This window comes from Abramis brama (assembly GCF_963993115.1).
Source record: "Abramis brama genome assembly, chromosome: 17".
Taxonomy (NCBI): domain Eukaryota; kingdom Metazoa; phylum Chordata; class Actinopteri; order Cypriniformes; family Leuciscidae; genus Abramis; species Abramis brama.
This window is the reverse complement of record NC_139979.1, coordinates 11,558,761-11,689,390: the sequence shown is the minus strand read 5'-3', so window position 1 is coordinate 11,689,390 and position 130,630 is coordinate 11,558,761. Positions and strand designations below refer to the sequence as shown.

The 130,630-nt window shown below is 37.5% G+C and overlaps 3 protein-coding genes across 4 annotated transcripts; all 3 read right to left on the bottom strand.

The window, feature by feature from the left end:
• Positions 1–15,368: 15,368 nt before the first annotated feature.
• On the bottom strand, positions 15,369–18,309 carry LOC311067870 (uncharacterized protein; the record flags this gene model as incomplete). The annotated part of the gene is made up of 5 exons (XM_084090018.1): positions 15,369–15,498; positions 15,616–15,795; positions 16,947–17,060; positions 17,401–17,551; positions 18,252–18,309. 5 exons carry the CDS (start codon positions 18,307–18,309, stop codon positions 15,438–15,440), a joined length of 564 nt encoding a protein of 187 aa, XP_083946144.1. The 3' UTR covers positions 15,369–15,437.
• A 5,325-nt stretch (positions 18,310–23,634) lies between these two features.
• Positions 23,635–90,288, bottom strand: hivep3b (HIVEP zinc finger 3b). 2 transcript variants are annotated; one of them, XM_084088513.1, is made up of 7 exons: positions 90,022–90,288; positions 32,771–37,398; positions 32,437–32,588; positions 29,221–29,396; positions 28,994–29,095; positions 27,146–27,753; positions 23,635–25,353 (listed from the first exon to the last, which is right to left on the bottom strand). In XM_084088513.1, the coding sequence occupies exons 2-7, from the start codon at positions 36,959–36,961 to the stop codon at positions 24,610–24,612; spliced, it is 5,973 nt and encodes a 1,990-aa protein (XP_083944639.1). In that variant the 5' UTR covers positions 36,962–37,398; positions 90,022–90,288; the 3' UTR covers positions 23,635–24,609. The 2 variants fall into 2 exon arrangements, with proteins under 2 accessions (XP_083944639.1, XP_083944640.1); XM_084088514.1 differs by lacking the exon at positions 90,022–90,288 and adding an exon at positions 46,661–46,810.
• Positions 90,289–99,447: 9,159 nt separating this feature from the next.
• Positions 99,448–113,507, bottom strand: serinc2l (serine incorporator 2, like). Its single transcript, XM_084088129.1, has 10 exons — positions 113,354–113,507; positions 110,011–110,172; positions 109,739–109,926; positions 109,541–109,620; positions 108,659–108,796; positions 108,378–108,547; positions 105,648–105,738; positions 105,051–105,201; positions 103,622–103,831; positions 99,448–101,501 (listed from the first exon to the last, which is right to left on the bottom strand). Exons 1-10 carry the CDS (start codon positions 113,390–113,392, stop codon positions 101,363–101,365), a joined length of 1,368 nt encoding a protein of 455 aa, XP_083944255.1. The 5' UTR covers positions 113,393–113,507; the 3' UTR covers positions 99,448–101,362.
• Positions 113,508–130,630: the final 17,123 nt, after the last annotated feature.

The window sequence follows — 130,630 nt, the reverse complement described above, 5'->3', positions numbered from 1 at the left end:
GCCTGTTCTATTCTCTGTGTAGATGGAGCTTAACCAGCAACAGTTTAAAGATTTATTTTTTTGGTGTTTTTGCCTTTTATCATAATAGGACAGTAAAAGGCCAAGATTCGAACTCGGGTTACCCAAAGTTCAAAAGTGTTAGATGTCAGTGAGCTGCCCACCAGACTACCAGCAACAACTAGCAAGCATCAGTTTTGTAAATATTAGAACCTCAATTTGTTAGAAACATGGGGGGAACAGAATCCGACGGCAAACAATTCAGCTGTTGGAATCCGTTCCCCCACCCATATGATGAGAGATGTTGATGTAGTGCCTTAAAATAGGGTGATTTATTCCCTGTGTGGATGAAGTTTCACCAGCATCAGTTTGATAAATATTAGAACCTCACTGAGTAAGAAACATGGGGGGAACAGAATCTGATGGCAAATAATCCACCTGTCAGAATCCGTTCCACCATCCCATGATGAGAGATGTTGATGTAGTGGCTTAATAGATGCTGATTCCATTGTGTGTGTAGATGGAGCTTAACCAGCAACAATTTAAAGACTTATTTTTTTGGCGTTTTAGCTTTTATCATCTTAGGACAGTATGTAGACAGTAAACAAATTGGGAGACAGGATCAGGAAAAGTCCAAGAGCCAAGATTCAAACTCAAGTCCCTCAAAGCTCAACAGTGCTAGATGTCAGCAAGCTGCCCACGAGGCTATCAGCAACTTCTAGCAACTTCTAGCAAGCATCAGTTTTGTACATATTAGAACCTCATTTTGTTACAAACATGGGGGGGAACAGAATACGAAGGCTAACAATCCAGCTGTTGGAATCCGTTCCTCTACCCCCATAATGAGAGAAGTTGATGTAATGGCTTAAAATATTCTGATTCTATTCTGTGTTTAGATGGCACTTAACCAGCAACAGTTTAAATATTTATTGTTTGCCTTTTATCAAAATAGGACAGTATGTAGACAGTAAACAAATATGGAGACAGGATCAGGAAAATTCCAAGAGCCAAGATTCAAACTCAGGTCCCCCAAAGCTCAACAGTACTAGATGTCATTGAGCTGCCCACAAGGCTATCAGCAATGACTAGCAATCATCAATTTTGTAAATATTAGAACCTCCATCTGTCAGGAATATGGGGGGAATGGAATCCGAAGGCAAACAATCCAGCTGTCTGAATCCGTTCCCCCACCCATATGATGAGAGATGTTGATGTATTGGTTTAAAAGAGGGTGATTTATTCCCTGTGTGGATGGAGTTTCACCAGCATCAGTCTGATACATTTTTGAACCTCATTGTGTAAGAAATATGGGGGGAACAGAATCCGACGGCAAACAATCCAGCTGTCTGAATCCATTCCCCCACCCATTTGATGAGAGATGTTGATGTAGTGGCTTAAAATATACTGATTCCATTCTGTGTGTAGATGGAGCTTAACCAGCAAGATTTATTTTTTGCCTTTCATCATAGGACAGTATGTAGACAGTAAGCGAAGTGGAAGACAGGATCAGGAAAAGTCCAAGAGCCAACAGTGCTAGAAACGTCAACAGTGCTAGATGTCAGTGAACTGCTCACAAGGCGATCAGGCTTAACCAACACCCAACGGGAAACAATCCAGCCGTCGGAATGAAAACCTGGATTATACACAGGGAAACACTGGGGCTACACAGGACAATTAACCAGACATATGTGAAACACATGAGGACAAATCCAAAACCATGGCAACAGATAAACTAAGTCAGAAAACTGAACTGGAAACAATGCAAATCAAACAAGAACACAACTCAAAACTAAAACCCAGAACAGAGGTGACACATTAATTGAGGAAGATCATTATGATTTTAGCATTTGAATAGATTTGAATTTGTCAAATGCCATCAACTGCTTATCTAGATCCACATCAGTAATGAAGTGAGGAAAATGTTACATAAAATTGACATTTTGCATAACTTCATTTGGTAATCTAAACACTTATATATTCAATCTGTTTTGCGTCATGCATGATAATTTTGTAATTCACAGTCACCCAACATAACAAATCAAAGTTCATCTTCTAACAGCTGACAACGCCTTGTATGACTGAGGCAATAACAATAGTTTTAAACGATAATGATTAGCAAAACAAGGTGTTCTGCATATTGAAAAATGTGAAATGTGAACTATGACAGATACTCCATTAATGTAGAGCTTCTTTTAAAAGCTTGACATATTCTAAGACAAATTTACTGTTTTCCACCTGTGGAGGCTGAAGTGATATTTCAGAAAGTCAAAGACATCCAACTAACACATAGAATACAAACTTAACACAAAAATCCAAGGAGAAAATTGTAGAAGTGAGCACGACATCCATCAATGAACCACCAAAGCTGGAAGGGCCGGGGTTGGTGCACATCCTCAGCCATTCCTGGCGAGAGGTTGAAAAACTCAACCCATCAAACATTGTCCAGTAATAATCAACCATGAAAATGACCACATGCACAGCCTTTAGAAGCTGCATTGCTGTTTGCTAATTGCTTATATGGGTATTGTAAAGTCATCCAGGCTACTGGTTCTGCTCTGGTGTACGCACTTTGCTCAGATCTATGAAAACAGGAGTCAGTGGAGACAAAAATATTTTTGATAATGTATAGCTTTTATAATCATGTACATACAGTATGTTACACAAAATGCTATCACGCTATCATGCTTCTCCACAGAACTGTTTTACAAAGGGTGCTGAACATACCGTGTTGCGAAAAAGTCAACAGGTAGTTCAACAAATGCAAAAAATAAATATTACAGTTTTTTTCAATTGCTTACACACTAAAATTAAAACTTTCCCACACTAAGCAAAACCTTACACTCAAGGAGCAAAACACCGGCCTAGATTTGCACAACTGTACGCACATTGTCAGCTTCACACTTTTTGCAAAACATTACGCACAGTAATTTGCAAAACACTAAACACACTTGTATGCATTTGACACAAAAATTTATCATGATGTAATTTCCTTGCAATTTCAAAGCAAAGGCTTTCAAATGAACACACCCATTACCAATTGGTTAAACACAGCCAACAGGTGTGCACACACACTGGAGCTTAACTGTAGACACACCAATCAGGTTTAAGCACTATAAAAAAGTTCACCTGTCTTCAACAAAAATGGACGGTGTCAGAGGAAGAGGGAGAGTGCGGATGAGAGGGGGAATCCGGAGAGAACAAGGTGGAGGAAGAGGTGGAGGAAGAGGGAGAGGAAGAGGGAGATGGAGAGGGAGATGGAGAAGGAGAGGAAGACCTGGAGGATGGGTAGGACATGCACAAAGAAGAAGACAACCAAATCTGTGTAACGAAATTCATGCTACAATTGTGGATAATGTAATAAACCACGGACTAACACTGAGGGAGGCTGGACTAAGAGTACAGTCTAACCTAAGCAGGTACGCGGTGACATCAATAGTTCGGACATTTCGTCAAGAGCACAGGTGAGAAACTTATCTTCTGTCAATAGAAAATCCATAGCTTACTGCATGTACTATATCAACAGTTTTGGTATCTATTCCTGGATCATTTTACAGTAAGCTACATGTATTTTGTTTGGCCAACATAGGATTGAATGTCGAGAACACCAAGGAGGGAGGGGCCCCATATTCACACAGGAGCAAGAGAGAGAGATCATAAACCTCGTTTTGGCCAATAATGCAATAATGTCTGGCCCACCAGACTTACAGAAATTCAAGCCCATATTGTCAGTGATCACCCAATTTTCAATACAGTTTTTCTGAATTGCTAAAACACATTTCTTGAAACCATCACTCACTTTCTCAAAACCTTAATCACAAAACCAAATTTTCAAACCACATTCACAGAACCTCTGACTCTTTTGGTAAAATCAAACAATTGCCTCAAAACCATTTTATCTGTGCTCAAAATCAAACAATGCTCTCAGATCATACACACAGCGAGTCAAAATTATAGACACTACAGATAATTCATTAGACACTACATCAAAAAATGGAGAACACAGAATTCAAACCATGCAGTTACAGAAAAAAAGTATATTGTAACAAAGTAAACAAATGTTGCAATTACGTAAAAATGTATAGTAATGACAACTTAGTAAGGTGAATAAATTGTATACTGTATGCACTGCAAGTGTAGTATTGTACTGAATATTGTATAGTATTGAATGTCCCTCAAGCAGATCCAGCCTCGACAACATTCTCCACACCTGCTCTTCCTCGTCCTCTTTCTCGTTCACCACCTCTTACTCATCCTCTTCCTTCTTTCCCTCTTATATTGTTTCCATCCATTGTAGGTATCAACATTCAGTGCAACATTTTGAGTAAATTTTGGGACTCTGAAATGACTTGTATTATGTACAGTTGGTTTGGTCACATCATTAGAAATAAGTGTGAACAAATTTGAGTCGTTGTGTATAAACGATGAAAACTGTGTTGTAGTTGTGTTTAACTTTTGTTTTGAGTTTTGAAACACAAGTGCATCACAGTGCAACATGTGTAGTGAGTGAAAATGTATTTAGAGTTTTGTAAAAAGAGTGGATGAGATTTGCAAACAGTGTTTTATCTACCTGAACTTGTTTAATGTTTTACAGAAAGAGAGTGATTTATTTGACAAATTGGTTTAGACTATTGAGAATTTGGTTCAGAGAATGAGGTTATGAATGTTTTGTTGAAATGTTCAGTATTGACTGATTTGAGTACATGAAAAGAAATACATATTTTCATTAGTCTGCTCAAGTGGTGTCATGTGGTGGTGTTGGTGAATTTATTTTTACACTTTCTCTGTGTAAATGCTAAAAGTGTTTTAGGTTGAGCACAGGAGTGTTTAACTGATTCAAACAGAATCAGACCATAAGATGGCTGTGTTTATGTTATGACAACAAAATAAGGTTTTTATGAGACATTGTATAGTTTTGACAAAAGTGTTCCATTTTGCAAATTATCTTAGGTGTTGTGCTACTTTGCTGTAATGTTGTGCTAATTGTGTGAAGGGGTTTGAAAAACCAGGCCCTGTTTTCAAAATTGTGCTTAAGCAATTGAAAAAAACAGTAATAGAAGTTTTCTTCTCTTCCAAGAAGGTTGACCACCTACATGATGCAGAATAATTACATCAATACTTTCATCCAGAATGGCGATATCCCATGTTTTTCAGGCTGTCTGGAACACCGATGATCAGCAAGTTGATTCCAAGAGGCCAAACAGAAGAAAGGAGATCTAACAATGGTTAGATCAAGCGAATGCCTATGGATCTATCCCACAGAATCTCATCCAGCTCAGACTTGACCATTACCACATCCAGGTATTCAAGAAATGATTACTAGCTATCTAGGATCGATCAAACTGAGGTTTTACATCCACACAGTGGACAACCAATTGGCAGGATCTCCAGAAGGGAATCCCAACAGGACCCTTTTTATCATGGGCATGAACCTTCTAATAACAGCAGTGGAAGACATAACCAGCTGTCCCGTCCTGGAGTTAGGCATCATTCAGCCGGTGCTGCGGGGTTAACAACAACAACTGTAATGCATGTCCAAGTGAGATGGGTATTGACAACATAGCCACTTGGGCAAGGTTGTCAGGCCAGGAAGTCCAGAAGCCTGGTGATCAGGAAGGGCAGTGTCACGACTAAGTTCGGCCTCCAAGTTCAAGGCGAGGTCATTCCATAAATTGAGGACAGTCCTATAAATTGCTTGGGAAAGTGGTTCAATGCCTCACTGAAACATGGTGCCAATGTTGCAGACGCTGTGAAGCAAACCGAAGAATAGTTGAAGAATATCAACAGGTCCATTAAAAACCTGGTTGTACCAGCACAGCCTTCTGCCCAGGCTTATTTAGCTCCTCATAGTCTATGAGTTCCCCATAACATTTGTAAAAGGCATCGAGAGGAAAACCAACAAGCACCTGTGGAGATGGTTGGGGATTTCGATTTCCCCAAGCTTTGCTTCAGTGGGCCTCTTCATCCGTTCAGGACAGCTGCAGCTCCCTCTCTCATCTGTCTTGGACGGTTATACGTCCGGGTAAAGCAAGCAGGCATTAAAACAAGATCAGGCAGTAAATGGGCAGTCAAAGCAGCTATTGAACAGGCAGAAAGCTCTGGGAAAAAACATTTCCAACAGTTTGGGAACGCAAGCACAACGATCAAGCGAGGCATGGTCCAGTCAGAAATCCGAGCTCAAGAGGAACAGAGGCGTTTGTCCAGAGCAGTGGAACAAGCATCCCAAGGAGCATGGACAAAATGGGATCTGCCTAAGCATAAGATGGGCACATGGGCAGAGTTGTGGAGACTGGAGCCCTACCGCATCTCCTTCCTGCTGCGCTCCATGTATGACACCCTTCCTTCACCGTCTCATCTGCACACATGGCGATTGAGGGGCGACCCGTACTGCAAGCTCCGTGGTCAAAAGGCGATACTGGCACACATATTGTCAGGGTGCAAAACATCTTTAACCCAGGGTCACTATATGTAGCGCCACGACAAGGTGCTCCTGTCCCCAGGTGGCACAGATGAGAGGAAAACTTTCACCTTCATCAAGGAGGGAGCCAGGCCCTTCACAACCTGGCATCAGCAAAATCCAAACTGCTGCAAGCCACGAGCTCTTGGGAAATGAGAGTCGACGTCGGAAGGAGCCTGCAGTTCCCGGAAGTGGTCCACACAGCTCTTTGCCCAGACATCGTCCTGTGGTCAGCCAAATACTGTAAAATCCCCCTAAACGAGCTGACCGTGCCATGGGAGGAGGGCTGTGAGGAGGCTCATGAGAGGAAGGCCTTGAAATATCAGCCTTTAATCCAGGAGTGCAAAGACAACGGATGGCAGGCATGGTTGTTCCCTTTGGAAATAGGTCGCAGAGGGTGATTTGGCTACCACTGCCGACCCACCAACCGGAGAGTGTTGTGGTTAAGGGTCGAAACACTCAAGGAAAGTTGAGTACCTCCTGGTGACATCTGCTTCTGGCTGAAAGCTACAGTTACCTAAAGGGGTAACCGAGGAAAGCACCCAACATCTGCTTTTGCAGATGTATTCCACAATGATTGATCAATTAAGTGATGACTTCGTTGAAATCATCTGGTCCTTGGCAGGTCTTAAAATTAGGTAAATACAACCTCAGATGAATCACAACACGACACATTACACCGTGTTATTATTTATAACAAAAAAACTAGGCCAAAATAGAAAAGCCATTGGTGACAAACTAAGTACACCCTTACTGCTTCCATAGGAATTAAGAGGGTAAGTAGCAGTTAGGCACTGCTAATCTAATGTCTTTGATTAATCGATCATCAGCAAGCGTGACCAATTCTACAAAAGCAGAAGATCTGGCTGTTTGCTGGTCTGGAGCATTCAGGTGTGTGTTAACAAAATGCCAAGGAGTAATGATCTTAGAGAAGGAATTGTTGCTGCTATCAATCTTATACGGTCATTTCCAAACAACTTGAAGTCCGTTTTTCTACAGTAAGGAAAATTATTCACAAGTGGAAACATTCAAGAGTTGGTTGAGTAGGAAACTTTGCATTCGCTCGCAAAACTTTTGTGTTCATTCGCTGAACAAAACAATTTGCGAGAGAACACAAAAGCATTTTTTTCCTCCTATATCATATTTCTTTTCTTCACCATATCCCTTTAGGGGCTTTGTAGGTTCCACAGCTGATGTGTGCAGTTTTTATTTATTTTATTTCCTCTAAAAGATTTTTCTTTTGTTCAGTAAAGTGTTTTTGATTGCAGTCTTTTTCCTGCTGTCATTGTTTTCCTTGGATTTGCTTCTTAGTTCCACACAATTTTATGATTTTCTTGGTTTATTCCATGTTTTATAGGCAACCTTGGTCATGCTAATACAGATTAGCACAGTTGGTTTTAAATTAATCCTGTTTATTTTAGTTCAGGACTCCATAGTCCAGGTGTTAGTAATCTGTAATGTTTCAGAAAGCCATTTTTTAAGATACGATTAATTATTGTAGATTAAGGCCTACTCCTGGTTTAATTTAAACCCTGTCAAGGATACCGCCTCAGATTGTAGTGTATCAGATTGCTGATGTGAACAGTGTCATGGACCGCATGTGGATACTTGCTGAAGAGCCTCCTCCATTCTGTTCTATTAATAGCTCAGTAATAATGCAGTGACAGTGTAGCAAGCATAATGTACTGGAATGTCTGTGTTTAGTGGACAAATTCTACCACACAGCATATACTTTTTTCCCACAGATGTCCATTCCTAAAATCTGTGAATAATGTGCTCTCTAGGTCAGTTTCAGGCTTAAAAACATTATTTGACCCAAAAATTCCTCACAATGAAATGCCTCAAATCAATCCCAGATGTTGTATCCCCCTTGCACCTGCTGCTCCTCGTACTCAATACCCCAGGGTTCATGCTCCTAAAACGACAAAACATGTACACTGGTGGCATTTTCATACATGGGGAGGGGAATTCTTTGTGTTCTCACAGTTTTTATTTAGAGTTCTGCCATATACTCTGTTTCTTATGCATCCCTCACTGCAACGAATGACTGAAGGAGGTGAAGTTATATTGTTTGTGCTGTTAAGAGAAAATTAGCTATGAACAGAGTTACGAAGCACAAGGTATATAATATAAACAATGCGCCTTGAACACCCTATCTAAATACAGTCAAATTATTGATAACCTATTATTATACACTAGGGAGCGCTGGTTTATAATGTGAGTAATTTATTGAAGACATTACCAATCTGAACTGCCTCATATATCATGAGACATCCAAACCATGTTTCAGTTTCAGTTTTCAACAATTTCCCTTGGGGCAGAATCCTTGTGTCTTAAGTGATCAAATATATTAACATTAGCACCGGTACAATAATTCAAATGATTGCTTATAGTTCATTGAAAAAAAACGAAATGTACAAAAATGTATGCTTAAAGTCTTTATTAAGGAAAACATAACACAAAAATTAAACCATGAAATAAAAAGCATGAATGAAAGCATACAGTGACCAGTGGTCTGTTGTGGAGCTGGACAGCCCCTGGTCACTAAATGCTTCAATTGTGTGGTAGGGAGCATAACATTTCTCTTTTTGTATTCAACAGAAGAAAGAAAATCATACGGGTTCAAAACAACACAAGGGTGAGTAAAGGATGACAGAATCGTAATTGCATTCCTTTTTGATAGCTACTGATAAATTAGCCTGCTGGTATGTTTGCATAGAGGTGCAGTAGTGATTTATTGATAGTCGGTTAATTTCATTTACTTCAAACCCCAAGCATTGCAGGGCTAATAAAAAAGAGAGATATTTCATCAGACACCAGACAGTACAAATTGATGGAAAGGTACTTACCCGAAAGAGAACTCTGTAATTAGGAATAACTGTTTGTTTGGGTTATAAAGGAAATAGCAACTTCCTGTTGTGGAGACTCACAGGTGAGCGAGAAAAGTGAAAGGGGGTGATTGAGGCCAGTGCCACAGTATACAGTATAAACACTGGCTTTGACAAATGTCCCAAATGCTTTGGAATGATAACTTGGCTCCTGCTTCCCAAGAGGAACTATCAAATGGGGATCTGACTAATGATATATCTTAGGCAAAACTGTACCATAGGGACAAGCGACGGGTGTGAGCAGAGTCTAAAATTAACCTTTTTCCTCATCTGCTAAAATTACTGGCAAAATGAGAAAACTTACTGCAATGAAAATGTTGCATCACTTTAATATATGAGTTCAGTATGGCTGTAAAAAATTAAATAAAAAAATAGCTAACCTCTGACAATAAAGTTTCCCTTAACAGTTCTTTGTGACTGAAATGGTCATATCAGTTCTTCTATTATCTGAATCCTTGTGACAATTTACTTTATGGCAATCTATGCTTTTTATTTCAGTATTTTGAAAGGTCTTCAACAAGAATGATGTAAAGATGTAGAGTATTTTTGGTTAGAAATATATGAGAGGATATTCACAGTTTCCACAAATATTAAGCGGCACAATTGTTTACAACATTAAAAAAAATAAGAATAATATTTCACAATTTGTTTTACTGTATTTGTGATTAAATAAATTGAGCCTTGATGAGCATAAGAAGCTGCTTTCAAAAACATAAAAAATCGTACCGAGTACCGACCCCAAAATTTTGAACGGTATAGTGTACATTTATGTATTATTAGGGGTTCAAGCGCGTAGCGCTGAAACCCTTATGTTATTGTTAATTTTCCCATGATGCAGCATTCTCCATCTAAAACTGATCGGGCAGACCGAACCGTAAGTCGTAGAGACTTGAAACTTTGAGGGCTGGTAGTACTCACACACCCCCAATGGCCTGATGGGGGAGCTACACTGGCCAAAAGAACGAAATGGCTTATAACTCCTAAACCGTTAGGCATAGGCTCAAGTGTCTTATATCGCTCGCCCTTCAGGCGCCATTTTTGAGTAACTTGAGTTTGTTTTTTTTGGTTTTTAAAAACTACTTTTGCGAACTACTCCTAGGTTTTTGGCCTGATTGGAACCAAACCACTGCAGAAATATTCTCTGGAGAGTGACTATCAATAATCATAAAAAAAAAAAAATCTAAATTTCAATTCACGGTTGCTAAGGGGAACCAAAATGTTCGATTTGACCGGGGCCACTTTTACTAAAATGGCTATAACTTGTGAACGGAAAGAGATATTTTCGCTAAACTCGGGGCACATGTTTATGAGCTCAATCTAAGGTCACATGAAAAAAATTGCAATGATTGGCCAATGGGTGGCACTATAAGAGGGAAAAAAATCATGAAAATGGCTATAACCGCACCCAACCGTTAGTCCGATGAAAATTGGCATGCTGTGTCTTTGTCCAGAGTGCCATGATAGTCTATGAGAACATTGGCGTATCTCAAAAAACTAATTTTGCGTCATCGGCACAATGCCCTGAAGGAGCCTGAGAAGTTTCAAGCCAGCGTTTTTCATGGAAGTGACCTCCTTAGACTCCTGAATCCTTGCCGAGTCCAATGATACCGAACATGCCAGATTTCGCCTTATGGTTTGTGTAACGGTGTCATTTAGCGCTTAAAAAACTTGCGATTATCTTCAAAACCGTTAGTCCGATTGAGACAAAACCACCACAGGAAATTTGAAAACATAGGTCAATAGCTAAACAATAATGCCCAAATGTCAAAATTATGATAGGAACTGACAAAAAAAAAATTAGTGTCGTCTATGGATAATTTTTATGCTCTCATAAATATGAAAGTGCACTAAACTTCAAAACGAAACGAGATATTTACAACAAATTTGACACACATATGTATGGGCAAACTTTGAGGACACATAATAAAAGTGGTGGAGATCAGGTAAGACATGGTGCTATAAAAAAACATATTTTTCCTTAGTAAATTGCCTGCATTGGCTGTAAATGGTCTTTTCCATCTATGATCTAAGTGTATTTGTTTATTTGGATCCCCATTAGCCACTACCTAGGCAGTGGCTACTCTTCCTGGGGTCCCAACAAGTAAAAAATACAAAACTACATTTAATCAACAACAATAAAAAGTCATGTCAATAAAACATACTAACCCAACATTCATTCCAAATATCAAACTCAACAATTTACTATATATTGTGCCATTAAATGTTCCTTTAAATATTTTTTTTAAAATATTTTTTCTTGTTAAAAAATGTGTAATATCAATGGTAAATCATTCCATATTTTCATTCCTCTATACATTACAGTCCGTTGTTTTGCAGTCAGTATGCATAAACTTTTCAATAACACAGAGTAAAAAGATGGGACGAAATTCAATTAAAGTGACAATTTTGACTTGTGGTCATTATTTGTTAATTTCTTCTCAAACTTCAGGAACATCTATGCCATGTAGTTCATACATTTCCCAAGAATCAAACTGGTTCATTCAGCTGCTGCATATTGAACAATCTGGCAAGATCGGCATTCTGGGTATGTAACAGGGCATTGATCCCAGTAACAGTCATTAGATAAAAATCACATAGGGCTAATAGCCTATAAGCAATTACTGATATCACGCTACTACGTAAACACATCACCCAATTATCTGGTTATATCATGATGTTATCTCAATACAGTCTCTTAATAAGAGAGTTTTTGGATACAGAAAACTTTGACATCTGATGGTTAACCCCAGATTAACCAGGTCAGAAGCAGGAGCTTCTATGAGATGCAGGGAATTAAAACAGCCAATTAAGAACACAACATTTACATTTTCTTCCTATTGTTCGTGCCTGCAGCTGTGACCAAGGAGAGAAAACGTGCCAGTTTTTATGCTTTCCATGATCAACCGCCGTCTACTTCATTTTGCTTCCTCTTATTTACCTCTGAGGTGCCTTTCCTGACATTCTCCTCACTCTTAATACAGTGGCAATTGGGATGGAATGTGTAAAGGCATCCTGTTTTTCGAGTGGGAGAGACATTGAAGCTGAGCTCAAGGGAGAGATGGACGCTACAGCGGCTGCCATTGTTTCAAATGTCTCTATTGTTGGAGGCATAAACCTTGTGAACTTGTAATTTATTATTTGTGTGTTCAAAAGAAATGGCATCTCTTGTTAAAATAAAATGAAATAGACAATTTTGTAATAATTTACTCATAGCTGCATATTAAGCATCACACAAGTATCATAATAGTGGTTCATATTTTGTGCTGTACTGTCTTTTAACCGCACCTTTATTCTGTGATAACTTTTCCATTCAGTGCACGGTTTACTGTTGCAACCATATCATGAGTAACTCAAGAACTAGATCAGTCCGATTCATGAACGAATCATTCAGACATTTAGCTTTCATTCAGCTTTTGTGAAACGAATCAACTGATTCATTGAAAAGATTTGACACAAATCAATTGTTTGCTCATGAACGTGCCAAGGAGAGATGGGTGGAAGTCAAGTCAAGATTTACAGTGAATAACTTTCAAAAACCTTTGTGTCACATAAATCTATCATGTGACTTCAGAAAAAGTATAGTGTACGAGTCATAAGAAATAAGAAAAAATTATAATTACTATTTAAACTTAGTGTCCAGTAGAAAGAAAAAAAACATGAGGGTGAGTAAATAATGACATCAGCTTTTTTATTTTTGGGTGAAATGTTCCTCTAAGGCAGCTTTGCTCTTAAAACATATCTGGTTCTTTTACTTGTGTTGCTAATATTTGACGATTAAAAGCAGTTTTATAAGGCTTCTCATACCAGCACAATGATGTAATGTTGAAATATACGTTTTTCTTGGTATTGTGCTCAGTTAAAATGCAGGTTATCTCACCATCAGTCATTGCGGCCCATTTATGGCTGCATTTCTCACACATACTAAACGCATTTAAATGAGCAGACATGGTGAGAGACCTTGAGGCAATAAATGTTGTACATTTGAATGTCTGGATTGGTATGAAATGCCTACAGCAGACCTGCAGACATAACAATGAGGTGTGCAAATTTATTTATTTTTTATTTTTCAGCTTAGATGAACCATAGTCTTAGACTAAAAATAAGAATACCATTTGAGAATAAATACTCAGGATAAGGATAAGGTCTTAGATTTTGGAAACTAGCCTTGTGTGCACTGTTGGCCTATATACTCTATCATGACAGGAAGATGGAAACCAGGACTGTTCTCGCATTGCTATTGTCTACACTGTTTCTTTCCCATGCGCCTGTAAGCTTCCTGCCTAATTCACCTGTTCCATAAGAGTCTATCTTTCACATCACAACAACATGTCAATGTGTTCAAACTAATTAATTTTCAACTATGTACACACCCTTTGAGTTTTCATGCCAAGATCTTTTGTAAACCAAGGAATAGGCAGTGATCCAGGGCAATTATACGAACCTACGTATGCAAGAGATAATGCCAAGGATGTTTTAACACGAAGTGTAATTGTGGGCTATTTCTTTATTTTCACAAATTATCAGATAATGTCCAACTCCGGCTTAAGAAACAGAGAAAACAAGACTGCAGGGTTACACAGTTCAGTAGGACACAGAATTAGGGACAGAACAAAATATAATAATAACAGGTATTTTAAAATTAGCATTTTTTGCTAACAACAAATCTGATAGGTCATATCAGAAAACAATTCAGAGTATATTTGAAATAGAATAAATACATCACTTATGGAATACATTTCATATAACAAAACCATATTGCTGATATAGATAGAGGAATCTATCTCTATTCTTAGCAAACTGAGTAACTTACAATGATAAATTATATAAATTATTAAATTTAATAGCACAAAATTAATCATAAAGTTCATACATCTTGTGTACACTACATTGTTAGCTCTCTAAAATATTCCAGTGCTATTCAATAAATAGGAAAGTACTCCAGGAAAGTTTTTTTTTTTTTTTTTTTTGGCAAGTTTAAATCTATTGTCTCTCTTGTGTTCATAACAACAGATTGAACAACATTACTTGAACAACATAACTGTTAAAGGTGGATGGATGTGAAAACAAGTGCACAGTCCATACAACCTTTATATGCGGTATTCCCAGAAAAATCTCATTATTATGTCGACTTTAAAAAAGCTTCATGCAGGAAACACAAGTAACTGTTGACCAGTATATGTTGTAATTTGCATGTTGGTTCCAAGCATGGAATGTCAGCTTGCTCTTTTTAAAATGCTCTTTTTTCCCCCCTTTTTTAAATTTTTTTTTTACCAAGACTTCTGTGAGCAATCAGCTTAACCAAAAAGACTATGCTGGTCAACCATCTTCACCAGCTAAGATTTGCATGGCTGTGCAACCAGCATTAACAACAAGCATTATCCAACCTGGCCAAGAAAAAGGAAAATTACTTATCACACCGTTATCATCGTTGATAACATTCCAACTTAAATGCTCCTGAATGGGTTGGGTGTTTAAAAACCCATTTGCTGTATCCCAAGATGCCACCCATTTTGGCATGACACTTAATTTGAATCTATTGGTTGTCTCAGGTAAATATGTAATTAACTCATAGATAGGTCATCTTTTGTCTATCCTAAAATATTATATATATTTAATATATTATATATATTTATATATATGGCCAGCTTAGATAAATAGAAGTACTGCAGTTTCACACATTCTGTGCCCTTCCAACAAAATTTGAATTAGCACTTCGCCTGTCTCTTTTATCTCTGACTGTTCAAACTTGGTGTTTTGGACTGGCAATGATCCTGTCAGATAGCTTTAGCATAGCCACTTAGCTAACATCCTGTTTGCATTACAGGACTGCCAGTAACACCGACCTAACCCTCTTTTGTGCAGTCCCAGTGTTCAGGTCTGACTTGCCCTCAACTCACAAAGATCTCCTTCACATCTCACAAGCCTTCATCTCTCCTATTCTGTCTTAAACATGCTTCAAAGGCTCTGTTTCCACAGTACTGTCCATGAGGAACGGCGCTTCCAGATCGCAGCGTATATATGTTCTGCTGCCCCAGGTCGCACAAGGGTCATCTTTTGTTCATGTGCTCGCACTCCTATCTCTCCTCCAGGAAAGGACTTCATCTGTAGCCAAGTTTGGATGTCTTTTCCATGGCTCTCGCTCTAGCCCTAACCAGGTTCCTGAAAAGTCAGATGAATTTGCTGTAAGTAATGGTGCTAATGACGACACAATCACAGCTCTTTCAAAGAGTAAGGTGTGTAAACATGAATTACATGATTTGTGCACTGTGGCCTTACCTAAGGAAGGTTATGACGTCTGACCGAGCCCCAAGGGAGGAAGACTTCCCTAAAACCAGAACTCCTGGACTAGCATTTTCAGAGTCATTTGGGCCGGTCAGGTGTTCTGATTTGGGTGTTTCCTGTTTTTCATGCACAGGTTCAGATGGGTGCACCAGCATGATGGCAGGGTTTTCAGAGCTTAGAGAAATGTACACAAAATTTGTCAAAATACATTCTTTGCTATAAAGGCTTCAAAATAAATACTGGATTGTTTTAGATAACTGCTATAATGGCTAATAAATCCATTTAAAAAGTGTTGAGGAAGCTACTTCAAACCGTAGCTACAAGCTAATCACAATTTACAAGCTCTTTACTATCTTTCTGGGCCTTGAAAGTGGTAATTGTGTAGGCTGTCAATGGAGGGACAGAAAGCTGTCAGATTTCATTAAAGTATCTTCATTTGTGTTCCGAAGATTAACAAAAGTCTTACGGGTTTGGAACGTCATGAGGGTGAGTAACTAATGACAGAATTTGTATTTTTGGTTGAACTAACCTTTTAAGAGGTAAATTCATATAACCAGGACTTTCCAATGCTATATATGAACATTTACTCAGTTCGCTCGGCAACAAAGTTATGTGTGCGATACAATATGACAATAACAGTAAAATTTTGTCTCGCTCCACCATTACTTGTTGGGGAAAAGTAGCTTTTTTTATGTACAAAAAAATGCTATTTTGAAAACTGCTGAAATTGCTATTTTTCTATTTTTAGTAGACCAGTTCACACTGAATACGATAACTGTAACAAGAACTATAACTATAAAGTTTTAATGATCATTCTAATTTGAGAATTATTTCCCAACACTGTCCTACGCTGGTTGGTTGTTCTTACAGTAGGTTTTTTTGTGGCAAGATCAATCTATCTTCTATCTGGTTGTCATATCAACAGATCACCACAACACAACACCACAACTGCATAGTTTATGAATACATGACAGTGGTTAAAAGCTGATAATGCATGAGACTGCTTTATTGACTATGCAGCCTGTCACGATGACAAACTTTTTTCTTGCGAGTTCAAATAGCGGTCTTAACATGAAAACCTTTACTAAAACTCTGATTCATTAGATGAAACTCTCTATCTTAGTAACTCCAATTCAAAAACACTTCACTTGTCATATCATCTGGATTCTCCAACTATGTTTGTCTGGTATCACCTCACACCCTAATGACAACTCCACACCCTAAAAAAGCACACCCTTACAGTAAAAATAGCCTTCCAAAGAAGAATACTAATGCATGTGGACATTAACTGACTGCACGTTGTGCGGACATGAGATGGGGTTTACCTGTAGTGGCAGAAGCTGTTGCATGTCCGATCTGCAGGGTTGGCGCAGAAGCAGCGGCCTGTAGACCTGCGGCGGCGAGCCAACGGACTGCCCAATCCATACACTGTGGTCTTACTGTGGAGGAGACACCCAGAGAGCATCCAGTCATTGATTAACTCATTAGAAAGGAATAAACCACAATGGGACTTTGTACTGTTTTAAGCATGAAAACTGCAACCAGTGTCAAAAGTATTCTAGATAAAAAGCAATAAAATGCTCAATAACTCAAAAGTGAATCTTTCTGAACTATATAAAAGCATTCTCAAGTCACAAAGGTGCACTGGCCATACACAGATATGTATTCATATGTCCATGATGTTTCTTTTCACACATTGGAGCCTCTAATGTGTCTTTGCACTGGTTGAACTTCCTTTGTGGTTTACGTAGGTTAACCCGTGCATAGGTGAGCACTCACCTTGGCGTGTTCACCCAGATGATGTCCAGATGGCAGAAATAATGGCATTCAGAGTCCAGCTGGTTGTTGCAGGAGCAGCGTTTGCTCCTGACCCGATGGGTTTCAGACGGGTCGCTCGGGTCAGTCTGGGGCACTAGAGGCAACCCCCAGCCTATAGAAAAGGAATATATTGTGGTCCATTAAACTTGCCATAATCAGTCTGGGCCAAAAAGCTCCAGCAGAGACTATATTTGGTTGAGTCTCAGAGAAATGATGAGCCTCGCCACATGTTATTGTTACACTTTTATGATTTTGATTTATACCTCAATGCACTGGTCTCCGTTATCTTATGCAATAACGAACACGGTCTCAGACATTTGATATTAATAAGTATAGGGCAATTTGAAAGTTCAAAGCTATTCACACACATCTGTGCTGAGTTGTCAATTTTGGCTTTAATTGTCAATGCTGAGATGACTGATGAGTACAAAATGAACGTGAGCCCCTGACTGTGTTCGCATATTGTTAGACATATGTTTAAAATAATAATCAGAACTGAATTCACTATGTTTATTTAAATGTTTATTCCAAACAGTCTACAAATAAATGTACAAACCTAAAGATTTTTTTCTGAGAATGAAAATGAAGGTACTTAGAAAATACTTAAAATTTCAAACCTACAGGTTTATAATCAAGTAAATCAATTTAGAATTAAACAAATACTTATTTAAATGCATATTTAAAAAATCACTAATTTATACATGCCATATCTATTCTACTCTATCTACTCTTTTGAATAAATAAATATATTAAATATATACATATGTAATAAATCCCCCAAAATATATAATACAAACACAAAAATGTTTTACCTTCTTGAAGAGTTGTGCACAAGCTAAAAATGAAGATCAGAGTAATTCTTGATTCCATGTTGCACATATGTTTCAATACGAAGAATACAATGCAAAGCAATTCCAATAGATCTCACTCTGCTGCAGGTGCTTGTCTAATGTTGAACTGTCCTGTATGATCCTACTTATAGTGTATGATATGCACCACCCCCTGGGTGGTAGTTACACAACTCCAGCTTGTCTTTGCACTCTGCATTCTGCACACAAGAATCTCTGCTGCCTCCTCTGACGGTGGGATCACTGGATTGTTTGGGATGAACAGAACCGAGGTCCAAGACAATAATGATTGAGAGTAAAAAAAAAGTTCATCTTTCTTGCCTCGAATTAAACAATGTGGATCTAATACGACTAATTGGACTTAGGGGTGAAGGAAAAGAGGAGTCACAGAGTATATCAGCAGATTTGCTGCTTTGCATGAATTCTGTTGCATGCACTTCGCAGGGAAAGACAGTGTCCCATGGAAAGAAGGAACGTTCTGGTGGGTAGCTCCTGTCTGTGAGGTCCAGGTGTGGGTAGACAGTGGAAAGTAGCTTCCTGTGCCCTCTGGTCACTATTTGTTTCTGATTACACAAATTAGTCACAGATATGAAAACATAATTCAAAATTCATTTGATTATTCTGTGTTGCCGCATAGAGGGCCAGCATTGACCAATACATTTCCTTCAGATATTAAATAGCTGCTGTGGCACATTTGATTAAAAAAAAAAAAGAGATACATTTATGAATCAGCCTATATTCAATTGCGGTATAAATCATTCACTTAAGCCACTTGTGATATTTATAAAATTCCAACTCAAATTATTATTACAGTTAACTAAAACTAACATTTTTGTCACTTAAAAAATAAAAGAAATAAAATCTAACTGAAATCAAATATAGCAAAACTTAAACGTATTCACTTATTTATCATTTTTATTTGTTTAAACTTGAGGTACTAAAATAAAACTGAAATAGAAATGTATAAAAACTGTATAGACATTTAAAAAAAACTAATAAAAATGACAAAAACAGACACACACAACAAAATTACTAAAACTGCAACGAAAGTAAACAACAACAAAAAAACCTTGAAAAGTATCTCAATGATGCTAAATTAACATTGACAATAATATATAATATTAAAGTTCAGTAAGTTCAGGGGGTCCCCCCCCCCCCCCCCTTTAAATCACTATTTAAGCTGCATCCCATTGTATGAATAACCATAAATGTTGAACTTAAAAACAATTTAGTGCCACTGCACTGTCAAAGAAATCTGCCTTACGGGAACTGAAGATGAGCAATATTCATCAGTAGATGAGCTGTTGGGTTTCCGTGATGGTTTGCCATGACCCGTGCAAAGATAAGACATGGGGCACAGAGCCTCGCAGGTATCGGACCGAGTTTGCAAATGCAGCCCCCTAGCGTGGGATGTGCTCACATTGTCCATTGACAGCACTTTTTCCAGCACATATGGAGAGTCACCAGTCATTGTGGCTGATGCAAATGCATCATAACATCATCTCACCACATACTTTGATTAGCATGTTTTATCACTTGTATCATAAAACAGAGATGCGAGTTTGCGAGACCTCTCTCATCGCTGCATAGAAAAGTCCCTTGTGCTGATAATAATATCAATATGGAAATCTTATTGAATTAATCAGTGCTGGACGTACAGATTGCATATTATCCCACACTCAGATGGAAAGATTTTATGAACTGCGAATAACTGCTCTCACATGTTATTTATGAGCAAGAAATAAGCTTTAGCAGACATATGCTGAAAGTTTTCTTCTCAGCGCTGCCAAATCATATCTTCTGCAGATGGATGAAAGAATGTGCGACACTGTGGAGGAAGTCACTGCAGAGTGATAGAACACATTCCTCTGCATTCCACAGACAGAGGAAATGTGCTCATCCCTCCAAAATCCTATCATGTTCTTTCCGGTCTCTTCCTTCAGCTTATGTTCATCAGAGCTGCTCAGAGGAGTGGGGTGGAGTGAACTGTGATTAAAGACACTTGGTACATTTTTAGCTTCTTTACCATCCTTGAAGAACTAAGCAAGAGTGCTTAACACAGAATATGAACATTTTAGTGCACAGCTCTTTGGAATACTTGGCCAGTCACGGTATTGCAGTCAAATATTATTTATTAACTCAAATTATAAAAAAAAAAAAGATTTCTTAGATAGGTGTGCTATAGTTTAATGTCTCTCAGAGTCTCTTTTTCTTCTCATGTAATCAATTTAATCTCAAATCAGTATTTCATGTAATGAGCTTGATAATATACAGTTAGGCATTAAGTAAGGGAAAATGACTACACCATCCGTAACTTATTTACATATTTGATGAATATGACATTCAAAAGGTTGTGGTCGGTAAGATTTTTTAAAATGTTTTTGAAAGAAGTCTCTTAATTATTAAAGCAAGGCTGCATTTATTTTATCAAAAATACAATAAAAACAGAAATATTATAAAATATTATTGCTATTAATTTCTATTATAATATATTATAAAATGTAATTTATTCTTGTGATGGCAAAGCAGAATTTTCAGCATCATTACTCTAGTCTTCAGTGTCACACGATCCTTCAGAAATCATTGTAATATGACGATTTGGTGCTCATGCAACATTTATGATTATTATCAATGTTTAAAACAGGTGTGCTGAATATTTTTGTGGCTTCTTTGATTAATTGAAAAGAACAGCATTAATTGGAAATAAAAAGTCTTTACTGTCACGTTTAAATCGGTTTAATGCATCCTTGCTGAATAAAATAGAAATAAAATAATCTTACTGACCCCAAACTTTTGAATGGTAGTGGATATACAAATATACAGAATCTACTGCGTGTGTAATATTTAACCTGTAAACAGTGTCAGTGACAGTAACACTTGCACAGTTGAAAGGTTTTGGCACTGCTATTATCAAAGTAAACAGGTTAAAACATACTTACAACATTTCAGGATATTTAATGATTAATGATTAAATATATTTATGAAACCAGCGAAAATGTTGTGACTAATAAAAAGTGATATCTAATGTACAATCATATTTTATGTCAAAGCTATTGATACTGCTTCACATTTATTGATTCAAAATTCCATTTGCACTTGAACTTCCTGTTCAGTGCATTCATGCTATCAAATAATCAGTTTTATTGAAAAAGTAGAAGCAGATTAACCTGAAAACAGCAGGTACTCCCTCATAAACACACACAAGCACACCAGACTGGCAGTGCGGAGGGAGGTGTAGTATTAGCACTTAAATGCTGTTAGAGTGTCTTTGTCCCCTCCTCTCATAAACACTTTTGTTTGTCTTTAATTACAGTCTTTTTCAACCCTTCGACCTGTCCATGCACATTTAGCTCTGTTCTACACTTTCCATCCTCAAACTCCCTCCGTAAACAATACTGACTATTTTACCTTCAAGTCGTTTCTTGGTTTTATACATACAGTACATACATACATACATACACACACGTGTGTGTGTGTGTATGTGTGTACATACAGTGTATATACGTATATATATATATATATATACATACATATGTGTGTGTGTGTGTGTGTATGTATGTATGAAGTATAACAGACAAAAAAATATGTGTGTGTATGTGTGTACATACAGTGTGTATATATATATATACATACATATATATATATATATATATACATATATATACATACATACATACATATATATATATATATATATATATATATTATACATATAAATATATATATATATATATATATATATAAAGTAACTTTCTGTTAACAAATTGACTAGTTTTTACTTATTTTATGAAAAACTAAAATGATTAAAAACTTGTGTAAGAACCACACCTGCATAGCTTTATGCCTATATCATCCAGTGTTGCATAAAGATAATCCTGAGTGTCAGACAGGCTGTCGCTAATACAGAGACTAAAAAAAAGTAAAGTGTTCGGTCATGCATCACTTAGTGGGATAGGTTAATGTTTAGTCCAGATTATATTCAAGAGAAAGTGATAGCGATAAGGTCAATAAAGATACTGGGATGGCACTTACTGCACTGGTGTTGAACCAGATTCAAATTTTAATCATTTGACCCATTGAACTTGTAGATTTCCATCGATTTATGGTTGTACTAATTACATTTTTGTTATGACGTGAGCATGACAATTACACAAAGGCATCCTGGCGGGATTATTTCACTGAACTCAAGATCATTGTTTCCAATGCATTTCTCAATTGAGAAAACCAGATTGAACATCAGGATGGGAGACAGAAAAAATCCCAGAACATTGCTGGCTCATTGTCTGATCCTCAGTAAAATTATCCATAGAACCATTTATCTTTTGCAAAAATGTGTTTTACTAAATAAACAAATAAACAATCTATTATTAAAATATTGTTGACTATATATATTAATTAATAATATGAATGAAATACATATAATTTTATGGTAACACTTTAAAATAAGGTTTCATTTGTTAACCTTACTTAGCCTATCTACATTAGTTAACAAACTACAGTAACAATGAAGCATTTATTAATCTTATTCATTGTTGATTTCAACATTTACTAACACATTATTAAAATCTAAAGTTGTATGTTAATATTATTTAATGGACCTGAGCTAACATTGAATAGTTGTATTTTTATTAACTAACATTAACAAAGATTAATAAATACTGTAAACATTGTATGGCTTATTGTAAGTTAATGCATTAACTAACGTTAACTAATGACACCTTATTGTAAAGCCTTACCCTTATTTTATATTATATAATAATATTATATATATATAATATATTATAAAATTATATAATGAGGGGTAGTATGAGCAATTGATTAAAGGTAATTATCTAATATAAGATTGGGCTACATCTAATTACTTGTAAATGACTAAATATTTCTCATTATTTCGTTTATGCCAACAACAGATTGTACCTGAATCATTTTAGATAAAGCATTTGATGAAATGAGAGAATAGCTTCAAGGTCTGTCACAGGCACAAAGCAAGTATTAAAGTCTTAAAAATAATGAACTAAAAAACCTTATGACACTTCTGAATTAGCTTTGGACCAACCGCTTTTAGGAAGTGAACAGATGACCTGCCACGTATCAGGCTCAAATATGTTGTGCTTGGGAATATAAATTCTTGAGGAATCCCAGAAAATTGACTCAACACAGCTATTGCATTTCTCCCGGAAACTATAAAACATGTTTTGAACAGGCCATGAATGCCTCCCACACAGCTCACATAAGTCCGCCTGCTCAGGTCCCTGTGGGATAACTAGAAAACGTGAATTAAAGTCACATGAAAGGACAGACTGCACCATCTGCTGGTCGCAAAACACTGGACACCATCATAAGCAGGTTTAGTAATTCCTGGTGTACCTTTATTGGTTCAGAAATGCAAAATCTCTGTGACAAATTTGGAGGGCATTTGGTCCATCCTGAACCTCGGCTATTGACCGACTTCACTGAAAGCCTGTCCAGTTTATTAATTTCAAGTCTTGAGGTCATAACTAAAAAAAGTAACTATTAACAAAAAAAGTGTAAAGAATAATAAAAATGACAATAGAAATCCCTTTGAAAACTAAAGTAAACAAAACATAGGCATTTTCATATTTTCACATGGCAATAAATATGGACCATAGACTTTCTATCTGTACAGAGACAATTTATCTAATCATTTAATCACTTGTATTATAAAAAATATGACTTCAGTGCAATTTCCCTGCAAGGCTCTTCACCGAAACCTTCGTCTCTTGTCTCGTTTACCCTCATATACAAAGAAAATCTTCCCGCTTCTTCAAATACCAGATCATTTGAAACAAAAACAAAAATCTATATTCATAAAAAGAATTCACAGCCTTTCATCTTTGACACTTCAAGCAGTAAATCTGGACAGAAAAAGGCACACATCACTAGAATTTGCGCAATACTGGACAAGAGACGAAATATTGGAATTACTCTCGATTTAAGTTTTCATCTTGGTCACTTAGAAATGTATTCATATCTATACTTAATGTTTTACAAGTACAAGTTTTTTTTTTTTTTTTTTTTACATATACATATTCAAAGAGATATATTAAGATTGCAATGTCAATTAAGATACAGGAAGGACAGACGTAATCGATTTACAGAAATATTTTTTCCAAGAAAAAAAAAAAGTGCATCATATTACAATCTTGAATATTGCAGAACAAACATTTACCAAGTTACCAATAGTATTGAAAATGTTGTATATAAAAAATAAGCGCATTACAAAACAAAACAATAGTAGTATTAGCAGTAGAAAGCATTTCACCATTGTGCACAGATGCTTTTAAGTGCTATCTGGATCGCCTTACTGGCTCTGAGGAGCACTGGCAGATCCTGAACATCCTTCTGAAAAAGAGCCACGTCCCCTGAGTGGCGCCGCTATAGGCTTTTCTGTCTCGCGCAGCTGTCTGGTTTCACGTGAGGAACTCGCTCCTTCCCCCTGCGAGATCCTCTCGGCTCCTTCATCGCTGTGTGCCGCAGATTTTCTGAATGTTTCGGGACCGAAGGTGTTAGTCTTTGTGGCGGAGCTCAAGTCACCATATTGCTTTCTGACCTTTGTAGTCAGTTGCTCCCCTATACCTTGCTGTAAAGGGGGGAGTTTGGGTAACGTCGAGCTTGTACTGGGACAAGACAGGTCAGACCGATTGGCTCCCTCATCTTGGCTTTTTGTCCTGCTGTCCGCCAGAGTTCTTTGCAGACTGGTTTCTGGAAGCGAGATCCATGGATAATCCCTCCTGGCGAGAGAAAAAGGGGAGTCTTCTTTGGGAGAGGTGGGCGAAGGGGTGGAGGATGACTGTCGTTCCAGTTTAGGGCGTGATCGGGGTCTAAGCTGCACCATTTGGATGCCCCCAATGGGAATCATGTGATAGGGCATGCGGGCTTGATCTTGGGAGTGTAAAGGAAGGTGGCTAAACATGCGGTCCACTGTCCGTGGTGTCAAAGGAGTGGGAGGGAAAGGCTCGCTTGGAGAGAAGCGTCGAGATGGGGAGAGCAGGATAGGATCTGGGGGCATATGCTCCTGTAGAGTTGGTTGAGTAGCAGGCTTGTCCTGTAGGGGGAGACATGGCATTGCAATCAAACTTCCATTCTCAATGACAGTTCATTTTTACACTGCTTTTGTCATACTTTTTGTCTTTTTATGAATATTTTGTCATGTCATATTAAATGGGAACTTGGCAACTATTTCAACTTCAAATCCGTTTAGAAATGATTTGGATGGTTAAATAACCTGTTCTGGTGGTGACTTTCCCCGCACCCCCCAGCGTTCCCCGGCGGAAAACCACCCTTGACCTAACGTCCCGGTAAGTTGGAAATAGGAAGTCTCGTGAGAAGCGAGAACGAGCGAGAAACACAAACTGCTTTACGGCAATTCAACATAAACACACGCCATATGATACTGTGTATGATGTATTACCCACCTCGGTAGACATAGCTCCACACGATAAAGTTGGCCGGCTCCCATAATAACAAATGCACATGAGCAGCGGTAGAAAGGGGGACGAGGGTGCCGCAAATGAGATTTTTTTTACTACAGTGTTGTGAAATATACGGCCCACAGCTGTAGGGGGAGCTCGTTGAGAAAACACGCGACAACAAAAGGGAAAATCAGCGAAGAAATGGCTAGAGTTGCCATGTTCCCCTTTAAGTTTTACTCTAAAATGGCATCTAGTGACGAGAATATGTAAAATTAAGCAAAAGATTCCAATATTTCATATAAACATTTTAAAATCAACCTTGTTGAAAACGGGAACATCTGAAATAACATTATGAGCACACTATTGTGAAAGAGTAATACAATGAGGGGAATTCTCTGTGCGTTCATGTAGTGCATTGTTATGGAAAGAACGCATTTACAGCATAACTGGACCGGATTCATTTATTTGTATTCTTCTTTAAAAACTTTTGTTAGTGCATTGTTTTGCTTTTTTATAAGATTTTCCTCAACAGTATATATTTAATTTAACAGCTTTAATAGTTTAACTATCATCATAATTTTATTTTTGTTGTTGACAAAATCAAAAAAAAACTTCTGTCAACGAACAGAACAACTCACTGACACTGCCATTGCCATTCTTAAGCTAAAGACAAAAAACAACACCAACATATGCCTATGTTATGACCTCAAACACTTTTACCATAGTGCATGATTTCTAAACTAATACATTTTGATGTTTGCATAACATAACTAGCTACATATGCATGTCTTTTCTGACTTGTGAAACTTGCTCTGTAGCTCAGCTGGTACTTGGGATATGGAACACTCTGGTACGAGTCCCATAAAACACAAGTCACAATAACAGAGCTCAAAGACTAGATGACCTAAAATGGCATGGATGGTTTAGCAAATGCGTTTATATCTTACGTTTGCCTTTGCTAGGTAGGGTTTAGTTACGTATAGTAGGTGGTACGCTACTTTCAAGCACTGACCTTTCATTTCCGAACTTCCGTGATACGTACAACTGAACCAACGTAATAAAATGTTGCCACATTCACATTAATCTGTTTCTGAAAAAATTGCGCTTTTATCTCAAGTTTGCCTTTGTTTGGTAGGGTTTAGTAACATAGGTAGTATAGCACATTATTTTCACACAGGACAGAGCATTGACCTTTCACTTCCTAACTGCTGCAATAATTACAACCAACTTAATAAAATGTGGCCACATTCACGCTCATCTGTTTCTGAAAAAACTGTGCTTTTATGACATTCCACTTTGTGCCGAAGAATGCGCAAGTAGCAATATAATACTATTTTGCAGAAATATCGCCACAGATATTTTTTTTCCATTGAGCCTGGATTGAAAAAAATCATGGCCTTGTTTAAAACTGTCACTTTGACCCACCTTTAGACCCTCAGTAGCTGGTGAACCAGGCTCCCAAAGGAGCCCTGCGGGTGAGCTGTGCGGTCGATGCTGGGGCTTTAGAGGCGTAAGAGAGCAGAGAGCTCTGGCACTCCTGTACCGCGCAGGGGATACTGGCCGCAGAGGTGAGAGGGGCCTGAGAGGGGAGAGGGCTCTGATGGGCGACGGGCCCCTCTCTGGGGAGGGAGAGAGATGACGGCTAGGTGAGGACAGTTTAAGCCTGGGAGACAGGCTTCTAAGAGGAGAGCCCTCACTGCTAGGGGAGAAGTTCCTCGGGGAAACCTCCCAGCCCTTGCGCGAAAACAACGCCCTCTTGCTGCCTGGAGACGCGGCTCGCATGCCAGGCCAAGGCCTGTGGGGTGAAGAGTATTCCTCTTTCGCTTTAGGGTCAGAGGGCTCAGTCTGTGAGCCTTGGCCACTTTCAGAGAGGTCACCTATGGATTGACGAGTATCAGTGGAACAGGCTGAAGATGGTTCATCATGGGAAGAGAACTCCTCTTCCTCATCATCTTCTGCTTCAGAATCTTCAACATCAGAGAATTGGTGCCCCTCCTGGTCTTCTGAATCACACACTTGCTCCTCACTGCCCCCTGTTGGACAGAAATGGATGTGTTCATTTAGCAAAGGAGTCAACACAAAAAAATAACTAGATACAAACTCAAAAATGAACAGGGGAGACTGGGGCTAGTTGTCAAATTTTAATCCAGTGAATATTTTTAAGGGTAGATTCATTTTTGTATAGACATGTACATCACCGTTCAAAGGATTGCCAAAAGACAAAAATACAGTAAAAATAAGTAATATAGTGAAATATTTTAATGTGTAATTTATTCCTATGATTTCGTCTTTAGTGTCACATGATCATTCAGAAATTTTGGTGCTCAAGAAACATTTCTTTTTAAAGTTGAAAACAGTTGTGCTGCTTAATATTTTTGTTAAAAAAAAAACATTTGTTTGAAATGGAAATCTTTCACATAACATTGTAAATGTCTTTAAAGTTACTTTTGATCAATTTAATACAACCTTGCTGAAAAAAAGGTATTTATTTATTTTTTTTTAAAAATCTTACGACCCCAAACACCCATGTGACAACTAGCCCCGGTCACCTCTCATAAACTGTACATAATTATATATTATACCCAAGTAAAGCTATATATGACACTGAAATGCAGCCGAGGGGGGTGGGCATTTGTTTTGAGTTGTCTTTAATTCATCAGCTACATTTGAAATCTAGTGAATGGAGTGTGGCTGACTGAAATGTCCTTGGAACTCTTAGATTCACTAAGAATGAGAAATGTCAAGAAAGAGAAATGTCGAGAGAGAGAGAGAGAGAGAGGGGGGGGGGGGAAGGCAATTTTCACTTCTGCTTTTATATAAACACGATAAACTGGAGGTCAGTCTTGCTTCTCTTTATGGCAAACTATTTTCATTGGCAAGTCTGAAAGTATACTGAAAGGTTGACATCACTTTTGCACCAATGAAGCAAAGATAATAATAAAAAAAGATAGCTTCAAAATACATAGCTTTGGTAGAACACATTCTAATCTAGAAGAAGTCTGTCACCAAAAGGGAAAGCAATCTCAGGGTTTGAAACGTATTCTGCGCTATTAACACAAGCCGTTTACATTTTTAATGTGTGAAGCATTATATGCATGTAGTTCATATGCATGTGCTGTAACACAATAAACCATGCCTGAATGTTTATAATAATTTCTCACTCATGTAATGTAAGGAATCCTTATTGAGAAACGTGGAAGATGGTTTGAATGATAAAACTGCAGTTCACACACCCACTGTCCATCAAACCACAACTCTTTTTGGCAACCCTACCTGCTTCCTCAGTCTCCAGCTCATCCACAGATGATTCGGACACACCTATCTCCAGGCATTTCTTACCGTGGGCCTTGGACTTCATGTGTTTGGTAAGGTTCCCTTCGAGGAAAAGGTATTCTCAATGACACAGAATACAAAAATGATGTACAAAAATGAATACAAGAATTTTGTGATTAAAAAGATAGGTACGGGAAAGTAGGAGTTTGAAAGAGATACGTGCCTACCTTTGGTTTTAAAGGCAAAGTTGCAGTGCTTACAGACGTAGGGACGGACATCTGTATGAGTGCGAATGTGCTTTTTTAGCATGCTGGGCTTCTTGCAGCGAATCCCGCATTCCCCACACACGTATTTCCCTCTTCCCCTACCCCGAACATACACATAGTCCTCATTTGACTTATACCTGCTCAGGTGAAAGAGAGAGGCAGACAGACAGACAGAGAGGTAAATAAAAATAATAGATAAAAGATTTAAAAGGTTAACATTCAAGACGACGAACAATATAAAGATAGTCTCTTCACTTTGGCAGGATCCTCATGAATTTCCAAAACAATGAATCCCTCTTTATTAGAGGTGTGGACTGACAGTATATATTTTAAGCACTTGTTAGTCCACCGATGGTCTAAAATAATTCACTCTTTGGCTCAAACTAGGTGTTTTTTGCTGGCAAGACAAATCCAATTGAGGTCAGAGAGCTAAAACTGGGCATATTTAAAAATCCATAAACTCCATGTTAAGCATTTACTGTAGGTCTCTTACATAGTTTACACAATAAACAATGTACTGCACATGAGATTTGCACATCAGTTGTATTTATTTTAAACAAAGGACATTATTATTTATTCTAAAAACAATCAGGAATTAATAAAACAGGTATCAAAAGTAAATTAGGCTAGAACCAGAAACAGAGAGATGAGAGAGTAAAAGAAATGTTACATTGAGACTAAGTATGCCATCTAACATACAAACATTTATTTGGGCTATTAATCTTAATAATAATAATAATAATAATAATAATATATAATTTTATTTTGTTGCAGTGTTTGTCTTGTTGCTAGGCTGCTTTTTATGTTGTACTGGACTATTCTTCTAGAGGAAACATTAACAATCTAAGATAATAAGATGATGTGAAATTAGGATTTAAGTTTATATATTTATTTATTTGGTATAAGCAGCCATTTGACAACTGTAAAGCCTGTAAAGTCTGTTCAAATAAACCCCTTTTAGGTGATATAAGACAAATGGTAAAAAAATAAATGAATTCTTTTTATTTATTTGTAACATTTAAATGTAAAATGTATAATAAATATATAAAAACAAAGTAATACAAAATAAAAATATAATTTTAAATATTATAAAAATGTATATTTATTTTTATTGTGTGTCAAATATTATAAATAAAAATAAGTATACACATTTTAACACTGCAGTCAGAGAGAACATACTAAGGAAAAATTGCATTACTGACTGATAGAGTCTGAATCCTCATCTGCTTTATAAGCCTGATAGCAGCAGGATGGGATGTGTTTGGGTAGACAGCATATGCATTTTGAAAAATGTCTGTAGGCTTTCATGAAAAATGTAAAAATGGATGGGGTGGAGAGAAAACCACTTGCTAAACATCGGTTTCTAGGTAAATAAAAAAAATCTAAAAAAATCTAACACTCCATTTTACAGGCTTCATTCAGGATTCAGCAAATGCAATCAGAGTGACACCATTAAAGTCTTTTAATATACGAACACACCTATCAACTATTTTTAGAAAGGTATCTTTGAAAGGGGGCTGGTGACTACAGAAAAACTGGTGCCTTTGATTGTCCTTCAGTAGCATTGTGTTCTACTAATGAGGAAGAAAGCAAACAACAACTGTTATGAGAGGTGCAAAGACAAAAGGGTGCTGAAGGATGTGAAAAGTTTTGGAGACAAAATGGAGTGTGTGTGAGACAGAGTGCAGAGTCTGATGTGATTAGGGAGAGCGTGGGTGTGCAAGGCGGAAGAACCGTATGAGCAAAATAAAGGCAGTGAGAGAGACAAAGGAAGCAAGGATAAAAATGCAGGCTGTGGTGAGTTGTTGCCGCAGTTTAAGCACTCAACCACACTGAGAGCCCCGCATAAGCAGATGAATGCAAGAGACCCAGCTAATGAATCCAAAGCTTTTGATGTTTACAGGTCAGCTCTCCTGTTTATCATCTATTCATCCATCAGTCAGCTGTCCTTTCATTTTTATACTAAAAATGATATTGAAATCATGTAATACAATCTAGGACTGCACGATTGTGACAAAAATCATTGTTGATTATTTCTATCGATAATGTACACATGACTATTAATGTTTATTAACAGAATTTACATTAACATTTATATTTAATGTGGTATTTTGATGATCTCATCCAATTATACATCAAATGAAGTTATCACTGCAAGTTTTCACTTTGATGTTGCAATTCAGCACAAGTACATCAACTCACAAAACTCACCGGTATCATAAAAAAGCTGTCTATACATTGCAAAATCTCTTATTTACACTATCTGACATCTTCGGAATCTGAAATAATTACAAATGACCAACAATGCTTTACACTTAAAACATTTTTTTTTTTTAGAGTTAAGTAGTGTTTCTAATGTAAACAATCATTTTGATTAGTTATTCTAGTCATACAAGGTAAAAATGTTGTTTTACTCTTTAACTGTGCTATGCAGATATAGTTGGTACAACACTAATGAGCACCCGACTTCAAAAATCAATCTGCAGAGCTACTAAGTTATCAGCACTCTTTCTCTCTATACACTCCATCCAAATTCATACCTTTGAGCAAGGTGTGAATTCAGCAGACAACTGAACAAGGCAGAATAAATGAAGTCTCTAATGGTTCGTAGTCTCACCTGTACTACCATGTCTTTGTCTCTCACACAGCAAATAACAAACAGAAAAGCTCAAGCTGAGAGGCAACTGTGCTATAATTGGCACTAACAAAAATGCAATTTCATGGCGGGGAAGATCATGAACAAACTGCACTATTAGTACTCTTTAACATGAGATATTTATATATTATTACATATATTTAACATATCTTCACTGTAGGGTGGAAACCTTGTATCTCCATATTTCGTTTATTTTTATTTTCATTGATCACCCAAATATTTAACCAATGAAAAGTATTAAAAAGAGGTATTTAAACTGTCGATAAAACATCATAACTCCACCCCGCCTCTATCGTGAATTAAGTGCCGCACTAGGTAAAATATTTTCAAATAGTGCACTTCCAATAACAAGCTATTTCTTCCAGTAAGCATGAGTGTAGCATGACAAAATGATTCATTGTTATTTATGTAATATGTTTTTGCTGGTAGTTCATAATGTATCTTAACTACATGTAACTCTTAACTACTGTATCTTAACTGGACAGCTACAGTTCCAAAATAACTCATAAGAATTTACTCACCCGCCTTCAAAAATGCAAATACGATTTCGAGCTGCCTCACTTTGTGTCGAGGCAGCGGGCACGTCATCAGCACTCGTCTTATCCTTTTCCCCTCTTTCATTTGGTGGTTCCTCTTTTACTTTGACGGGTGTGATGGGTGGAGAGGCACATACCTACACTCCAGACAGACAGGCTAATTTACCAACACTGTAGTACATCAACACACCACTTACAAAACACATGCTAGATATCAAAATGCATGCACTTTCAAACTTTCAATATAATTTTTCGTATATAATTGTATCACTGAGATTTTTTTATATATTTTGAAATGAAAAATTACAGTGATGTTTACCTCTGACACATTGGTCGTTTTGCTGTCAGTATGAACCAGCTTGTCAGCCGTTGGTGTAGGAGCTGTAGCCATAGTGTATGTTTCAGCACTATGTTTCTGTTTGGAGCGCAGCAGAGAAAGTAATATTTTGGTGGACAAGCCAGGTATATTGGGGTTATGCATGCTTACACTCCATGAGGAATAGACAGAAGTTGAATTTCTATGTGCAGATGGGGTGGGCTTTGTGTAATTCAGATAGCACCAGCTGACAGATGTAGTTGTATGCAAACTGGGGTAAGAGGGTTCCACAGATCTCTCAGGACTTGTTACCCTTGGAGTGTACCGGTGTCCTGCCTCTTTCCTTCCCTCCTCCTTTATGTTTTCAGTTTTCTGTTGGGATAAGTCCTGCTTGCTAAACTTTTCAGTTTCTATTACTTCTCTTGGATCGTTGTCCCTCCCTGCTGTCTCCATGGTTAGCCTCTGCTTGTTTTTTCCCTGACACACCTCCTGAGATTTCTTGTCACATTTGTTATCATCATCTTCATTGTCATCCTCTTCTTTCTCCTCCTCCTCCTCTTTCACCCGTTTTTGGTGCCGCTGTGCCTCTAAACTGAGTTCTAGACTACCTGCAGGTGACAGCATTCGCTTACTTCCTCCAGCAACGAGCTGCCCAGAGCAGTCATCAGATGAAGTTCCAGCTCCATGCTCAGGAGGCAGCGGCAAGGGAATATAGTTTTTGGGAATAGGTGAGGGAAGCCTAAGGTAAGATCTTTGAAGCTTGTCTTCCTCTAGCTTACCCATGACAACCATAGCTGTGCAGCAGACTGGATGTTGCGTTGTGGCTAAAATTTGTGAGATGGTTGTATACATGGCACTAGCATAGGTGGGAATTTGAGTCTGTAAGCGCACAGGCACAACAAGAGACACCACTGGCACAAGCTGTTGAAGGCAAGGAGCAATCACAGGATGGGGACTGTGGCGAATAGCTAGCTGCTGTTGTGAATGACCGGGACTATGCAAGGAGGAAGGTGATGACCTAGACTCCCTGAAAAGAGGCCCTGAGGGGACCTGAATAGTCAGACCACCTGGCATGGGAAAGCAAACATCCTGAGCAACATCACTTGATTGTAGTGGGAAAAAAGTGGTGAGTGGCTGAAGGGGTAGTCCAAGGTGTTCTACATACTCTATGGGTCTTGGATGTAGCAGAGGTGCCTCACTGTGAAGGAAAGCTTGCTGAAACATCTGGGTGGAAACAACCGCAGAAATTGCTGTAGTGACTGGGAGGAATCTTGTGAGCTGACTTGGAGAACAAAAATCAGGGTTTGCTTGTTGTAGGGGGAAAACGGCTGGTGGGAGGGCAAGAGGAGATTGAAAAAGCTGCAAGGTCTTCCCAATATGCTCCGAGCTAAGCCTAGAGGCCCTGCCTCCCATTCTATGCTCTGTGATTGTGAATGGAGGATGAACTGGGTAGGACTGGCAAACAGCTGAGACACCAGGTTTAGTAGATGGCTCCTCCTGGTCAGGCTCACCAAGGGTTCCGTGCTTCACCAAGAGACATTTCCTTCTCTCCTTCCAAGTAGCAGAAGTACGCTCTAGAGAGAGGGAGCCATAGTCAAATGACTTACTTCTTGTTTCTTCTACATGTGCATGGTGTGAAGGACTTGCAGATGCTTGTTCAGATGTTGAACGGCGCATCTCTCTGTGAGAATGATGGTGCTGATGGAGACTTGATGGAACGGTCAGCATGTGAGACCCTTGGGAGCTCCAGGTACCACTTAGCATCTCAGAATCTGGCCTTCCTGATTCTTCAAAGGATGCAGATCGACTGGCGGCATGGGCAACATTGCTCTCTTGGCTTGGGCTATGTGGCAAGGATACTGACTCAAAGCTAGATTCTCCTGATGATTGGGTTGCCTCGGCCAAACGGAGGCGCTTCTTCTTTGGCGGTAGCTTCTCTGCAGGGAGCTGAGACAGACTTTGGCTACGCTGAGGCCACTGGAATTCCTCCACCTTCTCTGGTTCTTTTAAGATGTACGTGTTCACTGGATGAGAGACTGTCTCTGTATCTGGCTCCTCTGTAACCAGAATTTCTGGCACTTGAATGTTGGGTTGACGGATTAACCGTGATGTGAAGGTTGGTTTTGGCTCCTGTGATGGCTCATGTTCTGGCTCTGCTTCCTGATTTGCCATTGAGATGTTTTCCTGTTTTTCAAAGGATCTGGTATGCTGGATAACAGAAATTTCTTTCCATTGACTCCTCCCTTCTAGTTCACTCTGTGAAAGACCACAAGGTGCGCCCTGATTATCAATACTGCCTAGCATCAATGGAGGCTGGGAACTGAATGACACAGCTGTTGGACCTGGACTGGGAGGGTCTTCCTCAAGACTTTCCTCTTTTTTTTTCCTCTTGCGCACAGCCATGGCCATGGCTTTGAACTTGTAGCTCATAATCTGTGGCTGATTCTCAATAAAAGAACTGCCTTCCTCACGCAGGCCGTGCGGAGATTTACTCATACATGCTAATCTGTGTTCTGCGTAACAGTCATGCTTCTTCAAGCGAGCATCAGACATTTCACTTTCATAAAGGTGGAATTCCTTTTCTTGCTGTTTTCCTGATTCAGTTTCTTTCAAACTAGAAGAAGGATCTGCATTGTCTATAATGAGGTCCACCCCAACTGCCACCTCAATAGCAGGCTGGCGTCGTAACATACGATGATGTGGCCCAGTCCTCATTTCAGCTGCTATGGCCTGCTGATCATCAAAAGAATGACTGAGATGAAAGTTGTGTGAAGGTGTATCTGAAGTATTACCCGAAGATGGCACTGATTGACTCCTATAGAGAAGAGCACTGGAGCTCTGACCAGCCAAAGTTTCTGTTTGAGCCAAGTATGAGCCAGGTAATTCACCAGCAAAACTACCAGGAATAAGTTGAACAGCAGAGCCACAAGAGCCTGGGGCATCCGCTTTAACACAGGGTTCTTTGGGTGAAGAGAACTTGACTGACTCAATGCTACTTCTTCTAGAGAGCGAGGAACGTCTTGGCTTGACACTATCAATTTCACTTGTATCCACCACAGCTTCATTTATAGTGATTAGATTGGTTATATGCTCAATGACTTGTGTCTTAGGAACAGGGAAAGGGATTGATTTTTCCTGTTGACCTGAAGATGACGATAATTGCAGTTGTTGATGTGGAATTCTTTGTTGTTGTCCTAGTCGTCCATACTTTCCTAAAATTATCTCAGCATATGTTTTAGCACTGGCATTTGGCGGGCTCACTTGGGAGAGCTCAGCACTCCCAGAACTGGAAAAATAGCCAGATTCTGTGCTCCCCTTACTACCAGGACCCAGGGAGGATCGGGTTTCATCTGAAGATGTTCTGGGAGCTCGCTTCCTCTCGCTTAGCCTCATTGCTAGCCTTTGCTTGACTGCCTGTGAATCCTCAGTTTGGGGACTCTCTTCTATGAATGACAATTCCACTTTGCAACTTTTTTTCAGAGTTGGCCTACCATGTGAGGTAGATGGTTGGTGTTGCCCTGTCTCATCCTCAGAACCTGTACTCTCTCCTTCTGTACCCTCTTCTTGATCATCTCCCAATGCTCCACCTTCTGGCTCAATAAAACTGGTCTCTTCACGACTCGAGGCCATGCCTGCTTTTATTCGATGTGCATGAGATTTGCGGTGTTTATACAGGTTGCTTTTGGTCTTAAAGGAGAAGCCACATGGAACACATGGATAGGGTCTCTCTCCTGTGTGGGATCGGATGTGTTTTTGGAGGACGCTAGGCTTTGCACAAGGACGGCCACAGTATGTGCACACATATTTCCCTGGTTTTTGGGGTTTGCGTTCTCGTCTACATGGGGTGGCTTCCTGTACTTCAACACTAGGCAGAGATTGAGTTTGATGAACATTATGAATCTGGGGAGATGGTTCTTCCAGGGCAGTACAGCTGCTTCGTGAAGGACCAGGTACTTCTGAAAGCTGCCAAGATAACCCACTCGCCTGTGACTGATGCTGCTGCTTCTGCCTTTGGAGCATTTCAAAGCGTTTTGGCTGCCTGTGTTGAAGGCGGCCATGTGATCCATGGACAGATTGCGAGGTAGCTTGTTGCTGTAAATGAGGCAGCTGTGCTGCTAACAGAGACTCTGACAATGGCTGCTGTTGCCCACCAGACCGCTCCACATCGGTCGACTGCTTTTCCTCTGCCTCCATAGGATGTGGGGAGGAGGCCTCAAGGATGCTATGGGAATGCTACTTTGAGCAACAATCTGATAAACATCATTGCATCAATACTCTTCCGATAGGAAAAAGTCTTTACACTCGCTTTAGGGGGCTAATTGTATTATGCCATAATTAATGTAAGATACCGGATAGTATCTTAACTGACAAAGCCATAATTAAGCAGTGTCAGTATGCAGCCGCCATAAATGTGAGTGCTGGTTGTGTACTAAATGTCTCCTCTCCTGTTCACAAACAGGCTTGGTGAAATTCATCATTATGTGTCTTTTGGGCTGATGCCTGGCAATGGGGCTTGACAAAGAATGTCTCAAGATGCTTTTGAGGCACTTTCTCTGCTGACACGTGAATAATTATTCAAGACCTATTTGTCTCCCGTCTTCAGCTTGTCACATGTTAGAACTTCACTAGCCCTGCAGAGGCACAGAAACATAAAAGAAGTGGTTAGTTGTTATAATAAACAGTATTGAGTAAGCTACTGTATACAAAAATGCTAAGCTAAGCTAAGCTAACAACTACTGCTACTAATTTTTAAACGATTTCTGAAAAGAGAGATTAATTTGCAAATCATATATCCATATTTCTGATTCTAAACTTCTAAGGAAAGAATACTGGAGACATACTTTTTTTTACAATATTCAAATGGACAATAAAACAAGCTACTTAATTGATGATAAAAGCTTTGAAAGTAAAAATCTACATGATTTTATAATAATAATAATAATAATAATAATAATAATAATAACACCACCACACTCCCACCCTTACCACCTTGCTGTCACAAAATCTTTCAGAATTCTACTGAAATGTTAAAAACACAAAATCCAAACAACACCAATGAAAAACACTAAATTCTGAGCTCTGAGATTGATAGTCTGAACAAAGCAAAGCTCTAACTGTAAAGTGATCCAAGCTGATGTAGAGCCAGTGGTTTCAAAATGATCTTATAAGCATAAACAAGGAAATTGCTAAATTTCATTGACCTATAGTATTTCTTTTAAACTTCCAAGCTGTTCCTTGCACACACAATATGAGACTAGACATCTAACCGTAGCTTTGTAAAAAGCGGTTGTGGCAAGTTGTTGTCATCCTTTCGGCAAAAACAAAAACAGGAATGAATAATAAAAAAACATAGATTAGAAGCTGATTTTGTCTATGTACATAAATCATACAAGAGACTATAAGACATCAGAAGTGCTAGGGAGGGACCATCTCTTAAGTGTACTTCATAAATTAACATTGTGCTTAAAACTGGTCTAATTCCTTACTTGAGGGACAAAACACTTGCACCTTAATCTATTAACATGATGTCTTGAAATGCACTCATAAATAGCATTGATGTTTATCTGCCAGAGGGAGTTCAATGAGCAAATTAGACCATATATTTTAGGCTACATTTTCAGATGGAAAACAAATCCATAAAAAGTAGTTTGTATAGTTTATTTTTTAACATTTTGCGATTTCTTAGCAAAAGAAAGAAATTGTCAGAAAATATGGTCATTATTTTTTATATATATAATTCAGCGTTTGAGTTTCTGATTAAACTGGCAAATATATTTTTCTAAATTAGTATTTGAGTCGTGTTGAGTTCTTTTCCAGATAAAATATCTTCAAGTTTATCCCATCATTTTTAACATTTTGTGAGATTTATGCTTTAATGAGTTTGCCAGTGAGGTAAAAAAAAAAAAACTTAATTCAGTATATATTTATATTAGTAGCTTACACAATTTTACTTCCAGTAAATTTATCATATTTAAATATTAGGATTTTTAATTATTTTTTCTGGAAAACATTTTCCTTACATATTTTCCATATATTCAAAAAAAAAAAAAAAAAACCTTGTGGAAAAGGCAGTGTTCACTGTGGAAAAGGCAGTGAGCAGAAACAAAAAGAAAGAAAAAAAAAGAAAAAACTTGACAGATTCTTGACTGAGTTTGCTTTCTTAAACAGCTGCTGCTGCTGGCTGAGTGATGCGCAACAATTTAATGAGCTTTCTCTGAGTAGAGGTAGGCTTTGGTTACACAGTGTTTTATCAACAGCAAGCAATTATTGAAGATACAACAACACTAAGACCTTCATCATTATCATGACATAGGTACATATTTGACTGCAAAAGGACTGAACCACACATTTATAATGAACGCATCCGATTTGCACAGGTTTATTATTGTGATTGGGGCGTGCAGTGCATTATAGAATTACACTGCTTGATTGCTGGAATTTTCATCTGGATTGATACATACAGATGTAAACTAGAAGGGCACAGAGACAGACAAATGTAGACAGGAGAGGAGACAGTGTTGTTATCACTCCATAATGGATGTCCAAACGTCAAAGATCAGTGCGAGAACCAGCCTAATGACCTCTGACACGGTACTGATGTGGCTCTTAAACAGGGCGATTAAGAGGGTTTCGGATGGGAAGAGCACTATGTGAATTATTCATTGCTGTCTATGCACAATGCACTGGACTAGGAGATGCCCAGGCATTACAGCATTTTCAAGTAGTCTATAGGAAATACTGAAAGGAAGTTCACACAGGCTCACACACACACACACACACACACACACACACACACACACACCTCGAATCACTCAGATCAGATTAGTCATATTTTCATAATTCATATAACTGAAAAAAATTATTAATTTTGTTTACTAATGATTAATTGAAATACAATTCAAGTTTATTTCTATAGTGCTTTTCACAATACATAGTTTCAAAGCAGCTTTACATAAAACGGTTGTTTCAATGTTACATTCAGGAAGTTATCGACCAGAGATGAGTGTCAAAGTAATGTCCATATGCCAGTAATAAACAGCTATAATATGTTATGTGGTTAGATAACATCATGTAATGAATGATCAATCCCACTTGCAAACTAAAATTGCAAATATATACGGTGCACAATGGAAATGATCTGCATTAGAAAAGTGACCTAAAGCCAACAGGAACTGGCAATTTCCGACTTTATTCCATATCAGGAAATAAGTATTGTATTAATTGAATATTTGCTTGATTATGTCTAATCTCACTTGAATTGTAATGATGATAACTGGCACAACAGACAGATAATGAATCTGTGACATAATAAAAAAAAAAAAGTGGAAGTGAAGGGCTTGGACTGTGCTTAGCAGAAAAAGAAAAAAAATACAAATGATGCTGGAACTTGAATATTGGAAATCCCCCAAAACATTTGCACTACTTTTTGTAACAGGCTCATGTAACATCAAGAATAGAGAGAGAGAGAGAGAGAGAGAGAGAGAGAGAGAGAGAGAGAGAGAGAGAGAGAGAGAGAGAGAGAGAGAGAGAGAGAGAGAGAGAGAGAGAGAGAGAGAGAGAGAGAGAGAGAGAGAGAGAGAGAGAGAGAGAGAGAACAAAAACCAGACAGAGGTCAAGTGAAGAATGAACTGAAGGCACAAGGAGAATGTGACAAAAGATGATGCAAGATCCTTATTCTCTCGCTCTCTCTCTCAAACATATGGAGGAAGAGGGAGTATCGAACAGCTGGGACGTCCTCAAACTGACATCCAGACCCTGCTGTACTGACACTTCGCAACTTCCTGTTATGTAATTTACATTCATGAAAAAGTTAGTATAAAAATAAAGTAAAAGAAGATAAAATAAAATGACAATTAACTTTCACTTAAACAATGAGATGTATTATTTTCACTAGTCTAAGGGGCCATTTACACAACACCGTTTTCAACAAAAAACTGTTGAACTTTTGCAACTTTTGGGCCTGAATTTATTTTTTTATTTTTTTTTGAAAATGGGTTTCAAAGTGCAGGCTTACAATACAATTACAATACACTATATTGTCTCCATGTAAAGTACAAAAAAGTACAAGGGAGACGTCATGAAACCAGTCAAAGAACCAGTGAGCAGTTCTTAAAAGAACAATTTTCTTTTTCTAAGTGTGAAGAACATTTTTTAAAAAATCGAAAGAACCTTTTATGGATTGAAAAGGTTCTGTGAATGTTAAAGGTTCTTCACTGAATCATAGATGCCAATAAAGAACCTTTATATTTAAAAGAGTAGCAACCAGCTAACAAATCCCTATAGCACACAACACACTACAATAATGATAGTTTTGGCCCGGCAGTCACCCGTCACATTTTCTTAAAGGGTTAGATCACCCAAAAATGAAAATTCAGTCATTCACCGTCATATGTTGTATTAATATCAAACGCAACTAACACTTTGACGCTTCAAAAAGTTCATAAAGGGACTGTAAAACTAATTCATATGTACTGAGAGGATTAGTCCAATTTTTTTCTGAAGAGACTTGCTTTAATTTACAGATTTGATTTAGGCTTTTATTCACGTATAAACCAATATAAACGCACACAGCAGATACGGTAAATGGAAGCTCAAGCAAGTTCGCTTGACATGCGAGAACCAATGAGGTTCATTCTCGTGTTTGGCAGCAAGTTTTGAGCTTACGCAAGAACCAATGAGGTCTGTATTCGCGCTACAAGCAAACTTATGGTTGCGCTTCTGTTTATGTTCACTGATCAATGTTTATATGTAAATAAAAGCCTAAATTCAATCTGGTTACCATACAAAGGGATCAAATCTCTTCTAAACCGCTCGATTCATATGGATTAGTTTTATGATCTCTTTATGAACTTTTTAAAGCGGCAAAGTGGTAGTTGCGTGGACTGTCAATGGAGGGACAGACATTTCTCAGATTTCATTAAAATATCTCAATTTATGTTTCAAAAAAGTCTTGCGGGTTCGGAATGACATGAGGGAGAGTAGATGATGACATTTTTATTTTTGGGTGAACTAACCCTTTGTAGTTAGTATTAATCTTGAACAAATGTTTAAACACAGAAAATTGCTCTGAAATTCAAGGGAAATGTTTCATTTAGGTTTGGTTTCACTTTCAAGATTTGCTGACATGGTAATCTGATCTGAATCATGTATCATGGATGAACTAGTAAACCAGCCCTCGTATGCAAGTCTCACACATTGCGCAGAGAATGTAAAATGAGTGTGCTTGAGTATATGAAATAACAAAAACGTCAAGCCATCTCTTAGAATAGCCCACAGAAGCTTACAGACAGGAGTGGAAAAACACATTTTAAAGCTCTCCCATCTTTTTGCCTTTTTTTCTCTGCCTCCTGCTGTCCTAGTGACAACTCGCCAGATTTGATAACAGAAATGTCACCTTGTTCGTCGTATGTTAATTGCACCACCAAAAATGATATAAATATCTCCCGACTGGACGTGGTCGGCTCGGTTTTAGTGGTTTCCAGGTGAGCTGACCCTGCTGCTGTGAAAAAAATAGGTTCTTTAATGGAGTTGAGAGTAGATTCAAGGACTCTAGAGGCCACATGGCAGCTTGTCAAGACTGTAGTAAATAAGGAGACCAAGGAGCTAATTTTGTCTAATGCTTGTATAATTACAATATAAAATTGATGGCAGTGTTCTGGCTTTTAAGTGTTAATAATAATCCAATCATTCTGTATAAGAAATATTATTCATTGTCTTCATCATGTCAGGTCCATTAAAATGGTGTTTTTTTATTATTAGTTGAGCAGAATGACGGATAAAGAGTTTGTGCTTCTCTTTCCAGCTTTACTCTTGGCAACCTGGCTCCGGTTCCCATGGAGACAGTCCTACAGCTAGCCGCGGCAGATGGAGGGTGAGCTGGAGGTCTAAATTTGTCCCCCAGCATCCTATCTGAGTGTAGTGGCACGCCGGCAAGAGGAAGTAGATAAACAGGCTGACCTCCGCACGCCAGTGGCAGCATCTCATGACCCCACGTGTCCCCTTGCTGAGACCTCAACATGTTCATCAAAGACAAACCGGAGGAAGCGGTGCCGCTGGCCCGTACAGCCAGAAGGCCCCTCCTGAATGTCACGCCGCAGGAGTCATAGGCACACCTCACCACCCCGCCTGTACTGGCACAAACATCAACATTCAGCAAAGATCATGGGGGGAAAGACATCACGACCCCTCTGAACCGTGCTGGTTATCGTCCCTGTCCAACACACAGGAAACATACCTTCCTTGCGAAGGGATAATCACTAGTGACTTGCTCAATTATGTGCCAGAAACAGCTATGTTTACAGAGCAATGGGCAGCTGATATGAATATCATTTGCTTATGCAAAACAGTCAGCTAACGCAATCTATTTATGTATAGTCGACTGTAAAAGCATAGAATTACACCTTGTGACTGTTTTTAGAACAAGGACCTCACATGGATGTCCACATGCCCACACCCTGTCGCAGGCCTGCTGTCTGTTGGCTCGGGGAAGTTTGTGCTTGTGTGGAAACTGTGATTGAATTACCACAAAAAAAAGTGTTTGCTCTAAATCTGAACAAAGACATGAGCTTTCCAATTTTGTGTCCAAAATCAAAGCTGAATTTGGATAAAGGAGTAGAACAAATGAATTATGATAATGATTTAAGATAATTAAAAAGAGAAAAGGAACAAATGCATTAATAGCCATGTAATACAAAAAAAAAAAAAAAAAAAAAATATATATATATATATATATATATATATATATATATATATATATATATATATATATATATATATATATATATATTTATATTATTATATAAATTATTTTTTATGTTTTTGTTTAAATATTTTTATTCAGCAAGGACACATTAAATTGCTCAAAAGTGACAGTAAAGCCATCAAAGTATCTTGACAATTTTTTTTAATCAGTTTCCACAAAAACATTAAGCAGCAAAACTGTTTTCAACATTGATAATAATAAGAAATGTTTCTTAAGCATCAAATCATAATATAATGATTTCTGGAGGATCATGTGACACTAAAGAAAAATTCAGCTTTGCTATCACAGGAATAAATTACATTTTAAAATGTATTAAAATAGAAAACAGTTATTTTAAAGTGTAATAAAATTTTCACAATATTTGTTTTATTTTGCTCAAATAAATGCAGCCTCCGCGAGCATGTGAGACTTTTAAAAAACCTTACCGACTCCAAACTTTTGAATAATAGAGTACATAGCCTATATGGTGGTATTTTAAATTAGCCTATCTGTTCAGGTTTTAGAGTTTCACAGTCCTCCATCCCTTATATACATTTCAAAGCAGCTACTTTTAAATGTTAGGGAAGGATACAAGCCCAAGTCATGTCACATTTATTTATATAGCGCTTTATACAATTCAGACTGTTTTAAAGCAGCTCCACAGTAATCAACAAGAAAATAGTATTAATGTTGCAACAGAGCCTTAAAATTTGGGGCTACACTTATAAAGCACTAACCCCCCCCGAATAACTCTATGAACTATTTGGTTTACCTCACAGATGTTCAGATGCTTACAGACAGACTTGTGAACGGGAGTTCAAGAGGCTCTTTGTGTTTACTTTGATTAAGGAGCAACCAGGGCAAATCAGGTCAGCAGGTCTTCAGTTTCACCAGCCCAAGGTGCTTGTTTCTGAGCAGGTATGCGTATCAGCAAAAAAGCACAAGCCATGCTGGATATGTTTTTGTTGTTGTTGTTGTTGTTTTTGTTCAGCCTCACCTTATTTAGAACAGAAATGAACAATTTTAAATGAATAGTTTACCAAATAATTTAAATTCTGTGAATATGTACTAACATTTTAAGCTACAAATACGTATTTCCTGATGCTTTCAAGCTTAAAAAAATTATGTAAAGGCACTATAAAAGTTCTATTCAATTAAATTCAAGTTTTTTTGTATAGCACTTCTCATAACACATATTGTTTTAAAAGCAGTTTCACAGATAATACATGTTTTAATGTTACTTGTGCACTTCCAGATCTTCTGAAGTCCAGGTAGCTTTGTATGAAGAACAAACCAAAAATGTTGTTATTATTAACAAAGTCTTAACATCTGTCCTAGCATTTATTCGGTGCATTCATAAAAGATCAAAAGAGATGCTGAGATGTCTGATTCATGAATCATTCAGTCTAAATGGCTCATTCACAAATTGGATTGATATGGCTCACCGACTGGTATGGATTGATATGGCTATGACTTCAGAAGACTTGAAACAGTACAGAAGTCATATGGACCACTTTTATCATACCTTTATGGTGATTTTAATCCTTTTCAAAGCTTAAAAGCTTCATTGCACATTCCTTGCAATTGTATAAAAAAATTGTCTACAAAAGGTCTAATTTTTCATTCTATATGTAAAAAAGAGAGTCATGCCAGTTTAGAACAACTGAGTAAATATAGAATTTTCATTTTTAGAAGAACTACTTCTTTAAAAAGATGTAGACTGGTAAAAAATATGATAAAAATCGTAATAAAAATAATCGAAATAAAAAAAAAGATACTAAATGACACATGCCTACTTCAAGCGTACTGCTAAACACGGCCACTCAGGGCTTCCATAGTAACCCGAGACAAAGAATGAGAAAGATGAGCTGTGCGAGTTTCATTCATTTACATTCACAGAGGAACTAGTGGAACGGCTCAGTCTTCCAAGCCACCCACAACATCGTGTTCACGGGCCCGTCAATCACCTCACCCTTCAGGCTTTCATAGCACAGGGCTGATAGGAAAATTCCGCCCACATCAGGAAGTGAATCAAGCCGAGTCTCTAACGGGGAGCGACGGTGAATCAGATGGCCCCCAGAACTCTAACAAGCGCACGGGCCGCCCCACACAGCCGCCGCTGAGCGCTCTGATATGATTAGTCATACTCTGGCTGCGTTTCTGAGCTTCTTTATTCCCTCGTTACCGCCACCTCTCAGGTCTCTCCTGACTTTAACCTTCCAAAATCAAAGCAGCGTTAATGAGGAAGCCTCTCTGGGCTTTTCAGAAGTGCACTTTACCTGTAATACACATCTTCTTCCTGATGGAGAGATTCCCTAACTAAGACATGGAATATGAAGGCCTTGGACACCACAAAGAGCTCTAGCTGGCCAGATTTGACACACTAGCACGGAGTTCAAGAAGCAATGTTTCTCGCCCCTAAAGATCATACAACTCACACAGCCTCAGGCGGCTTCAACTCAGCAGGTTCTTACAACTGAAATGATTAGTTAACTGAAAATAGTTAAGAATAACAGCTCAAAAACACTTTAAAAGCTAGTTTATGAGCCGTAGAACCGATTACATGTGAGACAAATGAAATCTTTGTTTACAGAATGACTGAGTCATTTGTGACACATTTCCCTCCTGTATGTACAGTTCATGTGAAAACACCGCAAAAAAGTCTTTATCGCAAAATGTTCTTAGTCAGTATTTAAAAATTTTCTGTAAAATAATCATTAAGATGATCAATTACGCAAGTAAAATATATAATATTATATATTAGTGCTGTCAAATGTATTAATCATGATTAATCGCATATAGCATGTGTTATAACAGTTTGTTTAAAAAATATATGTATATACACAAATTACTTTAATTTACTCACATTAATGCCATTTCAAACCTGATTAAATCTGTTTCAAGATATATAATCTTGTCTTAAATTGACTAGAGAAACAAAACAACATAAGATACTATCTTGTTTTAAAGATATTTTGATATATTTACTGGAAAACGAAAAGAAAAAAAACATTTACAAAATGCTTTTTGCAGTGCACACACACACACACACATACACTCAGTCCTGTGTAACGTAACTCAGATGCCACATATACACAAAATGTGATGACATCAAATTTAAACGCAGTTAACAAAAACAGTCAAATACTCACTGTGAAAGCTGATCCCCTTATGTCTTTTAATTCCAGTTAGTGTCCGTTCTCCACACATAACGGAGCATACAGTCGAATAGAAGGGAGGCAGTGCCGTCCATTACCTGAGGAGTTCTGCCACCTCATACTGCTGAAGCATGAATGAAAGCCACCAAACTACACGGCGGATATGAATGTTTGTGTGTGAGTGGGTGTACTTTTGTGAAGTGAGTGAGGGGGAGGAGGGTGAAGAGGGGAGAAAGACAGAGAGAGATGGGAGGGGGAGAGTAAGAGTGAGAAACACAAGGAGTACGAAAGCGAGTGGGTGTGAGAGAGACATGGAGACACATGGCGGGAACGAGGTGGCAGAAAAGGTTGTGTGAATGAATAGAAAAACAGGCTTCTCTTCTGTGTACAAGGACAGCCAGGAGCGTTCTCGTTGTGATAGCCAATGATGCAATCTGGCTTTGTCAGTTGGTCAAGTACTTCATTACAGGGCCATGAACTCCAGAGACACTGATGGGGACACGTCTCCTCTTCAGTATTCAGAATAGTGGACTAATTGATTGAACGAATCTTAAAGGTTTACTTTTAGTACCAGCAAATCTTAAATATTTGGTTATATTCATGGCTTATTCGTATTTTAAATTCACAAATAAAACATGGATTATTGAGACGTACAGCAAAAGATGATTTCTTACATAATTTATCTGTCATTCCCTTTTAAAATAGCCACATATAACTTAAACTGGAATCAGAAATGATAAAGAAATGTTAACAACTATACCATTTAAGTTTGTTTTAAACACCTTTAAAACAGTTTTAAAAATTTTTTTTTTTTTAAATGATTTATAAATAAATTTATATATACATTACCGTTCAAAAGTTTGGTGTCAGTTAGATTTTTTAACTATTTTCTCTCTTATGCTCACCAAAAAAAAACAAAAAAACATTAATATTAGGAAACATTATTACAATTTAAAATAACTTTTTAGTATTATTTGAAAATGGAACATATTCGAGTGATTGAAAAGTTGAATTCAGTATCACATCAGAGGTAATTCTAATATACTGGTTTGATTCTCAATAAATATTTCTTATTATTGGTAAAAAATGTTGTGCTGCTTAATTTTTTTTAATTATTAAATATTATAAAAAAAATATTAAATTTAATATTTATTTATTTATTTAATGTTTTATTTGTATAGGGACAGATACAATAAACATAGATAAAACTGTGACAACAGCCATCCAATGTGTGTATCATAGTGCTTAGCTAAAGCTAATTTGCAACTCTTGTCCCTAGAAGGGCTTTTATAAATTAGTTACAACAGCAAACAAATCCCAAAAGAAAAGTTGAGGGAAAAAAAGAAGAAAAAAAGAATGTTTAGTGCACAACTGTCAGGTCACCTCAGTTCGGCCTTCTTAACATCTACTGTTCAACTGAAAAGCTCAGCATATTTGGATGATGACATCATGACGACAGCATGATCCCACAGTTGAGCACTCCACCCAGTCAACGGTGGAAGCACATACGAGTATGTGAACGTGTACAAGTAAGCATCTACCACTAAGAATTAGAACAGATTTTGAGTTAGAAAATATGCTCTAAAACTTTGGAAGTAGTTCATAGATATTGAGAGCTACTATGATTTTGGGAAAAGCAGAGTCTGATATACAGTACTGTACGAACGAATCAAAGAAAGCTACATACCATAACTGACAGAAAAATACAGTCCAGCTCTCAAATATTAAAACAATTAACTTTTAGTTGTCCACACATATCCACAGGTGCACATGCTGGATATTTCACAACAGCTCTGAGTGTGAATGGAGGTCACAGTTATAGGAAATTCCTCCAGGAATGTGAGCTGCGGCACACAAATGTTCCTGTTGCACAAACAGAGAGCTGTGATGATGCATTGTGGGCCGATAAATAAACACACTCCAAAATGGGGCTTTCCCAGTGAACGGATGACATGAGCACTAAGAATCATGGGAGAATTGAACTGTTTTCCTCTTGATGCCAACAGCACTGAACACACTCTTTATTAAATGTGGTTTTATCAACAGGTTCTTTCCTGATTCTTGATTTAAAATGCATGCCACCACGTTCTATTCTGGTTTACCAAACTACCAAATAGTAAAAAAAAAAAAAGAAAAAAAAAAGTAAGTAGCCTGCAGAGGTGAATCAAAATCTAATTAGAAAGTATGGAAATGAACAGCTTTAGAATTTTGATCTCCCCTTTTGTTTTCTACAGAAAGGGTCATAAATTTCAAACTATAGGGACTAATAATGACAAAGATATTTAAAATGAAGCAGCAAAATATGTAGCTAATATGAAACTTTTTCATAAAATAAGCTCTTAAAGAACTAAACAAAAAGATTCCAATCAACTTTCATTGAAATATTTGACATGCACCATATATTTTATATAAAAATGGCATCGTATAAGGTCAAATTTGGATCCTGGAATTGATTTTGATGGACGTAATTGCTCCTAAAGACAAAAGATAACATCTTCCTACACAATTTTACTGTTTGTTTTATCTTCCTCGTTTCTTTCTCTCTCTCTCTCTCTGTTTTATCAATCATCCTAAATGATTGTGTGACCTTCAGCGTCATGTGGAGTAGGGCAGTGTTTGTGGCCCTGGGGCCGTGCGTGTATTGTGTCCGACTGAATGTGATCTTTGTGGCGATGGTCAGCCTATTTAGAAGGGGAGGGGGGGCTGTGGCCAGGCATTGCCCATACTGTAGCCCTCTGGGAGGGGAACTCACATTTCCGTCATCTCTTTGTCTTCTGTTTTTCCAAAAAGAGATGGGACAACAGAGGCTCTGTAAATCTGATCAACAGGGCAAGTGCTATACAACAATGGCATGACGGATTGTCTTGTTAGAGCGAAATCTCCATTACTACAGCATACAAAGAGAACTAGGCCAGTGTCCTTGGACCTTGTCAGCAAATACAAGATACAATAAAATAAAATAAAAACTGCACTGAAATTAGAAAATGATCCAGACTGTCAATACCAGATCAAACCAAAAATAACTGGATATCATGAAAGCCAGAGATTACATACGAAAGTTACGAAACGAAAGTAGGTTTAGAGTCATCAGTGTTCTTTCTATAAACTGAAACTGTTTCAGCCTGAGGATCCTCATAGTTGAGGCATCTGTATAAACATGAAAGAGTGCATGCGTTAGGACCACTACCTTACCCGGTGTGTTTGCTTCTCACAACCTTGAACGCCAAGAATTCAATGGAGTAGCATGACGACACAACAAAGATTCTGCTTTGTCAGCCCTCATGCTAGGGCCTTGATGGTGCCAAGGCGTTTTTATGTAATTGTTCAGAGGCGTCTCAGAGGGGGCACTTTTGGCCATTTCTCAAATATTCACGCTCCCCTAACCCAAAGTGCGAGCAATAGTAATTACGTAGCAAGCACTACTACTAAAAAATAGCTTTGTGTGGCTGCTCAAAATCAGGAATTGCATTTCCTCAAGGTGGAATGACAGAAGCTTGCCATTAGTCTATACCTCCAGGGTGACATCTCCACATGACTCCTGTTTGTTATTCTCATTCAGACTCTTATTCAACTAATGAGTCTTCTCCGGAAATTCAGCTCCAGGCACTAAAGCAACAGTTTAAACAGGTGGGGTCCTGAAAATCTAAGCACGTCAGTTAATTTACAGAAAGAGGACGTGACTCTCAGTTTTAACAATGTGTCCCCTATTCAAAAGCTCAAGTTGCTCTTTAAAAAGACATCAATCTCTTATCAATGCCATTAGATGCATACACATTTAGAGGGATTTAAAAAAAGATTATTGGGCTGAAAATGCTGGCGCTATGGCAAACTTTCCCAGCTTTCTCAGCAAAACACTCACTTCTATTAGTGTGCTCCTGCAGTGGGAGTGATGAGGGGTTGTTTTTAGAGCGAAAGCGATATAGGAGGCCTTTGTCTCCTTGGCTGTCACCAACCAGTCTCTCTCCAGAGGGGAGATGGTTGAAGGTGGGGGACTGGAAATCAAAAATAGCCCGATCCCCAACGATAAAACACCCACACTTGAAAAAGTGAATAACTCGCAGCCAGTGACACTCCCTCACACCCCTGATGGCAAACAGAGATGGTAGTTTGGTTTACAACAAGCATCCACAGTGCCCCTGGTTGTGGCAGTTATGTGCCCCCTAGGTAATTCAACACTATTTTCCACACAGGGTTATGTGTTACAAGTTATACTAGCTAAATCAGGCAATGTGATGCAATGTGTACATATCAAGCTTTACGAGGCACATTTATGTCATTCTGGCCCTATCCTAGACTGTAATTTAAATCAAATTAGCGGTCTTGGACTTTGCAGACAGATGAAATGTATTTTTGCACTGCCACCCACAAAATGAGGACCTATAAAAATGGAAAAGGGAAAAATGGTTTTGCTTGTGAAAATATTTGCACAGGGATTTCAAATGGCAGACCAACTAGACAACACTGTTTTGGAGTTCAGGAAAAGAACAAATCCACAATTCAGCTATTCCTTCATTTATTGGGTGTGATAGACCCATTTACATTTGGCAGATGCTTTTTCCCACAATGATGCTGGTGCAAAACTTGGATTTCTTGAAGTTCAGATCTTCAATTACCCCTACCTAGAAGTGATCTTGCAACTTGTGTAGCTATACTATAGTTAGGGGTGCACATGTAACATAACTGATGCGCATACTAGGTACAAATAAACGATGCGCAGCAGAAAACATGGAGGGAGTACCAACATTTTTGCCATTTTTGGGGACATGGACACGTTTACTTACTGGAGTAGGATTTTTCTCCATCTCTGGTAAGATAGCAATCATGATAATAAGTGTTTTCATTAATTATTAGGGGAACGGATCGCAGTTGATCCGTACGGACCAGGCCCCACTGTTCAGCACGCATGTGATTTGCTGATTAAGTGCTAAGTTTAACCATCATAGAGTGAAAGTTTTTCAGTTGGACAAGTTTTGTCTTGCTAATTTACACATTCAAACAATTTTAAACACGGAAGAAGAGGCAAAAATTGGGACTCGCATGCTGTTATCTGTGAGCACGCAGAGAGAAAGGGAGAGAGGCGCAGTTCAGAGAGCGCTCGAACACCGAATTGTTTCCTATTTCGCTTTTACTTGCGCTTGAATGGACACATACACACAAAATTATGACAAAATACCCATCTCGGCAAGTATTCTCTCGGTTATGTCATAAGTGAATAGTTGAGAAAGAAACCGGATGTGTGTCAGTATATTCGGTCCGTGCATTCTGTCTTAAAGTGACAGCAGCCTAATATCCCTGTGGTTGTCTGTGTCAATGTTAATAAAATGAAATAAAAACATCATCATCATCATCATCATCATCTACCATGGTCAGGAGAAAATAAGATGGTGAGGAGAGCAGTCAGCGGGAAAGTGATGACGACAGCTTGAATGATAAGTGTGCCATGTAAAGTGTGAGTACCAAGCAGCATCTCCAGGTGCTCCCTTGAGAACCAGACCAAAAAGATTGTGTGCACCCCTGACTATAGTAGCTGTTTTTGAGTCTTGAGTCTAACAGTTTTTGAGTTTGTCCCTTTAAATGCAAATGAGCTGCTGCTCCCGGGACAGAGGGCGGAGCTTCAACAGCTTGTATCCTTTTACCTCACACAAACATGCACTGAAAATTTCAAAAACTTTTAGTCAGACAATGATGGAGAGACTCAAGAAGAAGTGACGACATGTAGAATGCAACAGGACGTTTCTGAATGGTTAGTTGATGAATTTATGCAGCTTATGTGTAGTTATCTTCTGTTCCTTTCAATTCCGAGGGCGTTTTAACTCCTACGGTGGCCGTATTATTCCAAGATTAACATGGCTTCCAGTTCGATTTCGCAAAAATTGCGCCTTTAAAACTATTCATCACCTGTGATCCGTCGCAGCACAGATTTATGTCACAAGGTAAACAATACTTTTTCACCATTGACGCGAGGAAAAGTAACGCAAGTTATACTAGAGGTCGTTCTGGCGTTATGCACAACCATGCTATGGTTAGACAAGCAACTATAAAACTTTGAATTTACACAAATAGGCTGAATTACCTGTTGAGAAGAAAGCAGGCAACTTCGGCGTCCGTTTTAAAATCTTTGCTCCTCATGAGCTCTTTCCATCTGGGAAAAGTTACTCCAATATTGACTTTGGTCTTGCTGATTTGCCTGTCGCGTTGACGTTTTAATTCTCTCTTTCGCTTCCTTGGCGACTCTGCTACATGTCCTCGAAAATAGGCATGATCCTCCATCTTCAGCAATCTTTCAAATCTGCCGGCAGTCGCGAGTAATCCCCCCCTCGCATTCGTCACGGTGTCACTAAGTGTAAAACGCGAAAGGCGAAGCTTGAATGCAGGTATGTCCCTCTTTGGCGAATGTATTTTCAAAATGGAGGCGCAACATGGCTGCCGCCATTCGAGCGATTCGCTCGTATGCATTATAAATGGCAGATTTTACGCTTACGAGAATACTTGATTAGTTGGTGGAAGTAATTACACATGAATGAGCTAGGGTTGTGCCGATAGACGATAGTATCGTGTATCGACGATAGACAGAGATATCGCCGATGGCAGATGCCTTTGACGATATCAATACGATAATTGGCTCGTTTTTCCATTAATGTATTAAATCGTTATTATTATTATGAAGCTAGTATAGTTATTAAATTAATTAGGAACTACAATTATATTTGCCTTGCCTAAATTCATAACGACATCACCACATAACCACACTTGCGCCATATCACGCGCGTATGAGGACTCCTCAAAGAAAATGTTTTTAAAACAGACAAAACAAAAACTACATCCCACAACGAAATTTCATTGCAAGGTGATCCATTCACAAATTTTCAAGAGTGCTTTAACAGACGCATAATTTTTATACAGAGCCTAGATGAAGACGCGGCATCGTTGTTCGTCAGTATTTTGTTTCCATAGCACATTAACAAAATATTTAATGACACGAATAACACTAAAAACAATACAATTACAAAATATGAATTATAATAATAATAATATCAATAAAATGAGGCCGCCTAGGCCTAATAAAAGTCTTTAGTTCACGAAGCATCTGTGAAACTCTGCCATCTGTGAAAATCACAAGCAACTTCAAACTTGTTTAACAAGAAATATTCTTCTAATTTTTTCTTTGTCAATAATGTAAGTCCACAAGAGAAATATTCAGCCAGTAAATTAAGATAGTTGCTGTAGCCTACCGTTATCCACCGTCGACTCTGAGAGAACGCGCCGTTAATGCAGCGAAAGCTCAGTCCGTTTCTGCTTTCGTTTTCAGGGATTGAGCGCGTTTACATGCACGTTATTAACTCGATTATGCTGAATAAACTGACAATGCATGTGGTCATGTAAACGCATTAACCCGTTTTCCTTTATCAGAGTCAAGTCATAGGTTTAAGTCGGCGTATAACCGATCGACTTTTAGATTTTTGCCTCTGATTTCTCCTGGCATTTAAAACACCTGCGTTATTGAAGTGCGGTGCGCATGTGAAGTGCATCCAGACAGAGAGAGCACTGGTAGGAGGACATATATCGCAGACTCCGACTCTTTCTTGAATCAAGAAATTAAAACGTGTTCACATCTCGTCAAACAGTCAAAATGCTGCAGATCTGTAACGGCATGAGAGGATAATGTGTGTCCGTAAATTTCCCGCTGACATGTTGAAATACTCCGAGTCAGATACAAGAATGATTAGGATCTTTTTTTTACCTCACTATACCAGGAAATAACCTGATTTAGCCTATTAATAAACACTCCACCTTTGCTAGCAAAATAGAAAAAAGATTCTCATTTAAAACGAAGTAATAAAACAAGCAAATTGATGAGTAAATAAGCAAGTTAATAATCAAATAAGTAAGCCCCGCCCCCTCACGATAATATCGTGTATCGCCGATCTCACAGGCTGACGATAGGACGATATGAAAATGGAGCATATCGCGCAACCCTAGAATGAGCACATATACTTTTGATAGAACAAAGTGTTTTTTGCTAAGAATCAACTTAAAAAGTTACACAGTGTAGCTTTAAAAGAAAATATCGCCCTTTGCTTTGAACTTTGAGCGTTGTAACTTTGCAGATGTTGTTTATGCTCAAACAGCAACATTACAGTTAGAAAAGTGAAATCATAATCAACCACCCCTTTAAAGCACTTACAAACAATAAATAAATACATTTGTGTGTTTATTATTTAAATACGCAAGCATATATTTATAAGTATTTATAAGCACATTTATAAAGTAACTCAGTTATCTCAGCACACAGACAGGTGCCCTAGATACCTCACACTCTCATGACCTAAAGTGAATGAGATCCTGATGGACTACTGCATGCAAGTCCTTTTTGTTTTATGATCGATCAATAAAGCTGCTCTTTGGCTCGGATACGTGATCTGATTATGTCTGTAGAGTAATCCTAATTCTGTGTATAGTCTGCATTGCATTAGAGTGCCAATATCCCTCACAATTCTCTTCACCCAGCTTCAATGAGCTACGCTATACAGAAAAGCAAAGCAGCCAAAAATCCCTCAAAATCATGGGCTTGATTCCAAATTTAAAATACACATGAATCTAGACTGTTCAAACTCAGGTGGCATAGTGCAATACTGCAGCTTGAAGCTCTCATCAGAAGCATGAGTAGGAGTGAAGCTCTCCGGTGTTATGTGTTGTGTAATACAGCACTTGTGCATCCTCCCCTATCATTTACATTACGTTTATGCCTTTGGCAGACACTTCAGTGCATTCAAGATACATTTTATCTGTATGCGTGTCCCCTGGGAATGGAACACATGACCCTGGCATTGCTGTGCTCTACCAGTTTAGCTACAGGAACTACTATCAGCATCTGTAAGTTACAGTTTTGGTTGTATTGTCATGGTTAGGGACATGAAAAAACAGAAAAAAAGAAGAGAGATATAAATGTGAGAAATGTAAAAGGACTAGAGAACACAATGTTCAGAAAACAACCGTAAAAAGAATGGGACATCTGTGAAAGTAGAGGGACAAATTGAGACACATTCTGACAGAAACTTCCAGCTGTCATGGCAACAATCAGAATCTCAAGTTACTTAGCGTAAGAAAAATTAAAGAGAGCAAGGAAGGAGAGAGAGAGAGACAGAAATGAGCATGACATGTCATGGGTAGAGAACATGAGCGCTAAAAATAGAAGGAGGATGTCACACTTTTAGAAGCCGCCCACTCATTTCAAAGCCGACAAGTTTCACTCGTCATTGCGTGGGTAACAAGTCTCAAAGCACAGGGAAACCACAACACACACTCTTCTACACAGCAACAACCTGAACTTGCGGAGACATGACCAGGAAGTGGTCAGTGAGCCAGGAAATGACATTGATGAAAGAGAGGGCATTAAGAATAAAAATGGTTTCACTTGGCCTAGATTAAAAATAAGGGGATCTGAAACTGGCCTGCATAAACTGACTGCTGATCTTTTTGATTGTGAACTCCACTGGTCCTTTTGTATTTTACACATTAACTCCTTTCAAATAAGTAAAAAAAAAAAAAAAAAAAACATCTCTCTTTTCATGTGCCAGTGCCATATTTAAAGACATCAACCTGACCATGATCAGAGAGAAAATTTGACACTGTAAGCACAACAATAGCAAGTCTGATTTCCTGGCACAAGAACAGAGCTTCTCCAACCATGTGTAAAGAAAAACAAACAGCCGAGCTCACTTTTTTGACTAACAGAACAGATTATAAAACCATAATTTGCATGCACTGCCTCCTGTGCATCAAGAGCACTAGACTGACACCGTGTCCTACCTAGATGCGATAAGATTCCAGCGACAAATAATTTGCCGTTCCGATCGGCTCTTTAATATGACCTTGCAACATGCACTCGTCTCAATGAAATGAATGTCTGCATCTGCCAATTAATTTTTATTATTATTATTATTTTTAAATTGAACAAAGATAACAGGGGACATGTATCACACAAAAAAAAAAAATGTAAAAAATAGGATACGGAACTCGAGGTAGAGCAAGGCAAGAAAGTACATTTTCAAACAAGATTCAGTTAGAGATATTCTACTAAAAAAATAATTCATAAAACATTTAAAGCAATAGAAATTAAACATACAATACATCTTTAAAAAATAATAAAAATAAATTACATGAAACAACGAAAAAATATTTGTTGTCATCTTCAGGAAATCAGGAGGTACCATAGGCTAATAAAACCTTTTTTTTTTTTTTTTAACAACAGAGCAGTTTTAGCAGCTTTCTTGTTAGCTGGTTAATAAAGAGAGTCATAGAATAACTTTAAATCAACACAGAAAAGCCTAAAATTGCGCTTAGAACCAGTGACTTTACATTTATGGAGATGAAACTGGCCACATAGAGTCCCAAATCAAAAACAGTACATTCTTTATTTCAAAAATAAAAAGTTTGTTGTATAAGCAAATAACATAAGCCAGGCTACTTCTTTCAGGAACTCCTTTGCATAATCACATAATGAGGTCAACTTTCAATATAGCATTTCCTTTAACATATTTTGTTTCCCCAAAAAACGCCATAATTAACATGGAAAAATAACATGTGTCGCGGCGTTGCATGTAGTTAGGACACGTGTCAGGCCACATCACAAAAATATTCAGTGTAAAGCTGCAATTAACAAGAATGCAGGCCAAAGGAACCTGAATGTGATTGATCTAAAACCCATTGCTGGAACAATATCCTTGTTGGTCCTGGAACAACATATCAAAATGTCAAAAATATATGCAAAAATTATATATTTAGGGGGACCTCAAGGGCACTAATATGCACTCTACAAGGGTAGAGAAGGTACAGTGGGATAGCTTTAGGGTACAGCCCCAGAGACAAGCTAAAGGTACAGATTTTTTTGTCTTTGACAGAGCATCATCATATCAACTTTTAAGGATAGGGTTAGGCTTAGGTTTTGGGTTGGTGTTTGACTTACAGCTGAGGTTAGTGGTTGAACAACATTCTTATCTGGTTGACCATGTTTATATCTATAACTAGCCTACATCTATAAGGGTTGAGTGAACAACATGCTTAAGAGCATTGGGTCAATATGTTATAATGCCTACACACTACTGCTCAAAAGTATGGGGTGAGTAAGTATTTTTTATTTCTTAAAAGTATTTTAAGAAAATGAATACTTTTATTCAGCAAGGATGCAGTAAATTAATAAAAAGTGACAGTAAAGACATTTATAATGTGACTTTCCTTAAAAAAATGTTTAAAAAAATGCATCACAATTTCCACAAAATTAAACAGCACAACTATTTTCAACATTGATGATAATAAGAAATGTTTCAGCATATTAGAATAGGTGTGTTAGGTGAATAGGTGTGTAAGTAACCAATCAGTGTTTGCAGTCGGGGAGGAGTTGAAAACGGACACGTGACGTTGGACACTTTCTGCTTCCCGTAGTGACGTTCGTGCTGTGTTTGCAAAACTTTATCACAGATCAAGTGAATTAAATGCAATATTCATACACTATGTACTGCTTAATACAAGAATAAAGTTCAACATAAGCCCACACTATTTAAATACTGTACCAATGAAGTGGGGTCTATGTTTTTTGATAAACATGACACTATATCACATCTCGACTACATGAAACGAGCTTTTATTGTTAAAAATACAGATTTGTGAGCTTTAGTGGAACTGAAGGTGTCAGAATAAACAAAACACACGTGCAAACTTGCGGTGAATCCAGCCAATCGTGGAACATATGTGTCGTCACCAGAGCTCTGGAGAAGTTGTGCCGGACGAGTCAGCCGTCTGCTCTCAAATCGCTCTCACGGTACTTTGATAGCAAACATCACAGTGCATGTGGGGAGCCCCCTAGAGGAACGAGGTCCACCCACCAGAGTTTCACAAAATCCTGCACACCTAATGATTTCTGAAGGATCATGTGAAGACTGGAATAATGGCTGACCAGACTGCATAGCAGACAAATTTTTCCTCTGCCAGTCATACAGCGAGGGGGTCGCCTATGGCATGCTGCAGTCATCTAATAGTTGTCATTTTAGAAGTGCAAGTCACTCTCAGCTTTAATACACTAATGCATGTATTTCGATTTGCCTGCACAGCTGTTTGACCAGCATATTCACCATAAGGCTCTCGTTCCTAGGGCCATCTCCGTGTTAATGTTTATCAAACACACAGAAAAAGAGCTTGAAAGACAGCAGATATCATCTCAAAAAGGTCATCAGACATATACAGTTGTGCACCATCTGCTGTCCATCTCTCAAGCATGGCAATGATATTAGGGACAGTGCAGCCAGTCGCACATTAAATTACAGCTGTCAGCCATCAGTGCAGTGCAGCTCCAGTGCAAAATCACTGCAGTTTATTCCTAAATGACTCTTTGTGCAGATAAACTCCACATTCACGCCCAACAAATGACTGCCTGAAAAAAAAGCAAAGGAAGAGCCACAGACATAAACAAGTTAAATGGAGGAAAAACTCTCATCTGCCCATTGGTAACGCTTAATTAGCTTTCAATAAGGGCACGGTGGTTGGGAGTCAGTGACTTGTTTGTAGTTTCTATTATACAAACGGTCTGACGAACAAAACGAGGCTTAATTGACAGATAGCTGTCAATCAGAGTCACATTAGGTCAGGGTGGTTTACTTTACGTTCTGTGGTTTATGTTCCTGGATGTGAGCCGTCCCTAGGACTCTCCCCTGACACCAGGCATCTATTTCTATCCTCTCTTGTTCAGGTCTCCTGGCTCACTATTACAGCCTGCACAGAAACAGGGGTTTGACTGTGCTCGATCTCTACTGCAGACCTCCGAGGGGAGCGTACGGCTGGCGTACAAACATACACACACATGCAGACAAATATCATTTAAAAAGGTATTTCTCAAGTAGGGGTCTGAAGAACACCCCAGGGGTTGCTGGCAAGCAAACTCATTCACCACCAGAATCTAATACTCCATTTTATAGAAAAAAAACATGATGAACAGACCATTTAAAACTCCTCCTGTAGTACAATGTTTCATAGTTCGGAGTAACTATAGGTCATTATTCTAAAGGGGTAACAGTGATTTGCAGTTACAAAGCACCCGGATGTCATTCATTTTCAATCAGACTAAAAGATTTGGGTTATAAAGTTAATAAAGTAGCCTATGGTGGTAGGAACCACTCATCCGTACAGCTTATAAAAGCTGGACGCGCGATGTATACAATTGACCCGTCGCAGGAAGTTTGATTGACAGGCAATCTGACCAATCATAATCCGCCATCCACCGAATCTGCCATTTTTGTCCGACAAAGCAGTCAGGAGAGTTAGTAGATTCACGTTGGAGGATTTGAGCTTGAAAAACGGAGTGTACTGATGTCTTTCCGCAGTTATAACAACATTCCTTCTTATGTTCATTCATGTTTATTTGATACTAGAAATTAACTAGAAGGAAGAGATGATCAGTTCATGAGGAGATTTAACTGAGACTCTACAGCGATCTGTCAGACACATTAAAGAGCCACAAAACGGTATTTATTGTTTAAATTTCTTTTAAAAAATGAACAAATTTGTAAGTTGAGACTTTGTTTCATATCAAAAGTAACCTGGTACCTAGAGTTAATACATGATTGTTCAAAAATCATTCTAATATGCTGATTTGCTGCTCAAGATTTCTACCTATTAATGTTGAAAACAGAGTGCTGTTTAATATTTTTGTGGAAACTGAATAATTTTTTAGGAGTGTTTGATGAATAGAAAGTTCAAAAGAACTGTGAAATAGAAATTTTTGCAACAATGTATAAGTTTTTACTGTTACTTTGTAATTTACTGCATCCTTGCTAAATAAAAGTATTAAATTAAAACATACTAGCACCAAACTTTTGAACTGTAGTGTACATGCCATAATCTAACTAAATTACTCTGTACACTATAATGATGTGATGCCTGAATTCACTTGTAGCATTTTTAATTTATTCAGACAAAATAGCAGAACATAATTTGAGTATGTATTGTGCATCCCTAGTAACTTGTTCAACTTTATTTAAAAGGTGCAGAGACTTCCACAGTCTGAAGTTGCTGGAAACAGCGGTCGAGTAGGAACAGCTACTAGCAACCAACAATAGCGGCTTAGCACCTCCAGCGAGGTGTGAACGCACGTTTACAGAAATCTGTTGAGACCAAAGCACAGTTAATGGTTGAATGCCTGGCAACAAACACAAATAAGTTAGCCTAAAAAAAAAAAAGAATGAGGTGGCTAATGGCCACATTAGACATGAGAAGGAATTGAAGCTGGAGTGATGTGATATGGCAGTATTAACCCTCTGTAGCATGAGTGAAAGATTCTACTCAATTACAAACCCAACTGGCCCAGTTTTACACCATCAACAAGGCAGAAGTGTGTCAGAGAAATGAGCCGGGCTCGCTGGTGGTCTGGAATCAGGTCAGAATGGACTCCTGGGATGTGGTCACACACACCTAACAAGCAACGTTATCTACCCTATGAGAGGGTGGATTTGTAGTCAGATTGGAAGGATGAGTGGTTGGGGATCCCTTTCACGGGCTGAAGCAGAAACCCTGATACATACTGTTCAAGCAATGCATTTCAAATAACTGCTGACAGGGCAACTTTAGCCTACATCTTCATACTATGCCACATGTGTCATTGAGAAGCTGAGGCCGGGTTAGCTCGAGTAATTGAGGCAGGGGTCACATGACTCTTGTCAGGGGGATTGGCACCACACTCCGGCAGCTGTCATCAACTCATAAAAATCTGTTGAGGGGAAATCTGACCTCGCTTCCACCGTGGCTCGTCGCTCCCAGAAGCTCTCAAACAAAAGCCCTAGGATCTCATCTTCCCTCTCACTTTGACTAGGAGCTCATGGGGAGGGGGCACATATAAGTGTGTCTGGTTGATGGCCTAGAGCTTCTGTTGTGTATCGATTTTGTTCTTTCTTTCTTTCTCTCTTTTTTTTGTGTGTGTGTGTGAGTCGATGTGTCAACCAATACCAACACAAGCGGGAAAAGGAGACTACTTCTTGAACACTGGGAACACACGGTACTCAATCTCCTGAAGATCTACCTTCATGCAGTTTAGTTTAACAAGCTGGTCCAGTTGCTGTTGGTTAATCAAGTTCTACAGAGTTCACTTGAAATGTAAAGTTGGAACCAAATGCTGCATGTAGGTAGATCAAAATATCTATAGTTGAGTATCTTCACTTTCACTAACATTATTTTACTTATTTATTTATTTATTTATGCATTAGGGATGCACAATATATCTGTACCATATCAGTCCCTCCAGTTTTCTGCAATTCCACGATCGCTGAATACAACACAAAATGACACATTTTTTGCAACCCTGCATACTTCGCCATTTCACAGCAAAATAATTGAATTATCCCTAATTTAATTAAAGTTGTAATACATTATTTTCACGAGGATACAAATGTCCTGCATTAAGATTGTGCATATTGTGCTTTCCCAATTCAAATAAATAGAAACCTTGAATTACACCAAAATAATGCAATGGAAAGGATTAAAGAAATAACTTTTATAACTTTTTTATTTGAAAGTGACTTCTGTGGTAGCTGTGCTTCATATATTGACACTACTGACAACAGGCAATAGACTGTTAAGTGCTTAAAAACCTTTAGTTTGGCTAGACTGATGTAAAACAAAATGAAATTATACAAAACTTAAAAATCAGCATTTATACTTCAACACACCTGTCTACAGTGAAAGCGGTGATGTGACTCAAACACAACTTGATGTCCGTCTGAACTTATCACATTACATGCACAGCAGATCCAGTTCATCTAAAATTAAATTGTTTTATTACAAATACCAAATGTTAGCACCAACTGCTATGAATTCTATATATTAGCCAATACTAAAAATATATATTTTTAACATTGCAGCAAAAACTGCACATGATGGATATAAAGTATCATACTGAGTTACGTCATCGCTCACCTTTCAAGTCAAGCACAAAAGTAAATTAATTTCAGGCAAAGGTAGCCTGCCTCTCTCACCTTTAGGCCAATCAAGATGTCATTTAAGAGGACTGGATGAAACTCAAGTGAACAAGAAATAGCAAACAAGGGTAGCAGCAGCAGTGCCATGTCCTAACACTAACAATAAACCTTCAAGTGATAAATGGCATCTCTATCACGTTAATCTGAGTGTTTGTTAACCCGACTAGCCACAACTGTCAACAGAGTTGCACATCAAGATGCTTTGACAGATGCTCGTTTTCTAATTTTAACCCCTCGTGCTGATAATCCCACACATGATGATGCGTCACACCTAGTTATGAGGAAGATATCTAACAATTCCAGAAGTAGCATCTCCAAATTTAACTGTAAGAGGATACAATCTGTATTCAGCAAGGCATCCTTATTTTTCATACCACAGAGGCAAGGACAAAGAATAACAGCTGTAGGAGGATGTCAGTGTTACGGCACCCCAGAGAGATCGTTCCAGCCGGCCCAAAATGAGTTTAGTTGCAAAAATGTAATGCATTGGGTGCAACCTTTTTTAGATCCTATAGCAACATTCACATACTGTACTGATGATAAAACACCTGAGGTTTATTGTGCAGTCTTTAAGGGTCCTTGGGTTGCTGTCTTTGGCCTCATGCTGTCAAACAGATTTAATACCCGTCAAGCACTGAGCCCCAATAAAGACGCTTTACAATTTAAAACACTGCATTTTGTGTCTCTGATCTACCCGCTGCTTGAAGAGCAGTGATGTGTGTGTGTGTGTGTCTGGAGGAAGTGTAGATGAGGAAGGGCTCTGAGCCACTGAGTCAGTCTTCATTATACTCTAAATGTGCTGTACAACTACATCCTGCTGTTATGGGGCCAAGAGTGACATAGTCACAGTATTCTGTCTGAAAGCTGACATAATGCTTCATTAATCTTTCCTGATGATCCACAGGCACGTCTGAATGATTCTGATGGGGTCTAAATGGTACATGTGCACAAATAGCAGTCATTTTAAAAGGGATAGTTCACACAAAATTGAAAATGGTGCCATGTTGTTCCAAACGGGTATGCATTTCTGTAGTACTGGAGTGATGGGCAATGACTGGTGGGTAAATTTCCTTCACTTCCTGAGGGCACTTACAGTCGAATGGAATGCACTATTGGTGTTTTTGTGTGTGTGTGCGCGTTTATATTTTGTTTTGTATGGACCCCACTGATTTTCAAAATATCTTCATTCAACAAAAGGATGAAAGTTATACAGGTTTGGAGTGAATAAAGCTGAGCAAATGATGACAAATTAAATTTTTGGGTGAACTATCCATTTGATGATGTGTGAACATGTGTGATGAAGTGTGAACCAAAAATAACAATGTGGATTGATGCTTTTATCATTTATATTCCTGGAAAACACCAGAAGCAACTTCAAAAATGCTTCAAACTTGCTAATGATTGTAATCTTTTTGTATAACCCCTAAAAGCTCAGTCATTTTTAACAACACACAATATTCTGAGTAAAGTGAGAGAACCAATATAGGGAATGCAAACCACAATATCTAATATCTATCTCTAGATCACTCCCAATGACCTCAGCAGCTCCAAGCTAGAAATGAGGAGACAAAGAAAAAAAAAACATTCTCTCTCTCTGTCCCTCTCTCTCTCTCAAACTATTCTACTTGTGAACTGCCACAGAATGGGAGCTGGCCAAGGCCTTCAACTCCAGCACTGCACTCAGAAATCGATATACAGTGTGTATTGAGTTTGGAGAGCACACAGAGGAAGCAGAGATCAAAACTGTTTTATCGAGCACACCAATCTTGGATTCGAGCCAGAATCTTTTTATTCAAGGAACTAATCAACTTCTCTGATTTAAAACCAAACTGCTGTATAATGAGACTAGGGAAAAAGAAAGAAGAAAAAAAATCTGTTCTTCTGTGAGGACGAATGAAAGATAAATGTGAGTGCTTGAATACAATAATATCTGACCTGTGTTAAAGGTCTTTTGATTGAAATGCCAAACTTTTTTTTTTCAGTAACAAATAATGTGTTCACAATAATTAATTTATAATAATGTGATTCAGATTAAATGTCCACTTTGTGTGCAGATTTTGGCCCTAACATTGCCGCCGATCTGAACAGTCCCACAGGCAAGTAAACTGCTAGTTCGCTAAAATTATTATGCAATTTTTTTTACTGAGACTAGTAAGACCTAGTACATTTTAGGTAATGGAACAATTTAGCATACTGGCATACAATGAGTTTAAAACACTTACATTCAGTGCATTGTATTGCATACTACACTCTTTACAAATGTCATTTATGATTCCAAGAAGAACCTTTAACATTCATGGAACCTTTCCATTGCACAAAAGGTTCTTTATAGTGGAATGGGTTATTTAGAACTGCTCACTGAAAGGTTCTTTGGGGAACCCAAAATGGTTCTTCTGTAGCATTGCTGTGAAAATGTGAAGGTTTTTGTAGGAAGAATAACTCAATCAGTCAAGTGTAAGTTACCATGTTAAAACATTGAAGCTTTGGAAGTGACCACTTACAGCCAAGTGGCAGCTCAAGAAAGACCTTATCTCTAATGAAAAGGTCAATGTGTCCTGATACTTCACAGACTCCCCTTTATTGAAAGGGTATAAAAATGATTTGCTAAACCAAGTCTCTACAGATAAATGAATAGAGTGACCATTAAAATAATGAAAAAAGAAGAAAAAAAAACTCCCACTGAAAACACTGCGACTGAAGAACATGATATGATACAATATTTTCTCCTATCCAAGTCTAAAGTGTAGAGACAGTTATACTATTAGTAGGCTATATATTATTTTTGCAATTAATTTGGTGAGATTAAACACTTTTAAACAGACGTTTGCATCCTTGCATAAACATTCCATTCACAATGGAAAGATATAGCACAACAAAAACTAACCCAAGGGATGGTACAGTGTTGTTGTTATTGCTAACTAAAACTATTAAACATTGCTTTCGGCAATTTAAATAAAATAAGATATATAAAGTGAAAAATGAACAAATACATTTAAAGTGCTAAAATTACTAAACCTAAAACTGAAATTAATTAATTTTTTATATATATATAAGAAAAAGAAGAAAAAAAACTAATAAAAATGACAAAAGCACATAATATAATTACTAAAACTTTAAAAAGTAATATAAAAATGCTCATTCAAAATTAATAAATACTATAATATTAGGCTACATAAAAAAATAATACTAAAATAACACTGGAACTGTGAACACAATACAAAAAGAGGTCAAGACCCTCAAATTATGGAATACAATATTCCACAACACACTATTTGGGAGGGGCTCAAGAGTCTGAGTAGAAAGTGTGGCGCTTCCTACTGAGTGTGAGACACAGGCAGACTGTTGCAGAACAGGGCTGCATCCTGTCCTCTGGCCCTCATCCAGTTACACATACACAGTCACCCTCCCTTACACTGACACATATACTTATCCTTAATCTTATTTACTGGTAAGCTGACATGTCCATTTTATGGGTGTTAGCATGGCTGTAAGGGGTTGAGCTGGGGAAGTCTCCTCCAGGCAGACTGAAGGCCTGAGTCAGCTCTAACAGACACAGGGCCGAGAGGCGAGATCATGATGGATAGATCCAGTCACGTCCAGAACATCAGGAGACAGAGGGGCCCCTGGGTCAGTTACATCTAGTCCACACACTGTACAGTGCCTCAGTTGAGCTGCTTTTGGTCTAAATGTCTTTAATTATGGTCACAAAACTACACAAAACTCATAATTTTAAAAATATATACTAATAACATTACAATTCAATATTTCACATTTATCATGTTTTAGACTAAATATGAACAATTTTAGTAATAATATAATTCAATATTTGATACTTGTGGACCCTTTTCACTGAAGCATTTTCAGTTATTAACATCGTAAATCTAGCAACTTTTTTATTTTTCATTTTTGAAAAGTTGAATGTACATTTATGACACTACTTTATGTTAAATTGCCTTGGCGTGAAATTACAGACAAGTAGTTAACGCTGCTGCATGAATATTTCTCATACAACAGCAGAGGAAGTGATCTTACACCTTTCTTCTGACCGGCATAATCAATCTCTCAATATTTTTTCCTCTTTTGACAAATCATAAAAATGCTCTTGTGAATTGTTTCTTTCACTTTTTGTTGTTCAAGTTGAAACTCTCTTCACATCTTGATAGCAATCAATGATAGAAGTGGTCTACATACATATATATATATATATATATATATATATATATATATATATATACACAAGTCTCAGGACAAAAAAAAAAAATAATTTGTCGTCTAAACATTGCATTTGGACCGAATGTCCTACATCGTACGTTGTCCTACCTGCCTGTCAGTGTATGCATTTCCATACCTCCATGCACCCTGGTTGTGCAGAAACCACAGACACTGAGCACCACAAACAAAAGCCGCCTTTTACAGTTCCATGTAAGTTCATTTGTTTATAATATTATAATCAACCCACTGAACCTGATCGCTTCCTAGACCAGGGGTGCCCAATCAAGCTCCTGGAGGGTCACTGTCCTGCAAAGCTTAGCTCAAACCCCAATAAAAACACACCTAAACCAACTAATCAAGGTCTTATAGGCATACTAGAAATTTTCAGGCAGATGTGTTGAGGCAAGTTGGAGCTAAACTCTGCAGGACAATAACCCCCCAGGACCGACTTTGGACACCGCTGTCAGCAAGTTAACATTACCTTCTTGATATATTTAAACCAGCTAAAGAAAACAACAAACACCATATGCTTAAGTTTATAAAGCAAAAATGTATATGACCAACAAATGTAAGACCTATTAATAACAGCATAGTGCCAAAATGTCAGCATGTCTGAAAGAGAGTTCTCCATTCTCAGTTGAAAAGTGTTGTTAAACTGAAAATTGCACAGACCAATTTGTAAACTAATCGTACGGACTGATTTTGTGAACCAGATCAACAGATTAATTGTAAAAGGAATCCATTCTTCTTTCCTCGAGACTGGGCGAGTCCCAGCCAAAACAGAGCACAGAGAACGTGCATAAATAGCTGGAATGAGAATGGAAAAAAACCTTTACAGTGACTAAGCACAGGCGTTCCGGTACAGTCTTCCACAGACTACTGACACAGCCCAGCTGCTCCAAGTTGAGAAAACGGATGGAGTGAAGGAAAATAATGGATGTACACATCCACTCCGCTCCCTCCTGCTGGCGGCTGAGAGGAGCTGTCACAGCCTGGCAGGGTTGAGGAGCTTCAGACGAAAGGAATCTGCATGATGTCTTTACAGCATGCAAGCCTGTACATCCCAATGCATACACACAGACAAAGAAAGGCACTGTCAGACATTCTGAGGTGAATGTGCTACACCGCACAATTTTCTGAAATTCAAAAGCATTTAGATAAGCTCAGAATTTAAGACGGAACCTACTTTTGATCTCGTAACGAAAACAGCAATAGGTGTTTCACTGGTGAACAGTACTGCATGCAGCAATACTGCATCCTGGTAAGCTCTGTTAGGTCAGATGTGAGGTGGGAGGATGAGGCGGATACAAACCCATCCATCGTTGTGTGCAGAGGGAATTCCTCACAAAAACACATGCTATTACAAATGGCCTACTAGGCTGACCATCGGGGCTTGAGAGAGTATAAATCGCCTTCAATGTTCCTAAAGAGCTGCAAAAGCTGATCTTGAGAGGCTAACACAGTGTACTAACCAAAGTGGTAACTGCAACAAATGATGAGCAATAGGACATTTACAATTGGTTTGGTCAGTGCCAAAAGAAGTCATCAAAATCATCAGTATTTTTGTCTAATTTTCCAATAAACATATATACACATTTTTAAATCAAGTAAATTTACTTGTGAAGCAAAAAGTATAAGATTGCAATAGTTTAATCAAATAAATGTATTAACAAAATTGAGCAGAGTTTTGCATAAAACAAGAAAACCATTTCACCAATGGGGTAAAAAACAGTAACTGAAATTACTTTTGCAGTGTGTCGTGTGCGTAATATGCCATGAAACTACAAAACAAAACAACTGTGATGGACTGGCCATCTATGAGAAAAATAAATTAACAAAATTACTAAAACGAAAACTGAAAATATAAAAAATAATCACTAATTTAAAATGTAAAAAATACTACTAGTACATAAACATACTAAAATAAGACAAAAACAGTGTAGGTTGTTTCCCTACCTTCAGCTTGAGTAGCTGGGATAGGATCAAGCATCACTACATGCGGGACAAGCAGTTTGAAGAATGGATGAATGGACAATAAAATAAAATTGTTTTTCTTTGCACCAGTTTCTCCTGTGAGACTGACCCTGTAATAAGTTCATGGTGCCATTCCAGGGCTACATCACATTAAAGCTCATAAACCATGAGTGTGTTCATGGAATCTCAGAACTGGCGAATGAAACGGGGTGAAATTCATTTCTGAGCCAAGCGTCAATGACTGGACTAAGCCAGATTTGCTTTCTTTACACCTCACAGACTGTAAGGTCTGTCGCTGACCCAGCATACACTCACGACAAGTCATAGGTCTGTTGAGTTTTAAAGTCATTAACCAGGCTCGGTCAATATGCCGAAGGCGCTTTGGGTTTGGAACAAGAGTCTCCGAGTCTCCAGCGAGTGCCTTGTGTCAGTGCTCACTGCCAAAACATTCAACTGGGTACTTCACTGACCTTCCAAAACAGTCTATTTTTCACAAGTGGGAACAGTTGGGACCTGAGCCCGAGTTAGAGTTATAGAGACTTCCAATGTGTTTCCATGGTTACTGGTTTAGCAAGTGTGTCTGAGTTTTCATTTCATTTTAGGTTGCTAAGTTTAATGTCAGCACTGTAAATGAAAGATAGAGCATAGATGACGCCTGAAACTAATGTGACATTTGTTTAACATTTTTCCTTTATTTATATTGATGCTAATTTCACAAGTGCATTTTTTTTTTTTTTAGATTGTCAAAACTTAGCATATGGGTAAGACAGAGCATATCCACCATTTTGTCTTAGAAGTCCTCCTTAAAAACATCTTAAATCAGACTAAAGTGCTTTGTTGGACTTAACCCACAATGACACTGCAGAGCAAAGCTGCAGCACTTCAAGCAATTAAATACTACCTGATTTGACTAAATATCATGTAAAACTGCATATAACAACAGTTCACAATCTGAAATGTGTCAGATAATAAGTTTGGAAGGAAATTATTTCCAATTTGAAACTCATAACATGGAAAAGACAACACAGTCAATACCACTGGTAACTGTTTCAGATTTAATATTTGACCAACAATCCTCAACATGTTTAGGTGGGTAGTGGGTACATATCATACATCAAAATTTAATACATCAGTGTAAAATGGCAATTCTAGACCAGGAAACCAGCTTAGATTGCTTCAAGATGGGGTTTAATCAGCAGAGAGAGCAACTTCAACCTAGTGAAACTTTCTGTCCCACCTCACTAGCCTGAATTACATATAATAGGTGATCAAAACTTTCTTCCTTTGTCAATCATATCCCAGTCTTCAAGCACAAAGCCTTTCTATCAAACAAGAGTGACGAAAAAAAAATCACAGATCTAGTCTGCTCAAGAACTCCAGAACATGAAAAAGTCCTCATTCAGGCACCAAAATGAAAAGATGAGAAAAAAAAAAAACTACACATCTTCACATTTTCGTGACACGGGAACTCAGAGATGGAGTCTGAACATTCAACAAAACCTGACCTATACAAACGTTACCCACAGGGTGACAAACAGACTTTTTCATATCCAGCAGCTTACTATAAACACACAGTCAATGCCACATGGTCTAGCATTAATCTACTGTTTATTTTCCCAATTACAGCAGCTTATTTTACGTCAGTGGGCAGAACAGGGGGGCACACATAAGCGTCCCTAGGGGTCTGGAGGATTTCCTGAGGGGTCCATAGCGCCACAGTGCGAAAATCGTTTAGATACACTAAACACATGAGGCCTAAACAGCAGGGGCCTCATGTAGAAAACTTTCTGTAGACTTTGTAGAAAGTGTACATGCGCACCAAAGCTAGATTTTGCATACGCACAAAAGTTTTCAGATTTATAAAACCATGCGTACGCCAGAACCTGTGTAAAATTCCTTTATAAAACCCATTCAGTGGAAGATTGTGCGTACATGCATCTCCATCCCGTCTCCTTCCCGAAAAACCATATATGGAGCTTACAACGCCTAGTTCTACTATGCATACCGTCATCTGCACATCATTTTCATTGCCATCCACGTGATATTACGTTTAACGGTACAAGACATTAGGAAAATATGTGCAGTCACATTGCATTGCTAAAAATCATATCCTTGCCTTGTTTTATAATAAATAAATCACAATTGTATTAAATCTATTTCAGAGAAAGAAAATGTATGCAATTTTGCCTTTAAAGTAAACATACATGTTTATATATTTTGATTTGATAGAGATAGGCTTTATTTTTTGAGGTGTAAATAATTGTCTGACTCAGCGTGTCACTAACAAAACATTTTTAAAAAAACATGCATATCTTACCTTTTCTATTCAAATATGGTATTTTTCACAATATTGGGAAGAAAAATACCATATTTGAACATGAACATGGTTATCAGGCTACTGTCTGTCTGTGCGAGACACCAACAGCACACCTGCGTTCAGCACAGGTTGTACAGTAGCTACTGTGTCATCAGACTTATTCAAACCGGCCAATGGACCAATTGATCACCGAGCGAGTCCTTTGGTGTCTGTCTCTGCTTAGACAGAGTCAAGTGCTCATCACTGATCATTATTTGCGCAAAAATATATTTTCAAATCCTGTTCTAAAAGGCAGAACTCATGTTTTAAGTTAGTTAAAACATTCAAACACAGCATGCCACAGGAAAAGTGTTCAAAAGCAGTGCATCCACTACAAATATTTCTATTTAAATTAATATAAAAAAAAGTTGTAACTTCTGGATAATGATTTCATGATATTTCAGTGCTTAACTCCATTAATGAGAGTGGTATATTTAATCTAAATATGTATATCAGATGTAAAACAGAGTTTAAATCAATCTGTTTACTTTGCTCACTCCAGTAAAATAGTCGGTCTACTAGAGTGTCCGTACAGTGCGCACATATTTACACCTAGTTTATTTTTAGTAAATCCCGACATGTGCATGGAAAATTGCGCACACATTTCTATGCCCATTTTGTGCGTATGCAACATTTGTGCATCAGGCCCCAGGTCTGGAACATGACCAATGTTTGCTACACATACAAACATACACCTGGAGGAGTGTTACAACCCTTAGTATGCATACAGGGCACTGAAAACACACATTATGAAACTATTCAAGCTCTTAAAAATAAATCTGGCATTATCACTGATTGGCTGTAATATGCAGCACTTCAGCCCGATATCAAAACGGGTCCCTATCTTCATTGGCCTGAGGGAATAGCAATGAATTTGACGCTAATGGCGGGCAGTTTAGAAGCTAACATCCGTTCCATCGGCTCATGCCACACAATGTGATATTATGGCAGCACTGAAAATAGGTGCTGTTGTAGAAAGATGAACTGTGAGAGAAGCAGAACAGAGACATGAGTAGGCGTTCGTTTGCCAGAATATTTCTTTCCATTGAAATACCACACGGGTGTTGCATAATACAGCGCAGGCCATTATTGGATCTCGGGGTGAATCAGAGGAAATGAGCTAGTGCATTCAAGATTCTGTTTTACAGGTAAAGTGTTTCATGCAGAGCAGGGGAAAAAAAACGATTGGGGTCTCAATTTTTCTAAGAATAAACGTTAGTGTTTTATTCTATTTTTGAGCTTTTTGCCACTTTTATTAAAAAAGTATTTAAAAAAAAAAAAAACAGGAAAAGAGAGAAAAGAATCGGGACATGATACAGACAGGGTTTAAATGTTTCCACATGAGCATCTAGCTCAGATGAAAAGTTTGTTAAATAAGCACTGCTAGCCTCTGAGCCTACAGAAATATCTACGTTATAATGATTCAGTAATACTGAAAAACTATTAGGGGTGGGCGATATGACCAAAATCATATCACAATATGAGTAATAATATCACAATACAGTTACTTTCACTGAAAATAAGGTTGTTACAATGGAGAACTTTATAATGACTTAGAAATGTAACAAATATGCATTCTACACAATACTATACTAGCCTAACTAATACAAGTAAAAGGCTCAAGCTTACTGAAGAAGAGTAAACAGTCAGCAATAAAAGAAGAACAAAGAAACCAAATGCAAGCAACACGACAATAAATACAACAGAACAAAGATTCATAAACAGAAAAAGATTTGTGTGTGTGCACATTGAAAATCGCCTGTCAGAACAGCATCCTATTGCACTTTGAACATTTTTAATTGGCAAAGCTTAAAAATGCATGAATAGGATAAACAGTGACGACGCAACACTGAAAAGCAGCACTTCTTTAACAACACAGGATTAAATTACTTAAAGCAAGTTCTTCACTTATATAACATATACTCTGAAAGTATGCCATTTCGGAATGTAAGAATGATAACATTAATATGACAGGCGATTCAAATCAAACGACATGCTAATCGTCTACTAAAGAACAAAATCGGGACACTACTAAATTGTTTCTCTTCTCAAGTTTCTCTTCTCCAGTACGTGGAATACTCATCATATTCAGCCACCATATTGAAAATATGAGGAACAAAATCACTAGCCTATATGTCTTCACATTTTCGTGCAGCAGGCACGGTTTTAACCAGAGACAGATCTGACTCGTTTCATATATGATGCTGCGAGTGTATCATTAACCATTACGTACCTTTTCTCTTGTCATAAATTTGCAAGAGAAAAGCTGCATAATCTCTATGCAATAGGGTCAAAAATATAGGCATACTATATAATATAGGTCATTTTAGCATACTAACGACACAACATCATCTATTTGATAAAAACGAGAGGATGCTAACTATTTGGTTATAAAATCTGTTGTTGTTGTTTAGCAGACGTGTAGATCCAAATCAGGTTATTTTTGTAGTCTGGCACATCCGAGTTGGCACGAACGAGTTAGAAAACGGGCCCACTCTCACTCTATTTTGCTCACCGACACAAAAAAACCCTCAGACAGTACAGCTGAGAACAGACTGTACCATGTCAAGAGACAGGTAGCTCTCACTTAAGGAAACTCAATGGCCTCACACTGCAGTCTAACTTGACGCATTCCCTGAGTTGTGTTTACAGAGGGCTGGGGCACAATGGCAAAACCAGCATAACACAGACAAAAAGATATTTGATCTTTAAACACCATAAAGTGCACACTAGTGTAAATACTCAGACAAATCCAAGTCATGAGTCTGTTGTTCGTGTGACCACCAAGCAATATATGGGTTGATGCAAAAAAAAAAAGTACATTATGCATTACAAATGAATTAATCCTGAATGCAAACCACAAAATACCGACATTTGTATTTAGCTTGTATTTATGTTTTTATTTACTTTTTTTTTTTTTTTTAAGCACCTGGAAGCAAAAGATACGTGATCCAAACAACTTGTGCGCACTATATTCCAAATCTTATGAAGTCATTTCATAGCTTTGTGTATAAACAAAACAAAAAGTTATTTTACAGAGAAACTTCCTCCCTAGCAGTATTTTTATCATTAACTAAGTTAACTGAAATAAAAATTAAATAAAATAAAATGATAAATATTATATGAACTTAAATTAGACAAAAATTTGAAATGTTGCCTTGGCAATTAACTGAAATAAGTACTAAAATTACTAACTGAAATAAATAAAAAAATGCAACTATTAGAAATATAATTTTTTTTAATAAACTAATACAAATTACAAATGCACATGATAAAAATTACTAAAAATGTTAATAAAAACTGAAAATATAAAAATAAATGCTAATTCAAAATATTAACAAAAACAATAGCATATAAATACTAAAATAACTCCAAGCTGTTGACTCGAGAAATGCCTTTAAGGAATTATTGAGTCAGTGATTTGAACCGGATCAGTCCAATTTGTGAACTAAACATTGAACAGGATTAGCTGTTTCAATGAAAATATCTGATTGAAAAGAATGATTTGTTTACTCACTAAAGAGAGGTAGAATGGATGTCAAAATTTAAAGTCAATGACGTAAATTTCAGTCCGTTTCTCATGCAAAGCTATCATATGAATTCAGAAGTGTTTCTGGGCCGATAACACATTTAAAAAAAGGCATGAGAGTGTGACAGACTGGATTGTCAAATGAAGGTGTAAACTCAGCTTCTGTACGATAGTCAGCTTCTGTTGGACAGCAAAGATATTTGGCAACTCTCTGACTGCTGGCAGCTGTGCAGACAGCTGCAGCGACGAGCGACTCGCTGGACGTGTAGTTATGTAACCATCAACATGGATTCAGACATGCAGTTTAACATCAGGGGCTCCGCAACCAGGACCAGCACTAGCACTGACTGACATGATACAAATACGCAAAGGTGGTCCGAAACACTCCAGCAATCTGTGCAGCAAACTTTGCAGTATATACAACAAAAAAACATCATGACCTCAGACAATGTACAACTTGTTCTGCACTTTGCAATCCCAACCATTGTCCTCCTCGGTATCACGCTTGTGCACACAGCAAAACTCAAGCCCCTTGAGGCTTAAAAGGCAGGCAGAACTCAGAATCACAGGTGCGGGATATCACAGCTAGATCACTCTGAGAGGCCCGTTAGAGATTTAGGGAATTGAAGCAGCCCATGCTAATGACGGATCTGATGCCAGAGATGCTTTGCTGGAGCTCAGCCTGGTGCTGTTGATCCCCTCTGCGCCTGGGGATTTACCAGCCAAAGCCCCCTAAACCCCTCCTTCCATCTGAGCAAAGAGAAAAGAAGCAGCTTCAGTCACACGGCTGATTGCCAGGCCCATTTTCATTGAACTGAAACACATTATTTAATCAATCAAGTTCTACATATTCCTCACCTCCTTCATGTTTGATTATAAGCTATTTTGGCTAATATTACGTTTTTTAGCCACCAAAAAGAGTGTAGTGAGTTTAATCATGTTTAAAGTCCACATGAAATCAAAATTGACCATATTTACTTTGTTTGCCTAAATTGATCGTTTTGTGGTGAACAATTCATCCATGCAAGTCAATCCACACAAAAAAATTTTTTGGCTTCGTAATCTTTAATCAAAATCTGAAAATGCCCCTCCCCTCTGCATTGGAGGACCTTCCCTGATGACGTAGGTTTGAGGACTTGGGTTGGGAAACGCTTAACCACTCCCCTCAAACCGTTAGTCTGTTATGAGCGAGAGATGGAGAGGAGGGACGCTAGAGTAAAACCCTGCCCTCTGTTCAATATTCCTTTTCACTGGGAAATACGTCACAACACTGGAGAAAAGTCGTTTGCAACTTCCGGTTCACACGGACTTTAAGTCCCTAGAATTCCAAAGATTTCTCGTCCAAAATTTCATAGGCCTAGCGATCACAAAGACTCAGCTTTCAGTGCAAACAAAGTATCACCTGGACATTGGGTGGATGCGGGACTACAGGTACACTCTAAAAAAAGTGTTTTTTTTTCAAAGTTGTAAATAAAACAATGATTATATAAGTATGTTTTACAAGAAAGCACTATTTTAGTCTTTCTACTTAAAATGTAATGTTTAATTAAATGTGTAAATTTCACAAATTATCACAAATAAATGACAAGCAATTTCTGAGTGAAAATAGATTCAAAGTAAATCCTACACCAAATTTCTTCAGTGTAGGACAGGTGTGTTGAAGCGACTGATTAGAAGCAATAAGGATGGTTCATGATAAGTGACTATTCAACTAGTTTTGATATTATTTTTTTAGCAGCAGTGCTGTAATTAGCATGTCGAAAGATAGATTTAACTGTTAGATAATTTGCATAGAAAAAACTTGCACTCTAAAATGTTGCATAGCTAAATTCACCTTTACCTGAAATCACCAACGTTACAGCCATTCACATTCAGGCAGACGTCCTTGGCCATTGTCACATTTAACAATTTATTGAGTGTCTTGCATCATCAGCATTGTGGATGGCATGTCAAGTTAAAAATAGTACGACTTTTTAAAAGAGTCTCAAGATGATGTGTTCTATTCACTCAGTTGCACATCATCCACCTTTTTTAAATGCAAGAATGGGTTGTACAGTAAGTCCTATGTGTCTAATGCAATAATATAAACAATTTAGTTGGACAAATATTTTGTGGATCCATCTGGTTTTTGCAAAGTCAAACTAAAGCCCAAAGTATAAGTCGGCATGGTGTAGGATGTACTAGTATTGTGACCGCTCACTGGCCGCTTTATTAGGCACACCTTGCTAATACCGATCTTGACCTTCTTTTGCCTTAATTCTTTGTGGCATAGATTCAAAAAGGTGCTGGAAACATTCCTTAGATATTTTGGTCCATATTGACATGATTCATCGTGCAGTTGCTGCACATCCATGATGTGAATCTCCCGTTCCACCACAGGCCAAAGGTGCTGTATTAGATTGAGATCTGGTGACTGTCAAGGCCATGTGAGTAGTGAACTCATTGTCATGTTCAAGAAACCAGTTTGAGATGATTTGAGCTTTGTGACATGGTGCGTTATCCTGCTGGAAGTAGCCATCAGAAGATGATACACTGTGGTCAGATAGACATGGTCAGCAACAATACTCAGGTAGACTGTGGTGTTTAAAACTAGGGATGTCCCGATCCGATCACGTGATCGGAAATCGGGCCCGATCGCGTGTTTTCAGACTCGATCGGAATCGGACGTTACCTCCCGATCAGGACTCGGATATATATGTATTTATATTCTCATTATTTTTTAACACCTCTATTATGCGGTGACACAGAGTTACGGCGGTTTCACACTGCACGCGTTAATAGAGTGTAAGCAGCGCAGGAGCAGTGCGTATGGTGAGCAGGAGCAGGACACCCGCGTTTTGCTTTCATACTGGCAGCGTTTGTCACGCGCGGCTGAACCGCGGGTTGTGTACAGACAGAGTCTATAATGGATAAGTTGGCATTGCTTTTTTTCGTTTTCAAATACATTTAAGAGAAAAGACTTGTCAAGAAGCTTATTTTATTAATAATTTAATTTATATAACTTTTGGTTCATCTTTGTTTTTATTGTTATGGCAACAAGTTTGTTTTTGGACATTTGTTTTCTTTTTAAATTGCTGTTGGTCATTTGATTGACTGTTTAAAACACAATAGATATCATCAATGAACTTTTTGGATAAAACTGCGGTGTATTTTGGCCATGATCAATGTATTGTCACTTTAATTCAGCAAAAGCGGCGCAGCAAAAATAGACTCGGCGCCGAAACGATCACGGCACTCCTGCTCTGCTACGCACTGCCGCGCCGCCTCTGCGTGTGGTGTGAATGCTCTAAAGCCTGGTTTAATCTGTTAACATGGGCGGCGAAAAAAATACGCGCTGCACGCTCTGCTAACAGTGCAGTGTGAAACCGGCGTAAGAGTTAGGAGTGCAGTTCCTACAAGCACATTACTGGCTTTGCAAACACTGTGGCACTTTTATTTTTTATTTGCTTACATGCCTACCAGATATTTTAAGTTGAGGTGCTATTTGTTTATATATTAGACTTTTTTAAATATTTACTGTTGCACTAAAGTCCAAAAGTGAAGAATTTATTTATTACTTGATTGTTCAAGCTACCTCACAGAAGTGCTCTGTTTGTTAACAGAGTTGTTGAATGTTAAAATAAGGTGAATTAAATAAAAAATAAGGAACATCCTGGATCTGTTTTTTTCGCTCTTCTTTATTCTTTTTTTTTTTTTGCATTATAGAAGTATCGGATCGGGACTCGGTATCGGCAGATACTTAAAATCAAATGACTCAGACTCGGACTCGAGGGCAAAAAAACCTGATCGGGACATCCCTATTTAAAACGATGCTCAATTGGTACTAAGGGACCCAAAGTGTGCAAAGATTATATCCCCCACACCATTACACCACCAGCAGCAGCCTGAATCGTTGATACAAGGCAGGATGAATCCATGCTACTATCATGTTGTTTACACCAAAATCTGAAATCGAGACTCATCAGACCAGGCATTTTTCCAATCTTCTATTGTCCAATCTTGGTGGTCCTGTGTGAATTGTAGCCTCAGTTTCCTGTTCTTAGTTGACAGGAGTGGTACTGGAGTGGTCTTCTGCTGCTGTAGCCAATCTGCTTCAAGGTTCGATGTGTTGTACATTCAGACATGCTCTTCTGTATACCTCGGTTTTATAGAGTGGTTAGAGTTACTCTTGCCTTGCTATCAGCTGGAACCAGTCTGGCCGTTCTGGCATCAACTGACCTCTGTCATCAACAAGGCATTTTCACCCACATAACTGCCATTCACTGGCTCAGTTTGAACTTCAGCAGATCGTTTTGACCATGTCTAGATGCCAGTTAAACAGGTCGGTGAGTGTACATCCAATTGAAACGGCTTCTCGAACAAGAAAAAAGAAATGTAGTACGGGACTTGATGTTGTCCATCGGGAATTTATTGAATTGGTGCAGTTTGCCATTGCTGTGATTTCATGTGAGTGACACTCACGCTGAAAAACACATCATCAGAGAAGAGATGTCCTTGCAAGAGGGAAGGGGAAGTTATTTTGATTAAAGATGAGGGCCAATGAATTAAAAAAAAATAATGATGTGCATGGATACATCATTTATGATAAAAACTTTAATATTCCATAAAAAAAAAGAAAAGAATTGTCCATTTTGATTTCATGGTGACATTAAGTTGATGCGAACTCTAGCAAATGTGGACAGCCAAACATATAGCTTTTCAGTATATTCCATTTCTACACTCCATTTGATAGCGTGCCTGAACACTTGCTCAACACGTGCACTACAAAGTTCCATCCATGTCCAGTGGCTGTACCATTTCTCTCCAGAAGTTTTGACCAATAAAAAAAGTCTTACTCGTTTAAACTAGAGTTGCAAGTATCTCTAAATTGCCTCATTTTTGGACCATTCTACAGAATTGGTGCAAACTGCTGTCCCCCCAAAAAAACACAATTAAAAAGCATTTAAGTATTAAATTTTTTAGATGTTTACTATTCTATTCTACCTTCTATTATCTATTGAATCCCACAATAATATTTAAAATATAAGTAAGCTTAATATATATAAAATCATAATTTATTGGGTACTTTCAATTGGGAGGTGGCTGTCCCGAACCCTAACCCCTAAATGTCAACTTGTGAAAATGATACTGAAATGTTATTTTTAAATCATGAAACTTTATGTAAAAAATGTGTCCCGCATTTTCATGTCACTACCAAAACGGTGTGTGTTTTAGTCCATAGGCTGAAACTGATTTTAACCACACCCCTACATTTCTGATCAGGAAATATTCCTGTGTCCCTCTCTCTCATAGCCTCTCTTTCATTGTAGATAGGTACCATCATTTTGAGGGAAATGTGTTCAAAAGTCTGAAAATATGTTGATAACTTTAAGGAACGTCACTACCAAACACCTTTTTTCTGCAATTAAGCAAACTTTTGTGGGTGTTATTCCATAAAATGTAGTTTTCATGTGTGTACAACTGTTTAGAACTGTGCTAGGTAACCATGTGCTGGTTATCATCTTTGAACTAGGCTTAAAAGTATCTAAAATTGTCACTACCGAAACATGTGGTGAAGTTTCGGTTGTGACATCATGTTTTTTTTAGCGTTATTCGATAAAATTTAGTTTTTGTGTGTGTACAACTGTTCAGAACTGTGCTAGTTACCTATGTGCTGGTTAGCATCTTTGAGCTAGGCTCAAAAATATCGAAAAATGTCACTACCGAAACAGTCATGACCGAAACATATCATCATTGTTTTGGTAGTGACAAAAGGAACGCATAATCATTTATTTGGGGGAAACAAACTAAATTTTAGTACAGTTATGCAAATCATTAGTATCTTAGTATGTTTTAGTAGTGTTTTAGTATGCGAGTTAAAATTATGATCGCTACCAAAACATTACAGTCACTACCGAAAATGTGCCGTCACGACCTAAACATGGGATGTTTTGTCTAAAATAAAGCATATTGAATTATCAACTAGATGTTATTATAGTGTTTGGTTCAATGTATATTCATACTAATGAATCCTTAACTTTGAAATCAGTTTGATTAACTTAATGTCTTTTACAAAGAAAAATTGGATTCAAAATACAACAAATCTTATAAATTACACTTGAAATATTGTTAAAATTGTAATTGTTATTAATTTACCTGTGAAAACTTTTTTTTTTAAATAGCAAAAAATATATTTACAAGGTAGATGTAAATAAAATATGAATAGGTCAATATAAGCCTTCTTATTTAATTATTTATTATTGTGTTTCGGTAGAGCATTTACTCCTTCATATATTCAATTATGCATTGTGTCAGGTATTTTTTGACAGACAAATGAAGCATGTAGCTTGATGAATAATAAAAATAAACACTGTAGCTCGATTATAGCTCGAGTAACTGTGCATGAAAATGTAATTTGTACTTTGCCGGTTTTTGAAAATACATAGTTTACTGCATCCCTACTAAACCACAAGGGATGTAGGGAAGAGGAATGTGTGTGAGTGAAACAGACAGTGAGTGTCTGTCTTTGACTGCTGAGCTCAGCCGTGTTCAAGCATCTCACGCTCTTTCACACACACACACACACCTCTCCAATATTCAGGGAAGAAGTTGGGCCAGGCCAAGCGTGAAGACACATGCAGATACACATGTTTTCAGGGAGGAAAGGACGAGAGGGGGAGAAGTCTCAGACCGAGAGTAGAGATTTTGGATCGGCTTTCCTTGGAGTGGAGAATCTTATTTCTGTATGACGTTGAAGTAAAGAGCTGCTCCTGGTTGTCAGCACTCTGATTCTGGGAAATTGTATACATTTGACCCTAAGAGCAATGAGATAAGACAGTTTAAAATATCACAGTACAACAGCGTAGACCCAAAGAGCCGAGTGTCCTCCTCCTGTTCAATACGATCCATTTCAGAGCGGTCAATAATTATAAAAGTAAACCACAAACATCGGACAAAAGCCTGTGCAGACAAATGTCTTTGCATGCCAGCAAATCTCACAACTGTGGCCAATCTAAATAACCGAAATGTTACTTTTGGATACTTGTACACAACAGTAAACAAAGTTGGTCTGGAGGAGATGTCAAAGTGCATCAATACAAAAACAGCCATATTGGATTGAACTCTGTCCTGGACAGAATTATATTTAAAGTTATACTTAAAAAAAAAAAATTCTCCTAGATATCCAGACTACATAAGGGTCAACTGAGCAGCTAACCACAGGTACAATATAACCACAGTGCATATTAAGTTGTTACAATAAAATTTTTAGGGATGTAATAAAATGGTTTTGGGTCAAATTCACACCAACCTTTGAAGCTTGTGGAGTTACTTTATGTACTACGATTTCCTAACTCTAATTAATATGTGTACAGTGTGCAAGTACTTTAATAAGCTTCAAAGTCTGCCATGAATTTGACTGAATAAAAAAGTAGTATTTTACAATGCTGCTTAATATTAAGCTGTTACAGCTACTTTTGCCAATGGAAGTAATTTGATGTCTTGAAACTGTACAGGACAAAATACAAACCTTTAAAAGAAAAACCAATAAAAAACACATCAGTAATAAAAAAAAGAACAAGGGACCTTAGGGAAGAGTGAGGAAATATGACTCCTACTTCATTAACTCCAAGCTATAGTGATACCTGGTCTAAGTCTGGCTGTTTCAATAAACATGCAACACAAAATATAGAAAGGAAAGATATGTTGTGTTATTGTATAGAGGCTGTCATTAGTGTTGGCCATGCCCATAGTTATTTGCATTACGGGAGTTAGCAATCCATGCCAGTACCAGAAAAGGAAATGTAATCCTCGTCAGTAGTGGTAGCCAACATTCCCCTGGGATCATGCCAGATGATGTTCAACACAACTGCACAGTGCAAACAAACACCTGACCCAAATTTTGCACTATAAGACATGACTAAATGATATGACTAAAGGGTACTGCTAATATGATACAATTTAAAGTCATGAGATGAACAATTATATTGTATGTTTATTATAAATGTATAATTATTATAAATGTATAATTATTATAAATGAATAAAGTGAACACACTACAAATGCAACAATTTCTGACAGTTTTGTGTTTTTCATTTGCATGAAGTTAAACTTTTTCACAACTTTTTCCAAACCGGTGGGTATGCCTACATTACAACGCCAATGGTCGCTAACTCTCATTGATAATGAATGGCTTTAGTTCGCTTTGTCAGATCAACATATGAATAAGAGTCACGTGGGTACTTTTAAGATTGTGATCACTTGAAATTCTACAATAGTGTTAATCTAAATGCTATAAAACACTAAATGGAAGATCAACAAAAGGCTCTAAGGCTACGTTCACACTCTCAGTCCAAATTCGATTATTTGTGTATCTGATTGGAATCTGATCTAAACCAATGACTGTTGTATTGCAACAGATCTGATTTGTGTTTCAATGCCGCTCTTTTGTTTTCCCGTCATGGCAATGCTGGTAGATATATGCCAAAAACAACAACAACAGCTGCAACATGGAGGGGTTTGCAATACAGATGTTGTCTTATTTACAACATGACAATGTCCACACTGGACTACTGCGTCTGATGAGGCAGGTGGCAGAAACGTAGCAGGCTGGTATGGGTGGCTTTATTCTGTGCTGTCGTCTCCACCGGTCTCAAAACACGTCTCCTATATTGTCATTTTCTGCTCGTCTGGCACTTCGCAACAACACAACTTTGTTTTTGCAGCAACTTTCAGCATGTTTTCTAAAACAACGTCTGACGTTTACATTTTATGTGGCGTGAGAAAGTTACATAAACCACGCCCAACTGGCACCCTAGCTGGTATGTGGAACTGTTGTGGAAGGACTAATGATTAGCCCATTGCAGCTGTTGGGACAGTGCTTATTCACAGCAAAGTGTGAGGTAATTGTGCATAAATGGGTATCGTTTGGGGTAGACTGACCAAAAATGGAACAAATTCATAAAGGAAAGAAAAAAATTACTGGGCATGTGAAAAAGACATGCAAAAATACAGTGAGCGAGGTCCAAAAAAAGAGACCACTAGTGAAAATGCTTCTATTTTGCATTATTTTTTAATAAAAAAAAAAATCATTAACTACATTTCCTCTTATTATCAAGTTCAACTTATATTATCATTTTGTGCTTCAACTGATTATTTCATTTTATTTTTGTCAAATTAAATAAAGCTGAAAAACTTTTCGGTTCACACGAAGCAAAAGGCAGAAAAACTTCCTTATTTCAACATTTTCAAATTCTCGATACTCTTTTACTTAAATAATATTAAAAGAAAATTACGGTTAAATTTAAATTTAAAACCATTTTAACTTGGTTCACAAACTTTTGGGCCCAACTGTATGTGCTTCGCCAGTAACAGCAACAAGAATGCTTTCATAAACAGAATGCCAACATGAGGGAAGTGCCAGACTAGATATGATAGTGACAATCACCTCCTGTTCTCTTGCTATTACAAGAAGCACTACACCAGAAGCATCACATTCTTCTGAAAGGGCGAAAGACAGGAAGTTGTTATTTCCAGCTCCTGAAAACAAGAGCAAAATGCTCAGCACCTGTGGGTGTGAAAGGTGGGGGATAAAAATGAGAGGCCAGTGATCAGTGGATTTCCCAGAGCTTTGCTACTCATCAAGCAGTAAATCAAAGAGCAGGGAGTGAGCATTATGGTGTCATTACTGATGGACGACAAGGCACATCAGGCTCATTCACTATGGAATTATAGCACCTGATGCCCTTTGCAGACATCCCCCATTCATTTTGCCTGTCTTCGCAGGCTGCCTGTGCCGTTGGCGGACTCTCAGTAGGGAGCGGTGTGGCGTGATGACTGGGCATTTAATCAGTTTGGGTTGTTTAAGATAACGGCCAAGTTCTTATCTTTCTGCAATAACATACCTGACAGGATGATGATTCTGTTTTTCTACTGCGATGCTGATACGGTGTCCCTAAAGAACACTTTCCTACATTTCAGATATCTGACACATTTCTACACAAAATATAAACTGTTAACAAACCACCCAGGAGTCTGTATATTAACCACCCAGAGTCCATATTTTGAGGGCTACTGTGGAATTGTATTGTTTCACTTTATCCAAATTCCATCATAAACACCAAATTTTCAGTATTAACATACTTCTATATAATTTAAAACATTACATTCTGAAGAAACAACTAAATTAATCTCTTTCTCAATACAATACTAACAGCTTTAAAATCATTGGTTACCCGTAAGCCAATCACATAACGTTTGGTTATGGCGTGTTATGCGCATGCTCAGCCGCATCTAACTTCCACTGTAAACACATTTATGATGCGAAAACAAAACCATCGAGCGAAATACCGGAGTGAACATGGCTGTGAACGACTTTTGCAGATTATGTGAAGTAAATCTACGCATCCACGGTACAATCAGTGTCTACGTCACGGCTCTCAGCCCGCCCTCTGTTCATTGATTGGCCGGCTGTTTTCAGGCCGGAGGAAACGGGAAAGTCTGACGCTGTCTCAGACTGAGTACAGAAGCGAAATGAAATTGAGCGGAAGTACGAAGTCTGACGTAGTCAGGCTAGTGTTTAATTGGGGTTGGAGCTAAACTCTGCAGGACAGTGGCCCTCCAGGAGCAGGATTGGACATCCCTGCTCTAGATTATTGGTCCTTAACTCATTCAGCTTGCAATCACATAATTCTCTATAAGGCACAGCTGATAAGGTTCATGAAGGTTATAGGGTTATAAGGTTCCTGCTCTAGAAGCAGCCAATGAGCTCGCAGCTCAAACTTCAAATAGTTGGTCAGCATTTTAAGTAGAAGTTGCAGCGCGCTTTCAGAAAACCCTCCACCTTCCCCAGCTCCACTTGTATAGATCTTCTAGGGGTAATTCATGTATGCTATATTGTACAGCAGCAGCATGTTGTATGTATTGGTAGTAGCAAGTCCCGTACTTGCTCTGCAGTTGCAGCAGCATCGCAGATCTGTTCCGCCAAGACCAACCATATCAACATTGTCATTCATTACCATGCCAAACACTCAGAGAGCAAACAGCGAACTTGATCTCCAACCGGTCCGTTTATGCTGGTGAATATGTTCAAGGATGAGGTGAAAAGGAGAAAAGAGATGCAGTGAGGGTTGATAAGGACAAGACACTGGGCACATACTGTGATCCTTCAGATCTACATGCCATCCGCCACTGATGGGGCCTGTGTGGCATGCTGGCATGAAACAAAGCACATTAACATCAGCAGAGAACGTTATTATTTTTCTTCACAGTGTGAATTTCAATGCCTCAGAATGCCATTGTTTTACTGAGACAAATCTTTCATGTCCTCCATTTTGCATGTGAAAGAAATGTAAATGGAGCAGTTAAGCCAGGGAAAACTTCAAGATGAATTTCAGCCAACAGCTCATTAGTCTGACAGTTATAGCTCACCACAGGTGCTGCAGTGTCCTGGCTAACGAGGTAAGCAATGGTCATTAAAGATTCTCGCGCACTTACTGGCGACACGCGGACGTTAACCTTGCTAACCTCTGTGGATTTCAAGAGAGTTTGACGACGAAAGTTACAAATGTTTTTTGACCTTGCCATGCTCTTTTCTAATGAAACCATTAGAAGGAAGATACGCTATTAGACTTCGGTTTCTTTAGAAATAAAGTTAACTTCAACATAATAGGGCCATCTATGAGAATTATGAGGGATAGTTTAGCCAAAAATGTATATTCTTTCTGTCATTATTCACTCATGTTCATGTCATTCCAAACACCATCCAGATATTTTTCGCTTACCGTTTTATGAATAATGTGTATTCAAACATACTGCTCACTTGACAAACTATGTTTTGCATACCACATATAACACAAAGAGAATACTTAATAGCATGTATACTATATAGAGGGGAAGTTGAAATGAGGGGATACTCACATACTCTCTTGAGTAGGTACTTATTTTGAATAAGAAGTTACTTCACGACTGCTAAAAAGTATGTTCTATATAATCTGAATGCGTGTAGTATGAATGTAATCTGGACGTACAACATTCGCCATGCTGTCATTATCATGTGACCTACCAGCGTCAGTTACGTGGCTTCTCTGCCATTCATGAATCCTTTCTTGTGGCCTCATTGGATAGTAAAGTGTTCATCATATGCACACTTCAAAATCTCTACGGAAGATGTAGGTCATTCGGGTACTTTTTGCCTACTGAGTGCTGTGAATTTCGAACATTGAGTAAGAAAACATAGGGGGAACAGAATAATCCAGCTGTCAGAATCAGTTCCCCAACCCCTATGATGAGAGATGTTGATGTATCAGCTTAAAAGATGCTGATTCTATTCTGTGTGTAGATGGAGCTTAATCAGCAACAGTTTAAAGTTAAACATACTTCTTTTGTTACATACTGTTTTTAGCCTACTAAATAGTAGCGAAGTATGCGATTTCAGATGCAGTTTCAGTTTTGAGTCAGTTCTTTTCAACAAATCAGTTGATTCGGTTCACAAATCAGACTGAACTATTTATTCTCGAATCAGACTAGCTGCATCAGAGCATCCGAATATGCAACTAGGAATACTTCCCTAGTAAAAAAAACAGTAGGCCTATGTGAAAAGAATTGCATGTCTGAATTCAGAGAAGGCAAAAAGTACCCAGATTACCTACTACTTCCATCAAGATTCTGAAGTGCGCATCCAATGTTTGTGAAGCAACAAAACTGACGCTGGTAGGTCAAATGACAATGACAACATGATGAATGTTGTACTTCCGTATTATATGCATACTATATAAGATAAGATACATATAATAAGAACCTAGTAGTATGTGATTTCTGATGCAGCTACTCAATGACTTGTTTACAAATCTTGGTCATTGTGCACTGTTTTTTTATTATTATCATTATTGAAAACTACCATAAAGACTTTCATAAATCCACAAGTAGTCCACAGGAAAAGGAATGGCATTGGGAGAGTAAATAAACTGTAATTTTTTGGGTGAACTCTAAGTGTTATACATTTTCACATCACATCAGCTAGCAACACATTGTCACTGTTGCCAAAAAGTCACTTAAATATAAAATTCCAAACTGCAAACAAGTATTCGAAATGAAAATGAAAAATGGTCTAACACAATGCACTGCATAAAGTGCCATTTGGAAACAATGAGTAATTTAATCTCTCTAGTCCATTTAAGGAAGATTGCAGCTGATTTTTCTCATTGATTCTTAAATGCAGGCTGCAGTGTAACTCCAAAATACCGGACTAAAAGCAAAAAAAAAAAAAAAAAAATCCTGAGTATCAGAAATACATACTGTCTCTCTTTACAAAGGTGTTGCTTATGATATAGCCTACACAAACAATTGTGACATTGTGATAAATAAAAAAGGCCAATACCATTACTCCCTTCACATTCTGCTCAAGAACTATTCCCGCTTAGTTCAAGCAACAACACGTCTCATTCGCACAGTTCTCCGCTTTGTGCTGATACACTCAAAAATAATTCATCATTCATCATTAAGCTCTCCCTCCTCACCATCACACACTGCATTAAAAGACACTAGCTCTAGCCAACTGTGTCTGAGGCAAGCAAAGCCAAATTTTTCATGTTACTAGATGATGGAAACTGTTTGATCACATTAGAGAGTTGACTTAACTCCAAACAAAACTAGCCTGAATCAAATATATAGTCGATAACAACAGTGCGAAACACAAACACTTTTCAAATGCATGATAACATTGACACCAGCAAATTTATGATATGAATGGTTTAGAACCAAGTCATGTCTCTCACGGCGGATAAGAATCACCTAGTGCCTGTGGTTGACGACTGATGACTGTGATCATATGATTGTAATATGAAAAATTATCATAACAAAAATATGTAGGCTAGTTAATTATTATAAATTTCATAAGCAAACCTCCCAGACTATAACTAGTTTTTAAACCAATGTTGATGTTAAAGTCATGATGAAACGTCAGTAGCAACAGCTTTTCTTCCGTATTGTTATGTACATCCAAGAATAACGGATTATTATAAAATTAAAAAAATGTAGGGCGGGGGACCTGGTTTTATGCATCAGTTGTTGATTGGATTTTGAGATGTGGACGTTGAAATCAAAAGTGGAGGAAGATAAACATGAGCTTGGAGGGGCGGAGTTTAAGCGGACTAAATGATTGGAAAAGTCCTGCATATGTCACCTGTCATTATTACCGGAAGGTCCAGTTGTGACATTTGGATTAAATATTATGAGGCAAAAACATTTTCAAAAAATTAAACATATTCATGGATTAATTGCTCACAATAAGATCCATACATGTATGCATTTAGAAAAAAAACAGGGTGAATTTTCATTTCATGCCAACTTTAAGCTCCAAAAAAGCTTTTTAAAAAGTAGTTCCTAAAACCGGATCAGGTTAAGAATTGTTCTTTTGAACCAGTTATTTTCAATGAAAAGAACTCTTTTCAGAGATTTTCAGTATATCTTAATTAGCTATCCTTAAAAGCTATCTAAAATATATTTAAAAAAAAATGGAAATTAGCTTAGTAAAAATGTTGTTCCAACCCTGTATGACTTCATGGCTTCCAACAGGATATGTTGAGGAACAATGACAGACTCATTTTCACTGCATGAAAAAAAGGTGATATGAACGGTGACTGAAAGTGGAAATCGCCTTTTGTGTTCCACGAAAGTCGTGTAAGTTTGACGAAACACGAAAGTGAAATAATAACAATTTTCAGTTTTGGAGTGAACTATGCCTTTAAGTGCGGTTTCTCACTCTATGAGCAAATGTCCAGTGATCCCTGTGTATAGCCTACAACACACACGGGGGAACTCCGTCTATGTTCTGTCATTTCCAAGAATTAGGAGAGAGAGTCAGATTCCTGCGTTATGAGGTTTGCCATGTTACACTAATGTACTGTAGCAAAACGTTATTCTTGGCTGACCGTCGGGACAAAACCATAGACTGAAATGTGAGTTCGCGCTACATTTCTCAACTTGCTTGAACAAACAAGACAGCTGATTTGACTCGTATTGTTCCGCATCGTTTACAGAAAGTCAGTCTTCATTTTTAACGTATGAAAAGTCCATTAGCGTGTACGATTGTCACTTAAGACAGTGATTTCGGCAAAAAGCCATGTCTAGTTTTACTAACAGACTTCATAAAATATTATTTGTGCCGAATCAAGACTTCAAAGAAAAATACTTAGTAAATATGCTTACTAATTCACCCAAATCAATCTATTTTATCGAATAAGACATACATGTAGAAACATAAAAACATTTACACGCGGCAAAGCCATACCTGACACAGCTGTTGGCGTTGCTGTAACGTTAGCCATTTACTCTCCAGGGCAGCGTGCCGTGGTCCGCATCCCATCGCTTGTCAAACGGAATCGCTGCTGACGCCTCTCTCTGCGTTATTTGGACGCTCGCGAGCCAACAGGGCTTCCCCTCCTGCTTGTCAAACTGGAAGCGCAATCATGCGTTCAGCTGATCAGGGCAACAACAACAGTCACAGTGTCGCGCAACGCAAACAGTTCACACCGCACCACCCTGCACGCGACGCCCCGAGGGCCCCGCCCCCTTCCCATGCTCTCGCAGTTCTCAGGGTGATTAATAATCATGAGGTAGTATCCTCCCGCGTCGCCTATTGGCCGAAGAAGTACCTTAATTTTTAGCTCCCTCCTCACTGTCAGGACTGTGAGGTGACGTCATGGAACATTCCAAAAATTCCTTGTCCCGGTATTCTTCATTTCAAGGGGACCCTGCAAAACTTGTTGTGTGTAGATCATTTTACAACCAATCAATACTTTTACATATGTTTTTTAAAGGGATAGTTCACCCAAATTCTGTCATCAGTTACCGTATTGTATGGGGAAAAAGTGTGAGGGTGAAGTATTCCTTTACACTGGCCCTAGGTAGCCTGCACATGTAATAGTTTCATATAATTTATATTATTTATAATTATCAGTTAAACTGATATTTGTAACAGTCATCATAACCAAACCAAAATATTTAATGGAATATTAGGGTGAGAATCCCTTAACACATCCAGAGCAAGTGTTTCATGAGCAGGCCCATCTGGGGGATGCATACTGGGTTGCTTATGTCAGCACAATTCCCACAATTCCCTGACTCAGTTGTACTCTTTAGCAGAACTGAAGCTTCTCAGTTGCACTAATGATAGCATGGCCCACATGAGGACTATTAGTGGGGTTAACCATCAGCGTGGACTTTAATTCATTTAACTCTTTCCCAGGGGCATGGAGGAAAAGTAAATCATAATGTTCTGTAAAAACATTTCTAAACTCCCAAGAAAAGTGTGGTTATTCCTTAGTATATTATAAACCAAACCCAAGAAGTAAATTATCACTTATGCTCTTTGTTTTCCATTAAATTTCCAGAAGCCCTAAAAAGCTTAAAGTTGTACCAGTTCTGCTTGGAATTGATTGATTCGTTGATTCATGCCTTTCCCTTTTGGGTTTATATTTCCAATCAGATTATTTCCTAATTGGCCCACCTTTTAACAATGGCCGCAGACTTGAAATGCTCACAATCTTCAAAAATTCACAGACTATGTAAGTTGAGTTCTATCTATTGTGTTGTTTGTTTCTGAATATACTAGTGTTCGTGACACTCTGATGAATCTAAACACAGTCCCCCTGACTACCATATGACAAACAGTTGACAAAGGAATGCTTTGTTTAACAGATGCAAATGCAGTGCTGGGTCGATACCCGAAGGACAGTTTAATTACTGGGCATAAATATAGCTTACCAAACTCCACGCCTGCTGGGCCTCCAACCTGTTATTATGCTTTTTTTTATATTTATTTTACAAGAATCAAATTACTCTCAAGGAAGCTGAAGAGCGGTGCTTGAGAAACTGAGAAAACCTGAATGTGTAAGGTCACAGTGGGGTCGATTAGAGCAACATTGCGTGACAAAACCAGTGTGGTATTGTTCATTTTCCCACCGTAATGCGCAACGGTGTCTTGCTGTTGAATAGGTCAACGTGTTGGCTCTAAAATTAGCAAAGAGATAAGGTGAGACTCTCACCTTCTCTGTGGGGTCAGCTCTGTGTATTTAGAAGGCTTAGATGGACTACTGTAGACTCTTCCGTGTCTGGTAAAGTTCACCTGGCATTCAGGTGATGAGTCATAGCCTACAGCTGCCTGATCCCATCACTGGACGCCACTGTCGTTCAGACTCCCTGCGGAGAACGAGACGGTTGCTGGCTCCATCGCCATGACAGCCGCCGTCCTCGACTGAGTCAAACAGGACACCTGACTGCATGTGGCTGTGAGGTGCGTGACGGTCGAGTGGTTGGGGGTTTAGGCCATGCAGAGAGGTCTGTTTTGATTGGGTTAACCGTGATCGTAAAGTTCACGCTCTTTGAACTGCATTGGAACACACTTTTGTTGGGCTTTCTTTCCCGATAGAGAGAGAGAGAGAGAGAGAGAGAGACAGAGAGAGAGAGAGAGAGAGGGAAGCACAGTAGCAAGGACACTGCGTTGTGAATGCTCCACAGTGTGACAATATGATCCTAACAAGATTATGTAACAGGGATGCCTGCATGCTCGTCTTCCAGCAGACAACGGCTGCACCGACTGTTATATAACTAGATCAGCCTCCCCACAGAGCCGGGCTGCGCCTGTGCATGGCATACAGCAGCCTGCCAAAGATAGGGAGAGAGCGAGAGACAGAGACGTAGAGAGTGAGACAGAGAGAAACAATGCCGCCTGCTGCAGGAACACAAAGAGAGTCAGAGATGATGCAGGAGTGTAATGTAAAATATATTATATTTGATTAGTGACCTATAATTGTTTTTTTTAAATCCAAAACTTTCTGTTAATTTCCAGATTTAAAGTCACCATGAAATCAAAATTGACAACTCTTGTTCCATAATGGAATGTTGCAGTATTTAGTATAAAATATTCTGTGCACATAATTTATTTGTGTACCCTTATAATCTTTAATCAAAATATCTTCCCCTTCCTCTTCTTGTCTCTTCTCAGATTAATTATTTATTTAATTTTTTTGGCACGAGGGCGGGACAACCTGCCACAGCAGTCGCACACCACGATTATCCAATGATCCAATCAATTCCCGATGGACAAAATCAAGTCCTGCCATTCATATTTTGTAGTTTGTTTCACTCGGATATACGTCACATAGGGAAGAAAAGAAATTGGAACTTCCATTTCATGCCAACTTTAAATCACCAGTGTTTTTTTATTTAACTTTAAATTTGATTTCAGGTTTAGTTGAATTTCAGATTTAGTTTTTGTAATTGTAGTACTTTTTTAAGTTGACATTTTTAATTTATTTTAATTTTATTCGAGCTTCATTTCAGTTTATGAAAATGATTTTATTTAGTTAGCAATAATAACATTTATACCAGCATGGTATTTCCAGAGTAATTTTTGTAAGGGATATGGGATCCTGTCATACTGTATATGTTGATCTTGATACACATGCAATATAATAGCTCAGAGGAAAATCAATAGGTGGAAATATATCTCACTTTGTTGGCTATGTACACCATCACCCTTGTAATATCGGATTTTTCGGTTAATTCCACTACCACTACATCTGATCCTTCCCCCATTACATGGAGCTCATGTTTTCAAATACATTCGGCAAAGATTAAATCTGAGATGAAATCTGATTGTGGAGGAAGATCTTCAGAAAGGATTTAAACATGTTCAAATGTGTTATATGGAGGTGATAAATATCTTATATAGCCATATAATCAAAATATTGAATAAACACATGCAAGTGGGGAATGTTTAGCGAATGAAATCTGTCATTTTCTTTGGGTGCAGATTCTGTTTGGGCCTGACAGTGAGGAACTACAAGGATTATCTGGTGTTTTCATCTATGACCTTTTTATTCCCTCATAAGTTTCTTCTCGTCTCATGCCCATGTGGATAATTAATGTAGTATTTTTGCATAGAGCAGCAAAAGCTAGAAGCGGTTTCTTGCTCCTGGGCTTCAGAGCAGATAAACCCAACCGGGCAGTAAGGCATCACAACCCTCTGCCACTCGACTTCCAGACTCTGGGCCTTGTGGAGTCTAATGGGGTGGTAATGTTGGGTAAATGTTTCCAGCACACATGTGCCAGCAGGACCAAAACTCAATTAGCTTTGCTCCATACTGCAGTGTAATCCAATGTGCTAGGGTTTTACACTTAAAATGCAATTACACCTCTGACAGCTGCTTTCAGTCATTTCACAGTAAGAGCAGCGCCTGCAAATCGAGTACAGTTGCTCTGAATATGATTTTTTCTCTCAAAAAGTTACAGCTGGTTTTGCAGACTCTCAAATGGTCACATAAAACAGGAACTCCCATTCACTAAAATGACTGTTTTTTAAACTTCTTTAGGGCTTGTGGCATAATTCCAAGAGCATGTTAGGAACACAGTAGTCTCACAAAGCCAATCAATGGGCCAAACTGCAGCTTATCCTGGTGTAAACCACGCACTTAGACAAAAAAAAAAAAAACTGACTAATGAGTTTACTAGGTGTGTAAATATGTTTACAGTACAGGTTTTTTTTTTTTTTTGGTCCCTGAAGACTTGAAAGGTACAATTTTAGATGGATGGATGGGTAGATGTTTTTTTTTTGGTCCCTGAAAACTTGAAATATACTATTTTAATGATGCAGACAATGAGTAACTGATGCAGAATTTCTTCAGCACAACTGTTGTTGTTGAAATGCACATCTGGACATCACATCCCATTGACAGCAGGTTGAGTATCAGCATTGTGATTTCATATTAGGTTAAAGGGTTCCCTGGAGATACACTTACCAGTCTGGCTCTGGGAACTCAGGAGCAGAGAGGGTCAAAGCAGAGACAGAACATCCTGCAGCACTGCTGAGTCAGTGTGTGTGTGTGTGTGTGTGTGTGTGTGTGTGTGTTGGTGCTGAGGGAGTGAGATCATTTTGTTGATGTGTCTCTCTCTCTTGTTCATTGTTAGGCGAGCCTGCCAGAGAGGGAGAGTTTCCAGACAGGAGTAAGTAGTTTATATGAATTGATGAGGAGAGTTATTTTTCTTTTATGCTTCTTCCAAAGTTTGTTTCTCATATAGCAATGAGATAGTGTGTGTGTGCGCAACTCCGAGAGAACAAAACAAGCCTTTAGATGAAGAGTGGGCTGGGAAATGATACAGTGAGAACACATTACTGTAGACTTCAGGGAGGAACACTGCATTATACAGACTCAACTCAATGTCCCTGGTGAATAAACAGTGTGGTTTGCTGGTCTTAGGTAGTTTAAATTGGTGTCCCAAACTAAAAACCACTAAAACCATCAAATACAATATACCAGTTGGTTAACATAATTACTAAAGAAAACATGAAAGACATACACATTTGGGGACAGTAAGAGTTTTTAAAAGTCTCTTATGCTCACCAAGGCTGAATTTATTTGATCAAAAATATAATAAAAACAGTAATGTTGTGAGATATTTTTTTCCGAGTTGAGAGGCTTTTATAACTATGACCAGCAAAACAGCTTAAGCAGTTTTTTCCCCTGCAGAATTTAATTTTAGGGCATTATTGTGACATTAAAGTGATGAAAATATTCATCATTTTCGTAGTAAAATAATGCTTAATCTGATTTCATCTAATACCATGTTTGTTTTAGTCCATTTGAAAAGTATGGAGAGACGCACATACCCTCCCTGACACATTTATTTTTCTCCAACCATGTTTTCATGCGGTTTTGAGTTGGCACAAAGTTCATTGTTCTTAGAACCTCTGTTTCATTCTAGGCAGAGTCCCAAAATGCTGGACTCTAACAAGAAGAAACCAAAGGTTTTTGGCAGCAGCTATGAGACAGACCTGATTAAAAATGAGGACAAAGACAATGTGAAATATTATACTCCACTACAGCAGCCAAAATCAACTGTACATTCCGGTAGCCAAACTGAGAGAGAGAGTTCTGTGACACAGCAGCTATGTGGATCAAGAGTAATGTACAGCATGTTCAGTCAATATCTCATCGCTAATTAGGAAGCTTTATCTCTGCAAACACACATTAGCTCTCTATCTTTATTACTCAACATCAGAGTCATTATCGTCTCTCCTCATTGGCTGCTAGTGTCGGTAAAATATAGCCATTTCAATCCTCTATCTCTCTGTAGTTAATTTAAAGTCTAATGAAAATAGACCCACAACCCATTTGACTTTGGTAATGACCGTTCATAAGTTTGAGGTCAGATTTTTTATAAAGTGCCCCTATTATGGATTTTTGAAAATGACCTTTCATGTAGTGAGTAATATAGCTCTAAGTGAATGAAAACATCCTGCAAAGTTTTAAATCTAAAAGTGCACCATATATAAAGTTATTGTCTTTCAAAAGAAAGAGTCGACTGAGTCAAACGGTCATAAGCCGTTTCGTTGTGACGTCAAGACGAAACATTAGCATATTGTCCGCCCACTTATTGCGCGCGGATACTGGATAGCATCATGTCGAGAAGACGCTGTGCTCTACAATGTGAAGGTAAAGCCAGTTTTTTTTCACTGCCCAAGGACGAGCATGTGAAGAATCAGGGGTTAAAATTCATCTTTACCACGATACCACAGCAGTATAATCCTAAACTTTTGCTGTGTTCCCTTTATTTTACTGAGACTGCTTCTCAAATCTCAGAGTTCAATGCAGGATTCGCAAACCGCCTGCTCTTGAAAGATGGTGTTCAAAATACTTAGTTTTGAGTTTTACATTGTGTTGGTCTCCTGCTAACTGGTTAACTCACATTATTAATACTTCTGCTAATCAGTTGTGGACCACTATTACATAAAACTGTGTCTATTAATGCAGATTGTCTGTCGTTCTCACTACTTTGAGGAAAGATTAAGCATGGAGCAAGATTTGTTTTACCAACGTTTATATTTCATCAGTCATTCACGCTAGAGCTCGGCTAATGTATGCACTGTTATTGATACAGTTTCCACGTTCACCGCAATAAATTTGAAAAATACTCTGTAAATAAATAAGTACAAGTAAAATAATCGGTTTGTTGATGGACATGCACTTGTTAATGCTGATGGTGAGGAATTACAGTTGCAACATCTCATAATGTACCTCAAACTGAGTGGTGAATCACTGAGAAACGTCCTGCTCGAGTCGTCCTTGCGATGGAGGTTCGGGTTGAATAACTAGTTCGGACTTGCGCTTGGACTCGGATTGAGATTTGAGACCCAAATGCAAGTTTGCAGTCAATTCATTAGATAATGTTCATCCAAATAGCTAAAATTGTAATACTTCTTTAAGAAAATTTAATATGTTTTATAACATAAGTTTTCTGCTGACCCCCAGCAGTACCTTCATGGACCCCTGGTTGAAAACCTATATGGGCGTAGACTTTCTTACAGTAGTACAGTAAGTTGCTTTTTTTATTAAAAATGAAGTTTTTGATATATAAAATGATATATACACAATAAGACCAAGAACATTTATTAAGAAAGTAAATAGTCAATTTTGCTCCAAATGCAGGTTATATAGCCATATAGTATGCACTTATTTTCCTCTCTTTAAGAACAACTGATGCCAGAAAATCTTACACACCATTAGCTAGTGTACTAGACCTTGGGTTAAGAGCAAGACAAATCCTAAAAAATGCATTAAATATCAATTGGAAACATTCAGAGTATATGCCATTCAATGTTTAAACTTCAATGCTCTCATAAAACCACATGAAACACCCCATAGCCTGCCCACAGAGGGAAATAAAGTACTGCTGAGCTCTTGACGTCAACTCATGGGTTTGTAACACACCCACCTGGTTCTAAAGGAAAACCACAGAGAGTCATGGAACCCTGACCTACAGATACAGACCTCAGCCGTCTTTCTGCTGCGCTAGTGTTACACAAGTGTACAGAAACATACTAACTCTATTAGCAAAACACTATTGCATAAGCAGGCATTATCTATGCTTAGTCAAGCTGCCAACTGATAAACCACACATTTGAGAAGAGGGGCCTGATTTTCAGGGCCCAAAAGCACTTAACATTCAATACCTTCCTTATCCACAAGCCACTCATAACATCTCCAGCACTGAGAGGAATTTGTGAAACATGTTCCCTTTTGGTATTGCTGCTTTTGAAATGATTTTTTGACCTGTTTTTCGTAGTTTTCTCTGGCAATAGTGAAGTAACTTTTTTTGCTGCTAATGCTGCCAAAGGCTACACAGTTGTGAGCATGATAATTGCTTGTAACTCGAAGAGGGTTTTATGGTCAGTGAGGCCAGTTTGGGGCACTGAGACTAAATTGGGTAAACGAAAAAAGCATAAACATGGATGGAGAATGAGGAAACCTGGCACTTAAAAAGATTCATTTACTGATTTAATTATTGTTTTTACCTCCAACAATGTGTCATTTGAAAACTATGAAAACCTGCTGACATGAAATTGCATAACTGGAGTAGAATCGAAGAATTAAAAGGCACATTGTTTGAAGAGTGATGGCCATCAGTATTGAGAAATGCATATTCCCCATGATATAGAGATAAAATCAGCAGCACATCAGTTCCACCTGGTGGGCAGACAGCAAATAAAAATACAACCTTCTCATTTTGTTCTATGAGACTTTAAATCAGGGTTCACCAATCTCGGTCCTGGAGGGCCGCTGTCCTGCAGAGTTTAGCTCCAACCAGCTCCAACACACCTGTTTGAAAGTTTCTAGTATGCCTAGTGAGACCTTGATTAGCTGGTTCAGGTGTGTTTAATTGGGGTTGGAGCTAAACTCTGCAGGACAGGGGCCCTCCAGGACCGAGATTGGTGAACCCTGCTTTAAATGGTCAGCAATGTTTTGATGTTTAAAGGGGTGGTTGATTATGATTTCACTTTTCTAACTTTAGTTAGTGTGTAATGTTGCTGTTTGAGCATAAACAACATCTGCAAAGTTACAGCGCTCAAAGTTCAAAGCAAAGGGAGATATTTACTTTTAAAGAAATCGCTTTTTAAGGTCTACAACAAATGGCTGGTAGGGACTAGATGACATTCCTCCCTGGTTAGTGACATCACTATCCCTAAAACTTACATAAACCCCTCCCCCGGGAACGCGATTTATAGATTATCATGACAGAATATGCTAATCAATGACTAGAAGATAACTATAGCTATCTAAATTAATCAACTAACCATTCAGAAATGTCCTGTTGCATTCTACATGTCATCACTTCTTCTAGAGTCTCTCCATCATTGTCTGACTCCGGTTTGAACATAAAAGGCTAAAGGTTTTTGAAATTTTCAGTGCATGTTTGTTTGAGGTAATCAAAGCTTGCTAAGGACATGAGCTGTTGAAGCTCCGCCTTCTGTGCCGGGAGCAGCAGCTCATTTGCATTTAAAGGGACAGACACAAAAACGGTGCGTTTGCTTACCCTCAAAAAGTGACAATTTTAACATGCTATATAAAAATATCTCTGGGGTATTTTGAGCTAAAACTTCACATACACACTCTGGGGACATCAGAGACTTATTTTACATCTTGTGAAAAGGGCATCTAGCAAATACTATAATAATAATAAACACGTATGTGGTGGGGCCTGTAGGGAAAACATTTGTTTATTTATTATTTCATATTATTTAAATATTTGTTGAGCCCTGAACAAACTTTAATCAATAATCTGACAAATTCCACATCCAAAAATCATGACTTCTAATTTTGATAGTAAATTATCAGTCAGATCAATACAGTTACAAGATTCGACTCTGGCAAACCAACCCATTATATGAGTTTATTGAAATATATACAGCATACACACTAATCAAACAACACCAGATCACTGAAATAGTACATTCACAGAAACAACTGAAAGGACAATATTGTATGAAAATGAAATGTTATAAAACAGCAAAGGCACTTCTCCACAGGTCTGAAATAAACCTGGTCGCTTTTGATAAGACGGGTAATTGCTGAAGGCACATGAAGAATTACTAATCTTGTATGTTGCTCCTAATAATAGACTACAGATGAACCATCATGCTTGTGTTAAACTGTTACTTTGGAAAAAGGTCAAATATACTTTATATATACACAGTACATACTTCACAATCAGTTTCTTCCAATGTCACAAGCATAGCACGAGCAATACCGAATGAGTTGAGGCAGACACACCTACAATACTTAGTTAGGAAATTTCTTATTTTGCTTTCATAACACGCGTATTAAAAATTTAACTAAATTTTAACCATTTTTGTCCACAAAATCTTATGTAATTTAACTCCAGCATGTGCTTACAAGAAAAAATAATAACAAAAATAAGTATTTTAGTCATAAAAAAAAAAAAAAAGAAGTGTAGTGTCACAGGCGGAAAGCTTAACAAATCAATTTTCGGGAACAACATCTACCCATTAAATACATCAATTATTAACATATTAACCAGCCCTGAACTGTTATATGTAAGTGCTATTTAATTTTTTTCCCACACTAAATTACCTATTGCCACACTAAAGTACATTTTACTTAAGCATTCTGCCAAACGACAAGCTAGATATGCTAACATGAGGCTCTGATGGGTTGGCAGCACCATATTATATTAATTTGGATCAGTGATCTATATTACAGCACAGCCTGTAGTTCATGGAAGTGCTGAAGACCCTGGTCAGCGTGTGTGACGTCACGGTGGAGTATGGTGTAGTGAGCTGTACTGGGGAAGGGTGTGTCATATTGAGCTTATCTCCTGGATGCACACGTTTTAGGGGCTCTACAGAGGACCTGGAGTGAAAACAATCCCCTGTTCAAGCCCCCCAGTGCACGTGGGTTCCCCACGGTCCTCTCTCCCAGTTACTTGACAAAAAAACGCGCTAAATCAGAGTGAAATTGTATATTACAGAGAGTCTATTGTACAATGCATTGAAGAAGACCCTGATGTTGAAATGCTATCACTGTAAAAAAGGTTTCCTCTTCAGGTAGAGTAGGTTTCTAGCAGCAGTATTATGCATATTAGTATTCGTGGCTGACCACTACATCTCTAGGATAGTTATTGAGTTTATTTGCTGCACTGGAAATGTGTGGCGTCAGATTTGAGTAGCATACACCTGTTAAACTGACGAGTAGTGCTGTTTCCTTAATGCAATACAAAATAAACTAGCACTTTTTTTTGACTTTATAAAACACACTTATAGCAATATTGTGTTTGAAATGACTGTGAAATAACCCTTAAGGATCATGAGAAGTGAATGATTGAGGATATCGACAACACAGTAGAAGCAACAAAATTGATATAACCCATTTCCTTCATGTATCCATAATGTGTGGGGACAAAAACTGGTGTGCATCAGGTGTCAAGCCTCCATGAAAGTACTGAGAAGCACCCAAAGTCAGATAGGAAATCTAATGATGAATGGCAACTTTCTGAACAGCAGTAATCCTCATGTGTCGTGTCAAGTGTCATTTTTGTACCTTTCTTTTTCTTTTTTTTTTATACGTCACGGAATCAAATACTTTTGTTTTTGTCAAAGCAATTTCATAAACTTGTAAGTACCTATTAGCCTTATGATACTAGTCACGAATGGTTTGTTTCAGATTTGAATTGCTTTCAAACATGCTATTTAACGATTTTTGGGATTGTAATATTTCAAACACAACACAAACACAGACAGTTTGAAGGGGTGAGTGAGTCTCACCCACTCAAGCTCAGTTGAAGTCTCGATCGGAGAATATGAGAGGAGCCACAAGCGTCCACAGGTAGAGCCCCAGACTCAGCCAGCTGGAGCAGATCTTCACCCACACTGCAGGCATAGTGCTCTGCATGACCTGAGTGGTTATATCAGGTCTAAAGATGGATGTAAGGGAAAAGCAGAAAAACAAAACAAACAAAAAAACAGTATTTAGACCTGAGCCAATTTATGATGCAGTTCTGTTCTATTCATTGTAACTGCATGAAATAATGACTAGTACATTTTTCAAAGTTTCTCCTTTTGTGTTCCACCAAAGACCAAAGGTATAGGATGACACGATGAGTAAATATTGTTTACTCATCTAACTAACAATAATAGAATTTCCATTGTTGCATAAACAAATGTTGAGAACATATAAAAGAACGATTAAAACTGGGTGGTGTGTCTAAAAAAAAAAGGGGAAAAGCAACAAACTAAACAAGTATGACGCATTGAACATAATTTTTCTGTACAGAGCCCAATATATAAAAATATATATATATACAGTGAGGAAAATAAGTATTTGAACACCCTGCTATTTTGCAAGTTCTCCCACTTAGAAATCATGGAGGGGTCTGAAATTGTCATCGTAGGTGCATGTCCACTGTGAGAGACATAATCTAAAAAAAAAAATCCAGAAATCACAATGTATGATTTTTTAACTATTTATTTGTATGATACAGCTGCAAATAGGTATTTGAACACCTGAGAAAATCAATGTTAATATTTGGTACAGTAGCCTTTGTTTGCAATTACAGAGGTCAAACGTTTCCTGTAGTTTTTCACCAGGTTTGCACACACTGCAGGAGGGATTTTGGCCCACTCCTCCACACAGATCTTCTCTAGATCAGTCAGGTTTCTGGGCTGTCGCTGAGAAACACGGAGTTTGAGCTCCCTCCAAAGATTCTCTATTGGGTTTAGGTCTGGAGACTGGCTAGGCCACGCCAGAACCTTGATATGCTTCTTACAGAGCCACTCCTTGGTTATCCTGGCTGTGTGCTTCGGGTCATTGTCATGTTTGACCCATCTTCAATGCTCTAACTGAGGGAAGGAGGTTGTTCCCCAAAATCTCGCAATACATGGCCCCGGTCATCCTCTCCTTAATACAGTGCAGTCGCCCTGTCCCATGTGCAGAAAAACACCCCCAAAGCATGATGCTACCACCCCCATGCTTCACAGTAGGGATGGTGTTCTTGGGATGGTACTCATCATTCTTCTTCCTCCAAACACGTTTAGTGGAATTATGACCAAAAAGTTCTATTTTGGTCTCATCTGACCACATGACTTTCTCCCATGACTCCTCTGGATCATCCAAATGGTCATTGGCAAACTTAAGACGGGCCTTGACATGTGCTGGTTTAAGCAGGGGAACCTTCCGTGCCATGCATGATTTCAAACCATGACGTCTTAGTGTATTACCAACAGTAACCTTGGAAACGGTGGTCCCAGCTCTTTTCAGGTCATTGACCAGCTCCTCCCGTGTAGTTCTGGGCTGATTTCTCACCTTTCTTAGGATCATTGAGACCCCACGAGGTGAGATCTTGCATGGAGCCCCCGTCCGAGGGAGATTGACAGTCACGTTTAGCTTCTTCCATTTTCTAATGATTGCTCCAACAGTGGACCATTTTTCACCAAGCTGCTTGGCAATTTCCCCGTAGCCCTTTCCAGCCTTGTGGAGGTGTACAATTTTGTCTCTAGTGTCTTTGGACAGCTCTTTGGTCTTGGCCATGTTAGTAGTTGGATTCTTACTGATTGTATGGGGTGGATAGGTGTCTTTATGCAGCTAACGACCTCAAACAGGTGCATCTAATTTAGGATAATAAATGGAGTGGAGGTGGACATTTTAAAGGCAGACTAACAGGTCTTTGAGGGTCAGAATTCTAGCTGATAGACAGGTGTTCAAATACTTATTTGCAGCTGTATCATACAAATAAATAGTTAAAAAATCATATATTGTGATTTCTGGATTTTTTTTTTTTAGATTATGTCTCTCACAGTGGACATGCACCTACGATGACAATTTCAGACCCCTCCATGATTTCCAAGTGGGAGAACTTGCAAAATAGCAGGGTGTTCAAATACTTATTTTCCTCACTGTATATCTATCTATCTATCTATCTATCTATCTATCTATCTATCAATATATATATATATATATATATATATATATATATATATATATATATAAAAAGATGAACTCACTCCAGAATCAAAAAGTTAAAGAACCAACACTTACTTGTACCAGTTAGTGAGAGTCATCATGATGTAGAGGGATGCCAGAAAGAGGTGGAAGTGGAAAAAGGAGTAGTTGTATGTGACGCCTTCCTCTTCGTTATCCACAACACGCCGCAGACCGTCTTCACCAATCTCCTCTCCTCCCACAGAGCCCTTTCCCTCCTCTGTCTGCATCAGCCTGTTCACCTGAGCGTTACTGGATGAACGAATGCTGAAAAGAGAACATGCACATGGACAATAGCATGATAATGATCTTCACTTCCCTCACATTAATATTTATTTGATGATAAGCTAAATTGTGGGGAGAGTTTAAAGAGAGAGAGGAAGTTTTTTCTGATGTGGTGAAATATAAAAATTTTCATATAAAAAACATTTATGCCACATAGTGTTATACTTTTCAAATAAATTAATCCTTTTCAAATAAATGCTGTTCTTTTGAACTTTGTATTCATAAATGAATCCGGAAATATTTTTTAATATGGTTTCTAAAAAAAATTTTTTTAGCAGCACAATTCTTTTCATCATGGATAATAAGAAGAATTGTTACCATAGCACCAAATCAGCATATTAAAATGATTTCTGAAGGATTATGTGACATAATCAAATAGAGAACAATTATTCAAAATATTAATATCTTACATTACTGTGTTTTTGATCAAATAAATGCTGCCTTGACTAGCAAAAAAAACCTATTTAAATTTATTTTTTTTTAATTACCAACCCCAAACTTTTGAACGATAGTGTATATATTAGAGCCACTCAAAATTTTGAATTAAAATGAACAGAAATCTGTGTTTGAACTGTTTCTGAAAAACCTAAATAATTGTTGATACAAACTATACAAAATATTTAAGATTCTGCCCCATTTCTAGTCACTACTCAAATAACAGATTTATGACACTGAAAATGTTGAAGGTTAAAGTTACCATCTAACTAAAAAAAAAATTATTTACTTGCCAAGGCAAATTTGTACTCACATTTGCTGCTTGGCAAATGTTAATTATGAACCTTGCCTACAGGTGTCCACATCTGACACCACTGATCAATCAATCCATCTCTGGTGCATGAAAAAAATATATTCCAAGACACTCACATGGTTAAACTAAAAAGCCTTTAATACGCTGGGCTAATTCATTAAAACATTAAAAAGGATGATCAATGCGTTTTGGCAACAAAGAACATCCAATTCAAGATTCTTAAACTATTAGCAATTAGTGAATCATCAAAACAGCTGGCTAACCCATCTCGGGTTCAGTTAATTATAATGTCAAATTGTAGTGTACAATAAATCAGCATGGAACTACAGAAGCTGATGTAGAAATGTAGATGGTCTTTATGCATTTTAATAACAAATACTAATAGTAAAGAAGAGCTCAGTGAAAAACACAAAAATGTAAATCATGTTCACATTTTTTTTTTGTTTAATTTACCTGGCATAAAAGGTGCAGAAGAGGAAGATAATCAATCCCACAATGCCTTGAGCATCCCACCACTGCACCATCCCAGGGGAGCTTGTGGGCATTGCCTCAGTTGTGCTGATATTGGACACCAGGCTGAGCAAACTAGGATTACATTCACGATCTATGGGTCAAGTCAGAAAAATGAAAGGTTTAAAAGTGAACATACTAAACCGTAATATAATTTAATCACGGCAATTAATCACATACTTCACTACTAAACACTGTGATTAAACACTACACCCCCTAGTGGTCAGCTAATCACAATTTGTAATGCTTATTTGGATTGCTAATAGGTATATTTACTAGATCATAATATGCATACTAGACCATAACAGAATGTAGGTAAAGAGGGCTAAATTCATAATCTGGATTCTAACGGGTAATTTGGCTTTATTCGGCAAGGAGGCTATAAAGGTTGAGCATCTGATTATGACACCACAAAACTCACCAAAAAAAGCATCAACCTGAGTAGGTTCATAATGAAAGCTCGTAAAATGAGAAGAGGGACCAAAGTCAGATATTTTTTCCCAGAACATATCTTTTTTTAGATTTTCTTGCGTGACTTACTAGGATTGTTGGTCATGGCGGACCAGGTGACATACATAGTGTACAGGGTAATAATAGAGGACTGAAGCAGACCAGACTGAGGTGAGGCATCCTGCAAACACGTGCAAAAATAAAGAAACATATTTAGTTAAGTACACATCAGATTTTGTAAACACCAGTGAAGCTTGTATGAAATTACAGAATCTAAACTGCAGATTTTCACAGTGAAGAGAGCTTGTCTGTTGTGGCAGGCCAGCATTGATATTCTAAATGCAAAGAAGGGAACAAAGAAGTTTCCTTTAAAAGACAAAAGCTGGAGGCTAATGCAAACAGTAGATGACCTTCAGTACAACGGAGAGACTGTTTTCTTATGCACATTATAAATCAGCATTCATGTCAGGATTTGTGTACTGAGGCAAATCTTTACATATTTCGAACAGCTAGTTAAAGCGGTTTTGTCATTTCCTGCATGTTGCTTCACATTCAAGGTCTTAATGCTGCTTAATATCTTAAAGGGGATGTCTAATGCCATCTCATGCATTCTGACTTGTTTACACTGTTAAAGAGTTGGATTCTCATGCTAAACATGGCAAAAGTTTAAAAAAAATAAGTTGGACGTATGACAGAGTATTTCTGTGCCAAATACACTCCTACAGGATTCGTATAAATTTCAGAAAGTTTTTTCCGAGTATGGCCCAGTATAACGTCATAAAGGGTGGAATTCCTTGTATGGGCACATCTCCTGGAAGAGTGCGTGATACACATCAACCAGAGCAAGAGCAAGGCCCATCAACGTGCTTAGATCGGGTTACGGAAGCCGCCGGCGGCGCTGTCATTTTGTTTTTAGACCATGAAACATCAACAGTCTCACCAAAGAAGTGTTTTTTTGGTTGTGAGGGAAAGATAACCTTGTTCAGATTCCCAAATAACCCAGCGTTAGGGGAACAGTGGATGCAGTTAGTTTTTCCGTGGCAGCAGTAACTGTCTTTTATAAATCTGGTAAAACTAAAGACTCTTCGGAGATATGAAGGATGCAATACTACTCTATAGGTCCTCAAGATTAACATGAGATTGGCAGAAACTGTGTGTTATGTCGCCTTTAATATGTTTTCTTGGCCTTCAAAATGGCTTTGGTTTTTTAAATTTGAGGGAAACATCACAGAACGCTGCTTGCTAAATGGACCTCATGAAAATAATCCCAGAAGGTGCTCTTTTGTTGGGTCTCAAACATAAAAATTTGAAGAAAAAAAATCCAAAAGCACTTCTTTTAGTACAAAATGTTAAAAAGCCTTTGTTGTTTTGGCTAGTCATTTACCAAAAGTACACACTGATTTCACCATACAGCCTTCCTTATACTGGGATCAGACTATACGATATCAACCAAATTTCGGAACAATCCATTTGACGTAGGATGTTGTGGTGATTCGTAAAAGACAATGGCCGTAGAGACGCAAGAACCGATCGTTTCATCTCATATAGAGTGTCATAGTGGAAGAAGTTGGCATGAAGTTGGCATGAAGTTGACCAATAGGAGCACAGAACCTCTTCCGTATACAGTTTTTAAACATGGCAAAACAAAAGAGAGATGATGGTATTGGTGCTGCGAGGTAGAATCATGCAATGGAGGAAAGGTTTGTGGATCTATGGCAACAATACTCCTGCCTTTATGATGTTTCGAGTGTCTACCACGACCGAGTGAATAAAGATAAATTGCGAACGATAGTGGAGGCTCTACGTAAAGCGTAAAGTTACGTGAAGCGGCACTTCAGCAACTTAAAGCTGCAGTCGGCAAGTCTGGCAGTTTGAGGGGATTTAGCCAAAATTTTGAATGTTTACAACTCGCATGCCCCTCCCCCACTACCACCGAGCACCCTCCCATCAAGTTTGTGCTCGTCAGTGCGTGTGCACCAGATTTTCTGTGAACGCACCCGTCTCTTCAGCATCGAAGCATCATTTTCTTTTCCTTGGTTGTTTTGGACCTCCTAGCTCTGGTTGTTAACCGAGGAATTGGAAGCTTGTTAGTAGATTTCCTCTCCGCCATCACGCTTAGTACAATCCAACACACCTGCGAACTTCAGGAGTGTGCATGTGATATTGTAACGTGCGCGAGGAGGGATCTGTGGCGTGTGCACGAACTGTGATTGACAGTCAGATCTCACACAGCCCTACGCTGATTGGACCAGAAGAACCGGGAGCAGTGGATTTTTGCAAAACAAATAACAGGCTCCAGGTGGAGGTAGAAGTGCGGGTTTTTTTCTAAAACCGACTGATTTATGTTGTTCTGTCGGAGCATAGTGTCGGTTTCAGCGAATATGATAAAAAAAATCTTGCCGACGGCAGCTTTAATGTTTAGCATTAAGATAACATGCCGCTTCAGTAGTTTGTTTACGCTCTTGTTTACGGAAGTCGGTCGCTAGTTCCGCCTTCTCTATGACATCACGCACGTCGATAAAGACGGCAAGCGATGATTGGTTTGGAAGCAACATGTAGTCTGACATGTTTCTTGTCCATGACACGACAAGAATTTAGGAGTCAAAATCGCATATTCTGACACAGTGAATATCGTAACAGGCAAACAAATTGTGTAGTCTGAACATGGCATTAGAGTGTGTTTCTGACACACTTTTTGTAAAAAAAAGAAAAGAATTTGTTTTATTTATTTGTATGTTTTGACTTTTTTTTGGAGGGAATTTTGAAGAGCAGAAATGAGACAGAATGAAAAGTACTCTGACATGTGCTTTAATACCTTACCTGCACTTTTGGCAGAATGGAAACCACAGATATGATGACGCAGAGAATAAGGTTGAAGCTGATAAAGAACTTGTGTTCGGCGCAGTTGTCGGGTTTGGTGTAGTATAGATAAAACAGCACAATCGCAGCAAAGGCAAGGGCGTAATGCAGGATTGTGAAGAACAACAGACCTGTAGACATAGGATATAGCCTCATGTTACTTTCTCGGAAAAGAGTAGATTGGGACACACCTCTTTGTGTGATGAACAAGATGTCTTACTGTGTATCTGCTCTCTACGTACCTGAGAACCAACATTTGTTGTTGCCCTCCTCAGCATTCCTAACCCACACCTCATTCCAGGAGTGGGCAAAGTCAATTAGGAGGATGAGCTGGATCAGGATGAACAAGAAGGAGCCAACAATACCAAAGTAGAACCAAACTGTAATAAAAAAGAATAAAAGGAAACAGCTGGAAACAGTTGTGCTTGTGGAAATTGCGTACATGCGTCACACCCATGCGTATAGACAAAAGAAATGAACAATAACAACACTGGGATATTTCTCAAAATACTTTCTTTTGTGTTCTGCATAAGACAGAAAGTCATACAGGTTACTCAAATGATGGTGAGTAAATGACGACAGAATTTTCATTTTTGGGTGAATTCTCTCTTTAAACTATTTATAACTAGGCTTAATAAAACATGCTTCTCTGAAGGGCCCATTGTTTCATACTTAGATTCACAATGAAGCATACTAATGTCAAGATCTTGTTTTGGAAGTTACCCATGATCTCTGAACACAATGTTCTGCATCTTTAATTCCACACCATGAGGATTCTGGCAAGACAGTAACAACGCATTCTCCCTGCTAATGTAATATGCTATGAAAAAATAATAACATCCTATTCTACTTTCAATACCCATCTTTTCCCAGGCATCTCAGAGCATTCAAAACAGTCATTAAAAAGTAATCGACTTTGTCCCAGGAGAAAACCAGGCATTTTCTGCATCCCTTGAAATTGAGCCCTGCGTTTCTGGCTTCCCAAAATAACATTTTCATGTTTTTGCTGCATTTAGAGCTTAACATCATTGTCATGCTGTCATTGCATTTCCCTTCATGAATATATGAAAATGGAAATTGTTTCATTATGTACTGTTAAAGGAAGAGTTCAACCAAAAATGTACCATCATGAAATGTGCCATCCGGGATGAAAAAGGCTCCGACAGTGATGCCAACTAGGATCAGAAACTTGAAGAACCAGAACCTGTCGACAAAGCATTTAATGATAAAATCAAGCTAATTTAAATTCATGTAGTAAATGTTACAAAAAAAAAAACAATAGCAGAATAAATGAATGGTCATAAAGCATAAGTCAGACTCACCCGTTCTGAATAGCAGCACGAGGGTCTTTGCTGCTTTTTACACGAATCATGATTGCAGAAAAAAGGAAAAAGAAGCACGCCATAGCAAAGCACATGCGGTAGACTGATTTGTAGCCGAGAATCACGTCACAGTTAACATGGTTGTCGATCCCTGGTATTGTGGTCCCCCCTTGACAAAAGCCAGGAATCTGAAGAGACATTAAAAACAGAGAAAATCAACACAATGCATTGAAAGCACACGTGAAGTGAATGCGCACTGACGGTGGACCCACCTTGCGGAGCTGCGTCTCCATGCCCGGCAAGATCATGATTACAGACACCAGTGTCCCCAGCAGGAGGAAGAAAGAGAAGACCAGCCGGGTGACGGTGGAGTTGTTGGAAGAAGGACAGCAGCCACAGAGCAGACATGGAGCAGAGCCACACAAACATGAGGCCTGTAACATGGAAGGAGTAAAAGGAAGAGCAATTATATCACCAGTTGACATGGGGTAGCATATTGATTAATTGCCACAATTTGCCAGAAATCACAAACAGTCTGGAAAACATTTGAAACTTTAATATACAGTGTGCAGAAAAAGATTTCTAACTAGAAAATAGATTATCTACAGAGTACACATACATTATCAATCTAAAGTTTGTGGTCAGTGAGATTTTTTAAAAACGTTTTTGAAAGTCTCCTACGCTCACTAAGGCTGCATTTATTTGATAAAAAATATAGTAAAACAGTAATATTTTTTAAATATTATTACAATGTATAATAACTGTTTTCTATTTGAATGTGTTTTTAAAATGTAATTTCTTCCTGTGATGGCAAAGCTGAATTATAGCATCATTACTTCAGTGTCACATGATCCTTCAGAAATCATTAAAATATGATGATTTGGTGCTTATTATTATCAATGTTGAAAACAGTTGTGCTGCTTAATATTTGCGTGTAAACTTTGATACACATCTTTTTTTAGGATTCTTTGAATAGAACGTTCAAAAGAACAGAAGTTATTAGAAACAGTAATTTATTTAACATTATAAATATCTTCAGTCAATTTTGCTGAATAAAACTACTGACCCCAAACTTTTTGTATCAATATAAAACATTAACATTAATCACAATCGATTATAGTATATCTAACCAATCCATTGTGACGTCGTTTGATTTATTCTGTTTTTGATCCATTTAGCCTACTACTTTTACTTCAAAAAATAGTTTTGAGATATAGAAATAGTTATTTTAGATATAGAAATAGTTAAATAGTTATTGTATTGAATTCATTTACTGGTATACTTGTACAAGTTGTATGATTATGTTTGTGTCTTTAAAAGAAAAGATACTAAATAAATAAAGTACACAACCACAAAATAATAATGTGTTGTTAGGCACTTTGACACTTTAAGGGTTACTTTGCTAAGATTTCATTTATAAATAAAATGAGGAATATATATATACAGTGCAATGCATAAGTGAATACACCCATGCTAAAGTTGACTAAAAAGAGGAATAAAAAATCATATTTTGGAAATTGAACTTAATGCCTTAATTTAAAAAATTAGGAAAAATCCAACCTTTAAGGACACCAATTTTCTTTGTGAATGAATAATGTATTGTAAATAAATAAATGTTCTTCCTTAAAATACATGGTGCATAAGTGAGTACACCCCTATGTTAAATTCCCATAGAGGCAGGCAGATTTTTATTTTTAAGTATTTTTTTAAAAAAAAAATTTAGGATACTATGCATCCTGATAAAGTTCCCTTGGCCTTTGGAATTAAAATAGCCCCACATCATCACATAGCCTTCACCATACCTAGAGATTGGCATGGGGTACTTTCCATAAGATCATCTCTCAATGCAAATCAAACTAGCTTTTAGGCTAACTGAAATAAAACCATGCCAATCTCTAGGTATGGTGAAGGCTATGTGATGATGTGGGGCTATTTTAATTCCAAAGGCCAAGGGAACTTTATCAGGATGCATAGTATCCTAAAAAAATATATAAAAAAATACTTAAAAATAAAAATCTGCCTGCCTCTATGGGAATTTAACATAGGGGTGTACTCACTTATGCACCATGTATTTTAAGGAAGAACATTTATTTATTTACGATACATTATTCATTCACAAAGAAAATTGGTGTCCTTAAAGGTTGGATTTTTCCTAATTTTTTAAATTAAGGCATTAAGTTCAATTTCCAAAATATGATTTTTTATTCCTCTTTTTAGTCAACTTTAGCATGGGTGTATTCACTTATGCATTGCACTGTATATATATATAAAAATTTAATTTCAACGTCTGTTTGAATGATATAAAATGAATGCATGTTTTGACTGTTGTAAACTTAGAGCATCTTTTCATGACATTCATGAATATATATAATATATAAAAATGACCAGAGAAGGATGGATTTGTTGACTCTATTAAGGGAGGAAACAGTCAGAAAATCATTGCTAAAGACTTTGACCTTCATAAATCCAGTCATGCATATTGTATAAAAGTTAAATTAAGGAAATTCAACACATGACTGTTACTCACTTAGAGTGTTGGTCGGCTGAACACCAACTCCCCAGCAAAATTATTACAAAAAACATTATTGCCACTCATTTCTATATTTCTCAAAAACTACATGTAGACTGAACTGGAAGACTGTATTGAGGACAGATCAGAAAAAGTGTCTTACTGTCAAATGAAAACAATGCTTTTCCCAAACATAACAAGTAACCCATCCTAACTATAATATAAAATGTTGGGAATATTGTTTGGCTGTACTTAGAATAGATTTGGCTGTCATGCAGTGTGTTTTGTACCAACAAGTAGTAGAATCAATGTCAGTGAAATAATCATTTATTAACCTGATCCTAAAACCAGCAGATGAAAGCAGTTCAGTCAGTTATTAAAATAAATCTCACTATTGCCTATCTATAGGTCATAATTCATCTACGTTTTTCCCCAATTGTCACTAATAATGTTCCAATAATGTCGGAAATTCAATATGTACAGATATTTTATGTTAGTACTTTATGCATGTAGATACTAGCTTTTCTAACATATTCTATCAGATCTCTATTATTTAATAGCACATTTCAGCTTAAAGTCCTTTCTTTCAGCTATAAGGTACACAGATCAGAGCCTCATTTTTATATATTTTTATTATTGAACTGAATTGAATTACAAATTAATTCTTAATGTGTAAGTTTCAATCCTTGGAAAATGGGCGTTGAACATTACTAGTACTGGTGAACCCAGTTTGTTATTCTGAAAACCTGTATAACCTGAACTACTATGAGCAAATCATATAAAATAACCCGCATCGAAACTACAAGAAGAATAAATCTAACCGAATGGTTCATTTAATCATCCATTGTTATTTTGTTATGAAGGCATGTGGGACTTGATATAATAGATTTCAATGCAAATATGAACACACTTCCGTGTTGTTGTTTTTCAGCGAAAAGCTCTCTGAAATTACACATTTTCCATTAACTTACGTACATTTTTTTTATCAATACGTTTTCTTAGTTATATTAGTCAGTATTTTCTGTTCAGATAACGATTTAGCGACGCTGTCATGTCAAGTGGCAGCTCAGTTAGCTAAAACGTGGAAAATTAAACAGAATACTTACACAGCTCGCAAGAGAGCACAACGCCATACAGGCTCCCATTTTGTATTAAAAAATAAACAACTCCAAACCGTCAGAACTCAGAAGATGAATTGACAGGTGTTTCTCTTATTTGGTCAAATGATTCTGGTATTTGAAGCTAGCTATTGTAACTGGCATTTGACAACTTGTGATATTTCATAATAAAAGTTCCTCTTTTTAATATACATTATTAAAATTGTGACTCTTAAGTGCTTAAGTAGTTTGATGATACATAATTCCAGGTTTTTAAATAATAAAAACATCGAAGATTTTTGTAAATTACTACATTTATATGTTCTCCCATAAACTCGGTTTTATTTTTATATAAATGTATGCTTCAGTGTAGTGTTAATTTTTTTATGTAGTGGTTTGTTTATTGTATTTTAAACGATGTATATATTACTTATGATTGTCTTTTACATTGTTTACATATTAATTACATATGCATACTAGTAAGGTATCTTTATATTAATTTAAAAATGTTAGTCCTACCACATGAATTAAATGACATTGTCTATTATTATGTATTTTTCAAATCCTATGTTGCTGTAAATAACCGTAAATACACAGCTTATAATAAAGCAATATAAAATAAATTGATTTCTTGTTTACATGAATGTGACATGAGTTTAATGCGCCTGTGAGTTATGTACCAACTGAGATGACTTCAACAACTTTTATTTTGAATCGTGAGCTCAGCAAAGGCGATGATCTGTTCAAAGTCTGCATTTGAAAATAAATTTATTTTGAAATAAATTGAATTTGTGATGTTGATTTTTAAATATATTAATTTGATCATATTCAATGCTATAAATAGCTTATTGTTCCATTGATGATATCTGTATTAAAGTGATAACATATTTTGATGAATTGGGTCAGATATTTCACAAACCAAAGTAATTAACCTACATTGGTGTTTGTTCACTGCAGTGAGCATTGAAGTGAAAATGCTATTGGATTTATGAGTGCGTATCTGAATTTAGATAAGAATGGATTCCAGATCTTATATTAGGGCATATAGGGAATCTGTGAGAATACCAGCAATTTTGAAGCATAACAGTTAAGCATAATTTAGCATAATAGCTTAATCCTTCATGGTATTAACATAATTATGAGTAATAACACTTTTTTTTTTTTTTTTTTTCTTTTTTTTTTTACAGTGACAGACAGGGGCGGATCCAGCTCCTGCTTTGAGATTTAAGGTTGGCCATATATTACACATACAGTTTGGTGGTGCCAGGGTGGGTAGGCCTATCTATGATTTTTTATTTATTTTTTTCTTCCATGAGTTTTTATTAGATCCACAAAAATATGGTTATAAGATATATATTTCACTCTTATAGCTTAGGTTACACATTTTAATTAAGTGACTAATTAAAAAATCTGACTGAAAATTATATAAGACATTTTGAGAATCCAATAGGCAATGGTGACATTTTAAGCTGATTAAAAATATATATTTTATTGCTGTAGAGTGTGCTTAAAGTAAACACTGGGGGCCCACCTCTCAGACTTGTTGAATCGACCTAATCCAATTAAAGAAAAAACATATATTAAATAAAATTAAATAAAAACAGCAACCAGAAAATCTTTATTTTGTCATTTTAATGCTTAAGTTATGTGAAATTATAACGATTGTATTCAGTATTCCTTCACGCTGCAGTGTACCGTCTCCCCTACGGATAATTAATGGTATCTTCCTCTTTGCCCCTGTCAATCCATTGAAATCACGATCGCAAACGGGAGCCGAGATGGTGTCAAACCTTAGGACCGGGGCAGGTGCTTTCAAAACACACCGTCTCCCGTGGAAAAAGGTGCAATAATTCTTCAGTACCGTGAAAATCAGCATCAGTCAGGGACTGTGGATATCTGTCTACACCGCTGGTAAGTTCTCGCCTCTTCCTTATCCTATTCCTACCTCGAGCTCGGTATGAGCTTAATCTTCAATCACAGTGTATGAAATTCATTCATTATCGTTATTAAGGTGAAACACGGACACGTTATCCAAATCTTTGCATTAACGATCACTTGCACTGAAATGCACCCAAGATAGACACTAGTATAATGACATATCGAGAGAATGGACACCCCTGTTGTTGATTAAAATTAACCAAGGATGATAATATAATCATAAAAATATAAATAAACGCTCTGAATAGATGATTCTCTGTAAAACTGTTGAATTGCGATATTTGAAGGTGACAGAGCAGATCTGAGGCATCAGGGGACTTGTGCAACATAAACGTTTATAGCCCATGGGCTCGTACTGCTCAGATCAATTTCAGCTGTGACACGAGGGCAACTTTAATAAATTCACTGTAAAATGCTAAAGTAAAAACCTGTTATTTGGCTAACTATCAGTTACCCTACCTTATGCCTAAATTATGTTTTATTTGTGTGTGTGTGTGTGTGTTAAGTGCTTTACTCTGTCTGTCTCTCTCTCTCTCTCTCTCTCTCTCTCTCTCTCTCTCTCTCTCTCTCTCTCTCCCTCTGTATATATATATATATATATATATATATATATACACACATACATATACATAGATAGTATATGTATATATACATATAAAAAAAATTTACAGCAAAGATAACATTTTACAGCATAAATTTTGTATATATAATTTATATATACACACACACATATATAATTGCTGCCGTAAAATGTTGTACAAATGTAATTAAAAAGTATGAATTGCCTTATAATGTAGGATAACATTTAGGCCTAGAAGGCAGAAGAATGCAATGCACATAGTACGCATTTTCTCATTTTGTTAAGAAATTCCATAATTCCCAGCTTAAACTTTTGTCAAAAAAGTATTAAATATTATAAAAAATATAAAAAAATATATACACATGTTGTTTAATATTTTATTATCATGTGCGACCTTATTTTATTATCATCTGTTACCTAATAGTGTTTTGTGTTTCTAGGTAACACATGCTCTGTTTTTATTTTATTGTTGGCTACAATTACCGTAGAGGCCTATTTTGAACTTTAAATCATCGTGTGGTCTTTCACTGTCCCACTTGATTCATCACATATTTTTATATTAACAAAAAGATTGTAGTAGTTTAAATAGGTTTGTATATTAGATTTACATTAAATACAGTTACAAACTGTAAAATATACAGTCAGTATACTGAAAATTGCTGCCTTCGCTGACAGAATTTGACAATAGGAAGATCAAGTCATGTCTGAAGCCAATATTTGCGTATCATCCTGTTTACTCGGATGCTTTCATCTGGTCAGATTTTGAAGGCAGCATACTGTATATGCATGAGACCTACAATCCTGTGCTTGCAGTTCAGAGGAATGGTGTCTTACTGGAGCAGCTGAAAGTGAACTGATTTATAACTGTCCATTGCTTAATTTATGTTCAACTTATGATTCTATAGTGAGAAATTTGTTCCAGATCATTAGACGTTATGGTGCCTTGGAAGTGAAACCAGTCTCATAAGAAAGTATCTTCATACACAAACATCTGCCTTTGCTTTAGGACTGTATACAGAAAAAACACAATTGACAGGATTAACATGACATCATCTGCTCCAGTTTAGCTCTGAGTCAGGTCCTCACTCTGATAGGGTTAAGATCAATTTTCTAGAATGAAATAAAATAAAATATGACACTCAAGGTTAAAATATTATTATCATTATTTTAATCTAGACACGTGATGATAGAGACATGAAGCAAAAGAAGAAACTATCATCTTGAGAATGATCACCCGACAGTTCTTAAGATCACTCTTGTCTCATCCCATGTTGTTGTCCGATTATTGCCCTAATGCAATTTCCAAATGTGTGTCTTCCAGTTTGATAGACAGTATGAGGTCATCCCCAAAGTGTTCTGGAGTTGTCCAGTCTGAGAAGTGAAGTGACCCCTGCGGTCCACCTCTATTTCCTTACATAGCCTTGCACGTCTTGTGCACGTATTGTGCAACTCTATCTCTTCGACTCTTGTTGATATTTTGCTTTTCTGTGGATATAAAACAATCACGAAATGAGATATGTCAACAGAATGTAATATCAGTAATCTAGGTGCACTGTCTCGCCTGTCTCGCCAGAATTAGGTTTTCAATGTGAAGGTCGTTGCTTTGGGCTTCCAGCTGTTGCGTGACCGATCATGTGAGTCTAATAGAAAAACAAACGCATCAATCAAAAAGTGCATATTACAATATACAGCATGCCATATAATGTTTAACGTACAGCAGGTTAGATTATGTTTCCCAAACACAAATTGTGTCTTGTTTTTCTTTGGCTATTTGTGTGAGAAAGCAAACAGGTACAGATGGTATAAGCTGCTCAAACTAACCCATTATTTTCTTACAAGAGATTCATCTTTAAGCAAAAACTAAGTCGCCAGCGACAAATAGGTTATGGTAAAATAGTAAAATAGCTAATATTTCTATAATGGGCCTTAGTTAAAGCAAAAGCCATTGTTGTCAAAAACTTTTGCAGTACAATATACAGTATATTTCTAATAAAACACATTTAATATTGTTTTACTTTTCAAGATTATAGAAATATACACTGTTATTTAGTTTTGTAACGTCCATGACTAATTTTAGTTACACTTGATGCTCAAAAGTTTGAGGAAAGTAAGAAATTAATACTTTTATTTTTCAGCAAGGACACAATTGTTAAAAAGTGACAGTAAAGACATTTATAATGTTACAAAAGATTTCCGTTAAAAGAAATTCTACTCTTTTTTTTCAACTTTCCCATGACAGGAATATTTTTTTATAAAAAGAAAAACATTTAAAAAATGTTTTTTTTTAAACGTATTATTTAGTTTTTTCTTCATTGATTCAAATTGTACATTAGATTTTAATCAAGGATTGACTACACATCTGCACTCACATGGCTTGTTTCAGTTTTGTTTGTCCACACACTTACTGCAACCATAAGATTACATGTTTGCCATCTACTTAGCATTGATCATACAAAAGTGTGTTTGTAATTCATGTGTGAGGTTTTTGGTAATTTGGTGAATCTTGACCTTTGAGGCAATGACATCTGGTTTAGTTTAAGATCTGTGGTTAAGCAAGTATGGACAAAGACGTTTAAATAAATGATAATAAATTAAGAGTTTAGCTGGGAGTGCAGTGGATCCACTCCAGTGTTGTCTCTCATCCGTAATCCTCCAGCTTCATACAATATGCAATATGGATTATAAAGCTGCTAGTCAGGCAGCCTGCCATGAGAGAGACAAACAGAAAGAAAGAGGAAGTGATGCTGTCTTTAGTTAGCCTAGATGTGCTTTTACCAGTGAATAGTGTTTAATAGCCTGAGAAGAGTTCTTGAGGACTCAGTGCCTGGCTGAGAGAACCTTGAATAATCCTTTTTATATTTTATAGCATTAGTAGACATTTCTAGGGTATTGTAGGCCATTGCCAAGGTCTTGCTATGTGGTTGCTAAGGAAAAGTCCCCGGATGACCTACTACTTCTGGCGAGATTCTGAAGTGCGCATTCGATGGAAACTTTACTATCCCATGAGGCCACGGGAGAGGATATATGAATGGCAGTGAAGCGACACAACTGACGCTGGTCGGTCACGTGACAGTAACAACATAGCGAATGTAGTACATCTGAATTTCATTCATACTACCCATATTCATGCTATATAGAACATACTTTTTTTTAATGATTGCAGAGTAATTTCAAATTAAAATGTCTACTCAGACAGTACGAGTTTTCGGACACAGCGTTAATGTCTCAGGTCAGAAGATCCCACACTCGAGTCTCTAAATAATGTTCTGGTCCCTCATTCAATGTAAATCTATTAGGCTTTTTATTGTCCACCAGGCAAAAATATGCTTTGGAAAGTAATAATACCCCATTCCTACAAAAAAACAAAACAAAAACAAAAAAACAGATGAGTTACATGCATACTGTAACATACTGTTACAAAGAACAGTTACATGCATGCCAAATTTTTTAAAACTCTATAAGCACACACACACACAAATTGGTGTAGAAACAATTTTCACTCAGAAATTGATAGTAAATGTCACAATTACAAAGAAACTGCAAGTTACACATTGAATTAAATGTGAAACTTTGAAGTAGTAAAAATGAATAGTATTTTCTTGTAAAACCTACTCCAGCAAATTAGGGTACATTTATACGACAACAATGTACTAAAAATGAGAATGGTTTTCCTTTGTGTTTTTTGCGCACAGACAACAAAATTGTCGATCCTCATTCACACAGATCCGTGAAAATGACTCAAAACGCTGTATTATGCTGCCAGGCCAGTAGTTGGCGATGTTACTTTGTAAAGAAACACTACACGTCTATAGACTGAACACATAATACGCATATGCATGACGTCAAGGTTTGCACAAATTTGTGTTTTTGTTGTTTACACGGAGACGATAATGGTATCGTTTAGGCCCCTAAAACACTGTTGTCGTGTAAATGAACAGCCAAAACGCATAAAAAGTTTTCCGTTTGTAGTTGAAAATGGTGTCGTGTAAACGGCCCCTTAGAAAAATAATTTTTAACAGTGTATAAACAATAATTGTAATGCATGGAGGATAATGTTTCAATATAAACAAAATGAAGTGTTTGAATTATACTGCTTTTACACTGCAATAAACACTTGAGTCATGCCATGAGAACAATTCAAGTCTGACGTTTTAAGTCTGCTATCGTAAAGATGTTATCTTTGATGATATGTGTCATTGTACATCTCTGCATTAAAGACCGACATTCAATTTTTAGTTCCTGTTCACCATGGCCTTGGGTGTCAATGATTTACAGTATTTGTATATACACTGATTTATTAGTCTGTTTTTTTGGAAGTTGCTTTGACCGTGTGTAAAACAGAGTGTGAGAATGTGGACCAGATATTATAAGCTTTTTGAATAAGCCTTGATTTAATCAGTAGATTGGTCCTGGTCTGGATGGTCCAAAGACGCACTCGTCCCATGTGAATTTCACTATATTTAAGTGCAGACAAATGTTTGGGCAAGCATATGCTAAGACAGGGATGTGAGTACATGCATGTGTTCATGTCCACTCAAGTGTTCGCATACTGTATGTGAGTAGAAATCCACACAGAGACTGGGATCAAGTGGAAAAATAGCTAACTTGTATCTTGCAACAGCTGTGTCAAAAGAAAACAGAGCAAAAGTGCATCTCAGCACTGTATGTCAGAAGAGATTACCTGTTGCTATGCAATATAGGTGATCCATCTTGTTGCCAAGGCAACTTCTTCCTGACTGAGAGAGAATGGAGAGTGATTTGGGAAGGCTTTGCGTTCTGTAGAGTGGCCTATTTGTGCTTGTGAAAGACAAGCCTCCGGCCACGGTGGAACCGTCGAGATGGGTCAAGCATAAAAATGTTTGCTTATATAATTCTGTTGTTCCCCTGTGGGCGAAAAACATTTCTGGGGTGGTCATCTCCATCTAGTGGTCAGAAAAGACATGTCCATGTGCTTTATTCAGATAACATTCTGTTGTTCAAATACTGTTTGCAAGCCTCATCTGGCCTCACCTTAGCCTGTCTTTTCTTTAGCGATGACAGAAGTGGAGCCGGTGTTGGATTTTGCCTCATCGGGCCGCTCTGGTCGCCGTAATGCACTGCCCGACATCCTGGGCTCTCCTGTTGGAGTCCCTCCTGATCTGCCTCTTAAACTGGCAGAACTGTCCCTCACAGGTAACTCTTTTATACTTTGTTAAAAAAATATATTAAATAAAATCCAAAGTAATAAAAATAAAAATAATAATGTATATATATATATATATATATATATATATATATATATATATATATATATATGCAATCTATAAACAAATAAATAAATTAATATATATATATATATATATATATATATATATATATGCAATCTATAAACAAATAAATAAATTAATATATATTTATATATATATTTGAAAATATAAAAATAAAGTAGTGCTGTCATATTTGTGCATCTAGCTTAAAACATTTTTTAATATATAATGAATGTGTATATCTGGTGTATGTATATATTTTATATATATGAAGAGTTCAGATGCAGAAGCCTCTAAGTGCCATCTGAAATTTTCTTTGAGAATTATCATTTTTTATCAAGCTTGTATATTTAAGTTCAGTAATTTCACTTGAATGGCAATGAAAATTACCTATTAGGTACCTATTGTCATTTAAGTGAAATTACTGAACTTAAATATACAAGCTTGTTAAAAATGATCATTCTAGAAGAAAATTTCAGATGGCACTTAGAGGCTTTTGCATATATATATATATACTAGGGGTGGTGCAACGGTTCAAATTGCTCATGGTTCGGTTTGTATCACGGTTTTAGGTTCACGTTTTCGGTGCGCTTCGGTATGTGCTATGTTCAGGGGAAAAATGACTACTGTAAAATGTAATCTAACTACAAGGAACAGCACATATAAATACAATAGAGCAAAGGTACTTATAAAATAAACAGTGCATGCTTTTCAGGTTTTTCAGATAGGTCTAACAATAGTTTTTAGGGACAGAATTTGAATAAAGTAATCATCAAATGTAAAGTAACTGCATTTTTGACTGTATAAATTAAAGATTAATCATTATTAAAGTTACAAAAGCTATTCAATCATGAGTAGTGAGTGATTTCCTTGTCTTTTGTTGTTTGATTAATATTAACAACACAGACAGCAGGAATATTAGGCTACTGTCACTTTAAGACAATGCACGGATCCAAAATACTGATACACATGCGTAGCCTTTATCGACTGTGTAAGTTCACTTAAGGCATGCTAGGATCAAGACGGACATGTTGACATAATTTGTGTGTGAATTTGTCCGTTGAAGCGCAAGACTTGAAAGAGAACTCAATATTTGCACGCTGTCTGAGACTTCGGATGAGTGCACACACACACACACAAATCTTACAGCGCGTGCGAATTCTCTTTTGCGTCTTGCTCTTGAATGTTTAAATTGGCAGGGCTTGAGTTTAGTTTAAACACAGATAGCAAGATGTGGTGTTAGGGTCTCACCTGCGCTCACGCGCTATCAATACTCGGGTGACGACGGTGTAAATGACTTGTCATGTTCGAGCATACGGCACTCGCATTTAACAAAGTTTACAAGAGTGACCGTTTTGTTCATGTTTTTTTGATTATCACTGTTGTAATGTATTATTGGGGAGCCAGCATGAGCATCCATCGACAGAAACATATATTAGCAGTAGCAGAACTGTCTGTTTTACGCATTGTTATTTTCAACAAACCATGTTATAGATGCGTCATCAGATTTGAGAGAACAGTAGGCTACGGTTCGATTTTTTTTTATTTATTTTTTTTTATTATTATTTTTTTTTTATACAGAGAACCTTTACACTCCTAATATATATATATATATATATATATATATATATATATACACACACACACACCCATATGTTTGTGCTGTCAAATCGATGAATCGCATCTAACATAAATTTGTGTTTAAATAATGTATGTGTGTGTATACACACACACACACACACACACACACACATACACACATATATATAAACTAACTTTTATGTTATTAATCGATTTGATAACACTAAAGTAAAGTACACATCGCAATTATTATAATTATTATAAAGAGTCGTCGATACCACTAAAGTATGCAAATAGTTATACACGGAAATATCATTTTCCTGTTTGGAAAAGTCACAGAAATTAAATAAAATCTAAAAAGTGAATATACTTTTTTTTCTAATTATGCTCAGCTCCGTAATATTATTTGAAATATTAATCTTGTGTCGAGTAAACCTTGTAGAGTAAATTTACAAAATTTGAAAATGAATCTGTCTTTTGAGTCGGTTGTTAATGAATTGGTCAAACCGGTTCACAGGTGATTCATTAATGAATCGCACTTTATTTGAATTCTTTTCATCCTTATCCAGTTATCAGAAAAAACAAGGACATTCAAAAAGTGTGGGAACTCTGGTATTGGGTGGAAAGATAATTTCAGTACTGAATAATAGAAACATCTATTATTCCTGTGTTAATTGTCTCTCTGTTTCAGACGGTCCAGGTGATGCTCAGTCCCCATCTACGGAGGAACCCCCGACTCCCACAGAGAGCCCAGAGGTGAAGGAGGGCTCCTAGGTGGCTGAGTCTATGCCTAGACCACAGAGATGGGGCCTCGACCGCCCTCGCCTTTCCCCTGGAGCTCATCCTCTACCGACTGTTCCTGATGCCTGTCAGACTGCATTATGGGAAGCAACAGAGGGCAGCTAAAATCTGAAATGAAAGACAAGGTCTTAAAAGGGTCTGTGCAATGAAAGAATAGAATGTCCAAAAAACAGGAAAGGAAGCAGACTTGCAAAAGGAAGTCGAAGAGCAACCCTCACTTTTTTTAAACACATGAAGCCAAAACGTGGTGGGACCTGCTTGAGAATGCTTTAATAAATTTTACACATTTGTTTGACAAAATGCTGTTCTTTTTATGAGCTTTCTATCTAATAATGACTATTGTGAGTTACGTATACATCCAGTTGTGGTTTGATATTGTATGATATTCTGTGATCTTAGTAATGTGTTTTTGAAAATCGCCTCAGTCTTTGGAAAGGGTAACGGTGAAGAGATCCAAGCAGGTGTGTGTGAATTTTCAAGCGTCATGTAGCATTATCTTGAAATATTAAAATTATTTGTGAGTAAATTAATCATAACTGCCAAACCTGGGGGGGAAAATGCAGTATGAAAAGACTGGAAGGGAAATGGAAAGTTCAGAGTAGGATAAGAAAAAATAGTTTGCAGCGTTTTGAAAAATTATTCAAAATGCAGACTTCAAACTTAAATTTGAATGGTTTAGCATATTAAAATAAATAAAAATGCTAAACTAATGTAATCTCAGTGTGCAAAGGATTTTATAACTAAAAAAAAGTCCACTTTCTCTATAAACTCTCATATACTGTATGTGATGTATATAGAGTGTCCTTACAATATATGTATATGTTTAGATCTTCGATGTCAGTTGAAAATACATGTTCTTGAAAATACTTATGAACTCGAGTTAATAATTGAGCTAATCTAAACAATAGTTATGATAAAACAGTGAGTAGGCCTACTTGTTCCGGTGTCCAAGAGCCATAGCCTTTTTAAGGTCTGAAACATGCAAACTGAATGGAGGAAAATGACTTTGATGTTTGACAAGTCGAGAGAGATCTTTTTTATTGTCTGTGTCATGATAAGTGTGAAAAGTGTATTATTTATGAAGCGCAGGGCGTTTTGGGATGTCGATTTTTGTCTCGATTTTAATACGTGTGTTTATTTTACATTATCGTCCCATTTATACTCTACGCTGATGACTGCTAATGTATGTAAAATGTTGTAATTGCCAAACTGGGATAAAATTGCCTTTGTATGTTTTTACACTGCAGTAACTGTGCTGTTAAAAACACATCGATGAAGTCACACAATGTGTGTATTGTATCTAACATTACAAAGACAGTGAATCTGTGAAGCTCTTTATGTATATACACAAATATCGAAAACGGATGATACCGAAAGGGGCCAGTATGAGAAAATCAATTGAAACTTGCTGTACCTCAGAACCCTTTTAAATGCATTAAGTGCTGTCTGTTCACCACCAGGTGGAGCCACTGTTCGCATGTGGACATTGCAAGCTACTGTACATGTCATATGTTTTCGATATGAAACAATAAGAGGGTGACCATGTGTTTCTCTGCAATAAAAGTCTAATGTCATACATATATTATGCCATAATACATTTAGCTTGGCTATTTACAGAGGCACGTGAAGCTTTTTAAGTACACAATCAATACAAATGTATTCTTATATCTGGGTATGGCACCCAAGCAGTAGATGTAAACAAGTCAGGGTGAAAAAAATGATTTAATGCTGAGATGATCTGTGTGCACATCACTCTGTTAGCCCTGGCAGTCGACGTAAATGTTGATTTGTAGGAAACAAGTCATGACAGTGCAGCGTTTGAGAAAAGTCTTTTGGTGAAAAGGTCATTTATTATTTACCCTCATTTCATTCCAAACCTGTTTGCCTTTTATTTTTCTTCAGCGGAACACAAATCAAAAATCATGTGAAAGATGTTCATGCTAGCATCGTCATGCTAACACAAAATAATTACGCTACTCTTTTCCATGCTACAAAAAAAAAAAAAAAAATATATATATATATATATATATATATATATATATATATATATATATATATATATATATATATATATATATTTACTGAAACCTGCATCTATATTTGTGAGGATATTTTACACAATAGGGGCCTATTTTATCAGCCTTTTGTGCTTTTAATAGAGTTAGTTCATTATTAGTTTATGATTATAGTTAATATAGTATGATATAGTTTATGAAAACAAGCAGAATTACAGACTTCATCCAATACTTTATCTATCACACTCTCAATTAATCGTCCTAAACATCTTCATATAATGCTCATCATATGGCCTCAGTCTCACTGATTACTAAGCAAAAACGACAGTGATATACTGCTGATATTATGGAGTCCCTCCTGCTCTTGGCTCTCTAGTGCAGGTTTGATGAGGACATCCAGACTCCATCCAATAAAGATTAAAGGAGACTTCTAATCGTGATAAGAACCCCTTTTAAACATCTGCCCATCTGTGCCATTCTGATATTTTAAGACAACATCTGTGATGAATCCACAATGAAAAGGACACTTGAAGATTTATATAGGCCCTGATCATTTGATCTAATCTTAAATTTGTCTAAATAAGCATTACATTTGAAATGCAGATTAGTGCCAAACAAAAGGTGTAGTGTAAATGATACAGAAACGTTACATTTTGTCTCTGTCTTAATGAGCATTTGCTTCCACTGTATCACATAACAATAAGCTGAAGTAGAACTTCCCTATGGGATAGGAAATAGAGTTAGTATTGGATAAACTGCTTTGTTTCAGAGCTGAATATATTATATTTTGAGGCTTCTTGGTGGTCAAAACATCATTCCAGCCATGTTAAAAGACTTTGCTTAATAAAATAACAATCATGAATTCACATTATAATACAATTTTAACAAAAAAAATGTATGTCAATCATTTAATTAAATATAATATGTAATATTTTTTTATCTAGATTCATCTAATAGGTTTAGATCATTAATTAATGTACAATCAGATATTTGTAAATGTAATGAAACCTGTTTCACATGTATTCCTGTATTATAGAATGCATTCATAGCATATTTTTACTATACACACGTTATATAATAATAAATTAATATGAAAGGACAGAAATGGCAAAATCCTCCATTTATTGAATGCTCATGCACTCATTATTTTGGCTATATGAGGGATAATATAATACAGATTCAGTGAGACATCAAATACAGCTATATTGGGACCCCCTCCCTTGATATATCAAGCACATGGAGTGACTTTGTGTCTGGCTGTCTGAGGATAGCGTTAGCTTGCATGTAGCCACCCAAATATGCTGTGAGGGAGTGTCAGCCAATAAGAATGGTGCCTGTGCCATTGCTATGGTAACATGTTGCCATGGAAACCACCTAGGCTTAAAAAATGCACTGTATTGCTAAAAAAAAACCCTGTCTTGTATGTTTTGCAAAAGGAACATGCTCAAGACTCTTTCATCTAATGTTTTCAGAAATCATGCAAGGTCAACAACATCATGTGACTGTTCGTAGTTACAGAAACACAACATGGAGAGACACTATGTGGAGGTGGGATGGGTGAAGCCTGATGCAAAGCTGAAAACAAAGGCTACATCCTCACAGCAGCGGGATACTATCACATCTGCCCACATGCGGTGCAGACAAAAAGCATGCTAATAACTACATGTCGTGTGAAAGCACAGCAAGTAGTCGCAACCCCAGGCAGTTGACTTTATCCATGGCACCCTCAGATCTAATACAGACACTGAAGACCTTAACCGAGGGGTGACCTTTCCTTTGGTCCTGAGCCTAATATTATTTTGTGCATGGCTTCTTGGCTGTACCGGGCCAGAGGAATTTGTTGTGTTGTTGCAAATGATGATGTGTTGATGTGAGCCAATGAAAAATAATCGGTAGCTTTCGCAGCGCAGGGGCATGGGGTGGCAGTACCAATTCAGACTCGCGGCACATGCCGTTTAACGTGCCAGTCATGCTGCCTGAGGGAGAGAGAGAAAGAGTGAGAGATGGAGCAAGTGGAGGAGGGGAGAGCCAAAGTGAGCGCAATGGATAGAGAGACATGCAGGGAAAAAGACATGCAGACAAACATTAAGTCAGACCTCTAGGCAAAAACCACAATGAATTCCTATATGTGATTTATTGCATGAGCCACAATGATCCAAGACGGGAAAAGAGGTTTGCAGATGGTTTTGCATTAGAATTTACATTGGACATGAAGTGGCAACCAAATACAGTACCAAAATTGTTTAATAATAATTAATTAGGGATGAGCAAAAATGCTTTGATAATAATGATAATAACAATAATAATAATTATAATGAAACCTTTTTATTATAATTAATTGACACATCTTTTTATTTTGCATAATTATTTGGTTAGTTGCATTTAGCTCCAGCTATTCTCTGTACATCAACCTGTTGAGAACCAGTGATTTAAATACCATCAAACATCAGAAGGAGTGAATGAGTGGATCATTTGAAAATAATTACTGAACACAAGTGTCCTTTGGAGGGGGTCAGCTTCATGTTGATATAAAGGCCTGAAATGGCCCAGCTCATCTTTAAATGTTAAATGAGTGTCTGGCAACATGGCATTATCAACGGCAAGGTCATGCATGTTTTTTATTCCCAGAAGTAACCCACTGCATACTTCGAGTGTAGCCTACTGTATGTAAGTTAAAGTATAGACGAATATCTACTAAATAAACAAATGTGACTGTCAGGTATAGCGCAATGAAGTTATTTAGCAACTGAAGCCATTAAAAAGTACAGGAAATTACATTCTGTTTCCATTGCATGTGCATTCTTTCACTGCATGTGATGCAGACATAACACCGTACTAAAAACAGTTTACATTGATAAAAACATGTGGCGCCACAACACAACACCGCTAACTGAATCCACAGCGAAACAGACAATGCTGCTGGGACGAACGAACGACTCTTGTGAGCCGATTCTTTAATGGATCAAAACACAGCTAGTTTATATTGCGTTTTACTTTATTTTATAAAGTACTACTAACAAAACTCATAACTCATAATCTTTCATTCTAGTTTTAACTAAGCCTACACATTGTCATACCAGTCAGTAACTTCAATGATTTTAAGTCTTGCGTTTAGTTGTAAACTGTAGGCCTATGTGTGTTTTATTCACGAAACAGAATCAACTCAATTAGGGTAATTCATTCATGAATCAGACTGCCCCGATTGCCCATGTTTTTGATTCTCTAAAAAGAACCGGCTTACAGGGATCATACATTTAAGAATTGGACACTGATTGGCCTGTAACTGTAATTAAAAAGGTAACTAAGAACAAGTTCAGTTGCTGCCGTAAGTTCTGTTATACAGCACTTGTTCCCTGGTCGGTTTACAATGGGTTTGGTGTCATTCATAGGGATAAAAGACTAGGAGACAGATTCAACTGAATTTACCCCCTCCCACCTTGTGACGGACTATAGGCGGGTATTCAGCTCACCCGCTTTCTGACCGTTATAATCGGATCTTTTGTTGAAATGTTGGCGGGCCATTCTGGGCCGGAGAAAACTAGGCAGCTGATATCTGCCTCTCCATTGTGCATTTTGATCGAGGCGGCTACCAGCATTACAACTTTATACTGGAGCAACCGTCAGCGCTCCCTCCTAGGAGACGCTGGTATTTTTCCACTTGGGCACCACTGGGAGAGACACAAAAGGAAAAGTGCCAAGGAGAACAGTTTAGATTGTGTAGAGACTACAGTCTCATTGTTGGGTGTAATGTCATCTGTTCCTGGAACAGTGTGCTTTATAGGAAAAATCATCTGTAATGATTACGCCTAGCAAGGGATGAATATTGTCCACAATAGTAGGCTATAGTCAAACATCAGTTGATACATTTAGTTGAAACCTTTTAGCAGTAGGCTACATAGGAACTGCATGAAGTTATGGAAGCCAGTTTCGGCCACGGAATAAAACAATTAAAATGTTAATTGCAACTTTTTGTCTCACAATTGTTTCCCCTCAGAATTCTTAGTTTATCTTAAAGTTGGCATGAAATGGAAGTCTTTTCTTTCCTATTGTAACGTATATCTGAGTAAAAAAGGCTTCTCGAACAAGAAAAAATGTAGGCTGCTTGATTTTACCCATCGGAAATTGATTGGATATTGTTGTTTGCTATTGTTGCAATATCATATGAGTGATGATGTTGTCCTGCCGAAAAATACATCATCATAAAACTGAGAGAAGAGAAGAGGGCTGCGTTTAAGTTCATTTTTTATGTCTTTCCCTCGTCAACTTCCCTCTGTCTCGCTTACGTTGCACGCATGCCCATGTGACAGATTGAAATATGTATTTTATAAATCCCTAAATCTGTGAAACATTGACAGCACTATAGTCACGCTTTGAATGTGTGTAAAAAGGTTTATAAAATGTAAATAATTCATTTGTATGTAATTTTGGGTTAATCTGCGATCTATTAGTTTGGCACAATGCGACGTGCAATCGATTACCCTTATCTTGTTGAACACTAGGGGGAGAATTCGCGGGTTTTTTCCATTCCACACACATAAAGTTCGCAGTGGGGAAACAGAGCGAGTTTTGTGGTTAATCTTCTCCTCCTCTATTCAGGTATTAATTCCAATGATTTGTTAATTTTATGTTGTATACTGTTTAAGAGTGTACAGATGTGAGTATTCTAGCGATTGCGTGTTGAGTTAAATGTTTTAAAGCTCATTAGTTCAGGTGCATGAGCTCGGAGCTCCATTTTGAGCATTAATGGCGCGAGGCCTATAAGTGCACAACAGCACATGACATGTGACCAGCTGTTAAATGTGTGTACGTTTTCAGAAAGAATGTGGATGATGCTGTTTTTGAAAGTTGTTTATTGTCAGTCGCTACAAATCATTTCACATAAAGTTCGCAGTGGGGAAGTTCGCACCGTGCGAGTTTTGTGGTTAATCTTCTCCCTCTATTCAGGGGTACAACACCCACTACTGGCTGAACCCTTGCAATGGGTTTAAATGGAACGCCTTTGATCACTTGGAATCCGCTATGGAGCAGATTTATCATTTACCTTTTTTCCCTTATGAATTTGTTTTATGCACCATTCTATAGGCCTTTATGTATGCTTGGGCTGTTGGAAAAAATATATATAAAA

What these genes read in the sequence shown, in the direction of transcription:
- serinc2l (XM_084088129.1), bottom strand. Translation starts at nt 113,392, where the DNA reads ATGGGAGCCTGTATGGCGTTGTGCTCTCTTGCGAGCTGT. An exon ending in CGTGCTGCTATTCAGAACGG is followed by an intron (nt 109,621 to 109,738) that starts GTGAGTCTGACT and finishes CTTTGTCGACAG; the next exon opens with GTTCTGGTTCTTCAAGTTTC. An exon ending in ACTCTCACTAACTGGTACAA is followed by an intron (nt 101,502 to 103,621) that starts GTAAGTGTTGGT and finishes ATCCATCTTTAG; the next exon opens with ACCTGATATAACCACTCAGG.
- hivep3b (XM_084088513.1), bottom strand. Translation starts at nt 36,961, where the DNA reads ATGGAGGCAGAGGAAAAGCAGTCGACCGATGTGGAGCGGTCTGGTGGG. An exon ending in CTTTGCCTTTAAAACCAAAG is followed by an intron (nt 29,096 to 29,220) that starts GTAGGCACGTAT and finishes TTTTCCTCGAAG; the next exon opens with GGAACCTTACCAAACACATG. An exon ending in CAGCTACTGAGGGTCTAAAG is followed by an intron (nt 25,354 to 27,145) that starts GTGGGTCAAAGT and finishes CTCCCCCTACAG; the next exon opens with GACAAGCCTGCTACTCAACC.